Source organism: Lotus japonicus, chromosome 1 (assembly GCF_012489685.1).
Source record: "Lotus japonicus ecotype B-129 chromosome 1, LjGifu_v1.2".
Lineage (NCBI taxonomy): Eukaryota > Viridiplantae > Streptophyta > Magnoliopsida > Fabales > Fabaceae > Lotus > Lotus japonicus.
Window position 1 is genome coordinate 80,757,004 of NC_080041.1, and position 144,179 is coordinate 80,901,182.

Below are 144,179 nucleotides of genomic sequence, written 5' to 3' on the forward strand. Positions count from 1 at the left end.
TGCCCGAGGCACCATCAACAAGGCTATCGATGCTGGGAAGGGGATACGAATCTTTTGGACATGCCTTGTTTAAGTCTGTGTAATCTACACACATCCGCCATTTCCCGTTCGCCTTCTTTACCATTACGACGTTCGCCAACCACGTCGGATACTTCACTTCCCTGATGAATTCTGCCGCCAACAACTTGTCGACCTCCTGTTGCACCGCCTTCCCTTTGTCGCCACCCAAGCGCCTCCTAAGTTGTGAAACTGGCTTGACACTTGGATTCAATGCTAACCGATGGCATATGAAGTTTGGATCAATCCCAGGCATGTCTTTGCAGCTCCAAGCAAACAAGTCTAAGTTCTCCCCAAGCAGTTTTGTCAGGCGCGTCTCCTGCTCCTCCGTCAGTCTGGTCCCAATCTTCAAAGTGCGATCGCCAAACTTTAGCGCCTTCGTTTCCTCAATTGGCGTGGGCCTATTTACTCGCCCCTCGCCCCGGGGATCAAGATTTTCATCCGAAGCTTCGATTTCATAACATCTATGACCAACCAACGCACTCTTCTTGCCGTACAAGTTAAGGCAATTATTGTAACACTCCCTCGCCATCTTCTGGTCCACCTTCAGCTTTCCCACCTTTCCACTGCTTAGCGGATACTTGACCGCCAAGTGGGCTGTCGAAATTACAGCACAAAGGCGATTCAATGTATTTCACCCAATGATGACATTGTAGGATGCTACCACCTGGAGAACCAGATACCTTACCTTCAAAACCCTAGCACACTCGTCTTCCCCAAATATTGTGTCTAGATCAATGTATCCCCGCACCATTACTTGCTCCCCCGCGAAACCTACCAAGGTTCCCGCGTATGGAGTTAGATCATTGTCAGTTAGTCCCAACTTGTCAAATGCATCACCATAGATAATATCAGCCGAACTACCCTGATCCAGGAGTACCCTTCTAACGTTGAAACTGTTCATCCTTAACTGCACCACAATCGGGTCGTCCTTATGAGGCTTTATCCCCTCAAAGTCCGCCATCGAGATTGTTATGTCAGGGTGTACGAATCCAAAAGCGACCTCATGAACGGAATTAACGGCACGAACATGGCGCTTACGCGCCGCGTGAGTGTCGCCACTGCCGCCAAATCCCCCGGCGATGGTGTTGATGGTTCCGACGGGCGGTCCAGAGTGTTGAGCGAACGTGTCATCAGCCCCTTTTGTGGCGATAGCCGCTGATTCTTGCTTTTTCTTGCCCTTAGTGTCCGCTCGCTCCTCCTCCCGCTTGTGCGCTTTGTTTTGATCGCCACCATTGCGCCACTGGCCTTGACGATTTCCTTGATATCCCGCCCGAATCAACTTATCAATCTCCCGCTGCAAAGTCCAACAGTCATCCGTATCATGCCCGGCGGACCGGTGGAACTCGCACCACTTCTTGGGATTGGCGTCCCGTGGCTGATACTTTGGGGCCTCCGGCTCATCCACTAGATTGGCGTCGCTTGCCCCTCGGAGCATATCCGATACATCTGTGTTCATCACCATATCAGTTTCCTCCCGCTGGCGATGAGACTTAGATTGCCAAGGCCGACGTTGTTCATAATCATCGCGCCGTGGATACAACTGTTCCTTGGTCGGTTTGAATACCGACTTCCCCTTACCTGGCCTCTGCTGTTTGCCGTCCCCCTTATCCTCGCCGCTCCTATCTTTTTTCACGCGCTTGGGCGACGTGTCGCCCTTTTCCAACTTCGCGCGCTTTCTTTTGAAAGCGTCGTCCTCCTCGTCCAGAATATAAGTGCTGGCACGAGCACGCATCTCTCCCATCGAGCGCGCCGGCTTACGTGTCAATTTGCTGTTCAACCCTCCCGGCAGCAAACCGTTTTTAAATGCTAAAGCACAAGCTCGAGGCTCCTCGTCTTCTACCTTTACCGACGCCGCGCTATACCTTGCCATGTACTCTTTCAGTGACTCCCCTTCCTGCTGGCGAATATTGTATAGGTCATTGATCGTCACCGGCTGATTCTTATTTGCCGAGAATTGCACTAGAAACTTGGATGAGAAGTCTCTGAAATTTGAAATCGATCCACGCGGCAAAGTTGTGAACCACGCCATCGCCGTCGATTTGAACGTCGATGGAAACATCCTGCACTTCACCGCATCTGACGCCGCAATTATCACCATCTTCGTATTAAAATACAGAAGATGATCTTTCGGATCGGAATCTCCGCTGTAAGAATCCAGAACTAACGTTTTCATGTTATCCGGAATCGCCACATTCTCAACATCTTCCGAGAACGGACGGAACTCAGCCACGGAATCTGCTTCTCTGCTTCCATCATCTCGCTGCTCGCGACGGTAGAAATCTAACTGAGCCTGTAGATGCTCATTCCGCTGCTGGATGTTGCCAATACTGCGCATCAAATGGCGCCATTGCTCCTGTGTCACCGCCGGCTGTTGTTCCGGAGCAGGTGAATTCTCTGGTGAGCGCTCCAGAGATCCTACCTGTGAAGGCGATGGAGGAGGTGGTGGTGATGGAAGAGGAGAAGGCGACTGTACTCCTGTCGTTCGTACCGGAGAATCCAGGTCCACACGATGAGGCCGCCGAGGCGGCGAAATCCGCTGTCGCATTGGTGAATGATGCTGCCTCCTGCGTCGAGTCTCCATCCAAACCAGAAACGATGCAAACTCGATCGGAGAACCAACACTAGTCACAGAATCAAAATCGGAAAACCAGAGAATTGCCTAATCACAATCAGAGGTAACTTCATGCACAATCAATCCACGTGAATGGGAGTAGAAAGTTTACGGTCCCCACAGACGGCGCCAAATGTTCTAGGAATGAACATTGAAGAGAGGCATAGTACCTAGAGGTAGAGGGATTGTGCCAAGAGAAAGTGAGAATGAGAGAGAGTGCTGAATTTCAAGTGTTATTTCATCAAATGAGCCAAAAGTCCCTTACAATTGATAACTACCTCCTATTTATAGAGCTTGGGTACTACCTATTGGGCCAATTGGGCCTCCAAGATCAGGGCCCATCTGAAGGCCAGGGCCCCGCCTCAAGGGCGGGATATACGCTGGGCGTTGCCCCTCTAGGGGCTCGCCCAGTCCAATATGAGTTGGGGAATGGAAGGTCCAAACGATCCTTAGAGGGTTTAATTTATCTTTTTGATGTGCCAAAAAGAAAAAAGAAACCGAACATCGAAAAGTGTGTTGACAAACTAACACCGTTACAAAACTGAGGTGTCTCATAGTGTTCAGTAATGTTTTTATGTATGTGAATCATCACTTAAACTAAAATAGTTTCAGGATATGTCAATTAATTTTTTCGTGTTTTGGAAAAAGAAGGTTGATTTTTTTATAAATTTTATAAAACATGGATTTGTTTAAAAATCTATCTTTTTTTTTTCTTCTAATTTTTAACTTAATGAGCCTTCATTCACAATTAGTTTTAAGAGAACATAAATTTGTGAATGTAAGGTTGTTTTCTTAATTGGTGTCCATTTGCATTTGATTTTTTAGTGAGTGTGAAGAAGATAATTGTTGCATGATGACTTTGATTTAGACAGTTTCAAATGTTTACTTGCGCATTTAATGGCGATCACTATAATTTTTTCACTCTTTAGAGAAGAATTGTTTATCTTAAAATGCATATATGTAAAATTTAAAATTAACAAAAGATATTAATGTATTTTTTATTTATATTAACCAATCTAATAATTCATATTTTAAAATATTCAAATTAAGAAACAATGTTTACATGATTGTTTTAAATGTGATGCCATTTTTTTTCTTTTTAAATTTATATGTGGACTTTAATAAAACAATGTTTACACAACGTATGGAAAATAATTAGAACCGCAATTGAAATCAAATTCAATGTTAAAAATCCAAAATTATTTTTTTAAAGATTAATATTAATAATGATTAATACATTCTATAAATCCAAACTATTTAATCATGTCCTATGAAATCTCATCACTCATATATTAACTAAATACTAATAAATACATAAAAATAATTTTAGTTGAGTTGACAAATAGAGAATCAAACTCATCCCCATAGTCCTCTAGGATAGCTCAAGTGGTAGGAGTTGGGGGACATATGAGTTGGGTAGGGAGAGGCCTAGCGATTGATTTCTGGTGAGTGCAATTTTATATTTCCGATGTAACAAAAAAAACTCATCCCCATAAAAGACAAATAGACAATAATAAAGTCAAATTAATCAACCACACTATTTAATGTTAAAACTCCAATCTTAATTTGTAAATATTAATATTAATAATGATTAATATATTCTTCAAATACAAACTAATTAATTATGTCCTATGAAATTCCATAACTCATATTAACTAAATACTAATAAGTTCATTAATTTTTTTTTGTTGAGTTGACAAATAGAGAATAAAACCGATCCCTATAGAAGATAAATAGACAATCAACTAATTAAAATGCACACCTTCACATTCAAAAGCAAGGGTGTTGTTTTTACATCACAATTTTTAATTGTAGTTGTACAAAACCAAAGATGATTTTACGATTTTAAAAAACTTACCGAAAAGGCACATGTGCTCCCTTTTCTTAAAACTATTGCAAACTCCTATTGATCAGTAGCATAACAATCATCATCACCACCAAAATGTGAAACTGGGCTGCTTAAACTTAGACATTCTATGATAAGTCTCTTACATTTGTACTACATGGAAAATCAAGATCTTCAAGCTGAAGATATGCTAACTCACATTTGCTCAAATATATATGTGACCAACTAAATATTAATAGATCCCTTATTGAGCCCAAATGGTTACCATTTTTCTTGCTATGATTTTTTTTTATAAGCGATTGTGTTCAACTGCGCTGAAGACTGAAGTCATCTGCACATTAATCTGGCCGAACACCATTCCACATTCATTTTGCATTGACAGTAGATATCCACCAAGCCCATGACTATGCTTACTCCCTATAGAGTCACCAAAAAATCAAGCAAATCCTGGCATATATAACGACACACTGTCTTGACCAACAACTTAACACCTTATCAAAGGTCTAGTTCCAAATTGAAATCTCCTTTATATGCCTAACATCTTGATTTTGCCACATGAGTTTCTGCTCAAACACTCTTCTACACTCATCGTGCTGGTTATGCTGAAGCTTCTCACTACTTGCCCTAATGGATTTAAGACCATTGAAGACCAAAAATTTATACATGATAGCTAGTTAAATATGGAATGGCAAAGAAGTTACCTTATCTTTTTGTTCAGAAACAAAGGAGCTTTGTTATCTTGAAAAGACAAACCAACACCACATAAGTGAATGGAGAGATAGAGTTTGATCAGAAGCATTATTCAAGGGGAGAATAAGGGAGAGAACATAAAGTTGTTGATAAAAAAATTATAGAAAAAAAAATAGGGGAATAAAAAATAAGAAAAAAAGAGCGAGAGAGATTCTTTGAAGCAACCACCATCAATCAGATATTAAAAAACACCATTAAAAAATTGTCTGAATTACCTTACATTATAAATATGATAAAAATATCTTGTTACATTCTAAGAGATGAAGAATGGACTAAAAATTTCAGAACAAAGAGAAGATAAAGACATGATAATTAATTGAGTACCCCTCTTAATCAGTATGCTACATAGCCCACCCATATTAGTAAAATCATTGAGAATTTCTAGTAGATGCAGTGTTTCACGATATATTAATATCAACCCTTGACTTCTAGTAGATGCAGTGGCACATATATAAATTTTAAACTCTATTTGTAAAATATAAAACATGAGTTCAAAGTGAGGAAATAACATAGACAAAATAATAAGAAAATCAAATAAAGAAAAATTATCAAATCTGTGAAGAAGAAAAGGATTTGATCCATTAAGTATGTGCTGCAAATTCAAAGGAAAATGAAGATAACAAAATCATGAAAGTAACCTGCAGAGGGGGAAATCCAGAAGATTACACCTCAATCCAACAAGATTGCACTTAAATTCGAAGACGACTGATTCATAACGATAGAGATTTCCAGAAATATGAGAACGAAAGGTTTAGAATCCAAACAGAACAAAAACATATAATAATGAAAAAAAAAGAAAATTTGCAGAGAAGCACATACAAATCAATAAAGCAACAAACCTATGAAATCATATAACAAAACCGGAAAAAACTATGGAGCAAATCGGCATTTATACCCATAGTTTAAGCTTTTGAAGAAGATTGAAAGTCTTAAAAACGGAAGAATATTGAAAGGTCTCTTCAAAGGTTTTTAGGACCCCCTATAAATAAATGCATTGATTTTTACAATAAAGTTTAGTGAATGCATTTGGGAATGCAAAAGGACAATGATATTGCTATGAAACAGACGGCTGTGATTGAATCTGAGAGAATAATGTGCATTTTTAGCAAAGAACCACAGTCAAATTTGCAATGTAGTGTAATAAATTTTTGAATTACTATTTTACTCTCAAGGTTGCAAAAACTTCTCTTTTATACAATATATAGATATAGATAGATATAGATATAGATATAGATAGATAGATATATATATATATATATAGATATAAATATAGATAGTTAGATATAGATATAATCCAAACCAAACATTTGACATATCTTCAATTTAGAAAGACAATTCATCATCGACATCATTATTATCTACACGGTCGTGTGCTTTTGTCTAGATTATTGTCACGACTCAAAGTTCTAAATCGTACCTGCGCACAAATTTACACCCTAATCTGGCGAGCATTTTCTGCTAAAAAATCAATTTTAAATAATTTTTCAAAATAAACATGTTTGCGGAACGACTCAAAATTATAAATCGTACTTCTGCACAAATTTACACCCTAGTCTAGCAAGCATTTTCCGCACAAAAATCAATTTTATATAATTTTTCAAAATAAACATGTTCACGGAATTTTATACAAAATTCCACAGTCTCATTTGTATATGAACATTTCTAAAATAACAAAACCTACCAAATGAGTTTTTTCTTCACTAGAATTATAAGAAACGTGCATATTCTAAATCCGGTACTCAAGTGCAACTCTTAAAATAAAATATGAAATTACAAATCATAATAAATCCACCTAAGACTCCATATAACTGCATAATGACTAAGATCAAATAAAATGACACTAAAAAGATTACAATCAAGGAATACCTAAGAACAAAATCTAATGATTTGAATTTAAAAACAACTTTCCATCCAGCTGCATGAGAATCTGTAGATGGAAAATTACATCTGCAATTACGTTATTACACGAAAATTGTTTCTCTACCCAAGTGATCGTAATTATCCATTGATCTCAAAAGGTCCACCATTTCCATTATCTTTATATCTCTTCAGGTGAGGCAATGAAAGGAGCTTAGTCTTTCAATAAATTAGGAACTACGAAAAGAACATAAGCAGTGAGGGTGAATTAAATAAAGCAAGTCAATTGAGTTATAACAAAAATGAAAGTTAAAGTTAAATCAGCATCTTAGGAAGAAAGTAAAAACAAGGCCTGAAAAATGCCAAGTTACCTTGAGAGTTAAGAGTAGATGTATAGACCACCAATAATCTTATGTTCACAAGATCTCGCAGCCAGTGAAGTAGAATCAAAGAAATCTTCATGGTATACAAGCCCATATGTGCATCAATGTTTACTTCCTGAACAGAAAAAAAAAAAAAAGACCGCTCCTACTGAGGTACTTACAAGGAGAACCGGTGAAAGCAAACCTATGAAGACATGGTGTGGATAGCTCAATTTTACATAAGACATATGGAAGATTTGGCAGAGTTAAATTGACAAGTGTGGCGCTTCATATGCAGAGGTTACATACATTCTTTAGGTTACATCGGTCAATGATCAAACTATTCAACCTGTTAAGCTTTGGAATGGGTCGACACGGACGCTGTCGCTTGAGAAAAAGGTTAAATCACCCGGATGTAATGTGGTTAGTGATGTCAAATACAAAGATTTACGAAATATGCTACAACTACTGAGCTTCATAAGCATTTAGTTCAGTATTCTTAGGAGGTGCGTGTGAAGAAGCATTTGTTAGGAAAAACCAACTTACTTAACATGATCTTTTAGCCTTGAGTGATTAGTCTCATGGTTGTTGGCTGTGCGAATACCAAGTGACAATTCATCCGATAAGTTCCAGGAACGTGGGATGTTCTTCCGAAGGACGTGCTTAAGTACCAAGACTTTAATAACCAGAACAACCTGAGAATTCTCATCACAAGATCAACAAGATAATCCGACGCCTAGCTTTTCAAAAATCAATTTTGAAAATACTCCTCCAAAATAATATCAATGTATAGTACCCAATATATAAATATAAAAACAAATTCAAAATAATAATCCTTACACCCAAGTGCTTCAACAAAACTAAGAAAGAAGTTATAATTCAAAAGAATACTAGATAATGAGATGATAAAACAAAGATTTCTTCGCAACCATCGTGGCGAAGAAGTCATAAATCTCTTCCTTTGCCGCCTTAAGCTTCTCGTCAATCCTTCGTTTAATCACCTTCGACACTGCCTCCATATCCTACAGCACGAAACAAATCATAGGTTACCTGTTGATTCATCTTTGTTGCCAAATGGCACACTTAAAAAAAACACTAAAAGTACACACTTAACTTTTTAAAGTTAAATGCATTTTCATAAAGTTCACTACCATCCCCTGTAGCATCAACAGTGATGCACATAATGCGCGCTTGTGGCAGAATAAGTAAGTTCAGAAAATGGGAGGACAACTATGCATACATATGCTATGACTAATCAACCATGTGGACTTGGTCAAGTTATCCAATTCTTTACAAGAATGTTAAGTGCTGAAAATTTTAACAAGTAAGAGTGAAGAAAATTTCTGAAAATTTCAACGTCTAAGAATTAGTTATTTCTTTGTTCTCATAAACCTTCATTAACCTCAAGAGTCAAGACAAGCAACTTCCACGCATGAACTTAAACTGAGGTAGGATACTATAGTATTGCATTACCTATTAAACTTAATAATCAGTTATATAAGAAAAGAGAACTAGCAAAAAAAAGGGGAAGGAAGTAAAAACCAAACCATGTTACCTTATTCAAAAAGTTGAATGCCAAATTCACATTAGCGACGTTCGGTTTCAACTATAGTTCCAAACGGCAGTACTTGTAAATCTAAGAACTTTGAGAATCCTTCAGGGAAAGGTGCAAATGGCTCGTTCCTTGCTTTCCACTTGCCAATTTCAAGCACTAACCTGATAGCTTGTATCCGTGACTTAGTGGTTACCATCTGTCTCTCCATCCTCTTTATCACCATGCCTCTCAGAGCTTCTGAAAGTCGCACCTTTTTTATTTTGAATATCTTCAAGTTAGCCAATGTAGGGAGCTTAATCTTCAAAAAGTCAGGAACTAAGAATAGAACCTAAGCAATGAGGGTGAATTAGATAATTGAAGCTGTCAATTGACTTTTTAACAAAAATTTGTTAACATAGCCTCAAAACATGCTAAATTAGATAGATACCTGAAGAGTATTTGTAGTAACAGACAATGATGTCATATCAACAAGATTCTGCAGCCAGCTAAGTAGAATCAAAGGAAACTCCGGTTTATCCATGGTCCAATTCAAATCGATATCCATGTAAACTTCCTTAACTGAAGAAAGACCACTCCCACATAGATAATAAGTAGGATTACCGTAGCAAGTAAGCCTATGAAGACATGGTGTGGATAGCTCAACTTTGTAGAAGTCTCTGGGAGCCCAAGCATAGTTACAAATAGATAAATTGACAAGCGTTGCGCTTGATATGCAGAGGATTCTTCCATCCGGGAGGTAAAATCCCTCAATGGTCAAACTATTCAACCTCTTAAACGCAGAAAATGGGTCGGCACGGTCGTTGCTGTTGCTTGAGGAAAATTTGAAATTTCTCAGATACAAGGTGGTTAATGCTGGCAAATTCACAGATTCGGGCAATGAACTGAAATTGTCAATCATACTTCTACCGCCAATTGTGAGCTTAAGAGATGTTAAAGTATGGCATGTGAAAATATGAGGCATCACGAGCGTCCTGTCGCATGTGACATCGAGCTTCAATCGCTGGACATTGTGGGAAACGACATAGTTTATGACCCTTTTGATGAGGTGAGGCCGGATGATACCCTGATGCTCAAAATCAAGTTCTTCCAAGGAAATTGAGCCATCACGAAGGGTCAAAATCTTAGGCACAAATTTGTTGAAATCCTTATAAGTTGAAAAATCTGATGAGTGTAAAGTAAGGATTGGAAGGCGTTTCCATAGATCCTTCCATCTTGAGGATAACACACATGTTTGAACAGCAGTTTTAAATTCCAGAAATGACAGAATTTGAAGGAGAATGCAATCAGATAACTCACTGAACCAGTCCTTGTTCTCTTCTTCAATTTCACTCTCATTGCTCCTTCCTCGCTTCGCCTTCGGTGGAATCAACCTCTCATCCATTGAATCAGACATTCAGATTCAGAAAACTACCTATGCATGCAAAGAAAAACGTAAGAAGAATGAATGAATGATTTTTCTGCAATAAAAACTATAGAACAAGCACTAGAGTGATGGAGAAGCAATCATACAGTGAGATTTCAAAACTAAGTAAAATGGGGTTGGGTTTGAACGGTAAACAAGTGAGAAAATAAAATCTAGAAAGCATGTTCAACTATCAGCAACCATGATCATAACTAGGGAAAATTGAAAAACGAAAATCCATGCAGAAATGATGAATACCTATCGTTGGTTGATTTGCAGCTGAAACCCTAATTCCACGGAGAAACGAGCGATGAGGTGTCTGGACAAGGAATTGATCACAATGGTTACACTTATATACTCAGGGAAGAACTAAGAAGGTAAGTAAACTTGGTTTTTGACTTTTTGTCTGACATAAAATTTCAAAAGTCAAAAAATGCAAATAAACGAAAAATGATATGATCGGATATGATATGTGAGCAGGATAGCAACATGATATGATAAAAGCAAGATATACTCTTATAATATCCTGTGTTTGAGGTGCACATGATAAGGACATGATATGATAAGGAAAATGTTATATTTGAATATAAAAAATACATTTAAAAATTGATCATTCTATTGAATTTAATTTTTTTACATTTTCATGAATGAGTCTATATTTTAAAATAGCTAAAATTAATTAGCCTATTTTATTGTTTTGAAGATAGCCTATATTTTAAATAAAATTATGTTATTAACCAATTGGTTTTCACTTAGTTGTGACATATGATAATTAACAATAAAAGTTAACTAAATTAAGAATACTATTATTTCAAAAGTACCCTTATTTAAATTATAAATTATTATATAAGTAGATAAATAGTTTTAAATAATAGGAAATGAAAATATAAAATTAGTCCATTACTATTAAAAAATAATATTTGTAATCAATTGGTTTTCACTTAGTTGTGAGTTGTGAAAGGTGATAAATAATAAAAATTAAATAAATTAAAAATATTATTATTTCAAAAATGCTTTATATTTAAATTATTATTAAATTTTAAATAATAGGAGATGAAAAATATTAAATTAGTCTATTACTATTAATACATCAATATTTGTAGTCTATTTTACTATTTATAAATAATAATTTTATTTATTTTTATTTTATTTAAATTAATATTTTTATATTTATTAATTAATATAATTTAATTTGGAGTTAGGATACTGGAAGAAAATATATAAATAATATCCTATCATGTTCTATCCTAACTCCTCCCTCAGGATAACTTTTACACATGATGGACATGATATGATAGGAGACAGGATAATGTTATCCTATCATGCTGGTGCAACAAATAACAGAATATGATTACTATCCTGTCATATCCTATCATGTCCTGGTCACCAAACGGGCCCTTAACTTCAATGTCAACTTTCAATTCAAATATTAATAGTACTAGATAGCTACTTTTTCTCGAACATCACAAACTAGGGTTTTTCTTTTCAAACAAGCCTACTATACGTTTTTCTTTTCTTCTGATTCGACCAAATCACAAACTTTAATTAGAGAATATGCACCATTCAAATAAACAAAAATATTTTTACAAAACTCAGTTTCCAAAACCACTTCCTCAACAAATTTGTCTACCTTTATCATTTTCTTTTTTTTTTGAAATTGTCTACCTTTATCATTGAAACTTATAAATAATTTTATCATGAAGGCATCCCAAATTCAAAAAAAATGTGGTAAAGAAAAACAATAAAGTCATGCCCATTCTCACTAAAACTTAGAGAAAGTTATGATTCTAATAATTAGACGTTGACTAAAATGTCTGATACTATGTCAATAACTATCACTGGTAGTGGCGGAGGCAGGATTCTAACTTCGGGGTGGCTAAAAATAAAGTGCATATATGAAAGGGAAGAGTCTTGTATGACAGAGGTTAGTTACGGAGAATGCTAAAACAAGTTGACTAAAATGGGCGAAGGTGAATAGTATGAACCAGAAAATCTTTAGAGAAAGGAGCACTCTAATCTAGCTACAACAATAAGCACAAATTTTAAGCTTGCAAAACCGGTACAACAACGGAGAAAAGAAAATGAAGAAAAATGCAATAGATTTTTTGTTTTCACATACCTAGAAGAAAGAAATGCAAACAGAGACAAGTCATGAGAGTTTTGCAAAGGTGAAATGATAAAACTTGTTAAAGGAATATCTACACTTAACATATCATTGTGAAAAAGAGGTGAGAAATAGAAAGAAAATAATATGGATATGAAATTGAAGAAAAAATTGTGTGTGAACATAACATTGTACAATCTAATGTCAAAGGAATATCTACACTTAAAATAATTTAAAATAAGCAGCTAGGATATGGGGTAGTACATGTATCACACAATCATGCATTAAATTGCTTGAAAGAAGAGTTATTTGAACAGAGAAAACATTTCATTGCATGTAATATTTATATAGCTTTTTCGGGTGGTGCTACATAAGTGTTTACATAGTGTTAGTAAGAAAAATTAGAAATCTGGGGGTGACTGCGACATGAGTCAGTTCCCCTACCTCCGCCACTGATCACTGATATTATGCCACTAATTTGGTCTCTGCAGTGTGTAGCTATCAGCACCTACTCCTTCCATATATATGTCTATTGTAATTACTCCTAGCTTAATTATAGGATTAAAATTGTACTACTATGTGTGTATATAAACACAATCTGTAGTACGAATAATTAAGTCATTTTATACATTTTTTTATCTCCAAAACCAGAGCACTTAAGCTTGAAGGCTCTTGATCCAATCATGTCTTCCGCAACCAACACAATTAAGAAAAATGACATTTCTACAGTTGTCTCTGTCTAGCTGGATAGAGATAGATATCTCCTATGGAAGTCACTAGTTCTTCCATTGATTATAGGTTGCAAACTTGATAGCTACATATTAGGAACAAAAGAATGTCCAGAACAGTTTTTTACCACAAGTGACAAAACTAAGAAAAACAATCTTGACTATGAAGAGTGGATTGCACATGACCTAGCTCCCTAGGGTGGCTAAGAAATTCAATGGCCATTGACATTGCAACACAATTGTTGCACTGTGAAACCTCTAAGGAACTTTGGGATGAAGCCCAAAACCTAGCAGGTGCACACACCAAATCCAGGACAATCTACCTTAAGTCAGAATTTCACAACACTCGCAAAGGAGAAATGAAGATGAACCAGTATCTTCTCAAAATGAAGAACCTTGCTGACAAATTAAAGCTTGCAAGATCACCAATCTCCAACTCAGATCTGATGATCCAAACAATGAATGACCGGGATGTTGATTACAATCATGTGGTGGTCAAATTATTTGATCAAATCAACCTTAGTTGGGTTGTTATGCAAGCCCACCTGTTGGAAGAAAAGCTGGTCATTTCAGAGGCAACAAACCTGGGACACAAGGCAACTGGAGAAGTTCTAACTTCAGAGGAGGTAGAGGTAGAGGAAGAGGTAGATCTAAACTAACATGTTTGGTATGTAACAAGATTGATCACACTACAGTGCAATGTTTTTATCGTTATGACAAGTCATACATAGGCTCAAATCACTATACTGAGAATAACAAGCAAGAAGATCACAGTACTTTCATAGCCTCCCCCTACCACGACCAGGGCTATGAATAATACTTTGATAGTGGAGCTAGCAATCATGTGACTCATCAAAATGAGAAACTCCAAGATCTTAGTGAAAGCAATGGTAAGAATTCTCTGTTAGTTGGCAATGGTGAAAGATTTAGAATATTGGCCTCAGAATCTACTAAATTAAATAACCTCAACCTGCATAATGTCCTATATGTTCCAGAAATAACCAAAAACTTGTTGAGTGTATCCAAACTAACTGAAGACAATAATGATCTTGTTGAATTTGATGCAAACTGCTGTTATGTGAATGACAAACTAACAGGGAAGACACTGCTAAAGACCCATGAACCTACATGTCAGTCAAGGATAACTGGCATAGAAAGATTGGACATCCCAACAATAAGGTTATGGAAAAGGTGTTGAAGAATTGCAATGTGAAACTTCATCAAGTGATCAATTTTCATTATGGGAAGCCTGTCAATTTGGAAAACTTCACTTGTTACCATTAAAATCCTCTTCCTCTCATGCTAAGGAACCTTTAGACTTGATTCACAGTGATGTATGGGGTCCAACCCCAATTTTGTCTCCATATAATTTTAAGTACCACGTTCACTTTATTGATGATTTCAGCAGGTTCACTTGGATTTTTTCCTTCAAAACAAAAATCAGAAACCGTACATGTTTTCACTCAATTCAAAAGCATGGTTGAAAACCAGCTCAACAAGAAAATAAAATCCCTCCAATGTGATGGTGGAGGAGAGTATAAACCTATCCAGAAAATAGCCATCGAGTCAGGAATCCAATTTAGAATGCACGACCTGAAGCAAGCCCCAAGGGCTTGGTATGACATGTTGAAGGACACTATACTAGAATGGGGGTTTCAAAACACCAAGTGTGATTCATCACCGTTTGTCCTTAGAGGAACTGACCATATCACACTCCTCCTCTAGAGACATTCATCACTCAACTAAACATTTCTTTCTCTCTTAAAGACTTAGGCCTTCTACACTACTTCCTGGGAATTGAAGTACATAGAGATACAGTTGGTATGTACTTGAAACAAACAAAGTACATTACATATCTGGTTAAGAAGTTTAATATGGAAAAAGCTTCATCCTGCCCCAAACCAATGGTAACCGGGAAACAATCCACTGCTGAAGTAGAACCTATTGCTAACCCTAAAATATACATACAAGCTATAGGTGCATTACAGTATCTAACCAACACTCGGCCTGACATAGCATTCTTTGTCAACAAACTCAGCCAATATATGAGTTCCCCAACCATATATCACTGGCAAAGAATAAAAAGAATACTGAGATATCTCCATGGCACAACAAATTTATGCCTTCATATCAAACCCTCAATTGATCGTGATATTGCTGGATTCTCTAATGCAGATCCAGTCACTAGCATAGATGACAGGAAACCCATGGCAAGGCAGTGTGTGTTCCTTGGTGTGACATTAATCTCGTGGTCCTCCGGAAAACAGAGAGTGGTGTCACGGTCAAGTACTGAGTCAGAATACAGAGCTTTGGCTGACCTAGCAGCAAAAGTAGCTTGGATCATATCACTCCTAGGTGAGCTGAAACTCCCTATGCCCAGGAAACTAGTTCTGTGGTGTGATAACTTGAGTGCTAAGGCACTGGCATCTAATCCAGTGCTTCAAATCAAGTCACAATAGCCTATGTGCCCACATCAGATCAAATTGTAGATTGCTTTACCAAACCTCTCACACACAAGGTTCAACATTTTGAGAGACAAACTTGGGGTGACTATGTCACCATCAGTTTGAGAGGGGGAGTTAGAGAAAGTTATGATCCTAATAATTAGACGTTGACCAAAATGTCTAATATTATGTCAATAACTATCACTGATATTATGCCACTAATTTGGTCCCTACTGTGTGTAGCTATCAGCACCAATTCCTTCCATATATATGTCTATTGTAATTAGTCCAGCTTAATTATAGGATCAAAATTGTACTACTATGGGTGTATATAAACACAATCTGTAATATGAATAATTAAGCCATTTTATACATATGTTTATCTCCAATTATTTTCCATTTGTGAAATGTTGTCTTAAGGAAAATGAAAAAAATTAAATGTAAGCAGAAAATTACATATAGCAATAATATGAAATTACAACATCAATACTTACTTGTTGAAGACATAATTTTGGTGAAGAAGTATTGTCGTCTTTATCTCCTTGATTCAGAATACCTGCACTGTTGAGTGGAGCCTTCAGTTTTTAATTCAGTGATTACAGAGGTGATATATCCATATCAATTATAACTATAGTCTCTACCTATCATGAGGGCAGAGCGATGCTCACAATCAAATTAAAGTGGACAACATGGTAACAAACTACCAATTTTCTGGTAATAGATTACCACAACTTGTTGTTAAAAAGTTGAATTTGTTGTTTTTTTTGTTATTACACAACTCACTCCGCTCTTAGGTTTTTCATATTAATGTTTACGAAACCATGAAAAGTGACCAATACATAATTCCAATATAAAGATTAATCTAAGTCAAATACCACTTATAAACAAATAAAAGTAATCAAACCCTATCGCAAGCAATACGATGGCGAATAAAACACACACATTTTGGACTAATCTCGTTTGCTCGCACATTTAGACAAATAAAGAAAAAGTAAAATCAGTGATCAACACCAACAGGTAAAATACTAGAACCCAAATCATACATGAAAGAAAACGTTGAGATTCCAAAATCAAATTCATTTATCCTTGATGGAGAAAGCCTAACATTGTGGTAGTTGTTCCATTCCGCTTCATTGGCTGGTCTGCACTATGAAAGCTTTCTTTCTATCAATTTCTAGCTAAGTTTGAGTCTATTAAACTTTGCTATTTGAATCCCACAAATAACCACCATTCAGAGCTTTGGCGGTAGTTACAGCTTCAATTCGAAGGAGGATATGTTAGTAGGGAGAGGGGATCAAAAAAATATTAATTAAAAAAACAAAAAAAATGAGAAAGATCATACTTGAATGGTAGAAGCTCTCTCAAAGTAGAAGAGAAGAAGTCCTCCTAAAGAGTGTAAAAAGACCTCGACAGTGAGGAAACCCCCAACTCCCATGGGGGAGGAAGGGTGGCGCCGCCACTCTCATTTTTTTAGCTCTGCTAGGGTTTGTTTATGGACTACAAAACTAACTTTTCTAATTAAATAAATATATATACAAAATTCATCCATTCCGACCGTTTTCAAGTGTCATCCTCTCATTCACTTTTTTTCATTTCAAAATTGTATTTCTGCATTTTCGACATAACCCCAGGGTGTTTTTAAATACAAGGATAGTATTTTTTTCATTTTTTGTGCAAAATCACTTAATAAACGCTAGTTTAATTAAATTCCCTTATTTTCCTTTTTTCTTCTTTTTCGTCTCTCTAATAAACTCATCAACTTGATCTTTAATTCTTCCCTGAAGTTATAAATATAAACATCAACATGCATGTTTTTGTTCTTAAGATCGGGGATCATCTTTATCGTACAATCATTTAATCCTCATTTAACTTCAATATCAATTTTAAGCTCAAACATAATACTACTTCACTTGATTGCTACCTTTTTCCAAACACCATTAAAAACACTTTGATCTTCTTTTCATATTGGTTCACTACCTATTAAAACAAGCCTATATTTTTCTTTTCATCTGATTCGAACAAATCACAAACTTTAATTAGAGGAAATGCATCATTCAAACAAAGAAACAAAAAATTTACCACAATCATCTTCCAAGTCCACTTCCACAAAAACTTTGTCTACCTTTATCCTTGCAAACTTGTAAACATATTTTCCATTATTATCATGAAGGCATCCCAAATTCAAACAAAATGTGGTAAAGCAATTAAGGATGCCCATTCTCACCAAATATTTTCCATTTGTTTTTTTTTTGGTAAGCCCAAATTGAATTAGAGGAAATACAAGGAGTATTTCAATCCAAGTACAAAAGAAGAACAAAGCTAAGAAAAGGGAAAAAAAACTAAAACTAGTGCAAGCTAAGTTGCTACTGTACAAAAACCAGAAAACGGCTATTCCCTTTACAAGTATTGCATCAATCACAATCCCTTGTTAAAATTGAAACGCACAGGAGGCTTCCAAATACCCACGTAATGAAAAATTCTCATACACTCCGCTACCCAATCTCTCAAGGAGTAAACCTAGGTAAGCTAGTTTATACTGGCAGAGAGTTCCAATTCCACAATTTTCATATCAGAGGTATTCTAAGCAGCTCCTTGGATTATTAAGCCAATCACTCATGGAAGGATAAAACCTTTAACTTCTAGAGCGAAGCCAATTCCATGCTCTCAAGTGTGCTAGTTCCCACACCCTCGTTGCGTGAGATCGCTTTGAGCAAGAGATTACATCAATAGAATTAGGAACATGCTCTCTTGGGATTGGTGTGTTAGTTTTGTTCACGTCTCAGGTCTTAGGTGAGAAAAAACAACATTGCACCTTGCTTAGCACATCACGCTGTTAAGGACAGTTCTTCTATGTATATTGGGGAAACTACCTCTTTCCTATGTTTTTGCATCGTTGTGTCTCGATGGAATAATGATACATTCACACGTCACTTTCGAATAATGTTTAGTTGACATACCAATTTCACCTCCACCTTGTGAGATTAGGTAGAAATGAGAGAGAAATGAATGATATATATGATTTGTGATGTGATCGACAGGAAATACAGAGAGATTAGATATGAAGAAAAATATGTGGAAATGAGATGGAAGAGAAAATAGGTGTGTATATATCATTACTCATCCATCCAGAGTAATGATACATTCACACCTCACTTTCTCTTCCATCTCATTTCCACTCATTTTTCTTCCTATCTCTCTCTATATTTCCTATCACATCACATATCATATCACTTATTTCTCTCATTTCTCTTTACATTTAAAGAAGGTGGAGGTGGAATTAGATGGGGCACACAACATTATTCTGTGCTTTATGTTAGTTTTCCTTGTGTAACCACAAAAGGACCAATCCAAGTCAAATAACCCTTACAAACAAATAAAAGTAATCAAACTCTACAGGAAGCAACATGACACTAGATGAAACACACAAATTTTATATTAATACTGCTTTGGTCGCACATTTCGATAACTAAAAAAAATGTGAAATCACTGATCAACAACAACACATAAACATATTGGAGTTGAAATCATACATAATAGAAAACGTCGAGATTCCAACATCAAATTTATATTACCTTAATATGTCAGTTGTTTCATTCTGCTTCATTCTCTGGTCTGCACTAATAAACCTTTCTTTTTATCAATTTCTAGCCAGCATTGAGGCTACTAGACTCTGCAATTTGAACCCAACAAATAACCACCATATGGAGCTCTAGTGGTAGTGATAGCTTAGGCACATAGGAGGAGATGTTAGAAGGGAGAGGGGTTAGACGAAAATAAATTTTAAAACAAAATATGAGAAAGATCCTATAGAAGGATAGAGACTCTCACAAAGTAGAAGAGAAAATGTTCTCATAAAGAGTGTAAAAAGACCCCGACAGGGAGGAAACCCCCAACTCCCATCGGGGAGAGGAAGGGAGGTAGCGCCGCTCTCATTTTTTTTAGCTCTGCTAGGGTTTGTTTTTTATGAATGGACCGCAAAACTAATTAAATATACGTCAAGTTCGGTCCATTCTCAAGTGTATGTCAACCTTTCATTCGCTTTTTTTTTCATTTCAAAAAGGTATTAGTGCATTTTCCACATAACACATGAGTGTTTTTAATTGCAATGATAGTGGTTTTTTCATTTTCCGTGCAAAATCACATACTCCTTCATGTCATAAAGATTGTTGTTTTAACCACTCTTCAAATATTCCAAAATATTTATTGATTTACAAAGTCCATGCAATTTTTTTTCTATTTTTTCACTTATACCCTCACTTAATGAATTTTCTCTCACTGTCCACATTTCATATTAATCGATCACAACTCTTATCTATTAATTACATTCTTCTATATCCAAGATACAAGTATTAGATGCACATAGTACTAGTAAAACTAGATAAGGACATTTTAGTAACATTGTAATATTAATAATTTGCATTTTACTCTTTGCGTCACAACCTTAAACAACAATCTTTTTGAAATGGAGGCCAGTAATAAACACTATTTTAATTTAGGGTTAAAAACTATAACCGTCCCTGAACTTTGAGCGAGATTTGAAAACCGTCCCTCGCCAGAAAATTATCTGAAAACCATCCTCAGACTTTTAAAAACAAAATGGACTCGTCCCTCCGGCCACCATAGCTCTGGCGATCCCCTTATGTGGCATTCCACGTCATTTAATGAGCCTCTGGTGGAATTTTTTTATTTTGAATTAAATTAAAAACTAACCTAACCTAAAATTAATCCCTAATTTATCACTTTCTTTTCTGTTACAGAAATTTATCATCTTCAACAACATCATCATGTTCAACTCCTTCATCATCTATTTCTAAAAGAAAACATCACCATCTATTTCTAAAATAACAACTTCATCATGAATTTTAAAATAAATCATCTTCAATAACTTCTTTTTAAGATTAAAATTTAAAGAAATCATTAAAACAGCTTAAGAAACAAATTCATAAATCATCATCTTCTTCATTTGAGCTGAACTCCAACCCCAAAACCCAGAAAAAATACCCAGCCTCCAAAACTGAACCACCCCTGCAACATCTTCAACATCAAACCCAGAACCACCCCCCACAAAACCCAAAACACAAATCAGAAGCCAAAACATAGATCGAAACCTAAAAACACAAATTGAAACAAATCAAGCTCAGAAAACCAAAAACCCCAACCCAAAAATCCCAACGCATGCATAACCATACAGAGCTACCACCCCCAAACCTCCTCAGATCAAAGAAGCAAAAAACCCAAAAGAAGAAGAAGAAGAAGAAGGTAGTCTCCCTCCGTCATTCTTCAGAGGAAACCAAACTCTGCAGTTCTTCCACCACTATCCAGATCTGAAGTCAAATCTCTCTCTTTCTCTTCAAACCCAGCCAAATCCCTCTCTTTCTCTTCAAACTCAGCCAAGCCCCCTGCTTTCTAGGTCGGCGTTTTGTGGTTTGTTGGTGGTTGGAGATGGAGGCGCGATATGGGCTAGGATTGGTGGTGGCGGCACGGTGTGGTTGCGGCGGCGGCGCTGTGTTGTTGCGGCGGTGGTGCGATGTGGTTAGGGTTGGGGGTGATGGCATGTTTTGGGGATGTTGGAAGAAATGAAGCCATGAAGAAGAAGAAGAAAAAGAAGAAGAAGGAGAAGAAGAGAAACGGTAGATGAGAATGGATCTGAAGGAGATTTTGATTTTATTAATTTTTTATTTTTTAATCATTAATAATCTAATTTGAAATAAAAAAATAAAAAAAATATATGAATTTATTTATTGACGTGGCTTCCACCTGGAGCTCAGCCCACACGTAAGCAGGGTGGCCGGACCTATGGTGGTCGGAGGGATGGGTCCAAATTGTTTTCAATAGTCAGAGGATAGTTTTCAGATAATTTTCCGACGAGGGACGGTTTTCAAATCTCGCTCAAAGTTCAAGGACGGTTATAGTTTTTAACCCTTTAATTTATATCTCTTATTTTCTCTTTCTCTTTTTTTTTCGTCGCTCTACTAAAATTATTTGATATTTAATAATTTTCTGAACTATACATATAAACAACTACTTTTTCCATTCCATAAAAATACTTTTTAAAGTTATGACACAAAGAGTGATGACAATTTTTATGCAATATTTGACAAATACTTTTATTTATTATTTTATAGAAAAAAAACAATAAATACTCTCATGAATAGCGAAGAATGTAGTGCATAGAGAAGGGTTGTGATAGGTCAACATAAAGGTGATAGACGAGATAAAATTGAATTAATGAGAATGTAGTTGAAAAAAATTTGAGAAAAAATACATTAAATTTGTAAAACATTAAATATTTTGAAAAAATTAAAGGGAGGTTAAAACACCAATCTTTATACAATAAAGGGAGTATTTCTTAAGATCGGGAACCATCTTTACCATACAATCATTTCATCCTCCTTTAACTTCAATATCAACTCTTTCATAAAAATCTTCCATATCAACTTTCAATTCAAACATAATAATTGATAGCTACTCTTTCCGAACACCATTGAAATTAAAACACTTTAAATCTTCTTGTCACATTAGTTTACTACCTATTAGAACAAGATTTTTATTTTCAAATGATTCTACCAAATTAACAAACTTTAATTAGAGGAAATACACAACAAAACTATTTTTACAAAACTTATTTTCCAAAACCACTTCCTATAAAGTTTGTTTACCTATCTTTGCAAATATGTAAAATACTTACTTGTTGAAGACATGCTTTTGGGGAAGAACAATTTCAGTCTTGGTCTCCTTGATTCACATACCTGCAACATTGATGGGACGAATTGTTGATCCTTCAGTTTTTGATTTCGTGATTAAAGAGGGTAGGGTTGTCCATCGGACGGTTTCGATCAAATTCGGGCAAATATCGTCAGTTTGAAAAATACCAAACCGTTAGGCCCATCACCATCCATTCACCGATTACGGGATATTCAGATTAAGTTTTGTAGGGTGGGTTTAGTCGATTTGTCAATTAAAAAATTGCTTGCAAAAAATAAAGAAAGAAATATGAAAGAAACATCCATACAACAGAAAAATAGAACAACTAGATCAAATTTCCCCAAATGAAAAGAAAAAAGAAAAAAGGAAGGGAAAAAGGGCATCAAACAGAGAAAGAAACAATTCAGTTCGCACCTCTTCTTCCTCTCATGCGTTGCAGAGACTTGCTATGGCTAAAGGCGTTGTTGTGTTGTGAGTGCTTGAGTGGGGAGATCGCCACCTGCTTATATCTGCAATTTCAACTTTTAGGTAAGATAAAGGAGCAACCTTTTGAGGAGATGTGGATGAGGATATGAAGATTCCATAGATCTAAGACAAGGAGAGAGAAAGAGAGAGGACGACATCGATGGTGACAACAGTGGGTGATGTTGATCATGAAGACGGTGAAGACAACGAAAGAGAAAGGAAGAGAAGGGATTTGCGTGTGGAGGTTGATGAGGCCAAGGGAAGAATAGACATGTATGGTGGCGGCGGCGACTAGGGTTTTCTCAAGTGGGAAGGTGAGGGTGTTAGAGAGGTTGAGAGAGTGTAGATAGGGTTGGACTTGATGATGAGAGAATGAAAGAGTGCTGCTAAGGTTAGGAGATTTGAGGCTAGATGGTAAACGTATTGGGCCTAGGCTGTTGGACTCCCCAAATTTGTTTAGTTAAAATTACTTCAGTCGGTTCATAGCCCAAACAGAATCCGACCGGGGATATAAAAACTCTGGCATGGTGGTAGGTGTTCCATTCCACTTAGTGGGTGTCTGCACAATTCAACATTTCCTTTTATGATCATTTTCTTGTAAACATTGAGACTATTAGACTCTGCTATTTGAATCCCGCAAGTAACCACCCTTTAAAGCTCTAGTGGTAGTGATGGCTTAGACACTGAGGAGGAGATGTTAGAAGTGAGTGGGGGATGAGACGAAAATAAATTAAAAAACAAAATATGAAAATGACCGTACGGTACCTGAAGAATGATTCTCACAAATTAGAATATAAAAAGTCATCCTAAAAAGTGTAATATAATCTATTATTTTCTCTTTCTCTTTTTTTATAGGCAAATGTTAATTATTAGTAAATTAGTATAAATTATCCTCCCTCAATGTTCGGACTCTGACATTTTCACCTGCAATTACCCTTAACTCAGCCATGTGAGCTACCCACCCCACCCCTACTTTGTCGTCCCTCAATCAGAATATAGAATCATCAACTTGATCTTTAATTCTTTCTTGAAGTTATAAATATAAACATCAACATGTTTTTATTCTTAAGATCGAGGACTATCTTTGCGATATGATCATTTGATCCCCTCTTTAACTTCAATATCAATTTTAAGCTCAAACATAACTCCACTTGATTGCTACATTTTTCTGAACACCATTGAAAACACTTTGATCTTCTTGTCATATTGATTTGCTACCTATTAAAACAAGCTTATATTTTTCTTTTCATCAGATTCGAAAAAATCACAAAACTTAAGAGGAAATGCACCACTATTCAAACAAAAAAAAAATCACAACACTAATCTTCCAAAACCACTTCCACGACAAATTTGTCTAGATATCTTTATCCTTGCAAACTTGTAAACATTTTTATAATATGTCCATTATTATCATTTATCATGAAGGCATTCCAAATTCAAACAAAATGTGGTAAAGCAATTAAGTGATGTCCATTCTCACCAATAATTACTTACTGAAGACATTTGTGAAATGTTGCCATAAGGAAAATGAAAAAAAAAATGCAAGCGGAAAATTTCATGCAGTAATTATATGAAATTATAACACCAATAATTACTTGCTGAAGACATGATATTGGGGAAGAAGGATTATCATCATTGTCTCCTTAGTTAAGAACACCTACAATGTTGAGGGACTTGGGAAGGATTATGATCATTGTCTCCTTAGTTAAGAATCCCTACAATGTTGAGGGACTTGGGATTCCTCTGCATATCAGACCCTTTTTTATCTAATGATTATAAAGGGGACGTAATCATACCAATTATAATCCTAGTTACTACCCAGTACCATCATAAGGGCCAAGAGTTAAGGTCCACATTTTTTTTTTGAAATTAGGTCCACACTTAAACTCACACCAACCAGATTCTAGATATTCAGACTCAAATAAAAGTTGATCAGGTGGTAATAAATTATCAATTCGCTGATAACAAATTACCGCAACTTGTTGTCAAGATGTTGAACTTGCATAATTGATAATTCACCTCGCTATTAAGTAATTCATCTTAATGTTTACAATGATAACCAAACCATGAAAAGTGGCTAATATATAATTCCATATAAAGATTAAGATATCATAAAATCATAGAAGCTCTGAATCCAATCCCAACCGAAACTACCAAAGTGATGAATCAATTATATAAAAACGTTTGTGCTATTTCTTCTCTTTTACTATAATAGTTAATTTTTTGTGCTTGCTGTGGTACCTTAAGTCAGACTAAGGTGTGGTACCTAAAATGAGTCGGTTTAACAATAAAGACTCATATGCCGGTTAAAATTTTGATTGTGTTCTATCGTAGTAATGCAACGTTCCATTCTTAGGCACATGAGATTTGAAAGTTGTGTTTTCTGAGCTTTGTGCATCTATCAACCATGGTCATTTTACGCGCATCTCCATTACCATTATTCGTTTCCACCATTCGTACATTTTTCATCAAAAAATGAATTTCATTAGATAAAGTTAATTGACAAGTAAAGTAAAATCTAAAGATATAGTATTTACCTTGAATAACATGATAATAATCTACATAATTACCTAATGGGGTACCATACCCAAAAAAAAAATTGAGGGTACGACAGAATTTAACTTGATTTTTTATCCTGTTTATCAGAAAGTGATGCGCATAGTGCCTTGGCAGAAGCTGATAAGTCTGCTCAAGTTCAGAAAACGAGAGGACAACTATGCATACAGATGCTATGACTAATCAACCATGTGGACTTGGTTAAGCTATCCAGTTCTTAACAAGAATGTTAAATGCTGAAAATTTTGACAAGTAACAGTAAAGAAAATAACAAAGTTTTATAGGAAGATACAACAAAGAACTCAAAAGATATGGAACTTGACCAAGACCAAAACAACACTAGGATGCATCAAATTCTAAACTGGCATGTTATTCCATTCTCACATCCATATGATACCATCAAGATTTATTTGGAATAAGAAACATATCAATAATAGAAGCAAGGATGAATCCTTCAGTTTCTCTCCTCAAAACAATGTGATACAAACCAGTAGAATTGAAACAAGAAAAACAGAGGTAATGAAAGGAACAACAGAATTTGTATTATTGAAATGAGAAGAATCAGTAAGGTGACCCTCTACTGCCCAGAGCTAAGCTCCTGAAGAGAGCTATGGCTCAGATTCACATAAAAGAAACTTTCTCCTATTGTAGACACTCCACACCTTGGGCACATGTGACAATTGCTGAAACTTCTCCTCATTCTGGACCCTTGAAATATTTTGAGCCCTATCACAGTGACAATGGATGCTGAATGAGTTTTATAATCTGTGTATGCTGTCTAAAGACCAACAAATTCAATTTTGCTTTTGAAGTTAGCACAATGTTAGATTCTCATGTGTAGAAAGCAGTAGGGAATTAAATAAGGTAGTTTTTTTTAATAAGTCAATAAACAAAATTGATCCTCGTCCTAGTTATAAGAGCATGAACTTAAGATGAAATAGGATACTATAATGTTATTAGATATAAAATCTGTGTCTATGCCCAAGGCTCTCGTAATTATCCCTCGCAAATTTGTTATAAGCAAAGAGGACTAAGAAAAACTAAACCATGTTACCTTCTTCAAAAAGTTGAATGCCAAATTCACATTAGGCAATCTATGATTTTAACTTCTGCTGACGGCGAATTTTAAATCAAAAAGTCCACTATTCCATCAGGCAATGGCCCAGTTTCCTCATCTCTTGTATTGCATAACTTGTTAGCTTCTCTCCGTAACTTGTCAGCTTCTTTATGCGACTCACTGGTGTAAGATCAAGTTTTGATCTAGTAGTACAACTCTATGTTTTGATGATTACAAGTTAACCTTTTGATATGAACAATTGTGGTACTCTAAAGTGTTTTCTGAGTGTGCTATTTACAGGCTCTGACCTCAACTCAATCTCACACAAATCAGAAGCACTGTGTATAAAGAGTAACCCAAGCAACGCTTTCGCATTCACCATGTTCAGTATGAACAGTGGAAAAACTTCAGAAGTTCTGAAGCTATACAAACTCTGATGTGGACTCAGTCACTAGAAGCTCTGAAGATCCAGAAGTTCTGATAACCAAGAAACACTGAAGGTTCAGATGTTCTGACGGTGTAGAAGACTCTGAAGATCCAGAAGCTGAATAGTGGAAACTCTGAAGTCCAGAAGCAAGAAACTCTGAAGGCCATGTTCTTCCCTCTGAGTTCAGAATCAGAAGATACAATGGTCAGAGGATCTGTGCTTTCCCTCTGACTCTGATCAACCGGCTTCACAAGTTCCAATACGAAGCATTCCTCTGATCAGAAGTCTCCTAGGTTAAAAGGTCAAGTCGCTATCCAAGTACAAAAGCAAGTGTACCTTCCTGACGACCTACCTAACGTTCTCAGCCACAGCAGAAGCTGGATTTTCCAGAACTGCCCTCCAACGGTAGCATTTCCCATGCAACGCTCAACCCTAATCCTTGGAGTATATATAGAGGCTGAAGATTGAAATAAGCGGCTAGAAGAAGCATTCACATACGCAAGACATATTCAAAATATTCTAAGCTTTCTTTCATCTGAAATTCATTGAGTTTACTATTAGCTTTTTAGAAGCAAATCTCTTGTAAACATTTCTTTGATAAACAATTTGTTTAGTTCCTTTAGGAGATCAAGGTTGATCGGATCCTAGAGAAGACTAAGAGAGTGAATCTTAGTGTGAGCTAAGTCAGTGTAATTGTTAGTCACTTGTAGGTTTCAAGTGCAGTTGTAACTCTTACCTGATTAGTGGATTGCCTTCATTCTAAGAAGGAAGAAATCACCTTAACGGGTGGACTGGAGTAGCTTGAGTGATTTATCAAGTGAACCAGGATAAAATCCTTGTGTGCTTCTCTATCTCTTATCTTTAGCACTTAAGTTCTCGAAAGATTTGTCAAAATCTTTAAGGTGGAAGTTTTGTACTGAAAACGTTATTCAAACCCCCCCTTTCTACCGTTTTTCATACCTTCAATTGGTATCAGAGCGCAAGTTCTGATTACCACACCTAACAGTGTTCAGTGATCCGGGCCGGTGTGAAAAACAATGGCTGCCACCACCAGTGAAACTCAAAGAGATGGTTACAATGCAAAGCCTCCTATGTTCGACGGTCAAAGGTTCGAATATTGGAAAGATAGACTGGAAAGTTTCTTTCTGGGTTTCGATGCAGATCTCTGGGATATTATTGTGGATGGCTACGAGCGTCCAGTTGATGCAGATGGCAAGAAGATCCCAAGGTCAGAGATGACTGCAGATCAAAAGAAGCTGTACTCACAACATCACATAGCAAGAGCAATTCTTCTAAGTGCTATTTCCTATGAAGAGTACCAGAAGATTACAGATCGTGAGTTTGCTAAAGGCATTTTTGAATCTCTGAAGATGTCTCATGAAGGAAACAAGAAAGTCAAAGAATCAAAGGCATTGTCTTTGATCCAAAAGTATGAATCCTTCATCATGGAGCCAAATGAATCCATTGAAGAAATGTTCTCCAGATTTCAATTGCTTGTAGCTGGCATACGACCTCTCAACAAGAGCTACACAACAAAAGATCATGTCATAAGGGCCATCAGGTGTCTTCCTGAAAGTTGGATGCCCTTGGTGACTTCAATAGAGCTCACGAGAGACGTTGAGAATATGAGTTTAGAAGAACTCATCAGCATTTTGAAATGCCATGAGCTGAAGCGCTCAGAGATGCAAGATCTGAGGAAAAAGTCCATAGCCTTGAAATCCAAATCTGAAAAGGCTAAGGTTGAGAAGTCAAAGGCTCTTCAAGCTGAAGAAGAAGAATCTGAAGAAGCATCAGAAGATTCTGATGAAGATGAGCTGACTCTGATCTCCAAGAGACTCAACCGCATCTGGAAGCACAGGCAGAGCAAGTTCAAAGGCTCTGGAAAGGCAAAAGGAAAGTATGAGTCCTCAGGCCAGAAGAAGTCTTCAATCAAGGAAGTCACATGTTTTGAGTGCAAAGAATCTGGGCACTACAAAAGTGATTGTCCAAAGTTGAAGAAAGACAAGAAGCCAAAGAAGCACTTCAAGACCAAGAAGAGTCTGATGGTGACATTCGATGAATCAGAGTCAGAGGATGTTGACTCTGATGGTGAAGTCCAAGGACTCATGGCCATTGTCAAAGACAAAGGAGCAGAGTCAAAGGAAGCTGTTGACTCTGACTCAGAATCAGAAGGAGATCCTAACTCAGACGATGAAAATGAGGTATTTGCTTCTTTCTCTACCTCTGAACTGAAACATGCTTTGTCTGATATCATGGATAAGTATAACTCTTTATTGTCTAAGCATAAAAAGTTGAAAAAGAACTTATCTGCTGTCTCCAAGACTCCTTCTGAACATGAGAAAATTATTTCTGATTTGAAAAATGAAAATCATGCTTTGGTAAATTCTAACTCTGTGCTTAAGAACCAGATTGCTAAGTTAGAAGAAATTGTTGCCTGTGATGCCTCTGATTGTAGGAATGAATCTAAGTATGAAAAGTCTTTTCAAAGATTCCTAGCTAAAAGCGTGGATAGAAGCTTAATGGCTTCAATGATCTATGGCGTAAGCAGAAATGGAATGCATGGCATTGGCTATTCTAAACCAATTAGAAATGAGCCTTCTGTGTCTAAAGCTAAATCCTTGTATGAATGCTTTGTTCCCTCTGGTACCATATTGCCTGATCCTGTACCTGCTAAAGTTGCTAGACATCCTCTTAAAAAGGGATCTTTCTCTATGACTAAATATCATGCAAATATTCCTTTAAAATATTATGTTGAGACACCCAAGGTGATCAGAACCTCTGGGGTAACTAACAAAAGAGGACCCAGAAAGTGGGTACCTAAGGACAAGATTATCTATGTTGCAGATATCCTTGATAGCTCCACTGAAACACCAATCATGGTATCTGGACAGTGGATGCTCGCGTCACATGACGGGAGAAAAGCGTATGTTCCGAGAGCTGAAACTTAAGCCTGGAGGCGAAGTTGGCTTCGGAGGAAATGAAAAGGGTAAAATTGTTGGTACTGGTACTATTTGTGTAGATAGTAGCCCATGCATTGATAATGTTTTATTGGTAGACGGCTTAACACATAACTTATTGTCTATAAGTCAATTAGCTGACAAGGGTTATGATGTTATATTCAATCAAAAGTCCTGCCGGGCTGTAAGTCAGATCGATGGCTCTGTTCTATTTAACAGCAAGAGGAAGAACAACATCTATAAGATCAGATTATCTGAGTTGGAGGCTCAGAATGTGAAGTGCCTTCTGTCTGTTAATGAAGAGCAGTGGGTATGGCATAGACGGTTAGGGCATGCCAGTATGAGAAAGATTTCTCAGCTGAGCAAGCTAAACCTTGTCAGGGGCTTACCCAATCTGAAGTTCGCTTCAGACGCTCTTTGTGAAGCATGTCAGAAAGGCAAATTCACAAAAGTCCCTTTCAAGGCAAAGAATGTTGTCTCAACCTCAAGGCCGTTGGAACTTCTGCATATCGACCTTTTTGGACCAGTGAAAACTGAGTCTATAGGTGGCAAGAGATATGGGATGGTTATCGTTGATGACTATAGCCGCTGGACATGGGTAAAGTTTCTAACCCGCAAGGATGAGTCTCATGCTGTGTTCTCTACCTTCATTGCTCAAGTGCAAAACGAGAAGGCTTGTAGGATTGTGCGTGTCAGAAGTGACCATGGTGGAGAGTTTGAGAATGACAAGTTTGAGAGTCTGTTTGATTCCTATGGAATTGCACATGATTTCTCTTGTCCCAGAACTCCTCAACAAAATGGTGTTGTTGAGAGGATGAACAGAACTCTTCAGGAGATGGCTAGAACCATGCTCCAAGAAACTGGCATGGCTAAGCATTTTTGGGCAGAGGCAGTAAATACAGCATGTTACATTCAGAACAGAATCTCTGTGAGACCAATTCTGAATAAGACTCCTTATGAATTGTGGAAGAACATAAAACCCAACATTTCTTATTTTCATCCTTTTGGCTGTGTTTGTTATGTTCTCAATACTAAGGATAGATTGCATAAATTTGATGCTAAGTCTTATAAGTGTATATTACTTGGTTATTCTGATAGATCTAAAGGTTTTAGATTTTATAATACTGATGCTAAGACTATTGAAGAATCTATTCATGTTAGATTTGATGATAAGCTTGACTCTGACCAGTCAAAGCTAGTTGAAAAGTTTGCAGATTTAAGCATTAATGTTTCTGACAAAGGCAAAGCTCCAGAGGAAGTTGAGCCAGAGGAAGATGAACCAGAGGAAGAAGCTGGTCCCTCTAACTCACAAACTCTGAAGAAGAGCAGAATCACTGCAGCTCACCCTAAGGAATTGATTCTAGGCAACAAAGACGAACCAGTCAGAACCAGATCTGCCTTCAGACCCTCTGAAGAGACCTTGCTGAGTCTGAAAGGATTGGTGTCCTTAATTGAACCCAAGTCCATAGATGAAGCTCTTCAGGACAAGGATTGGATTCTGGCCATGGAAGAAGAATTGAATCAATTTTCCAAGAACGATGTTTGGAGCTTAGTGAAGAAGCCTGAGAGTGTCCATGTTATTGGAACGAAATGGGTATTCAGAAACAAGCTGAATGAGAAAGGAGATGTAGTCAGAAATAAGGCAAGGCTAGTTGCTCAAGGCTACAGCCAGCAGGAAGGAATAGACTACACTGAAACATTTGCTCCAGTAGCAAGACTGGAAGCAATCAGACTGTTGGTCTCCTTCTCAGTAAATCACAACATAGTTCTACATCAGATGGACGTAAAGAGTGCCTTCCTAAATGGTTATATCTCAGAGGAAGTCTATGTTCATCAACCCCCAGGTTTTGAAGATGAAAAGAAACCAGACCATGTGTTCAAATTGAAAAAATCACTCTACGATCTGAAGCAAGCTCCCAGAGCATGGTATGAGAGACTTAGCTCATTCCTTCTGGAGAATGAGTTTGTAAGGGGTAAAGTAGATACAACTATTTTTTGCAAGACTTATAAAGATGATATCTTAATTGTGCAAATCTATGTTGATGATATTATATTTGGTTCTGCTAATCAATCTCTATGCAAAGAATTTTCTGAGATGATGCAGGCTGAATTTGAGATGAGTATGATGGGAGAATTAAAGTACTTTCTGGGAATACAAGTTGATCAAACACTAGAAGGAACATATATCCATCAGAGCAAGTACACTAAAGAACTTCTGAAGAAGTTCAATATGCTGGAATCTACAGTGGCCAAGACTCCAATGCATCCTACATGCATTCTGGAGAAAGAAGATAAAAGTGGTAAAGTATGTCAGAAGCTCTATCGTGGCATGATAGGTTCACTTCTATACTTAACTGCATCTAGGCCAGACATATTATTTAGTGTTCACTTATGTGCTCGTTTCCAATCAGATCCAAGGGAAACCCACTTAACTGCTGTTAAGAGGATCCTAAGGTATCTGAAAGGCACCACTAACCTTGGCTTGATGTATAAGAAAACATCAGAGTATAAGCTTTCAGGTTATTGTGATGCTGATTATGCTGGAGATAGAACAGAGAGAAAAAGTACTTCAGGAAATTGTCAATTTCTGGGAAGCAATCTAGTCTCATGGGCAAGCAAGAGGCAATCAACCATTGCACTATCAACTACAGAGGCAGAATATATCTCAGCAGCAATATGCAGCACTCAGATGCTCTGGATGAAACATCAGCTGGAGGATTATCAGATCCTTGAGAGCAATATCCCAATCTATTGTGATAACACTGCTGCAATCTCATTGAGTAAGAATCCTATCCTACATTCAAGGGCAAAGCACATTGAGGTAAAGTATCACTTTATTAGAGATTATGTACAGAAGGGCGTACTTCTTCTGAAGTTTGTTGATACTGACCATCAATGGGCAGATATCTTTACAAAGCCCTTAGCAGAAGATAGATTTAATTTTATTCTGAAAAATCTAAACATGGACTTTTGTCCAGAGTGAAGATGGATCAGAACCTCTGACTATGATACTTCTTGATCAGAAGATGTCTAGTCCAGAAGGTAACTCAATCAGAGTGTGTGTACCCACTGGTACTGACTCTGAAGCTGAGACAACAACACGTGTGTCAGAATTTCTGATGCATAGTTCCTTGTGCCCGTGTGACAGTCTGTTATGATTGCGTGTAGATATGCTTATCTCCTGTGTGTGATTTGTGTATTTTACTGTTACTATCTATCTTTAATTTTCAGCCGTTGATCTTAAAGTGCTTTTTGAATCAACAACGGTTATTTGATAAAACCCACTATACACACACGTTCTCTTTCACTTCCGGTTTTCACTCTCGCTCTCTCTGCTTTTCAAAACCGCCTTTTTCTCGATTTCTCTCTCGATCTCTCTTCATCTTTCAACCTTCATCTTCTACCTCAAACCTTCAACCTCTTCAAAATGGTGAGACAAACCAGAAGATCTATTGCAGATGCACCTCAGTTCCCTCACATGGTAGTTGGTCTAGCAACGGGTCAGAGGGGCTCTGAGAATCCAACTCAAGAACAAGTTCAAGCTCAAGAACAGAGTGTTCCAATTGCAGAACGGGGCTGTGCCGTTCACTGTGTTTATCCTCCTGAGGAACTCCAAGTCCTGGCAGAATGGAGATTCAACCTCGACAACTTGGCTGCAAATGGGTTTGATCTTCGTCCTGAAGTCCAAGCTCAAGGTTGGGGAAATTACTTCGACAGACTTCGAGGACCGGTGTATGATAGATTGGTAAAGGAATTCTGGAAGCACGCCGACTGCGATGATACTCAGGTGGTCTCTCACATTCTTGGAAGGAAGATCATCATCACTGAGAAGTCATTCGTGAATCTGCTAGGTGCAGAAACTGCTTATGGGTATCGGTTCCAACTGACGGAATCGAAGCTGAAACCCAGCACCAAGGACACAGTCAACCAGGCTCTGTACACCACCTTCAAACCGGGCAAGACGAGTTACAAGGTGATGGATCTTCATCCCAAACTAAGGATCTGACACAAGATCCTGCTCAACTGCATAAACCAGAGACCGAAGGGCAGTTCCCCAGACTACATCAACTTCAACCAGAAGGCGATGTTGTTCTTCATCCAAAATCAGGAGAAGATCTGCCTTCCCTACTTCCTGTTCTCCTACTTGAAGGAATGTATCCGGAAGTCTAGGACAACTGCCTCCATCAAGTCAGCAATCAAGTATATCCCTTTTGGGAGACTGTTGTCTGATCTCTTGATTGAGAGTGGCCTCATTCAAGATCTGATCAATGCTGGTTGCACAGAGGATTTGAGCACAATTGTCAGTGATGTCTTCACTGCAAACTCCCTGAAGAAGATGGGTTTGGTCCAGAAGAAGATTGCTCCTGCTCATGAAGACACATCTTCTGAAATCAGAGGAAGAAGAATGCCTCTGAATGACTACCCTCTGTGGACACAAGCGGACAATCCTGACGCCATCAGATGCTATGTTGAAGACCTCAGGGCTCAAGGTTTCGAAATTGACCTTGATGATTTCGTCAGCAGACTGCCGCCAGCTCCAGAGTTTCCTTCTCCTCCCAAGAGGAAAGCTCAGAGGAAGATGGTTCTGGACGAATCTTCTGAGGAATCTGATGTCCCTCTGGTCAAGAAGACGAAGAGAAAGCCTGATGATGGTGATGATAGTGATAGTGAGGATGGTCCTCCCAAGAAGAAGAAGAAGAAAGTCAGAATCGTGGTGAAGCCTACTCGGGTGGAACCAGCTGCTGAAGTGGTCAGAAGGACTGAACCTCCTGCCAGAGTGACTCGATCATCAGCACATTCAAGTAAGCCTGCACTTGCTTCTGATGATGATTTGAATTTATTTGATGCACTCCCTATTTCTGCTATGCTCAAACACTCCTCCAATCCCCTCACTCCTATTCCTGAATCCCAGCCAGCCGCACAAACCACCACTCCACCACATTCCCCAAGATCTTCCTTCTTTCAACCTTCTCCTACTGAAGCACCTCTCTGGAATTTGCTTCAGAACCAACCCTCTAGGTCAGAAGAACCAACCTCTCTCCTCACCATTCCGTACGACCCATTACTTTCTGAACCAATCATCCATGAACAACCCGAGCCAAATCAAACAGAACCACAACCCAGAACGTCTGATCACTCTGTTCCCAGAGCATCAGAACGTCCTGCTGCCAAAACCACGGATACAGACTCTTCAACAGCCTTTACACCTGTATCCTTCCCAACCAATGTTGCTGATTCTTCTCCCTCCAATAACTCTGAATCCATTCGAAAATTCATGGAGGTTAGAAAAGAAAAGGTGTCTTCCTTGGAAGAATATTACCTAACTTGTCCAAGCCCTAGGAGATATCCTGGCCCTAGACCTGAACGTCTAGTAGACCCAGATGAACCTATCTTGGCTAATCCTTTACAAGAGGCAGACCCCTTGGTTCAACAAGCTCACCATGTCCCTGACCAACAAGAGCCTATTCAACCAGAACCTGAACCCGAACATTCAGTGTCTAACCAATCCTCGGTTAGATCACCTCATCCTCTGGTTGAAACTTCAGACCCTCACCTTGGAACCTCTGAACCCAATGCTCCCATGATTAACATTGGTTCTCCACAAGGTGTCTCTGAAGCTCATAGCAGCAATCACCCAGCCTCTCCTGAAACCAACCTCTCCATAATTCCCTATACTCACCTTCAACCCACCTCTCTCTCTGAGTGCATCAATATTTTCTATCATGAAGCCTCCTTGAGGCTCCGCAATGTGCACGGTCAGACTGACCTCAGTGAGAATGCTGAAAGTGTGGCTGATGAGTGGAACAATCTGAGCACTTGGCTAGTGGCTCAAGTTCCAATTTTGATGCAGCTCCTGCATGCCGAGGGAAGTCAGAGCATTGAGGCTGCAAGGCAAAGGTTTGCTAGAAGGGTGGCTCTTCATGAACAAGAACAGAGAAATAAGCTTCTTGAAGCCATTGAAGAAGCCAAGAGAAAGAATGCTCAAGCAGAAGAAGCTGCGCGTCTTGCAGCAGCTCAAGCTGAACAAGCCAGACTTGAGGCAGAGCGACTTGAAGCTGAGGCTGAAGCTCTTAGATGCCAAGCACTTGCACCAGTTGTGTTTACTCCTGCTGCTTCTGCTTCCATTCCAGATCCTCAAGCTGCTCAGAATGTTCCTTCCAGTTCTACTCAGCCAAGCTCATCCAGACTCGACATCATGGAACAACGTCTTGACACTCATGAATCCATGCTGATTGAGATGAAGCACATGATGATGGAACTTCTGCGACGCACTGACAAACCTTAGTTTTAGGATCTCTTCTTTTTCTTCTTTTTCGTTAACATTGTTTTCCTTTTGTTAAACTCTGTTCCCTTTTTAATTTGTTCGTTTGTGATTATATATGCATATCTATTTACTTGTGTCACATATGTTTGCTAAACTCGTTTTATTCATAATCCTTTTATTTTTACATCATACATTACTTCCCTATAAAGTCTAGAATGGAGGATCTCTCCTCATTCTTCTGCACTCCTGGCGCTGCTCTGACCTATCTTTCTCCAGATGCTCCAGTACATGCTGGATGTTGCTGAGCCTGTTCTTTAGCTCATCCCTCTCCAGAATCTCTTCTGAAGTCTTGAGCTTCTCTTCCAAACACTCTTTCTCTTCCAGCAGCTTGAGTTCAAGCCGGCTGAGTTCTTGCACCTCCTCCACGAAGGCAAGAAATTCCTTCAGGTCTCTCTCCAACTCTGGACGCAGGTCCTCTTCCAGCAGTGTCCGTGTTAGCTCCGAGATGGTCGTTGTACCCTCTGGATGCCTGATGTTCAGGAACAAGTCCTCTTCAAAGGCCTTCTTCCTCAGCTCTTCTAGTGCTACGTTGTATGATGCCATTCTTTTTTACTGAAAATTGTTCGAGGTGTGAAGCTTACCTTTCTCTCCAACGCTTTTTATAGGCTTCACTTTCTCTCTGCAAGTTAATGCTCCTACAGTTTCTCGAGGTTAAGTTCTTGGTAACTGACCCTTCTATTTACTCACTTGACCGGTGGTAAACGTTCATCCCTTGCATTAACTCTTTTATTTATTTCGCCTAACTCTGATTCTTACATCGTTTTCGTTTTCTTTAAACTTAGACCTTCTCTAAAGGGGAGTACCTTGTACTTCAAGCTAAGTTTTTCACACCCCAGGCTTTTTGCTTATGACAAAAAGGGGGAGTAAACCCAGTTTTTGATGTGTAAGATGTGTTAGTGTGATTTATTTTTCTTTTGGAGATTTTAAGAGTTCCACCTTCATGACCATAGATGTGTCACTGGGCAAATACAAGGAATACATTTCACTTCTTCTGAAGTGATTCTAAGTTGACTCTGATACCCAAGACTCTGATACCTTGTTCATGACTCTGATTACTTATGCGCTCTGTTTACTCGATTTTCATCTATGTCATAAGTTTTTCACTCTGAACTCTTATATTATTTAGCTCAGAATCTAGACTTTACTAACGTTTTCATCAAGTATTAGATTCAGGGGGAGCTAAGCTCAGAATCAAGCAGTGACTTGAATTCAGAATGAGCAAGATAAACTATTCACATCAGGATAAGTCTTATTCTATATCTCTAAACTCTGAGTGAATTCAGTTTAATGTTTAAGAATTGTTCATCAAAAATCTTAGTTTTGTCATCATCAAAAAGGGGGAGATTGTAAGATCAAGTTTTGATCTAGTAGTACAACTCTATGTTTTGATGATTACAAGTTAACCTTTTGATATGAACAATTGTGGTACTCTAAAGTGTTTTTCTGAGTGTGCTATTTACAGGCTCTGACCTCAACTCAATCTCACACAAATCAGAAGCACTGTGTATAAAGAGTAACCCAAGCAACGCTTTCGCATTCACCATGTTCAGTATGAACAGTGGAAAAGCTTCAGAAGTTCTGAAGCTATACAAACTCTGATGTGGACTCAGTCACTAGAAGCTCTGAAGATCCAGAAGTTCTGATAACCAAGAAACACTGAAGGTTCAGATGTTCTGACGGTGTAGAAGACTCTGAAGATCCAGAAGCTGAATAGTGGAAACTCTGAAGTCCAGAAGCAAGAAACTCTGAAGGCCATGTTCTTCCCTCTGAGTTCAGAATCAGAAGATACAATGGTCAGAGGATCTGTGCTTTCCCTCTGACTCTGATCAACCGGCTTCACAAGTTCCAATACGAAGCATTCCTCTGATCAGAAGTCTCCTAGGTTAAAAGGTCAAGTCGCTATCCAAGTACAACAGCAAGTGTACCTTCCTGACGACCTACCTAACGTTCTCAGCCACAGCAGAAGCTGGATTTTCCAGAACTGCCCTCCAACGGTAGCATTTCCCATGCAACGATCAACCCTAATCCTTGGAGTATATATAGAGGCTGAAGATTGAAAGAAGCGGCTAGAAGAAGCATTCACATACGCAAGACATATTCAAAATATTCTAAGCTTTCTTTCATCTGAAATTCATTGAGTTTACTATTAGCTTTTTAGAAGCAAATCTCTTGTAAACATTTCTTGGATAAACAGTTTGTTTAGTTCCTTTAGGAGATCAAGGTTGATCGGATCCTAGAGAAGACTAAGAGAGTGAATCTTAGTGTGAGCTAAGTCAGTGTAATTGTTAGTCACTTGTAGGTTTCAAGTGCAGTTGTAACTCTTACCTGATTAGTGGATTGCCTTCATTCTAAGAAGGAAGAAATCACCTTAACGGGTGGACTGGAGTAGCTTGAGTGATTTATCAAGTGAACCAGGATAAAATCCTTGTGTGCTTCTCTATCTCTTATCTTTAGCACTTAAGTGCTCGAAAGATTTGTCAAAATCTTTAAGGTGGAAGTTTTGTACTGAAAACGTTATTCAAACCCCCCCCTTTCTACCGTTTTTCATACCTTCAACTGGCTGCTCTCTCTCTATTTTTCATCATCACCACTTTCAATCTCTTCAAGTTAGCCAATGAAGGGAGCTTAATCTTCAATAAGTCAGGAACTAAGAAAAGAACCTACAAAATCAGGGCAAATTAAATGCAAGTCAATTGATTTTTTAACAAAAAATTGAAAATTAAAACAGCATCTTAAGAAGAAAGTATAAACAAAGGCTCAAAACATGCTAAGGTAAGGTACCTGAAGAGTTCTTTTAGTGACAGTCAATGAAGTTATATTAAGAAGATCCCGCAGCCAGCTAAGTAGAATCCGAGGAGGCTCTGAGTTATACATGCACAAATCTGCACCAATGTTCACTTCCTTAACTGAAGAAAGACCGCTCCCATAGAGGTAATGAGAAGGACACTCCGTGCAAGCAAACCTATGAAGACATGGTGTGCATAGCTCAGCTTTGTAGTAGTTATGTCGAGGAGAACAAGGACGATGATTATGCAGAGTTAAACTGACAAGCGTCATGCTTGTTATGCAGAGGATCCGTGTATCCTTTAGGTTACATTGGTCAATGATCAAACTTTTCAACCTGTTAAGCCCCGAAAATGGGTCAGCACGACCATTGCTGCTTGAGCCAAAGGTGAAATTTCGCAGATGCAAGGTGGTTAATGCGGGAAGATTCATAGATTCAGGGAATAAATAGCTAACAGTATCATTACGCGGAACATCAGGACCAAGTATGAGCTTAAGAGATGTTAAAGTATGGCATGTGAAAATGCAAGGCAGCACAGCCAGGAGGCCGAAAAAGCTGGATTCGCTATAGATTCCTAATCGCTGGACATTGTGCGAAACAGCATAGTATACCATCCTTACAATGACCTGAGGCTGAATGGGACCCATACTCTCAGAATCAATATACTTAAGATCAAGATCTTGCAGCGCGGTTGAGTCATCGCGACCAGTCAAAAACCTATATTGGAATACATAGGAACTCTGCGATGACAAAAAGTCTTGTGAATGAAAAATAAGGGTTGGAAGGCGTTTCCAGAGATCCTTCCATCTTGTGGATAAAATGCAAGTTCGAACGGCTAATACGGCATTCATGAATGACAAAATGTGAAGGAGAATGGAATCGGGCAAATCGCTGAGCCTGTCTTTGTTCTCTTCATTTTCAGTCTCACTATTCATCAATATCTCATCCATTGAATTTGACATCTGGATAAAAAACATAACCAAAAAACAAAGGAATGATTTTTCTGTGTCCTAAAGAAACACACACTTCATACATGCAATACAGTAGGATATATCAAAACAAAGAAAATTCATGTTTGATTGCATTGGTAAACAATTCAGAAAAGAAAAAAAAAACCTAGAAAAGACACTAATTAGATATGATAATCAGTGAAAATGGAAAATGATCAATGAGGAAATGAGAAATACCACAATTGAGTGGTGATTGCAGCTGATTCAGAGATGAGAGTATCAATATCTGTGTTGTGATGGTCGAAGTAGAGGAACAATGGAGTGAGATAGCAGAACTTGCGTTTAGCTTTATAGAGAAAATGGTGCGCTGATCAAACATTGCAACGCTTCAAATTCTGCTTTTCAGGTTCTAATTTTTAATTTTTTTCCTCAATCAGGTTCAATGCTTAGGAAACCGTGTCTCCCACACTTTCACAATCCTAATTATCTTCCCACCTCTCTCTAATGAAATTAATATGCTCACAAGTCACATTGTCTTCCACATTTGTGTCTTAACTCTTAAATATGTTAACTTTAACTGTGATGAAATGCAAGCGAGTAATGATACATACATACTTCACTTTCTCTCTTATCTCATTTTCACACATTTTTGTTCTTATATCTCTCTTCATTTTCTGTCACATCACAAATCATATCACTCATTTTTTTTCTCTTCTCTTCTCATTTACATAAGGTGGAGATGAAAATGATATGTTAAGACAATATTATCCAATGCAAGCATTCTCTCCTTCCATGCAATCTTGTCTTATAAACCGAGTTATGATTCATTCACACCTTCACTTCATTTTCACTTTACTATTTATATATTTTTATCTTCTCTTTCAATTATATCACGTATCACATCTTTCGACTAATAAAAATTTGTTGCATTTATAACTTATAAGTACTTCTCTTCAGCATCAACTTCTGGGAGAAATAACTGATATTGGAGATGAATATTATGGTGGAAACTGGAAAGTATAATATTGTAGATGAATCTTATGGTCGAAAGTATCATACTATTGACTAAAAATCTGTCCAATGTAAAGTATATAAAGGTGAGCAAAATGAGTGGAAAATACTAATTATGGGGTTTAAGAAGTCACTGTGGAAGTGGTTTACAAATGAATACAAACGTCTTTGTTGCGGTTGCGGCACCAGAGTTCGTAACCAACAAATAGCATCAAGGTTCACAATTTTGTAGAGGTTTTGGTGGAAAATAGGTGATATCTTGCGTTACCAACTTGATATGAGATCATTTGATGATTTTTATCTGGTGATGGAGTGAGGTGTTCATGATGATTCTGAATACAACAATCAATGAAATGCTTCCTACATTGCGTGAGGTAGTTGCATGTGTTTCATCCTCTATTCATGGTGATGCATGCAAAGTTTGTATGTTAACACGTGTTTGGATACATGGTAAAAAATCACAATGAGTCAAAATCACGGTCAATAGAAGCATTTTCCCTTTACTTTTGTGATTATCGTTGTGATTTAGTGTTCCCGAGTCTTAAAAAATGCAAATTTATTGCCTCTTTTCATGAACCACTTTTAGCATTGGTTTTACATCTCTCATGCAATAAATTTATCGAATTAGCTTATGAATAATTGTTTACTTATAAGTGCTTATTTTCATAACTCATAAACACTTCATTAAGTTGTTTATCCAAACGCACTCGGATGTACTTAAGTCTATAAAAATTGTTGACGTCATCTTTTAGCTCCTCGGGTACTCTGTAACTACTGTTTGCACTCACAAAGGAAATTGGACCGGGCGCCAAAGCCCAACTTCATGTAAGACCCGGATAATTTATTCGATTAATTAACTAATTATTTATCGGTTTAATAGCGACAAGCGCTATTAAACTTAAGTTGACATGTTAATTGTACCTTGTGTGTTTATATAAATGAGTGTATTATTAATAATATTATTTTTCTAAACAAATAAATAATAGAAAAGAAAAATTGAAAGTTTAGAAGAAAAGGAAAAAAAAAAAAAAAAGAAGAAGAAGAAGAATAAGAGTCACGTAAGTGACTTAAAATAGAGAAAGAAAGAAGAATGCTGCCATAAAGTTTAATATATATATTTTTATATAACTTGTTAACACTTCTACACATGATCACTTAAACTTGCTCAAAATGATCATAGATTATATCATAGAGTTCTTTATAATTTTTAGGATGATGATTCATCTTTATAATATTTTTTTCTATAACTCTATGAGTTAAATTTTATACTACCAAAATCAATCTATACTCAAAATCCTATTCAATATATGTTTTCCAAATCATAAGATATAGTGGTAGTTTAAATAGAATAAATAAATTATAATGAAAAGAAACTAGAAAGTACTGGGCCAGAAATGAAAGATTGAAGCGTGAGGTGTGTAAATGATAGCATGACGAAGATCATGGAAACAAATTGAAGAGACACATGGCAAGCATGACAAGGATTAAGAAAATATACGTGTAGATTGAAGAATTGTTTGTGCTGGCAAAGCTATGAAGCTAGGAGCATGAAGTGCCAAAGTTTGAAATCAGAATTCTTACTATAAAAAGGAGGAGGCCAACACTCCCATAGGAACGGAAAATTAAATTGTGAGCTTGCTTAAAGGTTTGTCTGTGAAATTCTTGAGTTTTTAGTTTGAGTGTGTGGAGATTTTGAGTTTTGTGAGCGGAAGCTAGGATCTCGAAGCTTAGCATTTTTCACAGCGAGTAATTTTCTAAGATCGGAAGGGTCACAAGGTTCGCAATTTCTATGTACTACTCACGAAGGTAAGGGTAACTCAGTATAGAGTGTCTTTGAGTCTTGCATGCTTTTATCGCACTGCATGCGTTTGAGATGAAGGTGTTTAATTTGATTGGCAATTAATTGAAATATTGGTATGCTTGCTATGTTGTATACTTGCTTATGTTGAATGTTTTCTGAAACTTGTGCCAAATGTTTTTTTGAGGCTAAGGCCACTGTTAAACAATAGAGACATGCATCTCCGTTTTCTGGGCTTCGGCCATTGGTTATTATTGAAATTATGAATAACATGTGGTTATTGTGAGTTGATTATTGGTTTGGAAATCGTCGTTGACTGACTTGGCATATAGGGAAAGTGGCAATGAGGTGGGTGTGGTCCCACGTGATTGTCCCGTCTTTCGAGGCGTTATAAAGTGGCAATGAGGTGGGTGTGGTCCCACGAGATTGTCCCATCTTTCGAGATGTTCTAAAGTGGCAATGAGGTGGGTGTGGTCTCACGTGATTGTCCCGTCTTTCGAGGCGTTATAAAGTGGCGATGAGGTGGGGTGTGGTCCCACGTGATTGTCCCGTCTTTCGAGGCGTTATAAAGTGGCAATGAGGTGGGTGTGGTCCCACGGGATTGTCCCATCTTTCGAGATGTTCTAAAGTGGCGATGAGGTGGGTGTGGTCCCATGCGATTGTCCCGTCCATAGTGGCGCTAAGTGGCAATGAGGTGGGTGTGGTCCCGCGTGATTGTCCCGTCTTGAGAGACGATACTGATCGATCCATATTGGTAGTAGCATATAGTCGCATTATAGGACACTAACGTTCGATGATATTGATGTTTGGTTTTGATGTTATGTTGTTCAATAAATTGTCATTTAACTTGATATAAGTCGTTAGTTTAGTTATCATGTTATGTAATTAAACTTGAATAACATGTTTTCTCTTTTATACGTGATAATTGTATGGAGTTAACCCTTTCTGTTTACTACTTGTTGTTTGGGCGCTTAACGCTATTAGGCGGTGAAGAGCCCTCCGGCGATGCTTAGCCATGTACGAGATGGAGGGGAGATAGTAAGCGGCGGAGTAGAGATGAAAGAAGTTGTTTAGTTTTCTCTTAGTAGGTTATGCTTTGAGTCTTCTTCATCTTCTGAAACTCTATTACTAAAACCATGTTTTCGCCACTGGTTGAGTGTGCGTACTTATTTTGGGACCATGCTTATGTTATTGTAAGTCACTATTATTATATATTGGGAAATGGATGTTTAATTAAGGTTATGTTATGTTTTCAAACCTATGGTTGAAGTGTTTTATCAAACAAGTGGGAGGTGTATTCGTTTTAGCGATGTTGTGTTTAGTTCTTTTCGAAAAAAAATTACTCTTGTATTTTAGGATTGCAAATTAGTCCTTAGACTTTAATAGGTTTCCAATGTGATTCCTCAGTTGAGAATTTGGGGCGTTACATTTGTGGTATCAGTGTTTTGGTTGAGAAAACCAGAGCTTTTGGGTAGACTTGTTTGCTTAAGATGTTTGAACTCTGAGACCGATTGATGGGGTGTTAATCGGATGAAGGGTGAGCTTGATTGCTCTAATATTGACTGTGTCTGAAGGTTGTTCGTGAGTGAATAACCTTATGCTAGTTAGTATTGGTTATATAGTTTATGTATGTATAAAGGTATATATAGGTAGCTTTTGGGTCCTTTTATCCCTTAGGTGGGAATGCAATTGCACCAGGAACTCTATCAACGAATTTGGAGAATGTGACTTGCTACAAGTGCAACAAAAGGGGGAATTTTGCTAATCGTTGTCCTAAGAATCCTAGGACGTGTTGAAACTGCAACAAACCAGGCCACACTGTTGTAGAGTGCAGGGTTCCTATGGTTGTTATGGCTGCGAATGTTGCTGGGGCAAGGAGGCCTACTGCTGGCGGAAGGGTCTACTCGATCGGTGGAATTAAAGCTGATAAAGACGATGGTCTGATCTGCAGTACCTGCGAGATTGCGGGTAATTCTCTTATCGTGCTATTTGATTCTGGTGCTACACATTCTTTTATAGACTTAGCTTGTGCGGCAAGGTTAAAGCTAGATGTGTCGAAGTTACCATTTGACCTGATAGTATCTATTCCTGCTTCTAAGAGTCTAGTAGCCAACACTGCATGTTTGGAATGTCCTTGGACATACCTAGATAAGAAGTTTGTAGCAAACTTGATCTGTTTACCTCTAAAGGGATTGGATGTAATCATAGGCATGGATTGGCTGTCCCACCACCATGTTCTTCTTGATTGCACCAATAAAGTAGTTATCTTCCCCGATGCCGGACTCGCCGAGTTCTTGAACTCGTACTTTTCAAAGCTTTCCTTGAAAGAAGGAGCTTTGAGATCCCTTTTGACTACCACTGTGGTCGATACTAAGGCAAATGGAGTGCAAGCAATAGAGGTTGTGCGAGACTTCCAAGATGTATTTCCCGAGGATGTACCTGGAATACCCCCAGTCAGAGACGTAGAATTCACTATCGATGTGGTCTCAGGCACCGGACCCATATCAATTGCACCGTATCGAATGGCACCAGCTGAATTGACTGAGCTGAAGAGTCAACTCGAGAATTTAACCAAGAAGGGATATGTACGACCTAGCGTTTATCCATGGGGAGTGCGAGTACTATTGGTGAAGAAAAAAGACGGACGATGGCGACTCTGCGTGGATTATCGACAGTTGAGCAGCGTCACGATAAAGAATCGATATTCGTTGCTAAGGATTGACAACTTAATGATCAGTTGAGGGGTGTTGTTGTTTTCTCGAAGATTGACTTGAGATCGGGATACCACCAGATTAGAGTCAATGACGAGGACATCCAAAATACCGTTTTTAGGATGCGCTATGGGCACTACGAGTACTTGGTGATGCCTTTTGGAGTTACAAATGCACCTGCTGTATTCATGGATTACACGAATAGGATCTTCCATTAATTTTTGGATTGTTTCGTGGTGGTGTTCACTGACGATATCTTGATCTACTCTAGGGATTAGAAGGAACACGAGGAGCATCTGCGACAAGTATTGCAAGTTCTTCGGGAGAAGGTGTTGTACGCTAACGCGACGAAGTATGAATTTTGTCTTGAAGAAGTGAAGTTTCTTGGTCATGTCATCTCAAGGGAAGGTATTGATGTAGATCCTAGTAAGGTGGAAGCTATCACTTCTTGGGACCGTCCAAAAAGTGCAACTGATATAAGAAGTTTCGTGGGATTGGCTGGTTACTATCAATGATTCATCGTAGGCTTTGCTAAGATTGTGGGGCCAATGACGAAGCTAACTCGAAAGAACCAACCTATCGCATGAACCGAGGAGTACGAGGAAAGTTTTCAAAAAATGAAGAAGCGCTTGACGACCGCGCCAGTTTTAACCTTACCACATGAAGAAGAACCTTATAAAGTGTATTGCGATGCGTCATATCAAGGTTTGGGTTGCGTATTGATGCAACATCGGAAAGCAGTGGCATATGCATCAAGGCCGTTGAAGACGCATGAGCGAAATTACCCTACGCATGACCTGGAGTTGGCTGCTATAGTTTTTGCACTCAATATTTGGAGGCATTACCTGTATGGATATACATTCACCGTGTTAAGTGATCATAAGAGTTTGAAGTACTTGTTCGATCAGAAAGATCTGAATATGAGATAAGGACGTTGGATGGATTTCATCAAAGACTATGATTTTTACTCTGCTATACCATCCCGGAAAAGCAACTGTGGTGGCGGATGCCTTAAGTCGTTAGACGATTCATGTGTCGTCCCTAATGATTAAGGAGTTAGAAATGATTGAGACTTTTCGCGATTTCAGTCTAGGCGTAAAGGTGACGCGTGGAAGACTAAGTTTTGGTATGGTGACGGTAACAAGTGATTTTCTAGGAGAGATCAAGAAAAATCAATTGTTGGATGAAGAGTTGATCGAGAAACAAAGTATGATCAGTTGGGGAAAGAGCCGGATTTCGAGGTAGGAACCAATGACATTCTGCGTTGCAAAGGACATGTCTGCGTGCCATGTGACATGGAGCTGAGAAGGATGATCCTGGATGAAGGTCGCAAAAGCAGATTGAGTATCCATCCCGGATCGACGAAGATGTACCAAGATCTAAAGTTGAATTTATGATGGTCAGGCATGAAAAAGAATGTAGCGAAGTTTGTGGCGGCATGTCTGACGTGTCAGAAGGAAAAGATGGAACACCAAAAACCTGCTGGCATGTTACAGTCACTTGATGTGCCGGAGTGAGAAGAGCGATAAAGTCAAGGAAACTGACATCGAAGTTAATTGGACCATACCGGATAATCGAGCGAGTCGGTAACGTAGCTTATCGTTTTACGTTGCCACATTTTCTGTCCAAGATTCATGACGTGCTACATATGTCACAATTGAGGAAGTACATCCCTGATCCCTCTCATATTATCAAGGAAGACGATATACAGCTTAGAGACAACCTGTCTTTCGAAGTGACACCAATAAGGATCGATGAACGTAGGATCAAACAACTAAGGAACAAGCAAGTCCCTTTGGTGAAAGTAATTTGGAATCAAATGACGGGCAATGCCACTTGGGAGCTAGAAGAGAAGATTAGGGAGCAGTATCCGGAACTCTTCCTTGAAGCTTAAGTTTCGAGGGCGAAACTTTCTTTTTGGGGGGTAGTAATGTAAGACCCGTATAATTTATGCGATTAATTAACTAATTATTTATCGGTTTAATAGCGATAAGCGCTATTAAACTTAAGTTGACATGTTAATTGTACCTTGTGTGTTTATATAAATGAGTGTATTATTAATAATATTATTTTTCTAAACAAATAAATAATAGAAAATAAAAATTGAAAGTTTAGAAGAAAAGCAAAAAAAAAAAAGAAGAAGAAGAATAAGAGTCACGTAAGTGACTTAAAATAGAGAAAGAAAGAAGAATGCTGCCATAAAGTTTAATATATATATTTTTATATAACTTGTTAACACTTCTACACTTGATCACTTAAACTTGCTCAAAGTGATCATAGATTATATCATAGAGTTCCTTATAATTTTTAGGATGATGATCCATCTTCATAATATTTTTTTCTATAACTCTATGAGTTAAATTTTATACCACCAAAATCAATCTATACTCAAAATCCTATTCAATATATATGTTTTCCAAATCATAAGATATAGTGGTAGTTTAAATAGAATAAATAAATTATAATGAAAAGAAACTAGAAAGTACTGGGCCAGAAATGAAAGATTGAAGCGTGAGGTGTGTAAATGATAGCATGACGAAGATCATGGAAACAAATTGAAGAGACACATGGCAAGCATGACAAGGATTAAGAAAATATACGTGTAGATTGAAGAATTGTTTGTGCTGGCAAAGCTATGAAGCTAGGAGCATGAGGTGGCAAAGTTTGAAATCAGAATTCTTACTATAAAAAGGAGACCAACACTCCCATAGGAACGGAAAAAAAAATTGTGAGCTTGCTTAAAGGTTTGTCTGTGAAATTCTTGAGTTTTTAGTTTGAGTGTGTGGAGATTTTGAGTTTTGTGAGCGGAAGCTAGGATCTCGAAGCTTAGCATTTTCCACAGCGAGTAATTTTCTAAGATCGGAAGGGTCACAAGGTTCGCAATTTCTATGTACTACTCACGAAGGTAAGGGTAACTCAGTATAGAGTGTCTTTGAGTCTTGCATGTTTTTATCGCACTGCATGCGTTTGAGATGAAGGTGTTTAATTTGATTGGCAATTAATTGAAATATTGGTATGCTTGCTATGTTGTATACTTGCTTATGTTGAATGTTTTCTGAAACTTGTGCCAAATGTTTTTTTGAGGCTAAGGCCATTGTTAAACTATAGAGACATGCGTCTCCGTTTTCTGGGCTTCGGCCATTGGTTATTATTGAAATTATGAATAACATGTGGTTATTGTGACTTGATTATTGGTTTGGAAATCGTCGTTGACTGACTTGGCATATAGGGAAAGTGGCAATGAGGTGGGTGTGGTCCCACGTGATTGTCCCGTCTTTCGAGACGTTATAAAGTGGCAATGAGGTGGGTGTGGTCCCACGAGATTGTCCCATCTTTCGAGATGTTCTAAAGTGACAATGAGGTGGGTGTGGTCCCACGTGATTGTCCCGTCTTTCGAGGCGTTATAAAGTGGCGATGAGGTGGGGTGTGGTCCCACGTGATTGTCCCGTCTATCGAGGCGTTATAAAGTGGCAATGAGGTGGGTGTGGTCCCACGGGATTGTCCCATCTTTCGAGATGTTCTAAAGTGGCGATGAGGTGGGTGTGGTCCCACGCGATTGTCCCGTCCATAGTGGCGCTAAGTGGCAATGAGGTGGGTGTGGTCCCGCGTGATTGTCCCGTCTTGAGAGACGATACTGATCGATCCATATTGGTAGTAGCATATAGTCGCTTTATAGGACACTAACGTTCGATGATATTGATGTTTGGTTTTGATGTTATGTTGTTCAATGAATTGTAATTTAACTTGATATAAGTCGTTAGTTTAGTTATCATGTTATGTAATTAAACTTGAATAACATGTTTTCTCTTTTATACGTGGTAATTGTATGGAGTTAACCCTTTCTGTTTACTACTTGTTGTTTGGGCGCTTAACGCTATTAGGCGGTGAAGAGCCCTCCAGCGATGCTTAGCCATGTACGAGATGGAGTGGAGATAATAAGCGGCGGAGTAAAGATGAAAGAAGTTGTTTAGTTTTCTCTTAGTAGGTTATGCTTTGAGTCTTCTTCATCTTCTTAAACTCTATTACTAAAACCATGTTTTCGCCACTGGTTGGGTGTGCGTACTTATTTTGGGACCATGCTTATGTTATTGTAAGTCACTATTATTATATATTGGGAAATGGATGTTTAATTAAGGTTATGTTATGTTTTCAAACCTATGATTGAAGTGTTTTATTAAACAAGTGCCAGGTGTATTCGTTTTAGCGATGTTGTGTTTAGTTCTTTTCGAAAAAAATTACTCTTGTATTTTAGGATTGCAAATTAGTCCTTAGACTTTAATAGGTTTCCAATGTGATTCCTCAGTTGAGAATTTGGGGCGTTACACTTCACCTCTAAAAATAGGAGGGGAATACCAATTGTAAGGGACTCTTAGCTCATTTGAGAGATAATAGCATTGAAATTCAGTTATATTTTCTCTCCCTAAGCGGTTAGAGTTTCTCTCTCTAAGCATTCACATCACTTTCCTCATACTTTAGGTACTACCTTCCCTCTCTATGTTCTAGCACGGAACATTTGGCGCCGTCTGTGGGGAACGGTAGATTTCGATTCCCGGACTACGTGGATCGTGATTCAGTTGCGTGAAGCTCGTTCCTCTGCACGATTTCTTTCCAGTTTTTCTTGGAAGATCGTGATTTGGATCCTGCGCGATTCGCAATTTGATTTGGAGAAGTTCAACTTTCTGTAGAAATTTGTGCGATTCGGAGGCTTGTGGTTGAATTCTCGGTTCGTCAATAAAGCTCGATGGAGCCTTCTCGCCAACGACGTGACAAGGAGCCGGAGCGAAGTTACATTTCTTCCCCGCGTTCCACGAGATTGGATAGACACCGCCGCAAAGAAGCACGCCGTGCTTCAAGCGGTGACTTACGGTTGCAAAATGAGTGTCTTCAGGAACAATTGAGGTACTATCACCTTCGGCAAGTGAATCAAGAAGAAGAGGAAGCTGAGGCCGCTGCTGAGGTAAGACCTTTCTCGGCAGCAGTACGAGACGTGACTGTGCCGGACGGTATGACACACCTCGCGTTGGAGGCGTACGACGGGAAAATCGATCCGAAGGATCATTTGCTTCATTTCAATGCAAAGATGGCGATGAGCGCGGTTTCCGATGCGGTAAAGTGTAGAATGTTTCCATCCACGCTCCGAGGAGCAGCTATGGATTGGTTTGTGGCTTTGCCTCCAGGATCCCTAGCCAAGTTCCGCCCGACTTCTCATCAAAATTCCTTGACCATTTTTCTACGAGAACGATCGAGGATCTATTTGACATGCGGCAGCGGGAGCGTGAAACCTTGGAACAATATATGAAACGATACAGTGCTGCATCCGCAAGGTTTGAGGAACTGGAGCCACGCATGTGCGTATGCGATTTCAAAGGCGGTTTATCCTGGGGAAAGTTTAGCCGTGAACTAAGTAGGGAACTGGCATGCTCAATGACGGAAGTCCGCGCTTGAGCGCAAGACTACATCCTAGAAGAAGGAATTGAAGCACACAAAAGGAAGCAAGAGAGGGCAGCGAGCGTGGCACTGGCGAGGAAACGGATACAGGATGAGGAAGTAAGTCGCGAGCCAAAGGTTAAAAAAGCTGATCGATCTGTTAAGAAAAGCTAGGGAGGACAACTCAGTCGGCGGCCTCGCCGAGAAGCGAAGGTAAGCCAGCGAATGAGGTCGCAGGGAGGCTCAAACAAGGAGTTAGCAAAGTTACTTCTCGAGGCGGAAATTGAGAACATGAACAGAGTCGGCGAGCGTGGAAAGGACCCCAGAAGCGAGGCGAGGAATCCGCTGAGGTGGTGTGAGTACCACAACTTAGAGGGCCATAACACCACCGACTGTTTCATGCTGAAGGGTCGAATCAGGCAGCTGATCAGGGCGAAACGGCTGCAGGAGGCGAAAGGGAAGGAATTTGAAGAAGCTGATAGCGGCGAGGGCAGAGGAACGGTTGAAGCAACGAACACAATCGCTGGAGGTTTCGAAGTTTGCAACGACGTATCGGCGGCGGGCCGGGAAACAGTGGGGGCGACAGCATCGGTACAAGTGTATCCAGAACCATTTGGGTGCCCACATCCAGACATAGTGATATCGACCGCGGATTTCAAGGGAATCAAGGCCCATACGGACGATCTGTTAGTAGTAATGGTAAGAATAAAAGGTTTCAATGTACAGAGGGTGCTTTTAGACCAGGGCAGCTCGGCAGATATAATCTATGAGGACACATTCAGACAGATGGGGCTGACGGACAAAGATTTAAAGCCATACACGGGAAGTTTGGTAGGTTTCTCTGGGAAGCAAGTTCATGTTCGTGGCTACGTAGAGTTGGATACAGTTTTTGGAGTGGGCGAGGACGCCGAGCTCTTGAGGATAAAATATTTGGTCCTACAAGTCGCGGCAGCTTATAACGTCATCATAGGGCGAGGTACCTTAAATCGCCTCCATGTAGTGATATCTACGGCCCACCTTGCGGTAAAATATCCCCTACTTTGCGGAAGGATAGGGAAACTGGCAATAGACCAAAAGGGGGCGAGGAAGTGCCATAGCCAATGCCTCAACCTGTATGGCAGAAAAGGAGCTGGCGACGGGCACAGGTGCCACGAGATTGGGACGTCTAAAGGCGGTGAAGGTAAACAAGAGCGTTTGGGAGCACAGAGCCAAAGCGACAGCGACGAAAGGAAGGGGAGGAATCAGGGCAAAGAATCCCGTAGGATAGGGGAAGGCAAGCTCTACGCTCAAAAAGATAATGAGTGGTATGACGAGAACTGGGACATGAACGCTACCAGTAGAGGAATACTGGCAATCGAGCCCAGACTCACCAAGGAACAAGAACAACACTTGAGTGAACTAGTAGAAGATAACGTTGACCTCTTCAATTGGGGAAAAAGAAGAACTGTTTGTGGGGAGCCTCCTGCATTTGCTTGCCCCCCTCGGAAGGCAGGAAAGGGAGAAACTCATCGTCAGACTGGGAATGAAGGAAAGAAAAAAGCAGAAGGAAGGGGTAACAAGAGGGAGGGCGAGCAACAAAGGGACGAGGACAGAAGACCAACGAAGTCAGCTCGGCCCTCCAATCGCGAGGAAGGACAGGGACAGATCCCTCGCCACGGCAAAGAAGGCGAGGAAGACAGGATGCTGGGAGTAATACTCTGATTGAAAAGGAGACCAAAAGCAAGGACCAAAATAAAGATGCACTCTTTTTCTCCGACACGAGAGTTTTTTAACGAGGCATCCCTCGATGTAAAAATTTAAACTAATCAAATACAAAAGGATATTCTTAGCAATACTCCTAACTATCGAACTGAGACGGCAGCCTGGTGGGAAAAATTCCCTGAAGGTGGCGATCCCAACACGACCTTGATGTCTGGGGATCTCTCCGGAAAGTTCGGCGCTGACCGTAGCCCTTGCAGGCGATGTGTGGGGATGAGCTTCCCGTCGCCACTCGTTGGAGGCGTGCGCGAATAAAGCTCCTTATCCAAAGAACCTCCCCGAAATTTGGGCGAGTCGAGTCTTCCTGAAACGCGGGAAGCATTTTTTAACTAGGCCAAAAGTCTCGAGTAAACTCATATGGCCATTGGGCCCCGAGCAACTGTAAGTCCCCACCTAATAAGGTTGGAGGGGCCGCACCTGCTCTTACGGGAAATATTGGTGCGAACAAAAGCCTCGGTAAAATACCGAGCGAAAGTCCTAGTTACGCGTAGCACACTCTCGAAAATTACTCACGCAAAACTGGGAGACTAGCACTGAAAACACGTGCTAAGCGGCGATCAACGAAAGGCGAAGATAAGTAGCGGGCCGCTCGCCTCGCCTGCTTAACTATCCTTCGCTCATTTAATTATTCATTTATTCCTTCATTTATCTGTTTGTGTCGTGACGATTTACTAACTTGGTTATTTGTTTGCTCGTATGATTCATAATGATGCACGTCAAAACAATTCAGTCAACAAAACTTTTATTCAAATATTTGACTTTATACATTCAAAAGAGAGGATCTCTTCTCATTTTCCTACATTCTTTGCCTTGCTCTGTCCTCTCATGCTCCAAACAGTATTGTCTGTACTCTAGGTTGCACGGTCTTCAGCTCAGCTCCAGCTTCTCAGGACCTTCTTCCGCCGTCTTCGGAGCTGTTTTCACTGCTCCTATCACCTCCAGCAGATCCACCTCCCGCCGGCAAAGCTCTTGAATCTCTTCCACGAAGCAGAGGAAATTTCTGAGGATAGCGTCCATCTCTGGACTCAAATCCATTCCCAGCAGCTTGTTGGTCAGGTCGTTAACGTTGGGATCCTCCGGATGCCTAACGTTGATGAAGAGATCTTCATCAAAAGCTTTCTTTCTGAGCTCTTCCAAGCAGACAATGTAGGATGTCATTTCCTTGAAGTTTCAGAAAGAAGATGAGGTGTGAAGTTTGTTGCGTTTTGGTTCTTATTTATAAGCCCGGTTCAGTCTCCGGAATTTATTGCTCGAGCAGATTCTTGAGGAGTTTTTCTTAGAAAAGGAGCGACTTGCAATAAAAGCTTGAGCGTTCGTGGCCGGTGGTCAACAGTAAACCGTTGGAACGTGGAAAAGAAACACTTGGGCAGACATTTGAAATTCCCTAAGAGGAACGTCCCGCATAATTTATCTCCCGGCGGGAGGCGTACAATTAAGACTCATAGCAAAAGCAATAAAAACTTGGGGGTTCTCATTGAAAAGAAGAAAAAAAGGAGACCCTTGATACAAAGATAACAAAGATAATCTAAGGACTCCTAACATTTTGAGTTGGCTCTACGTGTTCTTCCGTCAGGAAACGCTCGGCGACGAAGCCTGGAGGATCGTCGGGCCCGACCAATCCTGTGGGTGTAACCCTCTTAAATGCCCCCATCTGGCTGAGATCAATCAAAGGATGGAGATGTTTGACTTGGGCTTTGACGAGGAAGAAGCCTCGGCCGCGTTCAGAAACGGAAACAACAACAGCCTCTGACCTCAATCTTTCTTCTAAGGCCTTCGCGTCAAGATGGGCTTGAGTCTTCGCTGAGGATAGAAGATCATCTTTCTTCGCCAGGTCAGATCGAAGGTTTTCAAGGTCGGCCTCCGTTAAAGCTATTTGGTCTGCTTTCGCGCTCGATTCTAGCTGCGCCTCCTGCTGCTGCTCTGCGAGAGTTTTCTCCAATTCAGAAATCCTCCTATCTCGAAACTCTAAGCTAACTTCAGCACGAGCGGACTGCTCGGCTAGCTCTTTGGAAAAGGAGTTTTCCTTGGCGATCAGTTGAGCGGCGAGCACTTCACGGTCCTTAGCAAGTTGAGAATTGAGAGCGCGGAGGCGCGCCACTTCGGATCGTAATTCGTCAGCATCCTGGGCGGAGCGCCTATAGTAGTGGAACACGTGGAGCACTCCCGCTACAGCCCCTTCAGAGACATTATCCAAACCACGCTGCATAACAACTTCATCCATGCGCGCCATTTGGGCTGATGTCAAAGTTAAAGAATACGGGAATCCCCGACTCACAGACCCTGAGGAGGGGGTGGAAGTATGAGCAGGTGGAGGAGGGGCGCTGGCGGAAGACGTCAGGTTTGGACCAAGCGGCGACGAGATAACTGTTGGACGGGAAAGTGAGTCGTCGACAAGACCGTGTTGGGCTGGAATCGTCCCGGAAGGCTCGCTGGAATTCAACCTTTTCGGGGGAGGGCGAGGATCTTCCTCGCCAAAGGGCCATTTTACGCTCGCCTGGATTTTCAACAGAGATGCCTTGTCGCCTTTCAAATTTATTTGAGGGGGAAAGGTGACGTTATTTTTCTTCTCAAAGGCCGCCAGAAGCTCCTCATCGGCACGGTGAGTTTGTCCTAAAAATAAAAGAAAAAAGGGAAAGGTAAGCTGGTAGAAAATAGAAAGAACGAGAGGGGTAGAAGAGGAAGATTTACCAATCACGCAAGAGCAGTCTGAAACGGCGAGACGGGCTAGAAAGTCGATGACAGCCTTGTGTTCAGGAGTGAGGGAGTCCTCAGACGGGTCAATTATTTGGCGCGCGCCCTGAGTCAAGTAGAAAGGAAATCGAGCGGTGCCATCTCTGTGTGTGAAAACTTCAGGATATTCGTGGGACACGACAACCCTGAAGAATTTTCAGGCTAAATCGACGGTGATGCTAGGCCAGATAGGGTTGAAGCGCTGACGACCAGGCCTAGCTTCCAGGGAAACCTAGCTGGGCTGCGGGGAGGGCCGGACAGATACGCGATAGAAATAAAAGAAGGTCGAAGGTTCAGGTTCCTGGTGAATCGCGTCGCAGAGAATTTCGAAACACCGGAGGAAAGCCCCACTGTTGGGATGAAGTTGACTAGGAGCCACATTGATATTGTGAAGAACGGAGCAGATAAAAGGGGAAAAAGGAAATTTAATCTTCAAATTTGTGAACGTATACCCATACACGTAAAAGAAGTGAGGAGCACCCACGAAATCGTCTTTGGACGAAGCCAAGGGCGTTCAAGGGGTGAGCAGGCACTGACATACAGAAGCTTTTCAAGAGGTTTCTCATGACAAAATCCGCCGGATTCTGTGGAAATCTCCCAAATGGACGATTCTCTTTCCAAACTTGACAGTTGGCTAGGCATTGTCCCGGCGGGCAAAGCCCTCGCGGCGGGAGCACTTAAAGATATCCAAGTCCTCGTTCGGAAGGCAATGACGTCTTTTACTTCAAGAGGAACGCCTCCTGGAGGGGGCGGGAGAACAGGAGTAATGCACCGGAGAGGGGTGGCAGCGACGACATTACGTTTGGAACTTTTGGTCTGGCGCTTTGGAGTCATTGCAGAGGAATTGCAAGGAATAAAGGTAATTTTGACACTGGACAAGTTCGCGTAAGGGTGAAGGAGCAAAGATTCGTAATCGTAAAGGAACGAAAGGGGTTAGTGAGATAATGCTGTTATAAGCAGGGAGTGACGTGCAGAAGGGAACGTGTAGGAAGAAGTTGTGGACGGTTACCGAGAGATGTGGAGAAAAAAGAGAGGTTGTGCCCCATGACGTCAGGAAATGACATGATTGCAGTTGTGAAATTATGGGGAGTGAGAAAGACGCATTAAATGAAAAGCTGCAACGGTTGCTGCCGATTGGTTAAAATTCAAATTGTCAAAGATATGACGTGACTGGAAGGGACATGTCAAAGGTAGCGGTTGAGATTCTGTGGATTCACTGACCCTGGCGTCACTTCAAGGCTCAGCGCGTGGGATGGACACAACACACGACAGAGTGTCACGATTCAAGGCACGTGCATAACTATTTTGAGGGGGGCGGACTAAAAGCCGCCGCCACAAGCTTGCCTGTGGACTGGGTTCGCCCGGAAAAAGAGGGCGCGGCTGAAGGTCCAAAGTGTCGATTACAAAAGGCTTTATTTACCAGGCCATGTTGGCCATCGTTTTTCACTTCTAGATTTTTAAGTTTTTAAGTTTTATTCGGCATCCTTGGGGCTCTCGCCTTGTTGCTTGTTTAAAGACACACTTAGCTCTCATGCTTCAAGCTCGGTGTCTTGTAGACTTGTGGACTGGGCGAGACCCCAGGGTCCCTCGCCCAGGGGACCTGGCCTTGGGCGGGGGACGCGCCATGACCTTGGGCCTCCCTTCCCGATGCCCAACTGGCCCATTTGGATAGGATAGAGGCGCCCAAGCCCAACTTCACCTCTAAAAATAGGAGAGGAATACCAATTGTAAGGGACTCTTAGCTCATTTGAGAGATAATAGCATTGAAATTCAGTTATATTTTCTCTCCCTAAGCGGTTAGAGTTTCTCTCTCTAAGCATTCACATCACTTTCCTCATACTTTAGGTACTACCTTCCCTCTCTATATTCTAGCACGGAACAGAAATAAAAATGTCACGCTCTCACCTAAATTCATGACAGATACAATGACTAAATGGGAGGACAACTTTGCATTCTATGTATGCTTAATCAACCATGTGGACAACTTTACAGGAATGTTCAAATCTGAAAATTTCAACAACAGTAAAGAAAAATAACAAAGGTCTGAAAGTAGAAACATCAAAGGACGAGTATATAGGATGCATCAAGTTAAAAATTGGCATGTTGTTCCATTCTCACATCCATATGAGAGCATTGAGATTTATTTGGAATTGGAGACATATTAGTAATGGATGCAAGGATGAACCCTTCCATTTCTCATCTTACCACAAATGATATTTGATCATTTGATGTTGAATGAGCTTTAGAATATGCATATGCTGCCAAAAGACCAACATCAACAACAACAACGACAAAAGCCTTATCCAACTAAGTAAGGTCGGCTATGCTGCTTAAAGACCAACAAATTAAAAAAAAATTGCTTTTGAAGTTAGTACAATGTTTGATTCTCATTTGAAGGAAATCAAATACCAGGTAGTTATGTATCTCTTCCTTCAAATAATACAAAGAATCAAACAGAACTAATCCATCCATGTATTTATTGATTTTTGTTAACTATAAGAAATGTTGAAATAAAATGATTTGTTGTTCAATCAGAACAAAATTGACCCGAAAAATAATGTCTATAATCTGCATACATCTTTTTCATGGAGTATCAATTCCCTTATACACAAAGGGAGCATTTGATGCATTTAAAACAAGACACGGCAACACAACACAAGTAGCAAGTACAACTTCTGATTCTATCAATTGTGATGGTGGTTGATGCACAACACAAATAGTATGAGGGAGAAAAGGACTTTGACTTTTTTACATTGGTGGTATATTTTTTATAAATATTTACCAATATATTGCATTTTTTTTAATTACCAAGTTAGTGTATATCGCCACTTAGAGTGGCGATACCACTTTTTTTTTCTTTTTTTTTTAATTAAAATCGCCACTACCAGTGGCGATACCAGTTTTTTTTTTACTTTCTTTATTTGCGACGGAAAATTCCGTCACAAAAATCATAGTGCAAAATATAACCCGCATTAGTGATTTTCTTCTTTTGCGACGGAGAATTCGGTCACGAAGCATATTCCGTCACTTATTTTTGCGACGGAACCCTCTCAAGCTTTCGTCGATAATTCAGTTTCCATAATTCATAAAGATTTTGTGACGGATAAAACTGCCGTCGCAAATACATATCCGTCGCTAAATTCTTTGTGACGAAGTACTTCTCCTCCACATTCCGTCACTAGTGCTGTTTATATTTTGCACTATGATTTTTGTGACGGAATTTTCCGTCACAAAAGAAGAAAGTTAAAAAAAAAAGATTGGTAACGCCACTAGTAGTGGCGATTTTTAAAAAAAAAAAAGAAAAAAAAAAGTGGTATCGCCACTGGTAGTGGCGATATACACTAACTTGGTAAATAAAAAAAAAGATACACTAGATTGGTAAATATATGTAAAAAGTATACTATCAAGGTAAAAAAGTCGGAGAAAAGGGAAAGGAATTATTTGAGTGTTTAGGACAAAAGTTGTTCCATGATTTACAAAGTAACAAATTTTAAGGCTTTTGACCTGTCCTAAACCTTTTATTTTATCTCGTAACCTGATCATTTTTAAAATAAATAATGAGGCAAGTAATTATGTCCTACCTAGCACTTTAATTTTAGAAAATTAAATGATTTCAGATCATACTTCTTTATTCAACATCTAAGAATGAGTTCTTTCATTGTTCTCATCAACCTTCATTAACCTCAAGACATAGATTTAACACAAAGCACCAATAACGTTCTTTCATTTAACAAAAGCAACTGCATAACTCCACTCTCCATCCTAGCTATAGAGCGTGAAGTCAAGCTGAGATAGTATATAATCATGTTATCATGTTATTACACATAAAATCTGTTTCTCTACACAAGGGTCTCGTAATTATCCATTGATAACAAATTCTAAGCAAAAAGACCTAACAAAAAAGGGGAAGGAAGAAAAAATCAAACCATGTTGTTGAATGCCAATTTCACCATACGCGATCTATGATTTCAACTTCTGCTGATGGTGAATTTTGAATCAAAAAGTCAACTATTCCATCAGGCAAAGGTGCAGTTAGCGCCCGTCTTGTTTTCCATAGCAAGTCAGCTTCTTTCCGTAACTTGGTAGCTTCTCTCTCGCTGTTTATCATAACTATCTTTATCATTTTCAGCTCTTCTGAAAGTGGTTCCCTTTTTATTTTCAATCTCTTCATGTTAGCCAATGAAGGGAACTTAAACTTTAATAAACCAGGAACTAAGAAAAGAACCTAAGAAATGAAGGAGAATTAGATAATGCATGCCAATTGATTTTTAGCACAAAATTGAAATTGAAATTAAAAACAAAGCCTTAAAGCATGCCTAGGTACCTGAAGAGTGTTTGTAGAAACAGTCAATGATCTTATATTAACAAGATCTTGAAGCCAGCTAAGTAGGTTCAAAGGAGGTACAGGGGAATATGAGTACACATCTGCATCAATATCTACTTCCTGAACAGAAGAAAGACTGCTCCCACCGAGGTGCAGAGTAGGAGAACCAGTGCAAGCAAGCCTATGAAGACAAGGTGTGGATAGCTCAACATTGTAGAAGGTCTGAGAGGGAGGATCAAGCAGAGCTAAACTGACAAGCGTCATGCTTGATATGTAGAGGGTTTGTGCATCCTTTAGATTGCAACGGTCTATGATCAAACTCTTCAACCTCTTAAATGCTGAAAATGGGTCGCAACGGTCGTTGCCGCTTGAGCAAAAGGTGAACTTCCACAGATGCAAGGTGGTTAATGCTGGCAAATTCAGAGATTTGGGGAATAAAGTGAGATCGCTACTGTAACCTTTAGGGTAAACTATGAGCTTAAGAGATGTTAAAGTATGGCATGTGAAAATGCAAGGTAGCAGGTGCTGCATGTCACATTTGACGCATAATCCTAATCGATGGACATTGCGTGAAACGGCATAGTTTACTATTCTTTTGATGAGGGGAGACTGGACGAGACCAGGACGCTCAAAATCGAGAGCCTGCAGCGCAGTTTTGCCATCATGACGGGTCAAAATGGTAGACACAAATTTGGTGAAAAACGTGAAAGTGTCAAAATCTGAGGAATGTAATGTGAGACTTGGAAGGCATTTCCATAGATTCTTCCATCTTTTGGATAACATGCAAGTTCGAACTGCGTATTTGGCTTTCAGAAATGACAAAATGTGAAGGAGAATACAATCATGCAAGTCACTGAGCCTGTCTATGTTGTCTTCAATTTCAGCCTCAGTTTTTCTTCCTCTCTTCGCATCCGGTGGAATCAACATCTCATCCATTGAATTAGACATTCAGATAACTACCTACCTAAGCATACAAAGCCAAAGAAATAGAATGAATATCTGCAATCTAAATCAAGGAACACATACTAGAGACAAAGCAGAAATTATACAGTGAGTTTTCAAAAACTAAGCCTATCCAAGATGATAATTCGAAAAAAATGGAAACTGAAATTCGATCGGGGAACAAGGAATACCTCTAGCACATACGAGAGGGAGAGTAGAGTTCAAGTCGGGTCAGATTTGGTTCTATAACGGCGTCGACGACGGCATTGAGGCAGAATAAATGGGTGTCGCCGCCATGAGTGACCAAAACAGTTACCTGAATCAAAATAAAGTAGGTTGGTTCAGTTGATTCACAAAGTGGGTTGGTTTTTTTTAATTTGGTTTGGTTCGGTTATGATTTGGTTCATTTAAACTGGGTTTTTCGCACGATCCTACATGATGGATCTGTAAATCAATCCTACATGTAAAATTTAACGCCAACTAAATCCCTAATTCTAGATTTAATTAGGCAGTTGAGCTCCTTAAGTCTCTAGTCCAGAGTTCGATTCATCGGCGGTGCGTATGGAGAAATGATGTTCCTTTGCTCATGATTGTCTACATTTTAGCTAAGATGTTCTGTCTGTCAAGATGTTCGACCAAATGTCGGAGCATCTGGTGCAACATTTGACTCTGCGTAGCTTCTTTGTGTTGCACGAATTTTCTAGAAGCTTTGGATTGTTTTACGTGATCAACAAGTTAGGGCTATTGAAGAAGTTTACGTGTGTTATATGGAAATATATCATGTTAATCAAATCTGCTGAAGAAGATTTGATTTGGTTTGAATTGTGAAAGTTGTTATCTTTTGTTCAAATCTTATTTGATAAGATTTGTTACTGGTTTAAAAAGATTTGTTCAAGATCTGTTTTGTGGACTCTATTTTTGTGCAAGCCCATTGAAGATCAAAGGCTGCTGAAGTATTTCTATTTAAGAAGACCTAACCCTAGTTGTTCAAGGGTGGATTGGACGTTGTCATGCTTGATCAAGAGCGTGTGTTTTAGGGTTTGTTTCTCTGTGAGTCCACTGTTATTTGTACACCACTCTACTGCCACCATTGATGATCATATGACATAGAGTTGGTTTGTTTAGTTGAGTTGTAATATCTTCATCTTTATCTTGTTGTTCATTGCTTCAATTACTGTAGCAATGATTGTGTGAGAAAGTGAGAGAGGGTTCTCATACTTAGGGCAGACCAAGTAATAAACCACAGGTAGGAATAGTAGAAAGGTTGTGAACATGAGTTGTTCAATTAAGACCTTTGTGTACTTGATTCTCTATAATAGTGGATTATCTTTCTCGGGCTGAAGCCCTCCAGATGTAGGTGATGTTGCACCGAACTGGGTTAACAATTTGTGTGTCTTGTTTACTTATGCTTTTAAAGTTTTTGTTGTTACTGTTAGTCAGTTGTCAAACCAGTTGTCCCAGCATCGCGTAGAACATCTGTCTTGTGCGAGAACCAGAATTTCAAGAAATATTTGTTGGGAAAGACCTACACACTTAACGTGATCTCAGAGTCTCGCGGATTAGTCTCATGGTTGCCGGATATAGGAATACCTTTGGAAACCAAAAAAAATAGAAACGCTAGCAACATTTTCTTTACTCTTTCATTGATTGGTTGAAATTTATGTGAGTTACATTAAATTATAAGTAAGACTCATTTTTTTAATTTTTTTAATAGACCTCACATGAATTTCAACCGATCAATGAGAAAATGTTGGAAATAGAGTATTGTTATGCTAACATTTTTCTTCACAAAATTACTTTCTCTAATTCCCATCTTCTCGAGGAAGAACATGACAACGTGAAGGAAGAAAGGTCGAAGACCACTGCTGCGAAGGAGAACCAAGACCATTGCGAAAATCTTCCTCCTTTACATATAGTTCAGAAACATGTTTGTCATCCCATAAAAAATAATTACAACACTTCCTGTTATGATTTGGTTTGGTTCGGTTATGATTTGGTTCATTTAAACTGGGGTTTTCACACAGTCCTACATGATGGATTTGTAAGTCAATCCTACATGTAAAATTTACCGCCAACTAAATCCCTAATTCTAGATTTTATCATAGAAGCGCTAACAACCAACGAGGTGTAGCACAATTGGTAGGTAGTTGAGCTCCTTAAGCATCAAGTCCAGGGTTCGATTCCTGGGCGGTGCGTATGAAGAAACATTTGTTGGGAGAGGCTCACCCACTAAACATGATCTCAAAGTCTCGGGGAATTAGTTTCATGGCTGTCGGTTGTGAGGGATAGCTTAGGAAACCAAAATAAATAAAAGCGCTAACAACTAACAAAATTGTTATTTGACAAAATAATGGACATATGTATTATGACATTAGAGGGATTTTTCAAAACAAATAAATTTTGTGAAGGATCCTATAAAAAAAATTTACATGGACATTAGATGCAAGTGTATAAATCCGAGACTAAGAATTTTTTTTTTTAAAGTGACTACAAATATATTTAATCTTGATAATAGAGGTAGCTTAGTATTTTGCTACATATAATCCTAAATTTTCTAACCATTGAATAAAGATCTTTCCACAAGCTGGAGGTAGAATGAACCAAAAAAAAAGATCTTTCCACAAGCCAACAATGTTTCTTTCATTTGATACAAGAAACGACATTTCCCCATCTTGCTATAGACTATAGAGCATCGACTAGAGTTGAGATCAGACACAACCATGTTAGCAGGGATGTACAATTCATTTCTATACTCAAAGGACTCATAATTCATCCAAGGATAATTGGATCCAACCAAAGGGAATGAGGGAAACATAAATCGACAAGGAAGATTAAAACTACAGTAATTAATTATAAGCATGAAGCATCTATCCACAAAAGTTGAACGCAGATATCACCCTGAGCAGTGAGTCCCTTATGATGTCAACCTTTTCGAACAATGAGTTTTGAAGCAAAAACTCCACTATCCCATCAGATTTAGATGAAGATGATTCTTCCTTACTCGCTTTCCGTAACTTGGCAGCAGCTGCTTTCCGTGACCAGGCAGGTACTTTCTGTAACTTGACTCCTCCCAGTATCATGGAAAATCCATATAAAAGTGGTTTTTGATGTACTTTTCATGGATTCAAGGTACCCAATATTGGAATCTGAAAATAGTTTTCAATTTCAAATTTAGAAAATCTGTTCGTTTTGACTATTTGTGTTCATTTTCACCGTTGTCGTTGCAACCATCCCTGCCACCGCCACCACCTTCACTACATCTTCCCCCACCACTGCCACCACCTATATTATCATCAACGGCACCAGTATCACCATTGTCACTACCACAACCAACCTCCACCATCACTGCTTTTCATCTCAATGGGCTGTTGGAGGCGACGATGGGGTCGGCGATTGCGATGGTGAGGGAGGTGGTGATGTCAACCATGGTGACTGCAACAACGGCAGTGGTGACAACAAAAGTAATAGTGACAACTGTGGTGGTGGGGTGGTGATGGTGGAAGTGATGATGCGATGACAACTGCTTTTGAAAATTTAAAAAAAAAATTAGAAAATATTTTCTAATAAAACATTTTATAAATATCAATCAAACATGTTTTCAACTTTTTTTTAATAAAAACAGAAAACTGGCAAACCAAACAGACCCTTAGAGGAGAGCCTAAGCAGTGAGGATGTGTTCGGATCGTTTTACTGCAAGCGAATTTCTTTTTTGATAAAAAATGGAATGAAAGCAACATCTCAAAAAATAAAGCCTTGTAACATGCAATGTGAAGATAATGCTTGTGAGAGCACCTATAGAAGGGATTGGAAAGTGATGATGCAGATAATGCTTGAGTAGATGTGGACTTGGTTAAGTTATCCGAATCTTCAAAGGAAATTTTAATGCTGAAAATTTCAACAACAAAGGTCTGAACGAATACATTAAAGCACTCAGATACAGAACTTGATCACGACCCAAACAACACTAGGATGGATCAAATTGAAACTTGGCATGTTATTCTATTCTCACATCCATATGATTGCATCAAGATTTATTTGGAGTGGTAGACATATCAGTAATGGATGCATGGATGAATCCCTCTATTTCTCTTATTAAAACAATGACATCGCATGCTGAATGAGTTTTATTTATCATCTGTATATGCAGCCTAAAGACCAATCAAATTTTGGTTTTAAAGTTAGTACAATGTTTGATTCTCATTTGTAGAAGGAAACAAAAGGAAAGCAAATGACAGGTTGTTATGTAACTCTTCCTTCAAAATAATATAAAGAATTAAATAAACCTGATCCATTGTTGTATTTATTGTTTTTCTTCAACAATAACAGATGTTGAAATAAATGATTTGGTTGTTCCATCATATCATACCAAAATAAATAATTTCTATGTAATTTACTTTCATGTAGATTCGAGTATCAATTCTATTCTACACAAAGGGAGCATTTGATGCTTGTTAAGACATACACGAGTAGAACAACACAACACAAGTAGCTGAGTCACAATACAACCTTTGATTGTATCTATTGTGATGGTGGTTGATGCACCACACAAGTATTTTTAGGAATAAAATGGAAAGAAATGGTGACTGCTGAAGGCTGAGAGGGAGAAGTGGACTTGACGAAGAGAGTTGTCAAGAAGTTGAAGAAAAAGTTGAATATTTATACTAAGTAACAAATTTTAAGAATTTAGTCCAGTCCTTCACCTTCTACTTTATCTCGCCACATGATCGTTTTTAAAATCAAACATGAATCAAGTATTTACGTGCTATCTAGCACTTCATTTTTAGCAAATCAAATGCACTCAGATTCTACTTGTTTCTTCAACATCTAAGAATTAGTTCTTTCATTGTTCTCATCAACCTTCATTAACCTCAAGACAAGGATTTAACAAAAAGCACCAACAACGTTCTTTCATTTAACAAAAGCAACTGCATAACTCCACTCTCCATCCTAGCTATAGAGCATGAACTAAAGCTGATATAGTATGCAATCATGTTATTACACATAAAATTTGTTTCTCTACACAAGGGTCTCGTAATTATCCATTCATAACCAGTTCTAAGCAAAAAGACCTAACAATAAAGGGAACGAAGCAAAAACCAAACCATGTTACCTTCTTCAAGAAGTTGAATGCCAATTTCAACATAAGCAATCTATGATTTCAACTTCTGCTGATGGTGAATTTTGAATCAAAAAGTCCACTATTCCATCAGGCAAAGGTGCAGTTAGCGTCCGTCTGTTTTTCCATAACAAGTCAGCTTCTTTCCGTAACTTGGCAGCTTCTTTCCGCGACTCAGTGGCTTCTCTCTCTCTGTTTATCATAACTATCTTTATCATTTTCAGGTCTTCTGAAAGAGGTTCCCTTTTTATTTTCAATCTCTTCATGTTAGTCAATGAAGGGAGCTTATACTTTAATAAACCAGGAACTAAGGAAAGAACCTAAGAAATGAGGGTGAATTAGATAATGCAAACCAATTGATTTTTAACAAAAATTAGAAATTGAGAAGGATCTTAAGTATAAATTAAAAACAAAGCCTTAAAGCATGCCAAGGTACCTGAAGAGTGTTTGTAGAAACAGTCAATGATCTTACATTAACAAAACCTTGAAGCCAGCAAAGTAGGATCAAAGGAGGTACAGGGGAATATGAGTACATATCTATATCAATATCTACTTCCTGAACAGAAGAAAGACCGCTATCATCGAGGTACAGAGAAGGAGAACCCGTGCAAGCAAGCCTATGAAGACATGGTGTGGACAGCTCAACTTTGTAGAAGGTCTGAGAGGGAGGATCAAGCAAAGCTAAACTGACAAGCGTCAAGCTTGATATGTAGAGGGTTTCTGCATCCTTTAGATCGCAACGGTCAATGATCAAACTCTTCAACCTCTTAAATGCTGAAAATGGGTCGGCACGGTTGTTACCGCTTGAGCAAAAGGTGAACTTCCCCAGATGCAAGGTGGTTAAAGCTGGCAAATTCAAAGACTCAGGCAATAAAGTGCTACCCCTACTGTAACCTTTCGGGTACACAATGAGTTTAAGAGATGTTAAAGTATGGCATGTGAAAATGCAAGGTAGCAGGTGTTGCATGTCAAATTCGACATCAATTCCTAATCGCTGGACATTGCGGGAAACAGCATAGTTTACTATTCTTTTGATGAGGGGAGACTGGATGGAACCAACACGCTCAAATTCGAGAGTGTGCAGCGCAGTTTTGCCATCACGACGGGTCAAAATGGTAGACACAAATTTGGTGAAAAACTTGAATGTGTCAAAATCTGAGGAGAGTAAAATAAGGTTCGGAAGGCGTTTCCAGAGATCCTTCCATCTTTTGGATAACATGCATGTTCGAACTGCGTATTTGGCGCTCAGAAATGACAAAATGTGAAGGAGAATGCAATCATGCAAGTCACTGAGCCTGTCTTTGTTGTCTTCAATTTCAGTCTCAGTCTCACTGTTTCTTCCTCTCTTCGCATTCGGCGGAATCAACATCTCATCCATTGAATTAGACATTCAGATAACTACCTACCTAAGCATAAAAAAGGCAAAGAAATTGAATGATTTTTCTGCAATCTAAACTAAATTAAGTAAGGAACACACACTACAGAGAGACAAAGTATAGAGGATGATAATTCAGGAAAAGTGGAACTTGAAATTCAATAGGGGAATGAGAAATACCTCTCGCGTAAACCCTATGGCGGAGAAGGAGCTCGTGAACAGTATAGTCTACAGTAGAACCCTAACGAGAAACACAGGGATGAATAGGAAAGCGTGAGGGAGACATTAACAACATGTATTAGAAATTTAATTTAAAATTAAAAAATGTAACTATCAACAATTGAATAAGATTAATCGTTATTCTCACTTCATCTCATCTAGTTTCACCTCCTTTTTGTACTCTTAAAAGGGGAAGTGGAAATAGACAAGAGGGGGTGTGAATAACAATTATCTTTAACATGATTGGCAAATTGCGCTGACCTCTCACCTGAGATTTATCATTGTTGCACGGGTCTCTCTTCTATTATTTAACAAGACACTAATCACCCTTATTTTATTATGAACATTGCACTAACCTCTCTTAAGGTTTATTATTATTGCTCTGGCCTCCCCTAAGATTTATCACTATAACACTAAGTACACATCTTTTATTCATAATGATTTATGAAGGAGGGGAGGTCAATGCATTTTACAAACTAGAGGGGAGGTCAGTGCAATAATGTTAAACCTGAGGTACTTGTAATTTCCACTAACAAAATTTAATGTCAATATAGAACTTTTTACACCAGTCATGCATATCAATTAATCTTGCATTTAAAATGATGGTTATAAAAAAATTTAGAGAAAAAGGTTGATGCATTGGGAGTATATTTTTTTTTACCCACATCAGCTAATTAAATTAATTTAAAAATTTAAATTTTTCTGTGTTTACACCTGTTCCTGTCTAAGGTATGACAATGGTAATAAAGTACCCTTGAAAAAGAAGTAAGTAATACGTAAATAAGGAAATAATCTCATAAATGATGAAAAAGGTCCCTAGTACAAGGTGAGGACATCCTTTTTATAGTATGAATGATCCTTATCTAGAATGTTCATGGATTTGGGCCTTACATGCAGGGCCCAAATCCCTATGTTGAATAAGATAAATACATGTGTACAATATAACAAGACAAAACAACTCGGGCCCACATCCTCAAGCTGGGGTCCATGTCCTAATCACCTTCCTGTTGATCTTACCGGGCGGGTCAGTGGACTTATAACGACCCGCCCGGCCCATAAGCCCACAAGACATGAAGCTCCATGTTTTCTGGAACTGAAATGTCTTAATCAAGATAGAAATGTTTCCGCCACCTTTCCCGTGGTAAGCTCGCCTAGTCTAACCTAGCCCACAAGCCATGAAGCTCCATGTTTTCTGGAACTGAAATGTCTTAATCAAGATAGAAATGTTTCCGCCGCCTTTCCCGTGGTAAGCTTGCCTAGTCTAACCTAGCCCACAAGACAAGAGACCGCCCCTTTTGGAGTCTACTTGTCTTTTGAAGTTCACGCCTAGTCGCCCGAACTGCTTGGCTCGTGCCGGTTCTTCTACCATTGCACCGTTACCGAAAAATTGCCATCATTAGCTTTCAACTGCCGCAGTCTTTTCACGTGGAATTCGAGGGATTGCCTCGATTTGTGAAAACATTTTAAAAAGGTCGTGTCTTTTCCACTTTCCTTCTCTCTCCTTACTTGGCTTCCCTATATAAAACCCCAAATCTTCACATTTTCCTTCTTTTACTTCTTCTTACTTTCAACCCTTGCATTCGTTGAAGTTCTCTGCCCTCAACAGCCGCTTGCTACTCCGGTGACCCTTCAGTGTTCCGACCACCATTGCTCGCTGCGTTCCCATTACCTTACTTATCTCCGGTCAGTTTCTCTCTTTTCTCTTTACTTTTCTTGTTGTTTTTCCATTCCCCTCCTTTTTCTGAAACTTCTTCAAAATGTCTGCCAAAAACCCCTCTTGTTCTTCTTTTTCTCTTGACCCTGTTTCTGATGATGACAAAATTTCTAATAACCAAGATGTTGTTACGATTGACTCTGATTCTGAGTCCCATACCTCGCCCTCTTCCTCGGAACCCGCCCCAGAAAGAGCGGCTTCTATAACCTCTCACCTTTCCACCGATAATCCCCCAATTTCTGAAAGTTGGCGTACTAGTGATAAGTGTATTGATGATAAGTGTCTCCTGCGTTCCGTTTGGAACAGTGTTCAAGCACTAAACAATAATCGCCTTAACGCCCGAGGCTTCACCAGGGTGAACCCCGAAACCGGTCATAATGACGACCTGGCTCTGAACGTCGCCCCTTGTGATGAAAATGAGGTCGTCACCCTTAAACCAAATGGAGCCAACGGAGAGCCCGCCTGGTTCTATCTTCATGGGTATATTTTTACCGAGCTTTTCATGAAGCTTCCTTTTTCCAGTTTTGTTTGTGATGTGCTCACTATTTTAAATGTCGCCCCCTGCCAGCTTCTACCGAATGCCTGGGGCTTCATCCGTTGTTTTGAGTTGTTGTGTGAGCAACTAAATGTTGTCCCCACTTATCCATTATTTTTCTTTTTCTATAAGACTAGCATCGCCAAACCTTCTTGTGTGTCCTTCGTTCCTCTGTCGGCCCGCCCTAACATGGCCATTTTCAAACCCTTGAAGAGTAACTTCAAACATTGGCAAAAGAAGTTTTTTAAGATCGTTCACTCGCCCGATATTCCGAACCTCATCCTCGACCAAAAAGACCGCCCCTTATTCCCTCTACACTGGACCGTGAATCCTCGGCGAGACATCACTGTCGTGCTTGAGGCACTGACCAAAGAGGAGAGAGAGGTCGCCTTTTACATCCTTACCCTCCCTCAGATTTCCTGTTCCGACCTTCTTCAGGCCGCCAAAGATGAGAAACTTCCGCAATTTTTTTGTAAGTCTGGAATCATTATGCAGGCCTTGTAATGAGCTTTCCTTGGTCGCCCATTGGTAACCCCCCCCCCCTTTTTTTCCAGCTGAAATGGGCAAGTCCAAGGGCGGCGTTAATGCTGATAGCATGCAAGCCTTGATCGCCAGTCAGGTTGATGCTGCTAAGGGGCAAAGGAAGAACGAGAAGAAAAACTTGAAGAGTGACAGGAAGAATAAGTCACCCTTGGTTGATGATCGTGACCCCAAACGCCAAAAATCTGGCGGTTCTTCCAAGAGTGACCCCAAGAAAACAACATTATATGATGCCTTATCCAAGGCTTCAAAAGACAGGAAGTCCTCCAGCAATATTCCCCCGCCCCCACTTCACACTCCTGGCGCCTTTGCTAACCTGGTAGCTGCCGCCAGCCCTGCCCCTCAATCATCTCGAGACGCGGTACCTGGGAGCGATACCGGCGCTCTTCATAGTGTTTTTGATCCCAAATTCAATGGCTTGAATTTTATAGAAAGAAATTTCAACACTCAACTTCCGCATGATGTGGCCGCTAAGGGCGTTCGATCTGTTGTGACCCTCGCCGTGAACCAAGTGTAACACCCCGATTTCGGTGGCGTCACTTTAGTAACCAAAAATAAACTTAATGCGGAAAAACGTGAATATTTTTTTTTTGATAATAACTAAGACAAGACTGAATTAAATAAAACCCAACAATAACAATAATCAGAACTAATATACAATATATAAACAGCCCCCGCTGTAGTAGTAACCTCGTCACGAGTAAACCTCCAGTGACGGAAAGAAAAGTGTAACGCCCGAAGGCAAAAGGTACAATCCACAAGAAAGGTCAAGTGTCCGCAACACCATCCCTCAAAACTGAGAATAAGCTGGCCCATCGGCCTGAAGCAAGACCTCCTAAGTCCAACCAACTCTCTGTGATTCCCGTAAAGAAACCACACAAAAAGCTATAGGTGGGAAACTACCCTGTCCCCAAAGAAAACAAATGATGTTCAGAGCTAAGACTCTACTCCTACACTAATCCCATCTCGAGGAGCTCACACCAGCACTAAAACCTACATGCTAGCATGATCGTCGCCCGAATCTGAATTCAGAACGACCTAGTCTAAGTACACCATCCGTCCTCCTCTCGCTACCGCGATGCGCTCCTGTTCCAGCATCTCAACTCTAGTTCCCCCCGAAGGGTGAACCATCATGATCTAGACCGTCGTGGACATCTGACAAAGGGCGTTTGTCCGCCAAAGCACACACAGAAGACGCGAGGGTCAACTCCAAAGAATTATGTAAATAATAACATCGATAGATACAGATAATAGAATAGCCACTTAGGCTTATAGCTAGGGATATTATTCCTAGGGTTGCATGTTCCATAATAACATAAACGCAATAATAGCAGATAGCATGTTCCAAATAGGTTTAACAATTACCAATCACACTCAACAACTAAATTAGTATGCATGTTGCATGATATGTATGCAGGTTAACCCAGTCAACCAATATGCAATCCGGAACGGATGGACATCAACGGATCAGCCCTAGCACCAGCCACGGTGGGACCATTTCGGCCCGCGTGCCTCTTACTCCAACGACAGCGGTAGTCAGATCAGTCGTAACCCGTAGGTCTGCCATTTCGGTCTGCTACAAGAGACGTCTACAGACGCTCTTTCACGGAAATCCGGGTCTTATGACCATTTTGGAATCCGACGAGGTCCAGAGTACGTCCTGTGTTAATACCTCATTAATGTTGCATGAATGCAGGATGATTAGACAAACAACGTCTCCGAATCTCACTCGACACGTCGCCACGTGTTCTAGGTAAATTAAAGTCTCTAAAAGCTTACCCTAAGGTAAAGTCGATTCTGCGACAAAAGACACTTCTTCACGACAACACATAATCCACGATGATCTCCAAATCATCCGACTCATCTCAATCCGATGGTCACCACTGCACAACGAGCACAGAGTATCACACTCTCGGAAACTAACGGTTTCCCGGACTTATCCCCAGGATAGCCCAACAACATAGCTGCTCCAACAGCACAACAACAACACATACTCAACGCCTCTCAATTTTCTCAACACTTGGATCCGACGACACTTCTCGTTTTCCAAAATTAAGATTTGCAACCGAAGCTTCCTTTCGAGTTTGTTATCATTACTTAAAGATTTAGAGGTTGTTTAATGTCTTATGAGTTTTCTTTACAAAATAGTATCCTTTTAGTCTTATCGCAAATCCTATCAGTTCTCGGGATCTCCTAATCGCCAAATGACTCCAGAGAATGTCTCGATCCATACACATCATAACAAGGCCCGAATCTCATTCGTCCTATCAAACTTTCTCAAAACTCTCAAAATAAAATCGGCATGACCTGCCCGCAATCCTCACTAATCAGAATCTCAGATTTCATTACAAAAGCATGATTAACTCATCACAGTCAACAACATGTCATATAACAATACATCTCAGAATAAACACATAGCACTTAGCATATAAAGCATGCACCACACATCCTAAATTACCCAATTAGCACTTAGCATGAAGATTCAATCTCAAAAGCATTCAGTAGATTCATCATCTACATTGTCAGCCGAAGCCTCAGAAAACATTTTCCAATCAAGCACAAACAATTGCATAAACAGTAAACAATGTTGAAAGCATCGACCCTAAGCATTAACTAGAGATTCAGTGAGTAGCCCTCACCTGTAGATTCTCCAGGGTGAACTTCAAACTCTTCCTCACAAGCAAAGCGTTGCTCCTCAGGAAATTCCTCAAAAGTTCCTTTAAAGCAAAACCACAGAAATACTATCAGAATCTATCGAAAACTAAACTATCAATACTTACTAAGGTTACTCGAAGTAATCTATACCCTAAGGTACGATAAACTAGCGCGAAAGACAAGTTTTCGGAAAAGGAAATTTTCCTCCTCCCCCCTAATAGGGCTCGGCCACTTTGTGCAATTATGGGGCTCGATTTTTCTTCGATCAAACTTGGTTCCTATGCTTTCATAAGCCGTAACTAAGGGTATTCTGAACTCGGAAAAATTATCGGATCAAAAACTGTCGCAGGGGTATTTTGGTCATGATTTTTAACTTAGAAATTTCAAAACTGAAATCCCAAAAACCAAATTTTGCAGGGACGTCACCAACGACGTTTATGACAACTAATCCTACTAGCACTAAGCTAAGGCGATAGTTTTCAGCCTAAAGGTGGAAGCTTAACACCAAAAACTCCAAAAATGGGTATTTTAGGTTCAAATTGATTCCGGCGGAATTCCGGTGACATAACGGAAAATCTAACCCGGCAGAAGTGATCTTGGGCGCATAAGGAAGAGGTTTAGAATCAGAAATGAAAGATTCAGGATGATTTTGCAAAAACCCATAAACTATCCGCTCAGAAAACTCTACAGAAAAGCTATGGAAAAAGCGATCGGAGGTAAGGATTAGCGACTATACCTCGAAGCCTTGAAGTAGCAACTAACGGATCAACGATCAAGCAAGCGATGAACAAAATTCTTCTTCCTTCTTCCTTGTTCTTGGCCGCGGGTTTGAGGAGAGAAAATGGAGGAAAATTTGAGTTTTTCTTCCTTTCTTTGCTATATATAAAGGTTGGAAATTCGCGGGAAAATGAAAGTTTCGCGAATCTGATTTTTCCGGCGTCATTCTCCGTGAATTAATAGATATGTTTTGGCGAAAGAATTCCAAAACTACAATGAGGTCTCTTTGTATTTTTGGCAACTAAAGCATAGTCGGTATAAAACTATTTTACCCGATAAGTTGCTTTTTGCATCGAATGTCGGAATAGAAAACTTCCTTCTGAAGAAAGATTGAAATCATCAAGAGAAATGGGTGTACGCGTGTAGAATATTCATTTGAAGCTCTGGATAGAAAAAGTCTTCATTGTCGAGAAATTCTAGGGTTTTGAAAAACCAGGGTTTCGTTCTCGGCAAACTTCCGATGATTGGAATCGGACGTTCGTAGATCCTAGAGTTTCGCCTCGAAATGATGGTGATATATGGAAAAAGAGAAGTTCTAACATTTCTCTGAAGATTTTTGGAATTAACTGCCAGCGTGCCTAAAAGTGAAAATTAGCCATATACTAGGGTTTCTGACCTAGGTTTAAGCGTGTAACGATCGTGCTATAACTTTTATCGATCATAATGCAATCCTTGAACTTTTCCTGAACTTTCTCCTTCATAAATATATTTCATTTAATAAACTTTCGTTCAGGTTTCCCTTCACATTACATCAACCCTAATCGTGAATAAGAAGTTTATTCACTTAGCATAAGCTTAAAAAAAACTTGGGCCTTACACCAAGCGCTCGCCGCTGCTAGCTGTGCCGCCGGTCTTCTTCCTCATTTGAAGAACATTGAGTCTGACAAGGCCCGCGCCCAGCAAAAATTTGAAGATGCTAAGGTGGCCTATGCTCAATTGAAAACTGAGTCGGACACCGCCGCCAAGCGCGCTGAAACTGCCAAAAAGCAAACTGAAGATGCTTTGGTCGGCGTCCGCCGTCAGCTTCAGGGGCGACTGAGGATCTTGCTAAGGAGAGAGCTGCCAAAGGGACTCTTGAAACCAAACTTCACTCTGCTGAAGAAGAAATTAACAAGCTGAAGGCAGAGTTGCAAAAAACTAACGAGACACTTTTAGTGAAGAGTTCTCGCCAATATGTTTTAGGTCATCTCAGCACCAAAGAGCAACTTCGGATTCTTTATCCGAAACTTGATTTTTCTACGTTTGGTTTCATGAAGAAGGTCGTGGATGGCAAAATTGTAGGCGATCCTGATCCTGAAGTAAGCAGCCTTCCTTTTATGCAAGAGTCTGATGATGAGGAAGAGGGCGAGGATGCGGAGAAGGTTGCTGCAAGCGAAACAACTCAGGGCGAGGGCGTGGAGAAGACTATTCCCGCTGCCAGCGCAAATAATCAAGCATAGGTTTCTAAGAATATTTTCCATGTTTGTAACTTGAACTTTTGTTGTTTCTATTTGGATTTCGGGCTCCACCCTTTATTTTGTAATGACGCATGACATTTGGGCATTCGTTCCCTTTTTATTTCAGTCATATTTTGCTCAATCATTTTAATTTCGTTATAGCGTGTTTGCTGAGACTTTACTCGCCTTTTGGCGAGGTGTTTGGCTTGGTATGAGAACCAAGGCTTAGGCACATTTTACTGGCCTTAGTCTTTTTACGAACGAGGCTTGGTTTCTAGTGGCCACTAGAATTGCCAAGGCTATGTTTGCTCAGTGATGACACTTTCTGATTGCGAAAGCTTTTTGTCATTTTGGGTCATCGCCATAAGAAATTTGTTTAGCAAAGTTTATGAGTTAGATCTCGCCAATTGTGACAAATATCAAACTTTAAAACATTTTTCATTTCTGTTAACAAAAACTAGGGTTCATATGGACATGAGAGTTTTCCTCCCTTCTTTTTACTGGTCGCCTCATTAAAAACCTTTTTCAAGGAAAAAAGAGTGCGACCTTCTTTTCTTAACTATAGTATTGCCTCAAACTAGAGGCGTTCCATGTGCGGCGCACTGCCACACCATCCAATTGCTCTAACTTGTACGCCCCTGCGCCTACTTCAGCTTTAATCCTAAAAGGACCCTCCCAGTTGGGCGTCAACTTGTTCTTTCCTGAAGTTAGCGTCCTTTCGCGCAACACCAGGTCTCCCTCCTTCATTTTTCGAGGGACGACCTTAGTTGCATACTTTCGGGCGACCCTAATCTTTCCAGCTTCATTACGCAAGTGCGCCTCTCTTTGCAATTCTGGGAGCATGATCAAGTTTGCAATTAAGTTATCATTGTTTTCTTCCTCATTTCTGTTTGTAACCCTCCAACTTTGGTTTTCTACCTCAACGGGTAACATGGCATCTGACCCATAGGTTAGCCTAAACGGCGTTTCTCCAGTGCTGGTTTGTACCGTGGTATTGTACGCCCATAAAACACCGGGCAACTCCTCCGCCCACCAGCCTTTCGCCTCATCAAGCTTCTTCTTCAACCCATTTAATATGACCTTGTTTGCCGCCTCAGCTTGACCATTCGTTTGAGGATGTTCCACTGAAGTGAATCGCATGTCAATCCCAAGGTCAGCACAGAAGTCCCTTGTTAATGTGCTGGTAAATTGAGTGCCATTATCCATAACCAGTGTCATTGGAACTCCAAAACGGCACACAACACGCCTCCACAAGAAATTCCGTACCTTGGCTGCAGTAATTGTGCCGAGTGCCTCAGCTTCTATCCACTTGGTGAAATAGTCCACTGCCACCACAATAAACTTCAATTGACCCTTTGCTTTTGGAAAGGGTCCCAAAATGTCCGTTCCCCACATGGCGAAGGGCCATGGGGCGGTCATTGTTGTGAGTTTCTCTGGTGGTGCCCTGTGTATATCGGCAAAAACTTGACATTTTGAACATTTTTTCACATACTCCATGCAATCTTTCTTGACGGTTGGCCAATAGAATCCCGCCCTAAGGACTTTAACGGCCAAAGACCGCCCCCCAATGTGGCTTGAGCATACTCCCTCATGAACCTCCGCCATTATTTCATGAGATTTTGGCGGTATCCACACATTTAAGCATTGGAGACATAATCCCCCGCCTATACAGCTGTCCACCCACCAAAGTATAAAAACTAGCCTCCCTCCTTCTTTCCTTTGTGTTTTTGCTTTCATCCTGCGGTTGCTGACTTAAAAATTCAATGATTGGATCCATCCAAGATGGTTCTCCATTTCCTATAGCCTTCGCCACTTTGAACTCTACCATGTCTGTACTTGGATGGGGCAAAACCTCTTGTATTACGGTTTGGTAGTTTCCGATTCGCCCAGTGCTGGCTAGTTTAGCCAATGCATCAGCACGCTCGTTTTGACTTCTTGGTATGTGCTCGATCCTTACGTGTCCAATCGCCTGCATAAGCCTTTGAACAATTTCAAGGTATTTGGACAATTGTGGATCCTTCACTTGGTATTCACCACGCACTTGCTTTACTACCAATTGAGAGTCGTCCTTTATATACAGTTTTTGCACTCCCAATTCAATGGCGAGTCTTAAACCGGCTATTAATGCTTCATACTCGGACTGATTGTTGCTCGCCCTGAATCCAAACTTGAGCGATTGTTCAATCAGCATTTTGTCCGGACTTTCGATCGACACGCCTGCACCACTTCCTGATTCATTGGACGAGCCATCCACCGAAAGTACCCATTCTGCATTTTCTTTATCACCCTCTGTGGGTGTTAACTCCGCTACAAAGTCAATCAGACTCTGGATCGTGACTTGTCCTCTTGGTTCATAGCTAATGTCATATTCCGACAGCTCGACCGACCAACTCACTAGTCGTCCTGACAAATAAGGCTTTTGCAAAACTTGCCGCAAGGGAATATCTGTTTTAACTTTTATCTGAAAACTCTGAAAGTATGACCGAAGATGCCTGGCGGTCTTTAGTATTGCCAGAGCCGCCTTTTCTATTTTTTGGTAACGCGCTTCCTCCCCTTGCAGCGTGTGACTAACAAAGTATATGATTTTAAATTGCCTGTTTTCTTCTTGAAGCAATACCGTGCTAACCGCCGCCTCGGTGACCGCCAAGTAGAGAATTAAAGGAATCCCGGGCGTTGGCTTAGCTAGCATAGGAGGTGACGCTAATAACTCCTTAAGCTGCTGGAAGGCCTCCTCACACGCCGCTGTCCACTGAAAAGTTGTATTCTTTTTCAAACACGCAAAGAATGGCGCTGCCCTGTCACCTGCTTTTGGCAAAAAGCGAGATAAGGCCGCCAACCGTCCTGTTAATCTCTGAACTTCACGAATATTGGATGGGCTCTTCATGTTCACTATAGCTTTGCATTTGTTGGGATTAACCTCGATCCCCCTTGATGTGACCATGAATCCTAGAAACTTGCCACCTAAAATTCCAAAGGAGCATTTTTCTGGATTCAATCGCATATTGTACTTCCGGATCTGTGCAAATACCTCCGCCAAGTCTTCATGATGGGCGCCCCCTTTGACAGTCTTAACAATCATGTCATCCACATATACCTCCATGTTTCTTCCTACTTGATTTACAAAAACCTTGTCCATCAACCGCTGATAGGTCGCCCCCGCATTCTTCAAACCAAAGGGCATCGTCCTGTAGCAATAGTTCGCCTGACTTGTCATGAACGCCATTTTCTCCTCATCAGGGCGATGCATCATTATTTGATTGTATCTGGAATATGCATCCATTAAACTGAGCAGTTCATTACCGGACGCCCCATCTACCAACTTGTCCACATTTGGGAGCCGATAAGAATCCTTTGGACAAACTTTGTTTAGACTTGTGTAATCTGTACACATTCTCCATTTACCATTAGCCTTGCGCACCATAACAACATTTGCCAACCATGTTGGATATTGGACTTCTCTAATGAACTTTCCGTCGAGCAAATTTTGAGTTTCTATTTGTACTGCCTTGTCCTTTTCCTCGCCCATCCGCCTACGAGCTTGGACAACAGGTTTTGCTCCTGGCTGAATTGACAAATGATGAGATATAACGTTGGGATCAATGCCTGGAACATCCTTAATTGTCCATGCGAATAAATCCAAATTATTTTTGAGTAACTCAACCAACCGGTCCTCTTGATCCTTTGATAAGGTACTTCCAATTTTCAAAGCACGCCCAGATAAGTGAACAGATTTGGTTTCTTCCGCTGGCTGAGGTCTCAACTCTTCCGAATCATCCTGAGGATCCAAATTGAAATTCTCATGTGGAAAAATCTCCGTGACGCGATGTGTTCCTTGGCTGCCTTCTTGCCATAAAGTTCCAGACTTTGTGCATAACATGCTCGGGCGACTTCTTGATCCACCCTTAAGATTCCCACCTTTCCATTGCAAGCCGGATACTTTACTGTCAAATGGGCGGTTGAAATTATTGCACATATTTTGTTCAAAGTATCACGCCCTAGAAGCACATTATACGTCGCCTTACATGGGAGAACCAATACTTTACTTGAAATTTCTTCACGTATTCACCCTCACCAAAAGTAGTGTCCAACTCCACGTAACCTCGTACCTTGGCCCGGTCGCTGGTGAATCCAACCAGACACCCCATATATGGTTTTAAATCCGACTCCTTTAAACCCAATCTTTCAAATGCATCGCCATATATGATGTCAGCAGAACTGCCTTGGTCGAGAAAAACTTTCTTGGTAACATAGTTGTTTACGCGCAGAGTCACCACTATGAGATAGTTGTCATGCGGTATCACATGATCAAAATCTTTTGGTGAAAAAGTAATTGGAGTATGGTTCAGCCAACATTCCCCCTCATAGGCGTGGTGAGCCGAGTTTACTGCCTCCACAAATCTTTTCCTTCCCTTGCTAGATATGCGCCCGCCGCCAAATCCCCCTGCGATTGACAAGCAAGACCCGGCAGGTACCCCTAACTCCTCAACGACCTCCTTTCCCTTTGCGGAATCACCGCCCTTGTTCTTGACTGCATCAAGCTGTGTATTGTCTCCTGAGATAAAATTGGACAAATGCCCCGCCTTGATCAGTCGTTCAATTTCCTTGCGCAAAGTCCAGCAATTATCTGTATTGTGTCCCATGGCTTTATGGATTTCACACCACTTTGTTGTGTCTACGTTTGCAGGGGGACGCCTAGGTGGCCTTGGGTACTGAACCACATTAGTTTGCCCTACCACTCGCAGTATTGTGCTGAGAGGAGTGTTTAATTTGGTTTGATGACCCTGGGCGGGAGCATGTCCCCCTTGGGATATGGCGGGTTGACTGTTCCGATGCCAAGTGTTACTCTGTGGCCCCTGTCGCCCTGCTGGATACGGCGCTGGCCTTGGCTGGCGCGGTGTCTGAGCGGGTCGCTGATCTTTAGGAGCGCGGCCCTTTTCAGATGAGACATCTGGTTGAGCTCGCCAGTCGTCCCTATCTTTTTTAGTTTGCTCATCCTGTTCAACCAAGATAAACTCTTGTACCCGTGCCTGCAAATCCATCATATCCTTGGCAGGCCGCCTAGTTAAATCTTTGTTCAATGAGCCGCATCTGAGTCCATTTTTAAAGGCCGCCACACACACATCCGGACTGGCGTCCTCTAATTGCACTGACACTCTACTAAATCGGGACATGTAAGTTTTGATACGCTCGCCCGAATGCTGTCGAATATTGAACAAATCAGCTGGGGTCGCCTTTTGTGCTTGATTGGCTGAGAATTGTGTTAGAAACTTAGTTGACAAATCAGTGAAGTTGGAGATGGAATATGGAGGTTGCTTAATAAACCAAGTCATGGCCACGCCCTTAAACGTTGAAGGCAACAATCTGCACTTCACAGCATCGGTCGCCCCTCCAATGATCATTTTAGTATTAAAATACCGCAAATGATCAATTGGGTCGGTATCCCCCTCATACATGTCCAAAGTTAGAGTTTGCAGATGCTCTGGAATCTCAACTGCGGCGACTATGGGCGCAAAGGGCTGAAAATCCACCACATCCTCAGCGTCCACACGTTGCTCACGCCTTAAGTCACGCATTTGATTAAGGTACTCCACCTGAGCCTGTAAATGCTCATTTTGACGTTGAACCGCCTGGATAGTGTCCAACACCTGCCTGAGCTCCGCAGATGAGGCTCCTACCACATTGTCCGGTGCTCGCACAGGTGTGTCGGCCTGCTGATCTCCCAAAGCCTCCGCTTCCGGGGTGGGAAGCTTAGCTTTAAGATCCAGTCCCGATCCAACAGCCGCATCTGGCCGTGCCGGGACATCTGGAACCGTGGTAGCATGAGATCGTACCGCCACCGAGGCTTCATCTGAAGAAGCTTCTCCTTCCAACTCAGGTTGTCCTACAGGGGCCTGGCTCCTGACTCCCGTAAGACGACCTCCACCACGACGACGGGGAACTCGCCCACCACAAGAACGTGTCTCCATAACCAAAAATATGCCTCTCACGTCAGCGGAAGAATAATCACTGAGTTAGAGCCACAGACGACGCCAATGTTCCTGTCTAAGGTATGACAATGGTAATAAAGTACCCTTGAAAAACCCTAGCAGAGCTAAAAGAAGTAAGTAATACGTAAATAAGGAAATAATCTCATAAATGATGAAAAAGGTCCCTAGTACAAGGTGAGGACATCCTTTTTATAGTAGGAATGATCCTTATCTAGAATGTTCATGGATTTGGGCCTTACATGCAGGGCCCAAATCCCTATGTTGAATAAGATAAATACATGTGTACAATATAACAAGACAAAACAACTCGGGCCCACATCCTCAAGCTGGGGTCCATGTCCTAATCACCTTCCTGTTGATCTTACCGGGCGGGTCAGTGGACTTATAACGACCCGCCCGGCCCAACACCGTTTGATTGTTAAAAGAGAAGTGTGGTAGAGATAAACTCTACCAAGCAATCAAAGAGAGAAAATTAAAAGAAAATGAAGAAAAGAAAGTAAAATAAAACTATGTCAATTTTCTTGTTATCCATTTCAATAGCAAAAGAAACATTTTATAGCTAAAGCTTAATTCTCTAGATGACCAACAAGTGACATCATCCTAATAGAGAGAATATACTAGAAGCTTGACATTTAATAAGAGTATGAAAACTAAAGCTAGATTAATAAAACTATAAAATATAAAAAGATAAACTGCATAAGGTCTAATATCCATAAAGACACAATATCTATAAGCTCGTCAGAATAAGCCTTCTACCAAATTGTTAACAACATTTTTTTTACACTCTTTCATAGAATGATTGAAATTCATGTGTGTCACATAAAATTGGAAGTTGGACTCATCTTTTTAGGGATCTCACAGAATTTCACCTAATCAACAAGAAAGTATTTGAAACAGAGTGTTGCTAGCATTCTTCTAAAAATTACCATATCTCGTTCCCTCTTATCGTAGAAGAACATGACAAAGTGAAGGAAGAAAGTCCACCGCGATAAAGAGAAAGAGAGGACAAAGACAATCGCTGGAAGGGAGAGCGAAGACCAACGATGTGAAGGAGGATGAAGATCACTACGAAAATTTTCCTTCTTGAGATCTGCCATCATTTCACCATGGTGATCTTCTTCATCCACATATTGCTTAGAGACATGTTCGTCATTCCATAAAAAATAATTACAACACCTCTCATTTTCCTGAGAATTCAAAAACAAAACCAGGATGAAGGGAAATAGGTATACAATCTAATAGAAAATTCATATTAACGTATCAAAATAAAATTTAGGATTTTAACCTTCCGGTTGGGGCACCACCAAAATCAGTTCTCTAGGTTCATTGCACTTTTGGATGTGAACAATATTTCCTCTTTTGTGCATTCATATAACAAATTAACAAACGGGGTAGAAGATAATGACAACCGAGCCTTATTCATCCCCTCTGAAGACACCTTCATATCATATCGACTTATCCTCAGCCAAAGTGATCGAAGCTCTCAATCTTTTCCAGCTCACGAACACAAGCTCTGCCTAGTCTCTTCTACCTTCTCCAACTCACAATTATGATTCTTCACTCTAGAAAGGAAATGAAATAGAATCGATGGAACACAAATAGGAACCAAACCTGATGTTAATAGAATTTGTATGATTAATGAAATTGCATATGGGTGGTCTTGGAATGATTATGTGTGATAAAATACACGTGAAAATTGTTATTTGATAAAAATAATAGACAAATAAGTATTATGACATCAGATGAACTTTTAAAAAACAAAGATATTTTGTCAAGGGTGAAAAGCTATAAGAGACCATTTTAGATGCGAGTGTTAAAATATTAATGAGTGTTAAGCATCAATTTCCTTTTGAGGAGAGGGTATTATAAGAGACTGAAAATATATTTAACCCTTGATAAAAGAGGTGGTTTAGTATTTTATTATATATAATCCAAAATTCTAACCATTTAATAAAGATCTTTCCACAAACCACCAATAACTTTCTTTCATTTGATACAAGAAACTGCATTTCCCCCATCCTTGCTATAGACTATAGAGCGTCGACTAGAAGTGAGATCAGATACAACCAAGTAAGTGAGCATGTCCAATTCCTTTCTCTACCGAAAGACTCATAAGGATAATAGGATACAACTAAAAAGAAGGAAAACAGAAATGAACAAGGAAGATTAAAACTACAGTAATTATAAGCAACTATCCATAAAAGTTGAATGCATATATCATCCTGAGCACCTTTGAAGCAAAAACTCAACTACTCCATCAGACTTAGATGAAGATGATTCTTCCTTACTCGCTCTCGTAACTTGGGAGCAGCAGCTTTCCGTGACCAGGCAGATACTTTCTGTAACTTGACTTCTCTAATTATCATAAAAAAAATCCATATATTAGTGGTTTCTGATATACTTTTAATGACTTCAACAAGGTATCCAATATAGGAACCTTAAGCTTCGATAAATGAGGAGTTAAGAAGAGAACCTAAGCAATAAGGGATGAGGATGAGTTAGGATCGATATAATGCAAGTCAAATTGATTTTTGACAAAAACATGGAATGAAAGCAACATCTCAAAAATAAAGCCTTGAAACATGCAATGTGAAGATAATGCTTGTGAAGAGAACCTTTAGAAGGGATCGGAAAGTGATGCAGATAATGCTAGAGGCAGAAGTTGATACCTATGCTCAAGTTAACAAAATGGGAGGACAACTTTGCATACTAATCAACCATGTGGACTTGGTTAAGCTATCCAATTCTTTAAAGGAAATTTTAATGCTGAAAGTAAATAACAAAGGTCTGAAGGAAGATACATCAAAGAGCTCAGATACAGAACTTGATCACGACCCAAATAATAGGAAGGATCAAATTAAAAACTGGCATGCTGTTCCGTTCTCACATCCATATGATAGCATCAAGATTTATTTGGAATAAGAGACATATCAGTAATGGAAGCAAGGATGGATCCTTCCATTTCTCTTATTAAAACAATGACATTAGATGTTGAATGAGTTTTATTTATCATCTGTATATGCTTGCCTAAAGGGCAATCAATTTTTGGTTTTAAAGTACAATGTACGACTCTCATTTGTAGAGGCCAACTAAAGGAAAGCAAATACCAGATAGTTACGTATCCTATCCTTCAAAATAACATAAAGAATCAAATAAAATTGATCCATTGTTGTATTTATTGTTTTTCTTCAACAATAACAAATGTTGAAATAAAATGTTTGGCAGTTCAATCATATGATACTAAAATAAATAATTTCCATGAAAATGTTTTTCATGGAGATTGGAGTATCAATTCTCTTATATACAAACAGGGAGCATTTAATGCATGTTACACATGTAAAACAACACAACACAAGTAGCTGAGTCATAGTAGAACCTGTGATTCTATCTATTGTGATGGTGGTTGATGCATAACACAAATAGTTTTAGGAAAAAAAGGGAAACAAATGAAGGGTGATAAAGGTTGAGCATGAGAAGTGGACTTGAGGAAGAGAGTTGTCAAGAAATGGAAGAAAAAGTTGAACATTTTTTTGTTGTTGAATGCAGTGCATGGTTAAATAAGTAAAAAAAAAAATTGTCCTATCCTTCACCTTCAATTTTATCTAGTCACATGATCATTCTTAAAATCAAACATGAACCAGGTATTTATGTGCCATCTAGCACTTCATGTTGAGCAAATTAAATGCACGCAGATTCTACTTCTTTCTTCAACATCTAAGAATTGGTTCTTTCATTGTTCTCATCAACCTTCATAAACCTCAAGAGTCAAGACAAGGATTTAACACAAAACACCAATAACGTTCTTTCATTTAACACAGCAGCTGCATAACTCCATTCCCCATCCTAGCTAAACAGCGTGAACTCAAGCTGAGACAGTATACAATCATCTTACCTTCTTCAAAAAGTTGATTGTCAATTTCATCATAAGCGATCTATGATTTTAACTTCTGCTGACGGCGAGTTTTGAATCAAAAAGTTCACTATTCCATCAAGTAAAGGTGTCTTTCGCTCCCGTCTTGTTTTCCAAAATATGGCAGCTTCTTTCCGTAACTTGGCAGCTTCTTTCCGTGTCTCAGTAGCTGCTTTCTCTAACATCGCATCTCTCATTCTCCTTTTCATCAATTCTGGAAGGAGTTCCCGTTTTATTTTCAATCTCTTCAAGTTAGCCAATGAAGGGAGCTTAATCTTCAATAAATCAGGAACTAATAAAAGAACCTAAGCAGTGAGGGAGAATTAGATAATAGGCTAAAAAGCACTTTTGGCCCCTGATGTTTCAACTTTGTGCAAATTCTGCCCCTACTCTATTTTTGTCGATGTTTCTACCCCTCATGTTTTCAAACAGTGCATTGTCTACCCCTCATGTTTTCAAACAGTGCACCGTCTACCCCTGACGGAGGGGTAGACGGTGCACTGTTTGAAAACATGAGGGGTAGAAACATCAACAAAAATAGATAGGGGCAGAACTTGCACAAACTTGAAACATCAGGGGCCAAAAATGCTTTTTAGCCTAGATAATACAAGACAATTGAATTTTAACAAAAAATTGAATGTAAGAAAACATCTTTAGTAAGAAAGTAAAAACAAAGCCTTAAAACATCCCACGGTACCTGGAGAGTATTTGAAGAAACCGTCAATGATCTTATATTAACAAGACCTCGCAGCCAGCTAAGTAGAACCTGAGGAGGCTCACGGAAATATAAGCACCTATCTGCATAAAGATTTACTTCCTTAACAGAAGAAAGACCGCTCCCACAGAGGTAGTTATCAGGAAAATCTGTACAAGTGAACCTATAAAGACATGGTGTGGATAGCTCAATAGAGTAGTCCCCACTAGGACGCAGAGTTAAATTGACGAGCGTCATGCTTGATATGCAGAGTCCGTGCATCCTTTAGCTTACAATAATCAATGATCAAACTATTCAATCTGTTAAACTCAGAAAATGGGTCGGCGTGGTCGTTGCCGTTTGAGCAAAAGATGAAATTCCCCAGATGCAAGGTGGTTAGTGCTGGCAAATTCAGAGATTCAGGCAATAAAGTGCTACCACTACTGCAACCTTTAGGGCAAACTACGAGCTTAAGAGATGTTAAAGTATGGCATGTGAAAATGCAAGGGAGCAGGTGCCGCATGTCACATTCTACATAGATTCCTAATCGTTGGACATTGCGTGAAACCGCGTAGTCTACGATTCTTTTGATGAGGGGAGGCTGGATGGTACCAACACGCTCAAAATCTAGACCGTGCAGCGCAGTTGAGCCATCACGACGGGTCAAAATGGTGGACACAAATTTGGTGAAAAAGATTAAGCTTGAAAAATCTGAGGAGAGTAAAGTAAGGTCTGGAAGGCGTTTCCAAAGATCCTTCCATCTTGTGGATAATATGCATGTTTGAACTGCATATTTGGCTTTCAGAAATGACAAAATGTGAAGGAGAACACCATCTGGCAAGTCACTGAGCCTGTCTTTGTTGTCTTCAATTTCAGTCTCACTCTCACTGTTTCTTCCTCTCTTGGCATTCGGCGGAATCAACATCTCATCCATTGAATTAGACATTCAGATAACTACCTACCTAAGCATACAAAGCCAAAGAAATAGAATGATTTTTCTGCAATCTAAATCAAGGAACACAAACTAGAGAGACAGAGCAGCAATTATACAGCAAGATGAAATTCATTCGGGGAATGAGAAATTATTGTAAATAGTCATCATCTTTGAAAAGTTTTTGGAGCGGATCCTCGCCGGAGGAGCTCCAGCGAGTGCTTAAATGGCATGCTTACGGAGTTTAATGAGGTGACGTGGATTAAAAAAAAAATAAAAAAATATTACAAGTCAGATTTTTTAACTTAATTAACATATTGCTAATTATGTTATAACCCTAACTAAATCAACTAAATTAATTTCACCCCCCCAAGCTTATCTCAATTCACCCAAATCCCCAATTCATATCTTCTTCATTAACATGAATCTTCTTCAAACAAGTTTAAAAAATATAAGAATCATTGGATTTTACTATTACGACCACTTATAATAGATTTCCAGTTACCAAAATAGTTCCATATCAAATATTGAGAACCAGGAGATTGAGACCCAGAAGTGGTGGTGGGCAGCATGAGATGCGTGGGCAGCTTACACAAACCTCCTTTAAATTGTTCTTTTCAAATAGCTTGGTATGACCCTGCACTAGAACAAAATGCTTCTGCTACCCCATCCCACACACGCAGCACACACCCACCTTCCAAAAAGCAAGGCACCTCTCCAATCGAAACACCAGTGGGTGAGGAAGAAAACACACAAGGTTCAAATGGGTAATCATAGACAGCCCTCAGAATTAGTGGCGGTGGCCAAGCCGTGAGTGGTGGTGGTGGCCAAGATTCTCGTTCGCGAGCCCTAGATCCACACCCACTACCATCAGTAACTTCTATTCATCCCAAATTTCTGCTTCATCTTCTTCAATCTTTAATCTCGTTCTCTGTTCCTCTCTCTCACCTTCTTCTCCTTCTCCTATGATAAACCTAGATCCAAACCCAAAATTTCGGATCCAAACCCAGATATTCAGAACCGAACTCAAGCCTCTTCTCCTTGTCGTTTTTCTTTCTTTCTTCTCCCCTTTCTAGTAACAGAACATGATGAACCAGAGGAGGAAGAAGAATAAGAGGGGAAGAAGTTATGAACCCTAATTTGTTTTGTCTGAATTGGGGATTTGGGTTAGTTGGGGTGAATTGAGATAACTTTGGGGAAATTAATTTAGTTGATTTAATTAGGTTTATAACACAATTAGGAATATGTTAATTAAATTTAAAAATCTGACTTGTTAATTTTTTAATTTTTTAATTTTTTATAATCCACGTCACCTCATTAAACACAGTCAGCATGCCATTTAAGCACTCGCCGAAGCTCCGACCTCCGGCGAGGATCCGCTCCAAAAACTTTTTAAAGATGAGGACCATTTACAATAATTTTTCCGGCGAGGGACCTAGGTCAGACGGTGACACAAAGACAGGGACTAATATGATGCTTAACCCTAAAACATATAATTGACTGTGACAAAATACAGGCATAGTTTAATGACTGACCTTGGTTTTTTTATTGTCATTTCGTAACAAATTTTTGTGGGCAATTATTGTTGGTGCACAATGAGTAAGAGTGTTATATGAGTGATTTGTAACTGAAGAGGGAAAAAGGCATAATAACTAACGGAAAAAAGGGACCAAACTGGTCGATTTTCAATGAAATTGAAATGAGAGTAGTTTTAATTTGATATAACATAAATTTAATTACTTTTTTGGTTTAGAATTGAAATGAAGTAACTAAGTTTAGTATTTTTTTCCTTATACCGATTAAGTCATTGCAATCATGTTATCAATTGTGTTGATTTTTTTTTATCCAGGTTGATGTAGTTGTTTACAAATGTTGATGACATTGAAGAAGTTCTTTTAAAGTCAGTTTCACAAATATAAAAAGTAGATTTCTATCTAGTTGATGTAGTTGTTTACAAATGTTGATGGCATTGAAGAAGTTCTTTTAAAGTCAGTTTCACAAATATAAAAAGTAGATTTCTATCTAGCTGGACTTTTGTTCTCTTTGAAGGATTGAGTTGGGTTGATTTTTTGTTGTCCATAATGACAAAATATGACAATATTGAGAAGTGTAAGATTCTTATTTCTCATCACATCATAAGTGAAGGACTTAATGAGCAATACACTTATTTGTTTATTGCAGTATAGAAATGTATGCGGTTCACACTTTGTTACTACTTTGTGTCATATAGATATAGAAATGATGATATATGTATGATTCAATTGAATGAAAAAATTGTTTAGAAAAGACAATGTAGAATATAAAGTAGTAAATTACCATATTTGTGAAATTCGTACTCTTATTTTCTAATCATCAGCAGTGTAGGATAGATCGTTAAGAAATGTGTGTTCTTTGTTATTGTTTTTCTTAATTACCATTACTTTTCTCTCTCTCTCTTTTTACTCCCCTTTCTCATATTATTATTTCACATTTATAAATCTGAACCATACTTCCTTATTATCTGAAAAATTTCAAATTCTTAAGCCTCCATTGATTTGATTGGCTTAACCGTCCCTTCTCCATTCCCTATTTTTATATTAAGGAATAAATTATATCTATTTTCTATGTGCAATTAACCTTAATTTCCATTTCTTTTCTCTTTTCAAAATATTGAGAATCACCACCCACAGACGTTCCCATTCCAGAGATGGCTACCGTTTCATTGGCCAATCGAGTGGCTTCCGTTACTCTTTCAATTCCATCCTATTCAAAGCCTGCATCCTCTCTCCATTTTCCTTGCTCCAGAACCTTCTCTTCCCTGTCTCAAAGGTTCCAACTTTCCTATCCCTCTACCCAGAGCCCGTTAGTTTGGGGTCGGTAGGGTGTCAAGGTTTCTGTGAGGGCTTCGACTGGCGTCAATTTCATTTCTGTAGCAGCTGCCTTGCTCTCCCCTTGATTGGGACACAGAGATGATGGTACCATAGACGTCTTACTGGTAACTAGAACCTTCGTTTGCACACCACGACACCCTCCTTCCTCTGTTTTGGTCTCTGGTGTGTTCAATGCGCGTTTCCTCTAAATTCTATCTCTCCATCATCTTCTTCTTCTCTCTGTGAATTTGATCATTTTCCATAGCTAAGAGGATCAATTTTATGGAGGATCAAGATTCAGGTGTGGAGGCGAAGGTTCTGTGTTGTGCTGATGAGGCGGCGCTATGTTGGAAATGTGATAAGAAGGTTCACGCTGCTAATAAACTCTCTAGAAAGCACCAGAGAGTTCCTCTTTCTCTCTCTTCCTCTCATATGCCTAAATGTCAGGTAATTTTTTGATTTCTTCTTCTGTTATTGGAGAATAGATAGATTTTCCATTTGTTTCTATAACTGTTAACATTTTGCTGTGCTAAATCCCTGGATTATAAATTTCATGTTTTGATTTTTTTGTTCGAGTGGTCATGTATGTGATTCATGAAACTGTTTTGTTTCAATTACACTTAATATTATTTCTAAAAATCAGTCTGATTCATGATTCGCGATTCTAAAGATATGATTCTTATTTGTGAAATTTCTCATTCTTCACGAACGGTTTTAGTTCCAATGTGTAGTGCTCTTGATTCTTGATTAGTTTCTGACCGAAAGCTCCAGATTAAAGCGAGAGCAAGAGTTATGGGACTGCCATTACGGCAGTAGCATCCCCCTGACTATGCTCTTTCTTCATCCTTATCTTTCCAAGTTACCATCTTTTATTTTGGGTTCTGATTTTTTGTTTTCATTCTGATCTGAATAGGTTGTAAAGAGAGGTTATGCTTTCTCCTTTTGTTCATCTGCTCTCCTTCCCCTTCACAACTCCCCATTTCGATTACTGATTTTTTTTGTTACATCTGAAACAGTTTCACCACCATTTCTTTCCATCTGCGACTACAAGGTAAGTTCTTTAACCATCTTCCACTCTCCATTCCCATATTCTTCTTCCCTCCTTAAATCCTTACTGATTTTTAATGGATTTCTTATATGAATCAGATCAAGCGCAAAGTTGTTCATCAGAAGGTGGCTATCATAGATGGGTTAACCATTTGCAGGTTTGTGAGTGTGTAAATTATAAGTTAATGATTGTTGCTAATTTTATAATGAGAACCATTAACAATTGGTGGTCTTTTAAATCTGGGTACTTTTATTGATATATTAGTTTGAAATTTTGGTAGGTTTTATCACTAATTTTAATTTTGAATATTTCCACTTAGCTTCTCTTACTTTGTCTCTGATCTAAAGGAATGGATTAAACAGATTAGACCTGTGTCATATTTCCTACCTTTTATTTATGATGGTCCGCTAAATGTCTCAGGTTTATATGGATATGAGTCCGGCAACAGATTAATTTCCTACCTCCATGACATAATTTTTTTTTGGTTGGAATCTTTTGGTGGCATTTTAGATACATAGGTGGTTTCAAGTTATAGATGGTTTAACCCCTGATTCATCAACATATTATGAAAAGGTCTGCAAGCAACATTATCTTCTACAATGGTTTAAGAGACCCTTGGAGAGGTGGAGGTTATAGCATATTAACATCTCTAATTTTTCTTTTATCCCCTCATTGCCCCCACCCGAATTATTATCACTAATATCATTTCATTGAATATTTCCTACAGGATGTTGAAGAATATGTCAAAAACTTTAGTCGCTATAGTTGCAAAAGAAGGTTAGTGGACAAATTATTAAAATATAATTTGTTTTCTCTTTGTCCTGTTTCTCTCTATTTATAATTATTTGGGTGTTCTGTGTACTACAGAGATTCATCATACAAATCTAAGGTACTCAACTAAGGAAGATCCAAAGTGACTCAAAGATGCAAGGAAAAAAAGGTCCAAATCATAGCAAGTTGGATCTCACAGTACTATCAAGATTGACATTCCTATAATAAGTAAGGAGAAGATCTTTTCATTATTATGTGACTTTTATTAGAAAGCTAATGAGAAGAAACAAGAGGAACCTAATAACTGAGAAGAGAAGAAAGAGGAAGCAAATTTTCAGTGTGGTTTGTGTTATATCTGTTATGGGGAGTGAAATATAACATAACAAAGTACTAACCTGAATGAAGTTTCTTTTGAAATTTTGCAGGATGCATTGGTATTAAAGGAAATGCAGAATGGTTGGTAGAAGTCATGTAGTGTCTACCATTCCTGTTGTGAAAACCCATGAAGGTACTACAAACAAGTTATTATCCATTGAGTGGTTGGAAGGAAAGGATCATTTTTCAAGAATTTCAAGAGCAGGCATTGAAGGGATACAGTCACGGGTAAATTTCAAGAATTTCATCTTATTAATCAATCAATACATATATTAAAAGAGCAAGGGTTATGAGAACCCAATGCTGAGGTGTCATCACCTGGTGCATTTTGCTCTCACATTCAATCTCAGAGTTAGTGGAATCCACGTATATTAGAAACTAAGTGAGGACTATTGACCTTAATTTACCATGTTTTTGGCTTCATTTGGTTCTCTGGAACAGTTTATCTTGAAAATTAAGTGAGGTTCCAGGCTAATGTCTTTTTTTTTCTTTTTTACTTCTATTCTACCAAGGATCATTTGGAATAATTCTTTTATTATCCCCTCTTTGTGATTGAAGAAAGATCTAGGTGCAGTTTATTGTTATTGAAATTTCTAATCTGCATTGTAGGATTTCCTTTAGATTGATCATCTACAAGAAGTTAGCTGTTAATTTTCTTCTCTGCTGCATTCAGATTTTGTTATTGAAATCTGAATATGTATTGCAATATTTCCTTTGGATTGATCATGTGCAAGAAGTAAGTTGTTCAATTGATTACACTAATCTTGATTTTTTCTGTGGCTTTGAATGCAGAGACTGCGGGAGCAGTTCTATTTGGATAAGTGAAAACTTAGTTTAGATGGCATTGTTTTTTTTAAATGTGTTGCCATTCAAAATCAATTTCAACCATAGTTAACTGATATAGCTTTCAATTTGGGTCTTATCTTGAGGAGTTTTCTGGGTCATGCCTTCTTTTCTAATGCCCTATATCTGCGGGAGATATTGTCTTGAAAAATGAGTTCAATACATGTGTTTTTAATTTGAAGAATGAGTTTATATTGTTTTAGTTGTTTTGTTGTTTAGCTGTTCATGTATGTGTTAGAGTGGTGTCCCTAATATATGCCCACGCAATGTCTTCATTGTACATCCTACCTTCATAAAGTCTCTATATTGTTTAGTTATGGACTCCCAATAAAATAGCATGAATTCAAAGCTTAATATTGCTTTTTTCTCTCTTTGGTCCCTATAACCCTGTTTGTTTCTAATTTTAAAGAGATGATTCCTGATCTTTTGCTGAGAAATTCTCTGTTAGTACCAACAAGTTTAATTGTGCAGGACAACAAAGAGAAAATAATGGATTCATTCACCAGAATCAATCCTTCTACATGGAGCTTTCACTAAGACTTTCACCATAAGCTTCACAAATAGAGTTCATGTTTATTTTTCTGCTTTGTTTTGTTTCTGTTAAAATGGTGATATGTGATTTCAATTTTTTCTTTACCTTTTGTTCAGCATCAAAGATATTTGGCTGTTGGAGAAGACTTCCATTGTCAATCTACATTGTGAAGATTTAGCATCTAAATAATATACCGAAAAATCTACTTCAAGCAATGGCAATGAGGATGTCCATGTCTACTTTTACCTTCATGTTCTTCTTATTATTATTTTAGACAACATTTGAAACAGAAACTGGGTGATGTTTTTAGGTGCTATATCATGGGCCAATTCCCCTCACAATAATTTTATGTTTGCGCAGAAAAATTACTATCCTTTTATTTTGTTATTTAAGTAATTTAGTATGGAAATATGGATGTGTCATTTGAATGAAATTGGGGGAAATATGACATACGAAAAGGCCTCTTTGATCAAATAGTTAGAATATGGGTCATGGGAGGCAGTGCAATGATGGTATTGGAGGAAAACATGGCTTGGAAAAAAATTCGTACATTTTTTGAGTTTTTTTTTGTATTTTTAAATTTTTTTTTGAAATAAACCTCAACTGGAGTTAAGATGAAGCAGACATTTATTGATTACTGTATGTGTTCTGTCATAAGAAATATGAGAATTTGATATGAGATCATTACATAACAATTGGATATTTTAGTCTTTTTCTAGGAGGAATATTTTCAATGACAATAATATTATGTCAAAACTAAATTCTAATATACTTTTAGTCTTCTTCATAATTTTAAAAAATAATTTATAATTAAATTTGTATAAAAGTATGTTAATTTAATGATGAAAATATGTTGTGTGAAGATTAGAAGATTCTAATACCTACATAATTTATATTATTTATGTTTAAAGTACAAGGTTAAAAGCTCTCAAGGGAAAGGAACTTTTTAAGTGCAATGTTCATAATTTTAAAATAAATTTATGAGTAGTTATATATTCTTTGTATTTTGGTTTCACTTTGTAAGTCTCCAACTTAATAGATCCAAATATACATCTTCAAGACAAAAATCATTTATACGCATGTGCAAAACTGAAGATTTTGGCTAATTAATTTCACAGTGATCAGTTCTAGCTAAGAATTACAAATGTTCATTAACATTAAATTCTATATCAAGTTATTCACTTTACAACTTGATGTCATGTTAAAAGAGTATATATATTAGTCTACTTTCAATTTTTTTTGCTTATAAAAAAAAAGTTGAATTTACAAGGTAGAAAACTCCCACAGAGAGTAACATTTTACATGAAAATGCTTTCAAGTTAAAATAAATAGAAAAATACTTTTGTATGAGTTTTTGCTTTCTTTAAGTACTTTATTAAGTTATAGTTGCTTCAACAACGCAATTTTATATGTAAGCTTTATGCTCTGAAGATTGATTGAATATTGAGAATTAAATATGTTAGCTGAGGTGTACTACCTCCTTTTATGCCATTATTTTGTTCAATCATCATTTCCCACCTGTCCCCTTTCTAATATTTTTCATTATTTTATTCAGTCTTAGTCTCTCTTCTCTTCTCTCACCAACTCTCTCTCACTATCTTTCTCATTAAATTTGCATCAGTATGTTCTATCGTATTCTCCCTTTAGAAATTTTGAATTCAAAATTCAAAATATTTCTATTTGCCATGTGGAGACAATTAATGCTTTCACTATGCATAACGTTCACCATCTCACTGCATTCTTTCACAAAACCCGCTACTTCGGCTTTACTAAATTCATTAGTAAAACAATTTAAAAAAATTATAAGATTGAAAACGTGTTCTACGGGTATTACAATTTTTAAAATGATTATATGTAACTTGGGATGCAAAGTTACGTAATAAAAATAGAAAACCTCAGTTTGTTCTTTTCATCTTCTCTTTTTAGAAATTTTGAATTTTAAATTCAAAATATTTTTATTTACCATGTGCAGACCATTAATGCTTCAACCATGCATAACATTCATTGAGAATCTGCACCACTTTTAAGTTTCAATCCTTCAAACAAGCTTTTATCGGATTCTCATTTTGTTCCTCACATATCCTTCTGCACAACCCTCTCTTCTCCTCCTCTCTTTCCCCTTAAACCTCTCTCGCTCTTTGTCTCTCTTCACCGTTTCGATGTCTCCCTGTATTCTTTTACAAAACTCGCCCCCCCCCTCTTCAGCTTAAATTCATTAATAAAGCAATTAAAAAAATTATAAAGAGTGAAACCATGTTGTGCGGGTATTAAAAATTTTAAAATGGTTATATGTAACTTAGGATACAAAATTATGTAATAAAAATACAAAGCACATGAATGAACATTTTCCAATCGACTACATTTAATTTTTAGAAGAAATTTGCACTTCAAAGCTACTCCCTCCGTCCCCTATTATAAGTCATTTTTACCTAATTCTCTAGGATTAAGAAATGTAGTTATGTGCAATAAATTTGTAAAAAGTTTTATTAACTTTCCTAAATTACCCATGAATTTCTCTCTCCAATTTAAGAGTTTTTCAAAATGACACTATCTCTTTCATATTAAATAATGAGGGTAAGTTTGGTAAAAGAGTAAAAAATTGTCATTGGTATTATAAAGGGACTTATATTTTGAGCCAAAAAATCTCTTAAAATGTGACTTATAAATGAGGACATAGGGAGTATTATTTTTTAATAATAGATAATATGTTATTATTTGTATTGTTTGTTTAAAATTGGTGAACGAGCATTGATAAAAATATTAGATTATAACTAATGATAAATAAAAATATAACATTAAATAAAATTATTTTATGAATAAATATATACAATTATAACTAAGTAAATATATATATATATATATATATATATAAAAGTTGTGTGAAATTTTGCGGGTTGTGTGATATTGGCTGTGGTTTTGTTTTGTTGAATGCTCATCTTTTTTTTTTCTATTAATTCTAGCAGTTAAAATATTTGCAAATATTAATTTTAGTATATAATTTTGTTTTGAATCGTTGTATTGGTACATGCCTAAGAGGGTGTTTGTTACAAGTTTTACAAAAATATTCCCAGAAATGTTGTTTCCCAGGAATCTCATTACCAGTAAAGTCATTTCCGGGTAAAATGAAAATGTGTTTGGTTAGTATAAGTTATTCCCGGAAATGTTTTTCAAAATCATTTGATAGAAAAAATATAAAAATATAAAATAAGTAGTGGAAGAGAGAGATAGTGAAAAATAACTTCCATTCCCATGAGAATGTAATCTCCCCTTCTTTGAGATGAGAATGGAATTTCAAAAATCATGTGTAATTTACTTACTTTACATGAGAATCTTTCATACCCGAAAATAAAAAATTTAAAACTTCTACCAAACATGAGAATGTTATATTCCCAACCTCACATTCCCGGAAATATTTCGAGATGCACATCTACCAAACGCCCCATAAATAATAAGAGTAAAATCCATCATGCACGGGTAAGAACATTCTACTTGAAAACACTTTCATGTTAAAGCTAATATAAAAGTTCATTTTCAAATTATTTTTGTTTGCATCGAAATTTTATTTTTAAATAATTTAAGTGCATTGTTAATATTTTTTAAATAAATTTAGGATAAATTATATATATCTATGTATTTTGATTTCACTTTGTAAGTCCCAAACGTAATAGATTGAAATATATGTATTTACATCTTCAAGGCAAAAAATCATTTATACGACCCATGTGCAGAACTGAAGGTTTTGACTAATTAATTTCTTTTTCTTTTTTTGAAAATATTTATATTGGTTAAATCGGTTTATGAGTATATAACACTCTAAGTGTCCGAATTTATGTTTTTTCAATATCTATATCTTTATTATGATTGTTCTTTCATTTTTAGTATCTTAAGTTGTTTATAATCAAAATATTTATTGATGCGTCAAATATAATAGTAAACTTCACGGTGCAGCGCACACGCAAAAACACTAGGTTCTAGATAAGGTTCATTATTATTACCTGGAGGTAGAACTGCCCACTCTAGATTTTCTTTTCCTATTTCAATTCACGAAATATCTACATGTAATGTCCGACAAGGTTCTCCTAAAGCTGAGATGCTTCAAAAAGCGAGTCTTATTATTTGGGATGAAGCCCCAATGCTGAACAATCACTGTTTTGAAGCTCTAGACATAACTTTAAATGACAATATGAATACGCAAGCAACTTTTGGCCATGATAAACATTTTGGAGGACAAGTAGTTGTTGTGGGGGGAGACTTTAGGCAGATTCTTCCAGTCATTTTGAAAGGAAGTAGATCTGACATCATTTCTTCTGCTGTGAATTCATTCTACCTATGGAAGTATTGTAAAGTAATGAAGTTAACTATCAACATGATATTACAACATGCTGCTTCCTCTTCTTCATCTATGGAAATCAAAGAATTTGCTGATTGACTTCTTCAAGTAAGGGATGGAACAGTTAAGCCAATCGGTGACGATGATTCTAATATAGAGATTCCCTCTGATTTGTTGGTAAGGGAGTCTAATAATCCTTTACTTGAATTAGTAAATTTTACTTATCCCGATGTTGTTGCTAATTTGAAAAACCATGCATATTTTGAACAAAGAGCACTCCTTGCACCTACTCTTGAAAGTATTGAAGAGGTTAACAACTTCATGCTGTCTATGATTCCTGGAGAGGAAACAAAATATTTGAGTTATGATACTCCGTGTAGATCAGATGAAGATTCTGATATAGATGCAGAATGGTTCACTTCTAAATTCCTAAATGATGTTAAATGCTCTGGTATTCCAAACCACCGAATTGTATTAAAAGTTGGGGTTCCTCTCATGTTGATTCGAAATTTAGATCAGTCTGCTGGATTGTGTAATGGCACTAGATTGATGGTTACTGCTTTGACGTCGTATATTATTGTTGCTACCGCTCTATCAGGTACAAAATCAGGTAAACCGGTTTATATTCCTAGATTGAGCTTAACTCCTTCTGACACTGGCCTTCCATTCAATCTTTATTCCATGTTGGATTATATCTTCCTAAGTCTGTTTTCACGCACGGTTAGTTATATGTAGCCCTATCGAGAGTTAAATCTAGAAAAGGGTTGAAGATACTTATTGTGAATGACAAAGTGGTAGTCTCTAATTGCACTCGGAATGTCGTGTACGAAAAAGTATTCCAAAACATATGAATGGTTATATTTGGTAACTTAGATTTTAAAATTCTTTGTATCTTGCGCATCGTAATTAGCATCCTATTTTTTTCTTTATCTTTGTTAATCATTTTCCAAATTGTTGCAGGTACAATGGATTTTAATTCAATGAGGGAGAACAAGCAACAACTGGGATACTGTAATTGAACCTTCTTATTGCTGAATTATATTGCTGTAATATTGGTCTTTTGTCGGATTCAATTGAGATTTTATTTAAATTGTTTGTTTCAGTTTGGTTCAATTGAATTTTATGTTCAACAAAACATATATGTTGTAGTTCAAATCTTAAATTTTTATTTTCATTGTCGAAACGATGCTGTTAATAACGTAAGAAATTCAGAATCGATTTTCGCCGTGCAGCGCACGGGTAAAAACACTAGTATTTGTGAAATTCGTACTCTTATTTTCTAATCATCAGCAGTGTAGGATAGATCGTTAAGAAATGTGTGTTCTTTGTTATTGTTGATGATCTTTTTCCTGTAACAAAGAAACAACAAATGTGTAATTTGAAAAAGAAAAAAAAGCAGTTTTGAGATTAACTAAGTTGTCATTTTTTCCTCACCGGTTGTTGGAGTCTAAAATATATGTATGAGTTAAGTGTACGTGTGGGTGATTTATTTATATAGAGATATACTATAGAGGCAATTTAATGCAGATAGCTAAATAGTCTTTAAACATTAAACATTTTAATCAGTTTCTAAAGTAACAGTACTGCCACATGATTGTATAATGAAGGTTAATTACTAAGTTGAATAGCCTTAGTTACTAAAGTTGTTACCAAATGGTTCACCGTTCACATCATGTGTTTTAAAAATGTGTTCTTTTAATAGCTTTCTTTTACATAATGCAGGTTACGACCTTTTGATAGCCTTTTTTTTTTCATAATGTTGGACATGGAAGCTGTTACAAAGTTGAATAGCCTTTATTCAATGTTATTGCTTAATGTATGAGCTTTACATATATTTTAGTAGCTTTTTTTGATATATTAAATAGTATTTTTTACATAATGCAAGTTATGGAAGCTGTTACAAAATACTAAGTGGAATAGCCTTTTGTTGAACTTCATTGCTTAATGTATCTTTAAAAATAAAAAAATAAATAAGATACAACTAATAACATGAGTGTTTGATACAAAGCTTTTCACACATTTAATATCATGAGTATGCAATCTTTACTAATGTAATTAATACAATGGTTCAAGTGTGCTTTATATATATACTAGATATTATACGCGTGCGTTGCACGGATTTACTTACAATATTTTTTAACATTATTTAAAAATTATTATAGTTTAACTAAATAAAAATAAAAATATTTTTTTATTATAAATATATAAAAAATTTGTGTTAAGACATTTCAATAAATATTAGTATAATTATTTTTGTATAAATAATTAATATTATTCAAATTTATTTATTAGCATAGAAATAATTTTAACAATTATAATTTTCATTTATTCCATAATATGAAAAATTATTAAGTTTATTTAAAATATTTAAATGACGTAAAAAATGTTAAATAATAAGTGTTTAATGTCATGAAATAAGTTTTGATATCATTTTTTATACTTTTTATCTCGAAAGTCATTCACTATGACATGTAAAGACCAAGAAGAATAAATTAATTTTAACTTTTTGAATTATAATAATTTAAGTGATAACTTAAATAGCCTTTGACAAAAAATTGCCTAAAATATTATCTTATGAATTTAGTTTTTTCAACTTATTTGGTTTGCGAATGTTTTCTCACATCCGACAGTCATGAGACTAATCCCTTAAGGCTCTACGACCACGTTAAGTGGATAGATCAGACCTCTCACAACAACATTTATTCATCTTTGACTATTATTATTTTTCTCTATTATGCTTCCTCGAGTAATTAAACATCTTTTAGCTGCATTTTTCAATTTTAAAATATTTGATCCATACTATTTGTTATTAAATATTTTTAATTTTTAATATCTGTCAAATGAAAAATTTAAGATAATTTTAGTGTTTTTTCTTAAAGTAAATTTTAAGTTGATGAATGTTATTAATTAATGTAGGGTTGAATATTTTTTGACAATACAATTTTTTCAGTTTTTAATTATTTTTTAATTTATTATTACAAAGGTATGAGAGTTTTATGGTTTAATGTATTTAATGTAAAACTCAAGTCTCATTTACATATAAATAGGTTTTTAATTTTAAAACTATTTTATCTAAATTTTTGTTAATAAATATTATTTTTTTATTGAATTTAATTTTTAACATTTGTGAAATACAGTACATTAGAAGTTGAGATATGACATGCTTTTTTTGTATTTGGTTTGGTTTTGACCCATATCATGAGATGGCTTGTTCTCATGTTTTTTATCATTCAATAATATATTTTGTTTACGAAATTTTTTTTTGTGAAATACAAAACTCAAGTAAATTTTAATTTTATGAATGTTGTTTTTTTTTTTGAGAGCAAAGAAAGTTATATAGATTATTGAAATGAGTCATGAGAACAATCCTCTCATGTAGATATATGAAGATCAAAACAAGAATAAAACCCCTGCCAACCACATAAGCTAAAAGCCCTACAAGCCCCGGGTGCTATTTTGGGCTAAACAGCGACTCATGAGAGAGCCTCGTTAAAACCTTCCCAGAAAAAACTCAATGGGAAAAACCCTAGAGAGGAAAAAGATTACTCAATCATGAGCGAAAACCCAAAATAGACACTAAAACAATTGATGGCAAGCAACCTCCCTCCACTGACAGTAGCAGCACAATAGAACCCATCTAACATGACAATGAAGCATTAATACCAACCACTAACGAATCATGGCTTTAGCTACTGTGAACTTTAACACCAAATGTCAGATATAAATCTCAAATTGCAAAGCTAAGGTAATTCCAAATCAGCTTATATTCCATGAGAAAGTGAATGCCATAAAAGTGCCAGACTAGCATCTATTCTTAGTTCTTACACTTCCTGGAGATGAAACTTTGGCCGGTTGCATCCAAGTGAGCATCCTTTTGTAATTCAGCCTGCAAGCTTCTTCACATGACAGATTTCCATAGCAATGAATTAAGCCTCAACTCAATATCAATAGAGCTAATTTAGACATGACTTTCCACCTTGCAGCATAATGACTTTCGCCAAACATTCAGCACCTCCACGCAACCTATTAAAATCCTATACCAATAATACTCCTTCATGCCCAGAGAGATAAGCATGACAAAAAAAAGAACACAAGATGCCAACTGGACAAGGCCTCTCAATATATCACTCTTCCTACAAGATCCTATCCTCTGACATATAGTACAAATAACCAGAATTTTCCACGGCCAATGACAACCGCAGCTATAATCATCCATCTTGCTAGTGTGTCTTAGAACACTGAAGCCATTTGAACCAACAAAATAATCATCCTGCCTCTCATCTCAACAAATAGGATATACCAAAACCTCTGACCTTAAGGCAATAATTTCACTGAGATAAATTACCCCTCAATCGGTTTTCCATAAAAAACCAGAAGATGCCACAACAAAGAGCAAAGGAACTGAAACTGGAACTCCCCACTGAGTTCCATCTCCTTGACCATCTCGTTCCAGGAGCTCCATCTCCTTGACCTGTCCATTATACTAGATTGAAAGAGGAATGGCTTGATCTTCAGCTAATTCTTCGGCTAACCCTCGAATTGCCTCCTCATCACTTCCAGGATAGGAGAGACCCACTGATTTTCCCAGTAGCCATGCCTTAGTTGCCCTCGTGAGATAAGGACTTGCTCCTTCTCTTGTAGCAGACTCTTGTAACTTGACAAAATTGGGATCAACTCTTCCTGATCCCTCCGAAATCTCTCTGAGAATCGATGGCCCAACAATTGCTTTAGGTTTTCTACTCCTCTTCTGTTTTATGTATCCTGGTCTTGCGCATTCAGTTACCAAATTCTCCAGGGATTTAAGCTTGGACGCTCTGCTAATGCCCTGTTTTGTTTTCTTCAATATTTCTTCTTCATCACCATGGGCTGGGTACTCTTCGTTCTGGGCACAATCCTCACAAGCTTTGGAAGCGCTCTCCTCACAATCTGTATTGCAGGCGCTGCTGTCGAAAGAGGTGTCTTCAATATCTAGCAATACGACACCGTTCCCCTTGTTGGCGTGTTGTTCATATTGGACTACCTTCCAAGAGTTTAACCCAAGTTCTAGTGGGCCTGGGCGCCACACCTCCAGGGGGCGAAATGGTAAATTGCAGCCATAGACAAGAAAGTTGAAAAACGCCGTTGGGATATTAATCCTTATTTGGTTAATGAATGAGTTGGCACACCTCCCATTAATCTCCCAATTAAACAATATCATCTGATCATTATTCACCGACCAAATTAAACGGCAGGCCCTATCACCATTAGTCAATTCAAATCTCTTGTCGGCCATTTCGCTGCTCACGAGAGCTTGCTCATCATTGGCCTCGATCAAACCCATGGACTGCTCGACTTCTCGTATTCTTCCGGTGTCCCCCACGCTACCGGAATCCACTGCCGGCGAAGCGTATTCCGGCCTCCCTGTTTCATCAACCCCTGATCGCTGCTTTCATTATCAACATCATCCCTGTCATCCAAATCATCCAAATCAGTGGCTTGAAAAATGTTTTCATCACATATATAATCAATTTCCACAAGCACATTAGTCTCCACTGATCCAACTGTGATTGGGATGATCTGGTTCTCTACGATGGGATCAGGGACTGTTATTAAGGCTCTAGCTACATCATATCTCAGTCCCTTCCTCGTTGTCTCGTCAATACACACCACTGAACCCATTCTAGATGCTATCTTTGAAATGAAATCTACTGACCAAAGACCAATAGGAATTTTCCAAATCTTTATCCAGATTAAGTAATCTCTGGGTTGTTGTGCTAATTCCATTGGCTTCAATGAAAGGAATAGAATTTCTTTTCCTTCAAATGTCTCCATGAATCTCTGTCTCTCCTCTAGTGTAACAAATTCTAGTATTTTCTCCTTGGCGCCAAATCGTTTTACCAGAAAGTTTGAGAAGCCATTTTGATTGAGCCAAAGCTTAATATCATCACAACATAATACTTCTGGAGTAATTACTGACACAAGTCTGGACATATTTTTATTCAGGACCACCACCTCTGGTTTCATCTGTATTTCAGGTTCTGCACTTTTAGGCTTTGCCTTGACTCTCCAAACTTGTCGCGTTTTTCCTTTCCCTTCACGCATCATATTTTCCTTTTTTCTCCAAACCTGTTTCAATCCACGATTCTTCGGTTTGTCTTTGTATGGAGCTTTTGGCATGTTCCACTTAAGTCTGCTATCAATAAATCTTGCTGGATTCACTGAGAGATAGGTACTATAGAGCTTTTTATGAATGTTGTTATTTAATGTAAATAGTTTAATAGTTTTTGACAATATATTTTTTTCAATTTTAATTTAATTATTGTTTAATATATTTATTACAATTTTTTTGTTTTGATGCTTTTAATATGCAACACTTGAGTTTTAATAATGTATTTAATGCAAAAAACTCAAGTCTCCTTTACAAAAAACTCAGATATACTCTTCTTTTTATCCATATCAAGCATGGGGGACTTTGTAATTTCTGAAGTTGCAACTTTATGAATTTCCCCTGAATCTCTGTATTTATTATATAATATATAATTGAATATATGCCACTAAATGTAAATTTAAGTGTTATATGCATGTTAAATATTACAAATTTCTTACTTGAATGATTGTATGAGCTCATTTGATTCAGGTATGTCTATATTGACATAAATTTGTGTAGATCTTGATGTAGAAATAGAAATTTCACCTGTGAACAAAATCATAACTTTGTTTGAACTTAGCATATCTTAAACTTGAGTTCATTAACATATTTCCAAAAATGATAAAATAATATACCTCGAAATTCCTTGACTCTTGTTGATGTCAAAATAACAACTTTGGGTTCAGAAGCATTAGATCCACTTTCTTTCATGTTTTGCTCAAATAGTTTAACATAATCATCCCATATTGTGAATCTGACATTGTTTCCCCTAAGAAAAAGAAAAAGTAAAATAGGTTAGGAAATAATTTTCCCTTATTGAGTATATATTTAAGTGCATAATAGTTGTAGATGTGACATTTGAAAGAAAGGTTTTTTTTTGGTACCTAATTTCTTTTAAATGAAGAGTCACAGTATCAACTCGACCTTGAGGAGTTGTTTTCTCTTCATTTGAACCTAGTTTGGTGATAACTCCAATAACATCTGCCAATGGAGAATGATAAAATTAATTAATTTGAATCAAATATACTTGCTTAATAGTAATTTAAACAACTTAGTAAAACAAAATTCAAAAACTTACCTGTCAGCACATCTTTGCCATATTGATTTGGCAAATCTTCAAAATTGACAAATTCAAAAACATGGTGGGGAATTATGCAATCATATTCAGAGTGTCCCATATCCGTGAAACCCGCACTTTTATTTTCCAATCATCTGCAGTGGAAGATAATTCACTAAGGAATGTGAGTTTTTTTGTTGTTGTTGATGACCTTTCTCCTGAAACAAATAAATAAGAAATGAGTAATAGAAAAAATAAAAAGTTTTTAAATTTGCTAATGTGATGGAACATGACATACTTGTTGAAATAGCTTGTGACAGTTGCCATTCTTTTCCTGTAGGATGCTGGAGTCTAAGATATGCATGATTTGAGTGTGAGTGGTTTGTTTATATAGAGATATGGAGTAGGGCCTGATTTAGTGTAATACATTGCATTTTTTGAATTTAATGTTGGTAGATGGATAGGTTCTTGACATTGCCAATTTCTACCGTTTTTAATTTTATTTTCATCTTTGTGGTGCTGCATACAAAATGTAACTGAATGTCTTTAATTGCAATGATTTTATTTTTTCAAGTGAATGTAACAATTGCATTGTGTTATTTTCAAGTGTAACGTAATGTTAATTTTAATTGCAACTTGTGCAACTTTTTCAAGACTATTTTTTCAAGACTGAATGTATTTAGTTGCAATCTTTGTGGTGCTGTATACAAAATGTAACTGAATGTGTTTTAATTGTAATGATGCTATTTTTTCAAGTGAATGTAACAATTGCAATGATATTATTTTCAAGTGTAACTGCAACTTTTCTTCAGATACCTTCTGCCCGTAGGTGTTGTGCTACTACATACAAAAATAACTGAATGTGTTTAATTGCAATCATGCTATTTTTTCAAGTGAATGTAATTAATTGCAATGAGACTATTTTCAAGTGAATGTAATTAATTGTAATGACACTATTTTTTCAAGTCTGCTTTACTAATACTAGTACTTTTACCCGTGCGATGCACGTGGGTTATTCATTTTTGTTTTGTGTGTGTATTTTTTTTTAAATATATGTGTTTTTTAAAGAAATTTTATGGATTGAAATAAATTATTTTATTTTAGATATTTAAAATCATGAATGTGTATGTTTTTTGTGCTAATGTTTGTTTTTGTTTTCATGAGTTGCTATTTTGTTTTTATCTTTTATTTTTGTAATTGTTTTTATTATATTTGAGTTGCTATTTTTTATATCTATTAAATAGTTTATTACAGGGAGTTGAAGTAATATGTATGTGCTAAAAATAGCCACCGAATATTTTTCTTATAATTGGAATAATTACATCGAGAATAAAACTGAGAGTGTATTGTTGCACATTTCCTATAAAAAGATCTTCTTCATATGATATTATGAAATACTTATTTGCGAATTACATTTGAAGTACTATAAGAATTAATGTCATCACTATCGTAAATGAAGATTTTTAATCCTTTACGGTGCGCGACTCTAGAGAATAGTACATATAATTGGTCATGTGAAAACACTTGTTTTTAAAAAATATAACTCCACCTTCTTTAATGATTGGGACCCGTGCACTACATGGATATTCTTTTTAGTTTTTTGTGTGAAAATTTTCAAAACATGTAAAGAAAGTTTAAGAATTGAAAAATAAAATTAATTTAAAACTACGTAAAAAGTTTTTTTCTTTTGCGATGAATGTGTTTGTTTTCATGTTGAAGAAGCATAATAATTATATTTTTTTGTATTTTTTTCTTTGTTTCCCTAAATTTTGCATTTATTTTATTTGACTTGTGTGTTACACGGTCAAGGATTAATTATAATTGAAATTTTAGAAAAAAATTAAATTATTATAGTTGTCAAGGTGTTGATTTCAATAAATGTAAAAAAAATATTTTAAATGTATTATTAAATTTATTTCAATAATTATTAACACATCCTTGTGAAACATATTACTTAAGTTTAATAATATCTAAAATAGAAAATGGAAGGTTGTGATTGAATGATGGTGTAAAACTTTTTACACTGTCGGTGCATAGAAATTAATCTCTTAAACATTGAGATTAATTTCTATGCACCGACGGTGTAAACAAGTTTTACACCATCATTTAATCACATCCCTCCATTTTGTTATCTCACAATTAATTTTGAATTTAATAATTTCTAAAATAGAAAATGGAAGGTTGTGATTGAATGATGGTGTAAAACTTTTTACATCGTCGGTGCATAAAAATTAATCTCTTTAAACATGATTATTCTTTGGTAAAATTAATGTATGCATTGACACTTATTTTTTGAACTAAACTGGATAATTTTTTTTTCTAGAGCGTTAAACAGATATCCCACATTTGCGTTGAATAAGGAATTGCAGCAAGGTACTTCACCATGATAATCCCTCCATATAAAATCAAATCTATTCGGCCTAAAAATATTGGACCGAGCCACCTCCAGTGTTTGTTATGAAACACCTTCCTATAACCTCGCTTCCATATAGCCCATATTAATGGATAAATCACTTCCAAAGCATTAGAATATTCCTCCTGCCAGAATCAGCCAAGCCAACAAAATTTGTTAAGAGTGGTTCATCAAGAATTCTTATTCACTACACTGTAATGAATAAGTGGATTCTAATCTCTGCAAATTTGGTGAAGGAAAGGAAACATATGCAAACATGGAGAGAAATAGAAGGAAGTACAATAATTCACTTTATAATGTTGTGACTACAATCTCTAAATATGCTACCAATTATCAAATGATTTAGTTGCAAGGATTCTTGAAATTTTAGTTTCAAAATTTTTGTTGTTTGACCTTTTCCAGCAATGAATTAAGAATGTATCGCAATAACTATACTTTCAAGCGTTTCTATAATGAGCATTACCTGCAGGCCTTTCACTTAGCAGGCTTATGATTTGGATTAACATGAAGAATCCTTTGGACCTCAGGTAGATTGAAGTATATAGTGGAGTGCTCCGCTGTGCAAGGATCATACCCAGCACCGAGTCTACCAAATCTCTGTTACATGACATGACAAATCAATAAGGATATGCACTATAAATATCTCAAAATTCAGACACATTGTAGCATGCTGAAAAATTCTTATCATTTGAAATATGTCACAATCTATATTTTTGGGTTTAATTTCGTGATTTTTATGTCCGAATTTAAACCAAAAACTAACGAATGTCTTATGATAAACATAGTCAGACACAAATAGGATATAGAGGAAGTTTGATACAGAACATTGGCTTCAACAGGAAACAACTATAGGCTATTTATAGCATTCACTCACAGTACCATATGTTTTGGAAAATATATACATATACTGCACCATGAGACATAAGAAAATCATCAACAGTCAGCAATAATGGGCTCCTTAAGACCATAAGAAATTAAATTCAATGTTGTATGGCAAGAAGTGTCCACTCACATGCTTTCTTTTCACTGGCTGACTTGACTGACTAACATTAGCATGACAAGCAGGAGTAAAGATGATGTATGGATCTATATTGCCAAGTTCTTTATGAGCAATTTCAGTAATATTTTCACATGAGTGTGATGGGTGCATGAGTGACTAAGAATCACATAGCAGGTTCAAAAGCTTGTATGTTTCATCTGAAATCATACCACTTGACCACATGACATCAAATGCGTTAGTGATGCACATCTATCTCTCTATCATTAGACCATTAAATTCAAGATAAAGCTTAGCTTAATATTTTGGTTAATTTTTTATCATTATTATCCACTTTAAAGTTGTATGTAAATTCCATGTTAAATAATCCAAATTCTATAACTATTATACAATTAGTGAAGACAATTTAATTTGGTAATTGACGTTTATTTATTATCCACTTCCATGTCTCACTCAAATTCCATGGCTGCTAAGCACTAATATGTAACCACTAAATTATATACTAAACCCTCCAACTGAAAAATCATCCAACTAAATAGTCACAACTAGTACTAAACTATGTCTTCTTAGTGTATGTTTAGTTTCAAAATTTGGACATAATCAATCCAAGTAACGTTTCTTATAAGCTAAAACTTAACTGTGTAAGATCAAGTTTTGATCTAGTAGTACAACTCTATGTTTTGATGATTACAAGTTAACCTTTTAGTATGAACAATTATGGTACTATAACGTGTTTTCTGAGTGCGCTCTTAACAGGCTCTGACCTTAACACAAACTCACACAAATCAGAAGCACTGTGCTTAAAGAGTGATCCTAGCAACGCTTTCTTAATCTCTATGTTCAATCTGAACAGTAGAAAAGCTTCAGAAGATCTGAAGTAAATCAAGCTCTGATAAGGACTCAGCTCACTTGAAGTTCTGATGATCCAGATGTTCTGACAACCCAGACACTCTGAAGGTTCAGATGTTCTGATGGTGTAGAAGACTCTGAAGATCCAGAAGCTGAAAAGTGGAGACTCTGAAGTCCAGAAGCAGAATGGCTCTGAAGACCAAGTACTTCGCTCTGAGTTCAGAATCAGAAGATACAACGGTCAGAGGATCCATGCTTCCCTCTGACTCTGATCAACAAGCTTCACAAGTTCCAACACGAAGCTTTCCTCTGATCAGAAGCCTACAAGGGTAAAGGTCAAGTCACTATCCAAAGTACAAAAGCAGTTGTACTATCCTGACGACCTAACCTAACTTTCTCAGCCACAACAGAAGCTGGAAATCCCAGATCTGCCCCTCCAACGGTAGCATTCCCATGCAGCGTTCAAACCCTAATCCTTGGAGTATAAATAGAGGCTGAAGATTGAAAGATGTGGTTGGAAGAATCTCATACGCGCAAGCTATATTCAAACTTTCTAAGCATTCTTTCATCTTGAATTCATTGTGTTTACTACAAGCTTTTTAGAAGCAATCTCTTTGTAAACAATACTTTCTTAAACAGTTGTTTAGTTTACCTTTAGGAGATCAAGGTTGATCGGATCCTAGAGAAGACTAAGAGAGTGAATCTTAGTGTGAGCTAAGTTAGTGTATTGTTAGTCACTTGTAGGTTTCAAGTGCAGTTGTAACATTTACCTGATTAGTGGATTGCCTTCATCAGAAGAAGGAAGAAATCACCTTCACGGGTGGACTGGATTAGCTTGAGCTTTTATCTCAAGTGAACCAGGATAAAATACTTGCGTGCTCCCTCTTATATTCTTTTGCACCTAGTTCTTATCTTTAAGTTTGCCAAAACTTCAAAAAGGGAAACGTTTATCAAAAACTCTATTCAAACCCCCCCTTTCTAGTGTTTTTCGCACCTTCAAACTGGAAAAGAAAAGGACATGAAAGTCAAACCTCTTGAATGAAGAAACTGCAAACTATCATCGAGATGCTCGATTTTGTCCAGAGACTTCTCCAGATGTATCATCTTAAGCAGGAACTTGGACTGATTGAATTCCTCCACTTTGTCACCCAGCTCCTCAATTTTGGATTGTAGTTCACTTATTTGTCTACACCACCAGGATCCCACTAGTTCACTTATAAGCAAATCAAAATGTGGTCAATGGTTCTACAGACTTGGGAATAAGAGAATAAGAGGCCAGTTGACCAAAGAGTTTTGTACTCGAGGAAACTGGAAAGAGATGAGGAAAATAATTGAAATTTAAAGAGATAGAGAGAAAAGAAAAGTTGAAGAGTCAATAACAGAATCATCAGCAGCACAAAAAAATTTGAAATTTAAAGTGGTAAAGAGATAGACATGTAGGCTTCACTTTCAGAATCACAGTAAATGCTATATAACTTCAGCACATGATAAAGAGCTAAAAAACTGCTCTCTAACTATTTTGATGTAGCAAGTCATCCTTCCTAAATAAAAAGGAAATGGGTTTAACATCAAAAGGGAGAGGGAAAAATTAAGATTGAAAATGGTAGTGCACCTAGCCATTTTTATGACCCTGTACAAATTAAATGATCAAGTCATTTCGGACATATTTTCACTTAAAACTGAATAGTAATGCTAATTATTTTTTTAACAAATTAACCACTATGACATTATTTCAATATGAACTTGATCACATGGATATAAAGAATTTGTGGAAACACTTCAACATTGTCTTTCTTACGCAAAACACAAATTTAACACACCTATTACTTTTCAGTGCTCTAAATATCTAACATAAATCAGCCAGTTTTCAGCATTCCTTGGGTAACTAAACGGGCCTTTTTCATGCCAGTCTACAGTGGAAGGACTATTCCCTTTTGTAGTTAGCTTTTCCCCTAAATAATATAACTTCAGTCACATTGCCATCTTTACATTCAATATGTGCGATCTTCCTTCTATTGTATACACGAAACTAAAGAATGCAAGCATTCCCTCAGTAGGCAAAATTTTGAGACAAAAATATCACCTGAAAATCTGGATCCGGCATTTGGAGCTCATTACTTTTCAATTTGGCCCGCATCAATTCATCACTGCAGAGTGAAAGAACCATAAGCCCAAAGCCGCTAATTATTAGAAATAACAATACATGAAACTACTTTTTTTATAGACACACTCAACAAATCGTGTAAGAAAGCCAATAAACCTGCACATAAAAATCATGTAGTAATGGTAGAAATTGAAGCAATAAAATTGGGGAAACAAAAAGAAGCACCTATAATTCTTTTTATTTACCAAGTAGAAAAGGGATGCAGATCAGTTAAAAGATAGAAAATAAAGTTTTCACGAGGGAAAGAGATACTCAAAAAGTTCAAAATGAAGGCTGAACTAAATTATGGATTATTTAGTTCAAGAAGTACAACATGTTTGTAACCAAATCGAAGATTTGAAACTGCAAAAAAATGAAGAAAAAAGTACTCCTTTAAAGGGAAAGCAAATAGAAAAGTGGTGCAAGTGCTTACCTTTGGAACATAATAGAACATGACCGGTGAGATTCCGAGAAAAGGGAAGAAGATGCCGCAGTGTGAAGACAGAAGGTAGCCTGCGGAATCAGTTCAAATGACCAAAAAATAAATAAATAAATTGAAATGAGTTTGGGATGAAGAACATGTCAAATCTTACTATAACCACATGAAGAAGGATCAGATCAGTATTAATTGGAGAAAAGGGATGGCAAAGGTTTTGTAGCTTACTACAAAGTTCCTCAAATTTAGTCTCTCAGAAGCAGAACTTTAATTTCCACCCTAGGGCTGCGAAACGACGCTGGATGTAAAACGGAAAGGAAGAACAAACATTAGATAGATGAAGTTGCTCTAAGATAAAAACACACACGTTCGAGATTTGAGTCGATGAAAAAAGGTGATGTCACTGATGTGCAGCATAGAGAGAATGAAAAAAACGCAGAGAAATAATATTACGAATGCTTATATAAAATCTATTAAATTGCCCTCCAAGTTGCCAAAATATGTATACAATTTGCCTCTCATTCTACACCAATTATTTAGGTGGAGCACAACAGCAAGAATGATTGACAGTGAGAGAAAAAATAGCCAAATATAAAAGCTAAATTATAACACAACTAACAGGACATTATGGCATATAAAGTATGAACATGGCAGACAAAAAATAAGAACTAATCAGGGAGAAGGAAGTATTGTAGTCAAAATTCAACACAGATGTCACATGTAGATGAGCTTCCACTGCTAAACACTCATTTTAAAATGTTATAAAACTATGAGATATGATGATAACTCAGCCACTAAAGACCGATTCTAAGCTAAATAGTTCACTAAAAGTAATGGGTGTGGATAATCGAATGAAGAAAGATGCTGACACCAAATTACAGTTTTTTTTTATTGAACTTTGAAATCAATTCAAGCAAGTAACCACTGTCTGTAGAGTAACTCACCTCGCCTGCCTTCACTACTTAAGTTCCGAGGTGTATTCTGCGATTCTCTCCAATGTGTCATTGCTTCATTAGGTTAAGAAGCACGTAGAACCTGAAAAAATGGAGAACTAAGAAATGACAAAACACCCAAACCATAAGAAAGCTGGGGAAAAAGCAAGGACCACTAACACTAATTTGCTCCCATGTAAAAAGTAAGGCAAAGACATCCATGCAGCCAGAACCGAATATACATGGAAAATGGTAAAAGTAATCAGACTGGGAAAGCAATACCACATGATATCTCTCCCTTCCGAGTGGGCATCAAAATAGTTATCTCAAGGAATCATGGTCGTTCTGCTAACTATTAGCTCATAGTAAAGTAACATCAAATAAGAGTTAAAGTAACATCAAAGAAGAGTTTCCAATTACAACAGCAATAGATCAAATGGTAGGCTAATGCCAGCAAAATCAAGTATTTCATTTGTGTTTCAAATGGGAGGCCTGCATCACTCAAAGTAGAAGAGAAGCTACAAACCCTGTCAGACTGGACAAAAAGAAGTAGTACACTACCTCACCTCTAAAATCAACCGAATATTCAAAAGCAAGGAAGATGGAAAACCACCACAACTACGTTATTAATATATCAATGGCAGTAACAAATTGAAATGATATGAGGAAAAATGGGAAAATTACCTGTCAAAGCATGAGCATGAACAAAAATTGATTAGATTTTGAAACCCCATAAAGAAGAACTGAAACACAAAATAATCCTATGAAAATCCAGATAAAATAGGTTCAATCAAAGTCAGTTACCTGAAGACCGCCCTCGAGCTCATCAAGCCTCATTGATTCATCATAGGCACACTGCCTCACAAATAAAACGACGGAGAAGTCATCACATTAGAGGAGCTGAGATTCAGCTTGCTGCAATGAAACTTGATTCAGAAACACATCCTCGCAAGCATTAGCTTCAGCTTCGTAGCAATGTAAGATGAACACAACATTGAACCGAAAAGGTTCCATTCCTGCAACAACATGAGCATTGGTTCTTCCTCATTCACAATTCGTGACTGATTCGGTGCACGAATTTTGGTCCCATCTTTCCTCTAGGTTACAGGGACGGGACTGTTCATGTAATGCTCCAGATCCATCACACCTGCTCCGTACCTCTCCTTGCTGAGCCCCTCGTGCACGAATTGATCCGTGAACGGAACATATTCAAATACTGATTAATGGGAGAGGCAATGGGGCTTCAGGGATGCCACCATCTTCTCGGCCTCGAGCTCCACCCAGTTCCTCTCACGATTTTCCCTCTGCTCCGGTCACCATTTTCGATCTCTCTCTCTCTCTCCCTCGCGATCTCGCCCTCTCCTCTCCCACGATTTTTCTCGGTCTCGCTAGAGCTCACTTCGATGGGGGTTTTCACTTTTCAATATCACTGCTCTGATACGCAGAGGGGGATAGCGAAAATGGTGGGTGTACAATATCAATGAGCATGACTCTTGGGAGAACGAAAACGGAAGAACGACATAAAAAAGGTGGAAAAATGAAAACTGAAGGGAGTTGTGAAATGGAAAACCAAACGTGCGAGGAGTTTTGAACTGAAAAAGAAAAATAAATCATATGGCTGAGATTGAACGCTACGGACGGCCAAGATTTGATCTCCAACTAATTATATTGAGATTTACTAAATTGTCCATGGAGAAATCCTAATTTATGTTCAATGATCTATTGAATTACATTTTTACCCTTAAGGCTGCAAAACTTTGCTTTTATATATATATATATATATATATAACTAATAAGATTTATAATTATTATTAACAATAATGTAAAGAACATAAACAAATTATTATTAACAATTTATTATTGTCATTAATGTAAGGTAGTCAATTTCAATTATTATTATTTTTTTAAAATTCACCTCAAGTTGTAATGAATAATTAAAATTTAAATAATTTAAATATTTCATTTTAAATAAGAGAAATTGAAAAGTTTTAAATTTTAATATTTACTTTTAAATATGAGAAATTGAAAATTTTAATAATTAATATAATGAATAATAAAGTTCATGTAGTTTTTAGTTTAGTTTTCAATTTTTTTATTTAATGTTTTTAATTCAAAATAAATTTACTATTTTTTATGTGTTTAATGTTATTTTTTCAAGTCTGGTTTACATATGTGTATATATAGAAATTTTTTTATTTTAAAAGTATTTTATCTAAATTAATTATTAATAAATATTATTTTGTTTTTAATTTTGATTTTTTAAATTTGTTAAATGCAAAGCTCAAGTCAATTTTAAGTCTATGAATGTTGTTATTTAATATAAGTAGTTGAATAGTTTTTTATAATACAAATTTTTTCAGTTTTTAATTTATTAAATTATTTATTTTTTAATTTATTTAATATAAAAGTGCCCGTGCGTTGCACGGGTTTATTTACACTATTTTTTTTAATATAATATAAAAATTATTCTAGTGTAATTAAATTATCAAATATTAGAAAAAACGTGTTGAGGCATCAAAAGAATAGTTTTGGTGTACTAAATTGTTCATACTAAAGTTCTCTTTGTGTAAATAATTAATATCAATCAAAGTTAATAATTGATATTTAATATTTAGCATTCAATTAATTTTAAGAACTTTGGTGGTAACTTATTCTATTGATTTGGGTTCTTTTTTTTTATTGGTTTATCATTGTGGTTTCAATTGTAGAGGGGTTGATTTATTATATATCCGGTTGTAAACATTGATACTCAGTTAGGCGGAATATTGTTCCCAAATGTTATTCGATTTTTTAATCATAACTAATCCTTAAAAACCAATTTAATAATTTATTTATTTAATAATTTAAAAAATGCGTAAGTGAATTTCAAATATTTTGAATCAAGTGATAAGATTTTAATATAAGTTATAATAGCATATTTTTTTATATTTTTTTATCAACAGTGAAATAGATTTAACTTTAAAAATTATTGTAAGTTATCATTTTAATATCATAAAATATTATTTAGTAAACTTAATTCAAATTTTATTATAATTATTTTTCTCTGTCATGCTTCGTTAGTTATGTTTACTTTCATATAATGGATCAAAAATCATATTTGAAGAATCTCTTTCAAATACCTTATAGTACCTTTTTTTTAAAATTTCAACTATTATTATCATTAATGTAAAGGTAGTAAACTTCAATTATTATTATTTTTAAAAAATTCACCTCATGTTGTTACGAATAATTATTTATTTATGTGTTTGATGCTATTTTTTCAAGTTTGCTTTACATATGTATATATATATATATAGGTAGATATATATAGATAGAATTTTTTTATTTTAATTTTTTTTTATCTAAATTATTTATTAATAAATACTATTTTATTATTAATTTTAATTTTTTCATAATTTTCAAATTCAAAGCTCAAGTCAATTTTAAGTTTATGAATGTTGTTATTTAATATAAGTAGTTGAATATTTTTTTATTATATAAATTTTTTCCGTTTTTGATATATTTAATAGTTTTTTTTTTATTTTTTTAATGTATTTAATGTAAAGGTATGGGAGCTTTATGGTTTAATGCATTTAATACATGCAAAAACTCAAGTCTCCTTTACATATATACTAGAAATTTAACCCCGTGCATTGCACGGGTATGTTTTTAAGTTTTGTTGTTCTTTTGTTTTTTTAAAGGTTAAAATTAAAAACTATTAAATGGATAAAAATGTAGAATATATAGATAAAGAGGGGTGAGAGAACATACTATTTTTGTAAGAATTTAATTTTTACTTTATTTTATTCATCTGGGGGAGTTTGTTCCCAGCACTCTCTAACCTTATTTAATAAATAATCTTTTGTTGTAAAAAATAATTTTATGCATTATAGTTTTTATGTGTGTTAAAATTATTTTCAATATTTATAAGAATTAACAGAAGTAAATACTCTAATATTTCATTTTGGGAAAACAATTTATAAATCATAAATTATATTTTGTTTGTTCAATCACATGTATTCTCTTTTAAGTATCGTGCTCGATCCGGGTATGATAAGCTCTTCTATGAATTATTAAAGCGAACTAATTATTTTTTAATAATATTAACTTTAAATTCGTATAATTAATAATGGTTTTTTTAATATTTGGAATAGTTGTGAAATTTTATTTTTGGCTTAATAGCTCTTTTGGTCCCTCAGTTATCACGATTTTGCATTTTTGGTCCCCAATAAAGAAATTAGCTCTTTTGGTCCTCCACATTGCTTAATTCTTTGTAAAAATGATCCCTATTTGAGACTAAAACGACAAAAGTGTGTAAATGTGAGGGACTAATTTTGCTAATTTTTTTTCTAGAGGGGCCAAAAGTACAAAATCGTGATAAGTGAGGGACCAAAAGAGCTATTAAGCCTTTATTTTTTAACAAATCATTAAAGAAATTGTAGTATTAGTAAAATACATAATAACCCTTTAAAAAAATACATAGTAGTCTAAAATCGACGCGGCCAAAAGTCTATATATTTTTACTTTTGATTATATTCTAATATTTTAAATTATCTAATTTTTTTAATTTGTTAAACTTTCTAGTTTGTTCCTTTAATATAACAAATAGTTCGGGGCCTAATTTTTAGTAATACATAATTGATAATTGATGGTAACATTAAAAATTTCCATTCTTCACATTTTTTGTTTTTTAGGAAAATCCCAAGCCTTAGGTTCTTCTCCCTCATCCTTCCATGGCGTCGTGATAGAATTGTAGAACCCAGCGTCCCAAACTCCATACTTCTTCTTCGGTCTTGACCTTCCCTTCGTTCGTTGACCACCACTCCTTCAACCTCGACCCCATACACTTCGACGCCGTCACAGATCTGCTCTGTGTGTATCCCGCGCCGTCGTCGTTTGCGTTCGTCAATCTTCCCAATCTCAATATCCAACTGGTGAAGCCTCGAGGCATGGAGCTTCCCACCGCTAAGGGGACTCATGAGCATCATGTTGGTCTCCGCCCTCATCAGCAACACCTTGTTCGTCGACATCTGCCAGAGTGCCCCACCACCACTGCCGGACTTCACGACAACGCCCTTGTCTTGGATCCCACGGTCGAAGTTCCGGTAAACACGCACGCCGGCGTCATTGACCAAGAAGCTGTTATCCTGCAGAGCCCTCAACATCATGGTGTAAACCCCTCCATTCATGTGTATTAGGTTGAAAAATGACATACTTATTGAAATAGTTTGTGACAATTGTTATTTTTTTTCTTGTAGGATGTTGGAGTCTAAGATATGTATGATTTGAGTGTGATTGAGTTGTTTATATAAAGATATACAATATATAGTGCATGGTTTAGTGTAATTGTATTTTTTCAAATTAATGTAGGTAGATGAATAGGCTCTTTGCATTACCAATTTTTATTAATTTCTGCAGGGTGGTTTATTGCTTTGAATTGGCAGGTTATGGATTTATGGAGAATTGATGAGACAGTGTATTAATTACAATTTAGGTTGTTACGTAACCAAAAGGTGCAGAAAAATCAAGTAGTATTTTTTCTCAATTGTAGTGGATATTAGATGTGTACTACTTTTCACCGGTAAATTTTCTTTCTTAACTCATGGAAGAAACACACGTTACATTGAGTAGTAAATTTCATTTCTTAATGTATAGAAGAAACACTTGTTCCATTCTTTATATCATCTTTTGATTTAATCAAGGTTGGGTCCCTTCTTTATATCATCTTTTATTTACTTTGTTGGCTATTTAATCAATATTCAAATTTGTGGTGGTGCCATGTTTGTTTTAAATTACACAAAAAGTAACTGTAGGTAATAAAACTGAAACCCATTGAATCTTAAGTAATTGAAAAAATAAATTTATTTTAATTAAATTTTGCTAATGTGTTTAATGCTCTTGTTGCTAATGTGTTTAATACTATTTTGTATTTAATACTTAGCTCAAGTGAGCTTTACTAATATATATAGATATAAATACATATGTATATACATATATATATATAGGTAGATATATATAGATAGAATTTTTTTATTTTAAATTTTTTTATCTAAATTATTTATTAATAAATATTATTTTATTATTAATTTTAATTTTTCAGAATTTTCAAATTCAAAGCTCAAGTCAATTTTAAGTTTATGAATGTTGTTATTTAATATAAGTAGTTGAATATTTTTTTATTATATAAAGTTTTTCAGTTTTTGATATATTTAATAGTTTTTTGTTATTTTTTTAATGTATTTAATGTAAAGGTATGAGAGCTTTATGGTTTAATGCATTTAATACATGCAAAAACTCAAGTCTCATTTATATATATATATAGATATATATGCAAATTGATAGATCTTATTCTTTTTTTTTGGTACATCGAAAAATAAGCAAGACATAAAAGAAAACTAACGTAACGCTAACCTATCCTTCATAAGGAAATGTTCTAAGTCCTGAGGAGGAGCGGCTAGCTCGTGAATATCTAGAGAGAGGCTCAACGCACCCTCGCGCGCTAGGTGATCAGCTAGGCCATTGGCATCTCTACTAGTCCACGATAAACTGCAGCTCCACTGTTTATTCAACAACCCTCTAATTTCTCCCAAAGCATCAGCATGTTCATGGTAACTACAGCGGCCTTCATCACTCAAAATCTGGACCAGACCAGCGCAATCTACTTCACAGAGGAGACGAGTGTGGCCATACCTCCAAGCCATGATCAAACCATTCCGTAGAGCAAGTGCTTCAGCTAGAAAAGGATTGTCATTCGCGCTATGACTCAGAAAACGACACATCCAATTGCCTTGACTATCTCGAATCAGTCCACCTCCGCCCATACAATCATCTGATTCACGATAGCTTCCATCAGTATTTAGCTTTAGAAAATCTACCTGTGGAGGCTGGCAGTGTTTTAAATTGCGGACCGCATCACAAATTGCGGCCGCAATATTGCCGTTGCGGCGGTGTCCGCAACCGCATCTCACCGCAATTGCGGAGTGATTTAAAATCTCATGTAGCGGCCGCAACATAACCGCAACTCACCCGCAACTCACCGCAACGTTGCCGCAACCCACCCGCAATGCACCCTTTCAGCCGCATCTGAACTTTCCACGCCACAAGCTCCTAACTTTCTTCCGATGTGAGGGTCAACTATGCTGTTATGAAGAGCTGTTGTCCCATTTTAGATCATGGTTGAGTATTTGAGTACACAAAGACAGGAAAAATAGCAGAATTACAGAGGAAAACAGAGGACACGATGACAGGGAAAATAGACAAAACAGGGGACCAAGAAATCAGCAGCGATCCAAGCAGCAGGGACAAGAGCACCTCTGCCCCAATTTCGTCAATGGCTCCCTCCAATATTGGTGTCTCACAAAGCCATGGAAACTGATTTGAGGGAGGGGCAGGTGAAATTGGGGAAAAGGACCTTTGGTAGTCGTGGTTTTTTCTCTCTGAGGTAGATAAGATTAGAGTTGGAGAAGTAGAAAAAATAGAATAGAATAAAGGAATAAGGTTTTTTTTTAATGGGAATTCCATGATTTTAATTTAAATTGAACCATTGTTATTTAAAACAATCTACTATTATATATAAAAGATTTGTATTAATTATGTATAATTTTTTTTACTTTTTGTAAATTTTATTTTAAAAATCACACCGCAATTTCCGCAACCCGCATTGCGGTAAGCGCATTGGCCGCATCCGCAACGACCGCATCCGCAACCGCAACCGCGACCGCGACGGCATCCGCAATTTAAAACACTAAAGGCTGCCATACTCTGATCAGAAATCGCTGCTCATCCACCTCTCCCTTGCCCGCAAATTCCAGTCAATCATCATGATCATGTCGCACCCTTTGCCAAGCCCCATCCAGCGTCCATGGGTTGCTGTCCAGATTCTTAATTTGCTATCTCTCACACTCAGCCTGAGCCTAGGTAGCTAGCTATTCCTCAATCAAATCATGCACAATATATAAGATGATAGTCAATGACTATTAATTAGTCATGCATTCTAAATGGCTAATTACAATCTTCTCTCCTCATCATCCTACCTAATCTTCAAATCAAATCATGGATGCTACACTAGAATCCAAGAAACCAGATTTGTGTTATTCTGATGGGGGCCTGTTCCTTTCTCGGCATTGATAATTAACATGTTCTAACAGGCGTGCGTAATTGGCTAAGATTATTCAAAAGTATATGCATATGGCTAAATTAACAGGAACCTAATTAAATTGCCTAGGCAAATTAAACAGTAGTGATTATTTATCATGCTGTTGTGAGGTAGAGAGCACTCCCTTAAACTTCGGCTTTTAATTAATTTTGTTGGCTGGAAGATTCAAAACTATATATCGTCAATGAATTTAGCTGTACTCACAGCCATGTCATCATCAAATAAAGCATGCACGTTATATTGTCAGGGACAAAGTTATTAGGCACAGACAATTTGACCTAATTAATGAATCCCTGAAAATTTGGAAAAATTGGTACAAGTAATGTTTCTCCTTCTGACCTGCAGGCTTTTTAACCCAAACAATTGGAATTTGGAAATATTGAATCCTGATTAACTTATGCATAAGATACATCTTATGTTTCTCCTGCTGAAACATTGTGCTTAAGAAATCAAGTTTATTATTTGCTTAGCTATATTTGCATATGAAAGTTCTCAATATTTATTTTGCATAAAGAAATGTAAAGGAGACAGCCAATATGGATATTTTGCTAAATAAATGGAATTTTGGGTGAGGGGTGAATCAATGTTTGTCATTGACATCAAGCCCAGTTTCAATAATTTGTGTGGATGTGTCTGTGAAGATTAGCAAGAAGTTATATTTTACAGCTTGCAATGGGAGAGAGATGGACCGCAATTAACCAAATTCCGTTTGGTCTAGAAGTGGAGCCAAAATTAACAGATTGTCTTCTTTTACTTTCAAAAGAAAATTAATCAACATTGTTAGGAGATCATGTATTACAAAGTACATTCAGGATCAGCATCCACCCAATGGCATATTTTCATTAGTGAACCCCAATAACATTACAATTATTGTTTAAATGACCCTAAATAAAGTTTGAATTAAATGATCATAATTTAGATGAACCAATGACATTCAAAGATAAATAAATAAATAGAAAACTTATAGCTCACTTATACCTTATAACTTATTGAATTTATTCTCATTTTTTTTCATTATCATTTTAATAAGATTCAATCACTATCACCAATAAATAAGGTGTTGGTCTATGGACTGGGCGAGCCCCAGGGTCCCTCGCCCAGGATGCTCACACTTAAGCACGGGATAGACCCAGGTCTTTTGGGCCTCGCGCCCCGAGGCCCAATTGGCCCCTTAGGACTGACTAAAGGCGCGAAGGCCCAATTCAGCCCCTATAAATAAGGGGAAGGAACCAATTGTAAGGGACTCTTGGCTCATTTGGCAATAATCACATTGAGATTCAGTTATATTTTCTCTCTCTAAACAGCTAGGGATTCATCTCTCTAAGATTTCCGATCACACTCCACACACTCTAGGCACCATGCCTTGATTCGCCAAAAACAGGGGAGATGACGGAGGGATTTGCTTCGTTCGCCTTACTCTTCTTTGGGGCACCTTCGTCAGTCGGCGAGCTCTGTCTTTTCTCTCCGGTATGGGCAGAGGAAGAGGCCTTGGAGCTGCTAAGAACAAAGGCACTCAACAATTCAGCAGTAGAAAACTTCATCGTTCTACCTGAAAAAGGAAAGGAAAAACAGTCATCAGGGGGAAAGGCGAAGAAGAAAGTAAGCGACAAACATACAGAAATCAGGACCTAATCGGGGAAGCAATTTAGATCCGGGGGGAGGGGGGGGACATCAAGCAGGTCAACACAATTCAGGAGCGGGAGTTGAAGTAAGGTTTTCAGGGCAATACTGTCTCTGGGGGAAGGAGACATGGTATGGGGGCCATTTAAAGATCGAGGGGATGAGGTCCAATAAAGAGGGAAAAGGGTTTTTCCTTCCCTCTCCATGAATAACGAGGGGTAGGCGGGGTTGATAACGATCCGGAAGTATCTTCGAGCGAGATAAGATTCTGAGCCCACCCCGTAAGGAGTGAATCGTTCTCGACCGGGCCTAGGGGTCAACACGACCCAACCTTGAGATCTTTGAAGATCCACCTCAAAAAGGAGGGAAAAAAGGGCAGGAGAAGGCGCTACATCAACACTGTGGCAAAGAATCTCGAAACATCGTAGGTAGGCCCAGGAACAGGGGTGAAGTTGGCAAGGGGAAACATTGATGCTGCGCAATATGAGGGTGAGGAAAGGGGAGAAGGGAAGTTTTATGTTCAGATCAAGGAATAGGTATTCATGGATAAAGAAAAAGTGGGAGTTTTAAACTCTCGGTGCTGCCAAGGGCGGTCCGTTTGTTGGCAGCTGGTGGTGTGAAGGAGGTCATTAAACAAGGAGGAGTAGCAAAACCCACCGACTTGATGGGCAAGGTTAGAGACAGATTCGCTGGTTGACAGTTCAGATGATTGGTCAAGGATTTCTTGGTTGGGTGCCTCCGTGATAAGGGGGGGAGAGTGGCGAAGGTTGCCAAGCGGTGAGCCTTGATTTCCTCGAGAGAGGACAGAGCCCCTGTGGAAAATGTAAGGCCCGAGTTTTTAAGTTCATGCTAAGTGAATAAACTTCTTATTCACGATTAGGGTTGATGTAATGTGAAGGGAAACCTGAACGAAAGTTTATTAAATGAAATATATTTATGAAGGAGAAAGTTCAGGAAAAGTTCAAGGATTTCATTATGATCGATAAAAGTTATAGTACGAACGTTTTACGCTTAAACCTAGGTCAGAAACCCTAGTATATAGCTAGTTTTCACTTTTAGGCACGATGGCAGTTAATTCCAAAAATCTTCAGAGAAATGTTAGAATTTCTCTTCTTCCATATATAACAATCGTTTCGAGGCGAAACTCTAGGATCTACGAACGTCCGATTCCAATCATCGGAAGTTTGCCGAAACCAAAACCCTGGTATTTCGAAACCCTAGAATTTCTCGACAATGAAGACTTTATCTATTCAGAGCTTCAAATGAATATTCTACACGCGTACACCTATTTCTCTTGATGATTTCAATCTTTCTTCAGAAGGAAGTTTTCCATTCCGACATTCGATGCAAAAAGCAACTTATCGGGTAAAATAGTTTTACACCGACTTTGCACCGACTTTGCATTAGTTGCCAAAAATACAAGGAGACATCTTCTTAGCTTAGGAATTCCTTTGCCAAAACCTATCTTAGAATTCATGGAGAATGATGCCGGAAAAATCAGATTCGCGAAACTTTCATTTTCCCGCGAATTTCCAACCTTTATATATAGCAAAGAAAGGAAGAAAAACTCAAATTTTCCTCCATTTTCTCTCCTCAAATCCGCGAGCTCATCCAAGGAAGAAGGAAGAAGAGTTTTTGTTCAAACCTTGCTTGATCGTTGATTAATCAGTTGCTGCTTCAAGGTTTCGAGGTATAGTCGCTGATCCTTACCTCTGATCGCTTTTTCCATAGCTTTTCTGTAGAGTTTTCTGAGCGGATAGTTTATGGGTTTTTGCAAAACTATCCTGAATCTTTCATTTCTGATTCTAAACCTCTTCTATATGTGCCCAAGATCACTTCTGCCGGATTAGATTTTCCGTTATGTCGCCGGAATTCCGCCGGAATCAATTCTAGCATAAAATACCCATTTATGTAGTTTTTGAGTAAAGTTCCAACCTCTAGGCTGAAAACTATCGCCTTAGCTTAGTGCTAGTAGGATTAGTTGTCATAAACGTCGTTGGTGACGTCCCTGCAAAATTTTATTTTTGGGATTTCAGTTTTGAAAATCCTAAGTTAAAAATCATGACCAAAATACCCCTGCGACAGTTTTTGATCCGATAATTTTTCCGAGTTCAGAATACCCTTAGTTACGGCTTATGAAAGCATAGGAACCAAGTTTGATCGAAGAAAAATCGAGCCCCTTAATTGTGAAAAGTGGCCGAGCCTATTAGAGGAGGAGGAGGAAATTTCCTTTTCCGAAAACTTGTCTTTTCGCGCTAGATTATCGTACCTTAGAGTATAGATTACTTCGAGTAACCTTAGTAAGTATCGATAGCTTAGTTTCCGATAGATTCTGATAGTATTCTGTGATTTTGTTTTAAAGGAACTTTTGAGGAATTTCCCGAGGAGCAACACTTTGAGTGCGAGGAAGCACTAGTGGATCATTCTGGAGAACTTTCAGGTGAGGGCTTCTCACTGAATCTCTAGTTAATGCTTAGGGTCGATGTTTCAAAATTGTTTACTGTTTATGCACTGGAATTGTGTGTGATTGGAAAATGTTTTCTGAGGCTTCGGCTGACAATGTAGATGATGCATCTACTGAATGTTTTTGATGAGTGAATGACATGCTAAGTGCTAATTGGGTAATTTAGGATGTGTGGTGCATGCTTTATATGCTAAGTGCTAAGTGTTTATGATGCGATTTATTGATATATGACATGTTGTTGATTGTGATGATTTAAATATGCTCTGTACTGGAATCTGAGATTCTGAACGGTGAGAATAGCGGGCAGGTCATGCCGATTTTATTTTGAGAGTTTTGAGAAAGTTTGATAGGACGAACGAGGTTCGGGCCTTGTATAGGGTTTATGGATCGAGACATTCTCTGGAGTCATTTGGGGATTCGAAGATCCCGAGAACTTATAGGAATTGCGATAAGACTAAAAAAGGTTATTATTTTGAAAAGAAAATTCATAAGACATTAAACAACCTCTAAATCTTTAAGTAAGGGTAATAATCTCGAAAGGAGGCTTTGGATGAAAATCATAGTTTTGGAAAACGAGAAGTGTCGTCGGATCCAAGTGTTGAGTCTGTTGTTGTTGTGCTATTGGAGCAGCGTTTGTTGTTGTGCTGTTGGAGCAGCGTTTGTTGTCGTGCTGTTGGAGCAGCGATGTTGTTGGGCTATCCTGGGGATAAGTCCGGGGAACCGTTAGTTCCCGAGTACGTGATACTCTTGTGCTGTTGGAGCAGCGATGTGTGTTGTGAAGTGTGTCTTTTGTCGCAGAATCGACTTTACCTTAGGGTAAGCTTTTAGAAACTTTAATTTACCTAGAACACGTGGCGACGTGTCGTGTGAGATCGGAGACGTTGGTTGACTAATCATCCTGCATTCATGCAACATTAATGGGGTATTAACACAGGACGTACTCTGGACCTCGTCGGATTCCAAAATGGTCATAAGACCCGGATTTCCGTGATAGAGCGTCTGTAGACGTCTCTTGTAGCAGACCGAAATGGCAGACCTACGGGTTACGGCTGATCTGACTACCGTTGTTGTTGGAGTAAGAGGCACGCGGGCCGAAATGGCACCACCGTGGCTGGTGAAGGGCTGATCCGTTGATGTCCATCCGTTCCGGATTGCATATTGGTTGACTGGGTTAACCTGCATACATATCACGCAACATGCATACTGACTTAGTTGATGAGTGTGGTTGCTATTTGATAAACTTACTTGGAACATGCTAATTGTTATTATTGTCGTTATGATTTTGTGGAACATGCAACCCTAGGAATGATATCTCTAGTTATAAGCCTAAGTGGCTATCTATTATTTGTACCTATTGGGTTTATTATCTACATAGTTCTTTAGAGTTGACCCTCGCGTCTTCTGTGTGTGTTTTGGCGGACAACGCCTTTTGTCAGATGAATATTGCGGACTGGTACACCATGGTCCACCCTTCGGGGGGGATTAGGTATGAGATGATCGATCAGGACGACCCCGGGTCGTGGGTGGTTGACCCCGCGAGCCACCGAGCGACGTATTCGGGGCGTATCATGGAGGATCACGTGGACAGTGGAGGACTTCTGAGGTCAGGAGTGTTGAGGCGATGCTCTATCAGCCTTAACTTGCCACCGGGCGTTCACTGTGGACCAGGTCTTGGAGGACCACCACCACCATTGTCTTCAGACGAGGAGGATCCCTCAGAGGAGATTCCAGTGGGAGTGCCTTCGGCAGGGTCTAGTGCACCCACCGTTGCGATCATCGATGATCAGGGTTCGGGCCCTAAGCCCGTGAGCCCAACATCGGAGCGCACTGCGGTTGTGAGGGGAGGACGGATAGGGTTAGTAGACTTGGTCGTTCTGGATTCTGATTCAGACGACGATCATGCTAGCACATAGATTTGAGTGTTGGTATGAGCTCCTCGAGTTAGGATTAGTGTAGGAGTAGAGTTTTAGCTCTGACAGTCTTGCTTCATTTGTTACTTAGGGGACAGGGTAGATCCGCCTATAGCTTTTTGTGTGGTTTCCTTACGGGAATCACAGAGAGTTGGTTGGACTTAGGAAGTCTTATTTTCAGGCCATTGGGTCAGCTGATTCTCAGTTTTGAGGGATAGTGTTGCGGGCACTTCACCCTTTTCATTTGGTTTGTATATATTGCCTACGGGCATTGCACCTTTCTTTCCGTCACTGGAGGTTACTCGTGACGAGGTTGCTACCACAACGGGGGCTGTTTATATATTGTATATTATTCTATTGCTTTTCGCTTTTGGGTTTTATTTAATTCAGTCTTGTCTTAGTTATTATTATAAAAAAAAAATATTCACGTTTTTCCGCATTAAGTTTATTTTGGTTACTAAAGTGACGCCACCGAAATCGGGGTGTTACATTGTGGTATCAGAGCACGGTCGAGTCTTTCGGGAGTTGTTGGGGAATAGGTCTTCTGTGCTAGGTTGTGTGACTCTGCAAAGAGTGAAAATTGATTGTCTGCAAGCGATTTTTCGCTTAAAAATTGATTGAAGTTATTGCTTACTCATATTGTATAGTGATGCTAGATGCTATCTTATGATGAGTGCTGACTGTTTGCTTCCTTTAACAGAACATGGTGAACACTAACCAGTTAGCTGAGATGATGGCCACTATGGCCCAAGCGGTAACAGCGCAGGCTCAAGCGGTAACAGCACAGGCAAATGATAATGCCATGAGGCGTGCTACTGAAGAAGCACGTGAACAGCATCAGCGCCAGAGGGAAGTCACTCTGGACCAGAACAAAGGCCTCAATGACTTCAGGAGGCAAAACCCACCAAAGTTCTCTGGTGGTACTGACCCAGACGCCGCGGATCTCTGGATCCAGGAAATCGAGAAGATTTTCGGCGTTCTGCAGACTGTAGAGGGTGCCCAGGTGGGCATGGCGACTTATCTTCTGCTGGGAGATGCTGAATACTGGTGGAAGGGCACCAGGGGAATCATGGAAGCCAACCATGAAGAAATTAACTGGAACTCGTTCCGGACCGCATTCTTGGAAAAGTATTTTCCGACAAGTGCCCGGGATGAGAGGGAGGCGCAGTTTTTGACACTCCGTCAGGGAGGTATGTCTGTACCGGAATTTGCTTCGAAGCTGGAGTCTTTGGCAAAGCATTTCCAATTCTTTAATGATCATGTTGACGAGCGCTACATGTGCAAGCGCTTCGTGAATGGACTGAGGCCGGATATTGAGGACTCAGTGAGGCCACTGGGAATCATGCGATTCCAATCATTGGTGGAGAAAGCCACTGAAGTGGAGCTGATGAAGAACCGGAGGTTGAACCGGGCTGGAACTGGAGGGCCGATGAGGTCGGGCTCCCAGAATACTCAGAACAGGGGGAGGTTTCAGAACAGGAGGCCGTATCAGCGCCCTGCTGGTAGAGGGTTTGCATCAGGATCTTACAGGCCCATGGTGGGTGCTGCTGGTGGTTCAGGAGGTCAGACTCAGAACCGGGAACTGATTTGCTTCAAGTGTGGGAAGTCAGGGCATTATGCTCGTGATTGAGGTTTTAGCTAATGTTTGATAACTGGCAGATTAGAACTGTCAACTTGTGTGAATTTTTAGAGGGTCTTAACGACTTCATTTGGGAAAACTTTCTTCATGAGCGTTGTAGCCCTTTAAGTCTAGAAAATTCTCGAAGTGGAATCGGGTCATTCCGACCCTTGTAGCTCGAGAAATTCGAATTTTACCGAGTGTGGTTCTGGCAGTAAAGTGCCAGCGAATTAATTTGTGCATTTTTATTTTAATTCCGAATTTGGTTTGGTTATTTAATTAAAAAGAGTAGGTTTTTAATTAAATAAGACCTGGTTATGGTTTTTAATTAATTGGGTCAAAGGTGATGAGATTTGGGCTTGAAAAGGGAAAACCAAACCCTAACCCACTTGTGGTTTGCATGGGATTAAGGGGAAAACCCTATTTTCTTTCCCTCATTCAGAACGGAACCTGCACAAGTTTCACGTAAGAACAGAAAGGGAAAATACAGAAGAGAGAAAAGAGAGAACTCTAGAGAGAGAGAGAGAGCAAGGGGAGCCGCCGCCCAAGCCACCACCATTGTCGCCGGTCACGCACGCGAGCAAGGGAGAGAACGCGAGTAGAGAGGGATTCGCGAGGGAGAGGAAATAGAGAACGAGGACAGCAGCTTTTGAACCTTCTTTCCATCTCCAAACTTCTGTTTTTCCATCACCAAACAAGGTAAGGGCTGGTCTTAGGATCTTTTGGGTAGAATAGGGGTTATATCATGAGTTTTCTTGGAAAAATTATGATTCTTGCCATGCTTTGACATGATTTTATGTATGAACTTGATTGATGTGCTTGAGGTTTTGAATATGCGATGTGTGCTGGACTTTTCCAGGTCATATTGGGTTACACTGTGAACATGTTACTATATTTGATGCTGGTAGATGACTTAGAACCCTTAGAATAGAATGGCTTAAACGAAATTGATGGCAAATGCATTCTCTGTCAGATTTCTGTGCTGGACAGTAAACTTCAGGTCCTATTTTCACTTGTTTCTGGTCGTCAAATAAAGAAATGATTAAAATACAAATTGTAGATCTTCGAAAGAGCTTTCCAGGCATATAAAGATCATAAATTTTGGTCTAGTATTGTGTGTTGTAGGTCGTTTTGGGTAACTGTCATACTTGCTGTTTTTCCCTGTGTCGGACAGAAACTTTAAGGAGTAATATCACCTAATTCTGGGGCTCAAATGAAAATGATTTTAACTAGAGAGTTGTAGATATTTAAAATAGCTTTCTAGAAAGGTATCATACGTGAATTTTGGTTGAAAGATGCATTCTGTGGCTCTATTTTTGTGAAAGTTGTTTCTGCTGTCAATATGTTGAAGTTGCGATGATATATTATGCATGAGTGAATGTTCTTGCGTTCCTTTACGTGGATTATATTTATTTTCTGAGTTAATGGTTCAAGGGTCGCTCACCTAGCCGTAATTCCCTTGTAACCCGTGAATGTTGTGTTGTGAAGGTTGTTGTATAAAGAGTATGATAAGACTCTAGGATTGATTTTAGAGACTTAACAAAGAGAAAAGTGTAATAAACTCGCTTGCAAGTAAATGTGAATAATTGGACATAGGTCTGGTGAGGACTATGGACCATGAGAACGATGGTACCTTGCACGCGAGGGTGTTTTGTGGGTTGTACGGTGAGTCCCCACGTGATTGGCTGACTGCGGTCGCCTTGTGATTCTGTGGACGGACGGTGAGTCTGGCGGACGGTGAGTCCCCCCACATGATTGAGGGTTGTACGGTGAGTCCCCTCCGAGATTTGTTCATCTGCGGATGATCGTGATTATGGCCATGGAAGTTTTGGTGGGTTGTGTGAAGTGAGATTCCGTTAGTAACTGACTCTTTCCCATAAAAGACATATAATGTACTTATATTATATATGTTGTTGTTGATTTTGTCATTATCATTCTTTTGTTGGACCTGACCCTGCTTGTTTGCTATGTGTTTGTTTGGGGGGGGTAGATGGTCGTGAAGATAATGGCGATGACTCATTCTTGGGAGTTGATGCTACGTGACGTGCCAATACCGGAGGACGACTACACTTCAGAGGAAGAGGAAGAGGCTAAGGAATAGGGTTTGGGTTGAGAGTCTTTTGTTTTCTGTTGGGGTTGAGAGTTTCCGAAGTGTTGGTATCGAACAATTTTATTGCTTAAATTCGAATGAACAAGTTTTGATGTAATCTTTATTTTCATTCAGGCCTTTGATTCGTACTCTTTACAGTTGGTTATTTAAAAAGTTTTACGATGTTGGTTACTTCCGCGTGTTTTTGGAAAGGTTATGTTTCAGGAGTTTTCGTAAAATGAAAGGTTTGTCATTAATTGAAGATTAATAAGTGAATCGACGAAAACTCTTTACGAAAATTGGTTAATTAGTTACTGTGTAACACTCGAGAAATCGGGGCGTTACAGTGATTGTCCCGACACGAGGCCTCAATGTTACAACTGTAATAAACTGGGGCATACTGCGGCACAGTGTAAGGTACCAAAGGCGGAATCAACCGTCAACACAGCTCGAGGGAAGCGTCCTGCTGCGAAGGCGAGAGTCTACACCATGGATGGTGAGGATGCTGAGGGAGTCGATGGACTGATTAGAGGCGACTGCGGGATTGACGGTAATCTTCTATCCGTACTTTTTGATTCCGGAGCAACGCATTCATTTATCTCTAGAGATTGTGCAATCAGATTAAGACTTCCTATTACTGCTTTGAGCTTCGATCTGATAGTTGCTACTCCTGCCAAGACTCTACTTGCTAATTCAGCATGCATGTATTGTCCGATAACATACAACAATAGGATCTACCATGCTAACCTAGTATGCCTAACTCTTAAGAACCTAGATGTTATCCTAGGAATGGATTGGTTGTCCCGCTATCATTGTCTTTTGGACTGCAACCGAAAGAGAGTGGTATTCCCTGATTCGGATCTTTCCGAGTATCTATCTGCCAATCACATCAGCGTCGCTTTGAACGAGGGATCTCAGGAGTATTCTGTTTTGCTAAGCTTGGAGAGCAAAGGGAACCCAGAAGTTGGCAGTATTCCAGTGGTGAAGGAATTCACGGATGTTTTTCCTGGCGATGTACCTGGATTGCCGCCTGTACGCGACATTGAGTTTGCTATAGACATCGTGCCGGGAACAGGGCCGATTTCGATTGCACCATATCGTATGGCACCTGCGGAGCTAGTGGAACTGAAGTCCCAACTCGAAGATCTTTTGTCGAAGGGATTCATACGACCAAGCGTTTCACCTTGGGGAGCGCCAGTCTTATTGGTGAAGAAAAAGGACGGGAAGTCGAGATTATGTGTCGACTACCGACAACTGAACAAAGTAACCGTCAAGAATAGGTATCCGTTACCTAGGATTGATGATTTGATGGATCAACTGCGAGGAGCTACCATATTCTCGAAGATCGACCTGAAGTCGGGTTATCATCAAATCAGGGTCAAGACTGAGGATATCCAGAAGACGGCATTCAGAACCCGTTATGGACACTATGAGTACTTAGTGATGCCATTTGGGGTGACAAATGCACCAGCAATATTCATGGCTTACATGAATATGACCTTCCATACATTGTTGGATCGATTCGTCGTGGTGTTCATCGACGATATTCTGATCTATTCAAAGAATGCTGAAGACCATGAGGAGCACTTGCGACAAGTTTTACAAGTGCTGAGGGAGAAGGAGTTGTATGCCAATCCTTCTAAGTGCGAATTTTGGCTCAAAGAGGTAAAATTCTTAGGCCATGTGATCTCTAAGGAGGGGATAGCTGTGGATCCAGCAAAGGTAGAGACCGTATTGTCGTGGGAACGGCCGAAGACAGTGACGGAGATCAGAAGTTTTGTCGGTTTGGCGGGATACTATCGTCGTTTCATCGAGAACTTCGCGAAGATAGTTGGACCTTTGACTCAACTGACGAGGAAGGACCAACCTTTTGCATGGACTGAAGCGTGCGAAACTAGTTTTCAGACGATGAAGGAACGGTTGACGACGTCACCTGTACTTGTCTTACCGCAACCGGAAGAACCTTATGAGGTATACTGTGATGCTTCGCATCAAGGTTTGGGATGTGTGCTGATGCAACATCGGAAGGTGGTTGCTTATGCTTCAAGACAACTGAAGGTGCATGAGAAGAATTATCCGACTCATGACTTGGAACTAGCTGCAATCGTATTTGCGCTGAAGATTTGGAGACATCACTTATATGGATGCAATTTCACCATATTCAGTGATCATAAGAGCTTGAAGTACTTGTTTGAGCAGAAGGAGCTGAACATGAGGCAGCGCCGGTGGATGGAATTTCTCAAAGATTACGAGTTCACTCTGCAATATCATCCTGGAAAGGCGAACGTAGTTGCTGATGCCTTGAGCAGGAAGATGCACATCTCGTCGATGATGGTGAAGGAGCTGCAACTGCTGGAACAATTTCGAGATATGAGCTTGGATGTGAAATTATCCGAGGGAGAACTGAAGTTTGGGATGATCAGAATTACCAATGGATTGATGGAAGAAATCCGAGACCAACAGTTACAAGATGAGTTTCTGCTCGGGAAAAGGAATTTGGTAAGTCAAGGTAAAGACCCAGAATTCAAGGTGGGAAGTGACAATATCCTACGGTGCAAGGATAGGGTTTGTGTACCTAACAACCCTGACTTGCGAAGATTGATTATGAATGAAGGTCACAAGAGCAAGTTAAGCATTCATCCTGGAATGAAGAAGATGTACCAGGACTTGAAGGTGAATTTTTGGTGGCCAGGAATGAAAAGACAAGTGGCTGAGTATGTAGCTGCATGTCTGACATGTCAGAAGGCGAAGGTGGAGCATCAGCAGTCTTCAGGTATGCTACAAAGCTTGGATGTGCCAGAATGGAAATGGGATAGCATATCGATGGATTTCGTCGTGGCTTTGCCAAGAACTCAGAAGGGATACGATTCTATTTGGGTAATCGTGGATCGACTGACTAAGTCGGCTCATTTCGTACCGGTGAGGACTACGTACAACGTGGAGAGACTATCAGAGTTATATATAGCGGAGATTGTACGACTTCACGGAGTACCGACAAGTATTGTATCCGATCGAGACCCGAAGTTTACATCACATTTTTGGGGAGCTCTTCAAGAAGCTTTGGGAACGAGGCTGAGACTAAGTTCTGCTTATCATCCTCAGACTGATGGACAGACTGAGAGAACTATTCAGTCGTTAGAGGATTTGCTACGCGCTTGCGTTCTAGACAACAAGGGCAGTTGGGATACCTTATTGCCATTGATTGAGTTCACATACAACAACAGTTTTCATACGAGCATTGGTATGGCACCGTATGAGGCTTTGTATGGCCGCAAGTGTAGAACACCTTTGTGTTGGTAGACAGAAGAGTTATGCAGATCAGAGGCGCAGAACTCTGGAGTTCGAAGAAGGAGATCATGTATTTCTGAGAGTTACTCAGACGATGGGTGTTGGTCGAGCAATCAAGTCAAAGAAGCTTACGCCCAAGTTCATTGGACCGTATCAGATCACTCGTCGAATTGGACCAGTCGCATATCAGATTGCACTACCTCCATTTCTATCAAATATTCATGATGTATTCCACGTGTCACAACTGAGGAAATATATTGCGGATCCGACACATGTTATCGAGCTGGATGATATTGAGTTGAAGGATGATCTGTCTTTCGAGACACCGCCAATTAGCATTGGTGACACCAGGATAAAACAGTTGAGAGGGAAAGAGATCGAGTTAGTGAAGGTCATTTGGAATAAAGACACTGGTGATGCGACATGGGAGCTGAAGGAGAAGATTCAAGAGCAGTATCCAGAACTTTTTACTAACCCTTAAGTTTCGAGGTCGAAACTTTCTTTTTGGAGGGTAGTAATGTAAGGCCCGAGTTTTTAAGTTCATGCTAAGTGAATAAACTTCTTATTCACGATTAGGGTTGATGTAATGTGAAGGGAAACCTGAACGAAAGTTTATTAAATGAAATATATTTATGAAGGAGAAAGTTCAGGAAAAGTTCAAGGATTTCATTATGATCGATAAAAGTTATAGTACGAACGTTTTACGCTTAAACTTAGGTCAGAAACCCTAGTATATAGCTAGTTTTCACTTTTAGGCACGATGACAGTTAATTCCAAAAATCTTCAGAGAAATGTTAGAATTTCTCTTCTTCCATATATAACAATCGTTTCGAGGCGAAACTCTAGGATCTACGAACGTCCGATTCCAATCATCGGAAGTTTGCCGAAACCAAAACCCTGGTATTTCGAAACCCTAGAATTTCTCGACAATGAAGACTTTATCTATTCAGAGCTTCAAATGAATATTCTACACGCGTACACCTATTTCTCTTGATGATTTCAATCTTTCTTCAGAAGGAAGTTTTCCATTCCGACATTCGATGCAAAAAGCAACTTATCGGGTAAAATAGTTTTACACCGACTTTGCACCGACTTTGCATTAGTTGCCAAAAATACAAGGAGACATCTTCTTAGCTTAGGAATTCCTTTGCCAAAACCTATCTTAGAATTCATGGAGAATGATGCCGGAAAAATCAGATTCGCGAAACTTTCATTTTCCCGCGAATTTCCAACCTTTATATATAGCAAAGAAAGGAAGAAAAACTCAAATTTTCCTCCATTTTCTCTCCTCAAATCCGCGAGCTCATCCAAGGAAGAAGGAAGAAGAGTTTTTGTTCAAACCTTGCTTGATCGTTGATTAATCAGTTGCTGCTTCAAGGTTTCGAGGTATAGTCGCTGATCCTTACCTCTGATCGCTTTTTCCATAGCTTTTCTGTAGAGTTTTCTGATAGTATTCTGTGATTTTGTTTTAAAGGAACTTTTGAGGAATTTCCCGAGGAGCAACACTTTGAGTGCGAGGAAGCACTAGTGGATCATTCTGGAGAACTTTCAGGTGAGGGCTTCTCACTGAATCTCTAGTTAATGCTTAGGGTCGATGTTTCGACATTGTTTACTGTTTATGCACTGGAATTGTGTGTGATTGGAAAATGTTTTCTGAGGCTTCGGCTGACAATGTAGATGATGCATCTACTGAATGTTTTTGATGAGTGAATGACATGCTAAGTGCTAATTGGGTAATTTAGGATGTGTAGTGCATGCTTTATATGCTAAGTGCTAAGTGTTTATGATGCGATTTATTGATATATGACATGTTGTTGATTGTGATGATTTAAATATGCTCTGTACTGGAATCTGAGATTCTGAACGGTGAGAATAGCGGGCAGGTCATGCCGATTTTATTTTGAGAGTTTTGAGAAAGTTTGATAGGACGAACGAGGTTCGGGCCTTGTATAGGGTTTATGGATCGAGACATTCTCTGGAGTCATTTGGGGATTCGAAGATCCCGAGAACTTATAGGAATTGCGATAAGACTAAAAAAGGTTATTATTTTGAAAAGAAAATTCATAAGACATTAAACAACCTCTAAATCTTTAAGTAAGGGTAATAATCTCGAAAGGAGGCTTTGGATGAAAATCATAGTTTTGGAAAACGAGAAGTGTCGTCGGATCCAAGTGTTGAGTCTGTTGTTGTTGTGCTGTTGGAGCAGCGTTTGTTGTTGTGCTGTTGGAGCAGCGTTTGTTGTCGTGCTGTTGGAGCAGCGATGTTGTTGGGCTATCCTGGGGATAAGTCCGGGGAACCGTTAGTTCCCGAGTACGTGATACTCTTGTGCTGTTGGAGCAGCGATGTGTGTTGTGAAGTGTGTCTTTTGTCGCAGAATCGACTTTACCTTAGGGTAAGCTTTTAGAAACTTTAATTTACCTAGAACACGTGGCGACGTGTCGTGTGAGATCGGAGACGTTGGTTGACTAATCATCCTGCATTCATGCAACATTAATGGGGTATTAACACAGGACGTACTCTGGACCTCGTCGGATTCCAAAATGGTCATAAGACCCGGATTTCCGTGATAGAGCGTCTGTAGACGTCTCTTGTAGCAGACCGAAATGGCAGACCTACGGGTTACGGCTGATCTGACTACCGTTGTTGTTGGAGTAAGAGGCACGCGGGCCGAAATGGCACCACCGTGGCTGGTGAAGGGCTGATCCGTTGATGTCCATCCGTTCCGGATTGCATATTGGTTGACTGGGTTAACCTGCATACATATCACGCAACATGCATACTGACTTAGTTGATGAGTGTGGTTGCTATTTGATAAACTTACTTGGAACATGCTAATTGTTATTATTGTCGTTATGATTTTGTGGAACATGCAACCCTAGGAATGATATCTCTAGTTATAAGCCTAAGTGGCTATCTATTATTTGTACCTATTGGGTTTATTATCTACATAGTTCTTTAGAGTTGACCCTCGCGTCTTCTGTGTGTGTTTTGGCGGACAACGCCTTTTGTCAGATGAATATTGCGGACTGGTACACCATGGTCCACCCTTCGGGGGGGATTAGGTATGAGATGATCGATCAGGACGACCCCGGGTCGTGGGTGGTTGACCCCGCGAGCCACCGAGCGACGTATTCGGGGCGTTTCATGGAGGATCACGTGGACAGTGGAGGACTTCTGAGGTCAGGAGTGTTGAGGCGATGCTCTATCAGCTTCAACTTGCCACCGGGCGTTCACTGTGGACCAGGTCTTGGAGGACCACCACCACCATTGTCTTCAGACGAGGAGGATCCCTCAGAGGAGATTCCTGTGGGAGTGCCTTCGGCAGGGTCTAGTGCACCCACCGTTGCGATCATCGATGATCAGGGTTCGGGCCCTAAGCCCGTGAGCCCAACATCGGAGCGCACTGCGGTTGCGAGGGGAGGACGGATAGGGTTAGTAGACTTGGTCGTTCTGGATTCTGATTCAGACGACGATCATGCTAGCACATAGATTTGAGTGTTGGTATGAGCTCCACGAGTTAGGATTAGTGTAGGAGTAGAGTTTTAGCTCTGACAGTCTTGCTTCATTTGTTACTTAGGGGACAGGGTAGATCCGCCTATAGCTTTTTGTGTGGTTTCCTTACGGGAATCACAGAGAGTTGGTTGGACTTAGGAAGTCTTATTTTCAGGCCATTGGGTCAGCTGATTCTCAGTTTTGAGGGATAGTGTTGCGGGCACTTCACCCTTTTCATTTGGTTTGTATATATTGCCTACGGGCGTTGCACCTTTCTTTCCGTCACTGGAGGTTACTCGTGACGAGGTTGCTACCACAGCGGGGGCTGTTTATATATTGTATATTATTCTATTGCTTTTCGCTTTTGGGTTTTATTTAATTCAGTCTTGTCTTAGTTATTATTATAAAAAAAAAATATTCACGTTTTTCCGCATTAAGTTTATTTTGGTTACTAAAGTGACGCCACCGAAATCGGGGTGTTACAGAAAACATCAAAAATAAGGAGGAGAAGATAAAAGAACTAACCAGAGGAGGGATTGTGGAAGGAAGAGCAGGAAGTGGAGCAAGAGATTCACAGGGTAAGGGAGGCCGACACAGGAATCAGGAGCGAGTGGGGAGATAGTTAACAAGGAAAGAGGGGAAATGTGGGGAAGAGAATTTAAAGGATGAGAAGATAGAAAGTGAAGGCAACGTGTCAGGCGAAAAGTTGTAACCGTTGATGCTGATTGGTTCGAATTCAAAAATGTCAGAATTAGACGTAACGCATTAAAAGGAAGGTACAGTAACGGAAGGTTATCGGTCGAAATTTGGGTCGTGGGTTTGTTGAGATTTGAAAAGACATTTCAAAAGTGACAATTGAGATTCAGTAGATTCGCTGACTTAGGCATCACTTCAGGGCACAACGCGTGGCGAACGCATGACACTTGGCAAGATATCATGATTCAAGGCACGTGCGCAGGGCTGGCGAGGCGAGCGGGTCGAATTCCATCGCCGTGAGATTGCTTGTGGACTCAATTTGCTTGAAGAAGGGATGGTGCAGCGAAAAGTTTGAAATACGTAGATTTTTGACTTTATTCTCTCGGCCATGTTGGCCATTGCTTTTTAATTCTGATAAGTTTTGGCATTGTTTAGTCTTTTATGGTCTTCGCCTTGGGTTCTTCTGTTTAAAGACACACTCAGCTCTCATGCTTCGAGCTCGGTGTCTTGTGGACTGGGCGAGCCCCCAGGGTCCCTCGCCCAGGATGCTCACAATTAAGCACGGGATAGACCCAGGTCTTTTGGGCCTCGCGCCCTGAGGCCCAACTGGCCCCTTAGGACTGACTAAAGGCGCGAAGGCCCAACTCAGCCCCTATAAATAGGGGAAGGAACCAATTGTAAGGGACTCTTGGCTCATTTGGTGATGACCCGGGTTTATATGATGTTTTTATGGTTTTTCTTTGTTAGTTTTGAGTCTTTTTCTTATGTCTCATGTAGTGTTTCATGCATTCTCATGCATTTTTACTTTTATTTGTGCATTTGCATTAGTTTAGTAATTATGTAGTTTTATAAGGACTTTAGTTGCATTTTAGTATAGTTTTGAGTCTTTTGTTAATTGTCATTAGTTTTGAGTCCCTTGTGCAATTAAATTGTTGGTATTCTTGATATTTTTGATTGAGCTTTGATGAGAGTAATCAGGTCTGAAACTGAAAAAGAAGGAAGGTCAAGAAGCTTGGTGAATTGAAGGGAGGCTTAAAGAGGCATAAAGAGGAGTTAAAATGAAGATCAAGGGACTTTCTAGCGAGTCCGAGCGCCTAGGCATGCTCCATTGGCGCCTAGGCGCCAATTTCCCTGTTCCAGAAATTGGAATTGGCGCCTAGGCGCTCTGAATTGGCGCTCAGGCGCTCTGAATTGGCGCCTAGGCGCCAATTACCTTCCAGAGGCACTTTTTCAGCATGGAATTGGCGCTCAGGCGCTCTGAATTGGCGCCTGAGCGCCCGGAACAGCCCAAACTCGTGATTTTTGCCTATAAATAGGATTTTAGTCATTTTCTTTTGTAATCTTGGATATCTTTTCATACTTTGTAAAATTCAGAGGTAGAGGATCATCTAGGAGAGTGAGAGAAGGCTCCCAAGCTTGTAATTCAGGTTCTTTGCCATGCTTGGCTAATCTCTCTTCTATTGCTTTAGTTTTCTTTGTAAGACTTTTCATGTTTGAGTTACAATCTTAAGTTCTTTCCCACATGGTTTTCTTCTTTCCTTGAATCCCATTTTCTGAATATCAATCTAAGTTTGTATGCATGCTTGCTTTTTGCTTTTCTATAATCAGAACGGAAGTTTGTTATAGACTAGGGAACCGATTTGGGATTACCCCTTCTATACTTGCTACTAGGAATAGAGGAAGGGTTGGGGTTTGATGGCCTGAAATTGCATGATCTAAAACCTCATATAAATGACTAAGTACACAAGGAATTGGGCTTAGCTTTTAGTATGAGAGAATTGCTTATGTGAGGAATCAATAAGTGAGTAACTAGGCTATATCATCAAGGAGAGATCCATGAGAACATGTGTATAGAATGATGTGCTTAAATTGACTAGTTGAACAAGAACCCAAAGCATGTTATTTTCTGAATTGTCTTTTTATTTTTCCTTTTTCCTTATTACTACTTCAACATATCTCTTATTCAATAAAACAAACCTTCATACTCAAGGCTTAAGCTGAATTTAGTCACTCACAATCCCTGTGGTTCGATATTTAAAACCGGGTGGATTCGTACACTTGCGGATTTGCCAACAAGTTTTTTGGCGCCGTTGCCGGGGATTGTTTGTGATTTTTGGTTTGAGTTACGAGTTTGAAGTTTAGTCTACCTAAGACTTAAACTTAGGGCTGAATGGGAGACAACCCATGTTTTTTTTCTGTTTTACGTTTTGTTTCTTCTGTTTTTTTTTCCAGGAAATAAAAAGGATACAATGGCGCTCGAGCGGTGACAATTAGCACTTGAGCACCTTGTTTTCCAGCAGTTGAAAGACCAAAGGAGAACACTTGGATGCACTCAATCACTTGGAAGGAGGTTCTTTTCTTACTCTGAGTTTTAGTCCATGCATTTTTGCATATTTTTCTTTTATAGATTTTGTTTATCCAATTTTATCATGCATTGTTATATAGAGTCTTTTATACCTTGGTCTTTATTCCTTATACTCAAATGACATGTTCCCAAGTCTTGCTCACTCACATGATGCTGGTTTTGAAAATGTTTTTAAGTGGATACTTTGTGCTTTCTTTTGGGGAGTGATTGTATGTTTGGGAAAGAGAGGGAAAGACTTCGGTCTTCTAAGTGTTGTCTTGAGGATAGAGTTGATGTGAGTCCACAAGGGTCCATCTTTGACCCTTCACTATATAATTTCCCTGGAGGATCCTGACTCACTTGCACTTCTTGGTTCTGTGTTTCATTTTATGCCTCCTTGAGTGTAGCTTTAGGAGACTTGCATTCTTGAGACTGGTAGGTTTTCTTGTACTTCAGAAATTGTTTTTATAACATCTTTGTCCCTAGTTGACCCTTTTGAGCCTTATGGAGATTTCTTTGTTACCTTTGTTATTTGGGCTGGTTGTTTGGTTGAAAAAATGAGGAGTTGTGGTTCTTAACTCTCAATGGAGCTAGTTTATAGAAAATGCAATTGTCTCTTGCCCCAAAGAAAAAAATTCAAAAAATTCAAAAGATGAACTCCATGGTCGGATGGAGTTCCAAAAAAAAAGTCAAAAGAAAAAAAATGAACTCCATGGAATGGGTAGAGTTCCAAAAAAAAAGAAAAAATTCTGAAACAAAAGGGGGTTGAGAGACTTGTGTGCTAAGTATCAATTGCTTTAAGCTCCGGTTTTCATGAAGGACCACACTCAAATTTTGTGCAGCCTTAGTCTTCCTTAGGGACCACTTACCATGTGCTTTACCTAGCCAACATTACAACCCTTTTGAAGTCTCAATGAATAATGCATTGTCAACTTTAGTTGCTCTTGAGGGAATGATTCTCAGAACCTATGAACTTGCTTGTGTGCTCAGTGCACTTAACAATTGTCTCATGCTAGGATGTTAGTTCTAAATGCTTCTCATAGTGGACTCTAATTCTTCTTTATCAAAGAGTAGCATGAAGTTGATTGTTGAATCTTTCTCTTGGAACTAACTGCATTTACTTGATCCCCCGGTTTTCTAAAAATGTATCCTTCTTTTGGCATGTGTGTTGGGAGCAATTCTTTGTGCTTGAGGGCAAGCTAATCTTAGTGACGCTCGAGGGCGAGCTGTCGTTGAGTATAGTGGTGTGATGACCCGGGTTTATATGATGTTTTTAGGGTTTTTCTTTGTTAGTTTTGAGTCTTTTTCTTATGTCTCATGTAGTGTTTCATGCATTCTCATGCATTTTTACTTTTATTTGTGCATTTGCATTAGTTTAGTAATTATGTAGTTTTATAAGGACTTTAGTTGCATTTTAGTATAGTTTTGAGTCTTTTGTTAATTGTCATTAGTTTTGAGTCCCTTGTGCAATTAAATGGTTGGTATTCTTGATATTTTTCCTTGAGCTTTGATGAGAGTAATCAGGTCTGAAACTGAAAAAGAAGGAAGGTCAAGAAGCTTGGTGAATTGAAGGGAGGCTTAAAGAGGCATAAAGAGGAGTTAAAATGAAGATCAAGAGACTTTCCAGCGAGTCTGAGCGCCTAGGCATGCTCCATTGGCGCCTAGGCGCCAATTGCCCTGTTCCAGAAATTGGAATTGGCGCTCAGGCGCTCTGAATTGGCGCTCATGCGCTCTAAATTGGCATCTAGGCGCCAATTACCTTCCAGAGGCACTTTTTCAGCATGGAATTGGCGCTCTATATTGGCGCCTGAGCGCCCGGAACAGCCCAAACTCGTGATTTTTTCCTATAAATAGGATTTTAGTCATTTTCTTTTGTAATCTTGGATATCTTTTCATACTTTGTAAAATTCAGAGGTAGAGGATCATCTAGGAGAGTGAGAGAAGGCTCCCAAGCTTGTAATTCAGGTTCTTAGCCAAGCATGGCTCTTGCCATGCTTGGCTAATCTCTCTTCTATTGCTTTGGTTTTCTTTGTAAGACTTTTCATGTTTGAGTTATAATCTTAAGTTCTTTCCCACATGTTCTTCTTCTTTCCTTGAATCCCATTTTCTGAATATCAATCTAAGTTTGTATGCATGCTTGCTTTTTGCTTTTCTATAATCAGAACGGAAGTTTGTTATAGATTAGGGAACCGATTTGGGATTACCCCTTCTATACTTGCTACTAGGAATAGAGGAAGGGTTGGGGTTTGATGGCCTGAAATTGCATGATCTAAAACCTCATATAAATGACTAAGTACACAAGGAATTGGGCTTAGCTTTTAGTATGAGAGAATTGCTTATGTGAGGAATCAATAAGTGAGTAACTAGGCTATATCATCAAGGAGAGATCCATGAGAACATGTGTATAGAATGATGTGCTTAAATTGACTAGTTGAACAAGAACCCAAAGCATGTTATTTTCTGAATTGTCTTTTTATTTTTCCTTTTTCCTTATTACTACTTCAACATATCTCTTATTCAATAAAACAAACCTTCATACTCAAGGCTTAAGCTGAATTTAGTCACTCACAATCCCTGTGGTTCGATATTTAAAACCGGGTGGATTCGTACACTTGCGGATTTACCAATATTTGGCAATAACAACATTGAGATTCAGTTATATTTTCACTCTCTAAACAGCTAGGAGTTCATCTCTCTAAGATTTCCGATCACACTCCACACACTCTAGGCACCATGCCTTGATTCTATGTTCTTGACCGGAACAGTCTAACATTGAAAAAGAACATTATATATTATAACTTTACATTGTGTTTGGTCATTTGCAAATGTTAGGGCACTCAGTATTGCATCAGCCGCACAAGATTTCAATTTAGCATTAGCGTTCTCCAAAAGGTAGATGATTTGAGTTATAATCCCTTGGGATATAAGAGCGTGCACTTATTTAAATGTCAATGTTGTAGTACATATATTATATAGAACATACTTGAGTAATTATCACTTGTTGAAGTACACATGTTACAAAGCACATACTTGAATAATTATCACATGTTGTAGTACATATTTTCATACATGTTTCATTAAAAAATTCTTACCCGTATTTGTGTGTCTGGTTCCCCAGGACCATTTCTGAAATAGTGTTATAAGCTAATATCTTTGTTGTTACATTTTGTTGTCTGCATTTTGTAAAAAACAACCTGATGTCGAAGCAGATGCCTTGACATCTGATTTCGTGAAGCTAGGACATTAGTCCTTTGCTTGGAACGTGTTTGTGGGCCCTTGAAGATTTTATGAAGATATGTTTTGTAGTTACTTGAGGATCAAGTAGTTGTACCAGAAGGGTTTTTATTTGTGGGTTGTTATTTGTTGAAACAATCTTTGTTAAAAGATTTGTTTCTATCTTTACGTTTGAATTTTTGCAACAATATCTTGGAGATTCAGTTTTAAATTGTTGTTGCAATCTGTTACTTCGGCCCAAGCAAACCCTAGTGCCCAAGCCACTGTTGCTGAAGTATATAAAAGGACAAACACCAAAAGCTTGAAGATGACTGAAGCTAGTAGAGAGAGATCAAGTGTTTTAGGGTTGTTCATTGTTCTTTGTCCTTGATTCTTGTGAACAAACTTTGCTCACTGATTCTATAAAGAAAAGTTGTGTTATGTGTTCTTTGATTCCTCAAACTCTGATTATTTATTGTTTGTTACCAATCACTGTGGCAGTGATTGAGAGAAGGGGCTCTCATACTCAGGTTGAGATACTAAGTATAAATACACTGGGTAGATTAGGAAGTGAACTATGAACTGTGGTGTTCATGAGTGTCTGTAATTCCTGAATCTTGAGATAGTGGATTTCCTTTCTTTGAGTGCAAACCCTCCAGACGTAGGTGAAAGTTTTTCACTGAACTGGGTTACCAATCCTTTGTGTTCTTCTTTATTATTTTGCTGGTATTGTTACTGTTAGTCAGTTGTCGAATCGGTTGTCCCAGCATCGCGTAGAACATCTGTCCTATGCGAGAACCGTAATTACAATTGGCATCAGAGCAGACACCCTATTCTGTTGGGTGAGCTCCAGGGAATATATTCTGTTCTCAAGGACAACATTATGGATGGAAGAAGATCAATCTATATGCCACCAATTTTGGATGGTACCAATTATGACTACTGGAAGGCTCGAATGATGGTGTTTCTCAAATCTATGGACAGTATAACATGGAAGGCAATAGTCAAGGGGTGGAAACATCCTGTGATAGCATCCACAACTGAATTGAAGCCTGAAGAAAAGTGGATAAAGA

At 38.3% G+C, this 144,179-nt stretch overlaps 7 protein-coding genes and 1 pseudogene across 15 annotated transcripts; 2 read left to right on the forward strand and 6 right to left on the reverse strand.

Moving 5' to 3' along the window:
- Positions 1-9,054: 9,054 nt before the first annotated feature.
- LOC130732107 (uncharacterized) lies at positions 9,055-9,669 on the reverse strand. The gene is made up of 2 exons (XM_057584223.1): positions 9,469-9,669; positions 9,055-9,369 (listed from the first exon to the last, which is right to left on the reverse strand). The coding sequence occupies exons 1-2, from the start codon at positions 9,583-9,585 to the stop codon at positions 9,073-9,075; spliced, it is 414 nt and encodes a 137-aa protein (XP_057440206.1). The 5' UTR covers positions 9,586-9,669; the 3' UTR covers positions 9,055-9,072.
- A 29,094-nt stretch (positions 9,670-38,763) lies between these two features.
- On the reverse strand, positions 38,764-39,958 carry LOC130747843 (putative F-box/FBD/LRR-repeat protein At1g66300). Its single transcript, XM_057600896.1, has 2 exons — positions 38,993-39,958; positions 38,764-38,871 (listed from the first exon to the last, which is right to left on the reverse strand). Exons 1-2 carry the CDS (start codon positions 39,956-39,958, stop codon positions 38,764-38,766), a joined length of 1,074 nt encoding a protein of 357 aa, XP_057456879.1.
- Positions 39,959-59,326: 19,368 nt separating this feature from the next.
- On the reverse strand, positions 59,327-60,653 carry LOC130732108 (F-box protein At4g22280-like). Its single transcript, XM_057584224.1, has 2 exons — positions 59,706-60,653; positions 59,327-59,606 (listed from the first exon to the last, which is right to left on the reverse strand). Exons 1-2 carry the CDS (start codon positions 60,651-60,653, stop codon positions 59,328-59,330), a joined length of 1,227 nt encoding a protein of 408 aa, XP_057440207.1. The 3' UTR covers position 59,327.
- A 4,874-nt stretch (positions 60,654-65,527) lies between these two features.
- Positions 65,528-67,431, reverse strand: LOC130719090 (F-box protein At4g22280-like). 2 transcript variants are annotated; one of them, XM_057569738.1, is made up of 3 exons: positions 67,319-67,431; positions 66,200-67,169; positions 65,528-66,083 (listed from the first exon to the last, which is right to left on the reverse strand). In XM_057569738.1, exons 2-3 carry the CDS (start codon positions 67,151-67,153, stop codon positions 65,784-65,786), a joined length of 1,254 nt encoding a protein of 417 aa, XP_057425721.1. In that variant the 5' UTR covers positions 67,154-67,169; positions 67,319-67,431; the 3' UTR covers positions 65,528-65,783. The 2 variants fall into 2 exon arrangements, with proteins under 2 accessions (XP_057425721.1, XP_057425718.1); XM_057569735.1 differs by having other exon boundaries at positions 66,200-67,165; positions 67,319-67,422.
- An 11,578-nt stretch (positions 67,432-79,009) lies between these two features.
- Positions 79,010-80,980, reverse strand: LOC130747871 (uncharacterized). The gene has a single exon (XM_057600922.1). It carries the CDS (start codon positions 80,978-80,980, stop codon positions 79,010-79,012), a length of 1,971 nt encoding a protein of 656 aa, XP_057456905.1.
- Positions 80,981-82,966: 1,986 nt separating this feature from the next.
- LOC130719114 (F-box protein At4g22280-like) lies at positions 82,967-86,613 on the reverse strand (annotated as a pseudogene).
- A 2,513-nt stretch (positions 86,614-89,126) lies between these two features.
- LOC130719123 (uncharacterized) lies at positions 89,127-93,387 on the forward strand. Of its 8 annotated transcripts, none has more exons than XM_057569770.1 (8): positions 89,133-89,568; positions 89,651-89,832; positions 90,402-90,436; positions 90,532-90,590; positions 90,944-91,062; positions 91,161-91,210; positions 91,301-91,432; positions 91,630-93,387. In XM_057569770.1, exons 2-7 carry the CDS (start codon positions 89,717-89,719, stop codon positions 91,348-91,350), a joined length of 429 nt encoding a protein of 142 aa, XP_057425753.1. In that variant the 5' UTR covers positions 89,133-89,568; positions 89,651-89,716; the 3' UTR covers positions 91,351-91,432; positions 91,630-93,387. The 8 variants fall into 8 exon arrangements, 6 of the variants coding, with proteins under 6 accessions (XP_057425753.1, XP_057425747.1, XP_057425764.1 ...); XM_057569764.1 differs by having other exon boundaries at positions 89,681-89,832; XM_057569781.1 differs by having other exon boundaries at positions 89,133-89,510.
- Positions 93,388-97,086: 3,699 nt separating this feature from the next.
- Positions 97,087-98,401, forward strand: LOC130747878 (uncharacterized). The gene is made up of 4 exons (XM_057600935.1): positions 97,087-97,294; positions 97,409-97,894; positions 98,245-98,295; positions 98,388-98,401. The coding sequence occupies exons 1-4, from the start codon at positions 97,087-97,089 to the stop codon at positions 98,399-98,401; spliced, it is 759 nt and encodes a 252-aa protein (XP_057456918.1).
- The last annotated feature ends 45,778 nt before the right edge of the window (positions 98,402-144,179 follow it).

Excerpts from the sequence above, each read along its gene's own strand:
- LOC130732107 (XM_057584223.1), bottom strand. The coding sequence starts at position 9,585 with ATGGATATCGATTTGAATTGGACCATGGATAAACCGGAGTTTCCTTTG. Across the intron at positions 9,370-9,468 it reads TTACTACAAATACTCTTCAG|GTTCTATTCTTAGTTCCTGA; the intron begins GTATCTATCTAA and ends CTCATTGCTTAG.
- LOC130747843 (XM_057600896.1), bottom strand. The coding sequence starts at position 39,958 with ATGTCAAATTCAATGGATGAGATATTGATGAATAGTGAGACTGAAAAT. Across the intron at positions 38,872-38,992 it reads TCACTAAAAGAACTCTTCAG|GTTCTTTTCTTAGTTCCTGA; the intron begins GTACCTTACCTT and ends CTGATTTTGTAG.
- LOC130732108 (XM_057584224.1), bottom strand. The coding sequence starts at position 60,653 with ATGTCTAATTCAATGGATGAGATGTTGATTCCACCGGATGCGAAGAGA. Across the intron at positions 59,607-59,705 it reads TTTCTACAAACACTCTTCAG|GTTCTTTTCTTAGTTCCTGG; the intron begins GTACCTAGGCAT and ends TTCATTTCTTAG.
- LOC130719090 (XM_057569738.1), bottom strand. The coding sequence starts at position 67,153 with ATGTCTAATTCAATGGATGAGATGTTGATTCCGCCGAATGCGAAGAGA. Across the intron at positions 66,084-66,199 it reads TTTCTACAAACACTCTTCAG|GTTCTTTCCTTAGTTCCTGG; the intron begins GTACCTTGGCAT and ends CTCATTTCTTAG.
- LOC130747871 (XM_057600922.1), bottom strand. The coding sequence starts at position 80,980 with ATGGAGACACGTTCTTGTGGTGGGCGAGTTCCCCGTCGTCGTGGTGGA.
- LOC130719123 (XM_057569770.1), top strand. The coding sequence starts at position 89,717 with ATGAGGCGGCGCTATGTTGGAAATGTGATAAGAAGGTTCACGCTGCTA. Across the intron at positions 90,591-90,943 it reads GATGGGTTAACCATTTGCAG|ATACATAGGTGGTTTCAAGT; the intron begins GTTTGTGAGTGT and ends GTGGCATTTTAG. Across the intron at positions 91,063-91,160 it reads AGACCCTTGGAGAGGTGGAG|GATGTTGAAGAATATGTCAA; the intron begins GTTATAGCATAT and ends TATTTCCTACAG.
- LOC130747878 (XM_057600935.1), top strand. The coding sequence starts at position 97,087 with ATGCTGAACAATCACTGTTTTGAAGCTCTAGACATAACTTTAAATGAC. Across the intron at positions 97,295-97,408 it reads ATTCTACCTATGGAAGTATT|TTAAGCCAATCGGTGACGAT; the intron begins GTAAAGTAATGA and ends GGGATGGAACAG. Across the intron at positions 97,895-98,244 it reads TCTATCAGGTACAAAATCAG|GTACAATGGATTTTAATTCA; the intron begins GTAAACCGGTTT and ends AAATTGTTGCAG.